The sequence below is a fragment of the Rattus norvegicus genome, chromosome 10 (genome assembly GCF_036323735.1).
Source record: "Rattus norvegicus strain BN/NHsdMcwi chromosome 10, GRCr8, whole genome shotgun sequence".
NCBI lineage: Eukaryota > Metazoa > Chordata > Mammalia > Rodentia > Muridae > Rattus > Rattus norvegicus.
Window position 1 is genome coordinate 29,503,220 of NC_086028.1, and position 144,179 is coordinate 29,647,398.

General features: G+C 45.0%; 2 protein-coding genes and 2 long non-coding RNA genes across 15 annotated transcripts in view; 3 read left to right on the top strand and 1 right to left on the bottom strand.

Annotated features, from left to right (window-relative positions):
• The first annotated feature begins 4,559 nt into the window (after positions 1-4,559).
• Rnf145 (ring finger protein 145) lies at positions 4,560-48,934 on the top strand. Its single transcript, NM_001105778.3, has 11 exons — positions 4,560-4,846; positions 9,709-9,924; positions 16,054-16,162; positions 26,723-26,814; positions 32,371-32,606; positions 37,162-37,337; positions 38,985-39,125; positions 41,046-41,228; positions 43,577-43,724; positions 44,799-45,155; positions 47,309-48,934. Exons 2-11 carry the CDS (start codon positions 9,741-9,743, stop codon positions 47,675-47,677), a joined length of 1,995 nt encoding a protein of 664 aa, NP_001099248.1. The 5' UTR covers positions 4,560-4,846; positions 9,709-9,740; the 3' UTR covers positions 47,678-48,934.
• A 7,426-nt stretch (positions 48,935-56,360) lies between these two features.
• LOC120095078 (uncharacterized) lies at positions 56,361-73,677 on the top strand. 2 transcript variants are annotated; one of them, XR_005490164.1, is made up of 4 exons: positions 56,361-56,758; positions 56,839-57,027; positions 58,419-58,549; positions 73,423-73,677. It is a non-coding gene; the product is annotated as an uncharacterized LOC120095078 (long non-coding RNA). The 2 variants fall into 2 exon arrangements; XR_005490165.2 differs by having other exon boundaries at positions 56,361-56,745.
• An 8,273-nt stretch (positions 73,678-81,950) lies between these two features.
• LOC120095081 (uncharacterized) lies at positions 81,951-92,662 on the bottom strand. The gene is made up of 2 exons (XR_005490168.2): positions 87,112-92,662; positions 81,951-86,890 (listed from the first exon to the last, which is right to left on the bottom strand). It is a non-coding gene; the product is annotated as an uncharacterized LOC120095081 (long non-coding RNA).
• A 1,339-nt stretch (positions 92,663-94,001) lies between these two features.
• Positions 94,002-144,179, top strand: part of Ebf1 (EBF transcription factor 1) — a 393,351-nt gene continuing 343,173 nt past the window's right edge. For 3 of the 11 annotated variants that reach the window (XM_039085048.2, XM_039085049.2, XM_063268303.1), the window contains exons 1-7: positions 99,009-99,123; positions 100,876-101,080; positions 101,176-101,332; positions 101,922-101,985; positions 102,649-102,704; positions 113,685-113,758; positions 125,223-125,291. In XM_039085048.2, the coding sequence (XP_038940976.1) occupies positions 101,043-101,080; positions 101,176-101,332; positions 101,922-101,985; positions 102,649-102,704; positions 113,685-113,758; positions 125,223-125,291 (458 nt within the window). In that variant the 5' untranslated portion in view covers positions 99,009-99,123; positions 100,876-101,042. Of the gene's footprint in view, positions 94,344-98,102; positions 99,124-99,959; positions 100,043-100,875; positions 101,081-101,175; positions 101,333-101,921; positions 102,105-102,648; positions 102,705-113,684; positions 113,759-125,222; positions 125,292-144,179 lie in introns of those variants that run through there. The other 8 variants (XM_006246117.5, XM_017596958.3, XM_006246120.5 and 5 more) reach the window with 7 other exon arrangements.

Here is a 144,179-nt window from a genome sequence, read left to right on the forward strand (position 1 = left end):
AAAAAAAAACAATCAAAAAACACTGAATGGGAGCATTTCGATAGACTCAACGGTTCGTGAATTCAGTTGTCACAAGTAAAAGAAAAAAAAAAGGAAACAATCTCCCTTAGTCTGTAAATGGATTTTAATAAACTCTATTAGTTATTAATATGACGTGGCTAGGCTCCCCCCTCCCCATCCCCCAGTAACCGAGGCAGAGGTCTGTGGATTTATTTAATCAGCTCTTGCACAATTACTGGGGGATTAGCCCTGATCTGTATTTCTAATGCTAGGCTGTCTACTTCCCAGCTCCAGTACCCAAATACTGGCTGTTTGAATCTTTCGAGGGCGACTTCTGCTCCAGCCATCTGTCCTGGAGGGGGAGGGGGACATTTCACTCCTGGTCCATCACCGCTAATAGAGACCTCTTGTTCTCTCCCTCTCCTTCACTCTCTTCTCCTCCTCTTTTTCTCATGGCCTCTACCTGAGACCCCCGTAGCCAGGTAACTAAAACCCTACCTCTTCTATGCTCCCCAGTAATTAGCTGTGGTCACTTTAGTTAACCAATCATTTTAAATTGGGGAGCAAAATTTAGATAGCATCACCTGGTGTATGCTCACCTCAGCTCATCGGGGTATGGGGGGAAACCCTATCTTGTGAGCTAGTGTTTAGCATTTGAATACACAGCGGCACCAGACCAAATGTCAGCATTAGTCAGTGTTCTGTTGCTGTGAAGAGACACCATGACCATGGCAACTCTTACAGAGACAAATAGTTAATTGGGAATGGCTTACAGTTTCAGAGATTTAGTCCATTTTCATCATGGTGGTAAGCAAGGCAGCAGGCAGGCAGATGCTAGAGCAATAGCCGAGAGTTCTATATCCTGACCCTGAGGCAGAGAGGAAATCCTGGGCTTTTGAGATCTCAAAGGATACCCTCAGTGACGCCTCCTACAAGGCCACACCTCCTGATCCTTTCAAATAGTGCCACTGGTGACCAAGCACTCAAATCTATGAGCCTGTGGAGGTCATTCTCATTCAAACCACCACACTTCCCTTAAGTTAACTTTCAGAATGAAACCATGGGGGACAGTTAACTAGAATGGGAACCTAGTAGACTTCTAATTTAGGCAGGTGATTAGTGAGTGAGCATGTGGTGTGTGTGGCACACGTGTGTTATACAGGTGAGTGTGCTTGTCTGATCATATGGGAGTGAACGATGCAGACCACAAAGGAGGTTTTCAGTTCTCTTTTGTCTCTCATTTGTCTAGGCTGGGTGATTGGCAAGCTTTTGGGATTCACTTGTCTCTGCCGCTCGGTTTTAGGGAACAGGCGTGCATGTTCAGCTATGGCTGGCTTTTTATTGGGTATTGGAGAATCCAAATTCAGATCCTTTGCAGAGCAAGCCTCCTGCCCGCTGAGCTATCTTCCTAGGCCTTTTAAATTCTCAAAGTTGACTGCACAATAATTTGAACTGGGCAGAAAAGACTTCTAAATATTCAGAAAATAGTAACATAAGAATAAATGAACACATGAAACATTTCCTTCTTCTTAAATTCTCACCGTTGGCTACCCAGGGTCTTTGGGGGTTGGCTTTACCATGTGAAATCTGTGCTAGGAGATCTCAACTCTGGATTGAGAAAGCAGTGCCCACTGAACTGGTCATCAGTTACCTGTAGATCTACCACAGAAGCCCATTTCTGTTTAGTACCAGGAGTTGGCTCTATAAAGAATTCGGGAGCTAGTCTTTCAGAATAGCTAGAACCGCAACAAATACCACAAGGCTTGGCACACTGACTTTTCCCTGGCAGCCAGATGCATTCCTAAGTGGACATAGCTTTAGAACCTTCCCATTCCCCTTAGCTCCCAGGCCGGTTCCCTTTATGAACAAGTTGTGGCATTTGGGCATTTCCTTAAGTTTGTTCCGATAAACGCAGTTCCTGGTTTTCCTGATTTGGGTGGCTGAGTGACTCTTTCCAGGAGGTACTTACTCTATGACTCTGCTCTTTGACTCGCGTGACCCTCTCTCCAATCCCAGCTGGGTTCTTTTTCTTGCCTCTGGGATTTTCTTTTCAGTTTGATTTACTTAGCAGCTTCTGGAGCCTTCCCCAAACTGGATTAGCAGCAAGGTTCCTGCAGTAACCCTTTCATTACCAGAGCAATTTTCTTCACACGCTGTTTTGAACTTCAGCATTTACAAGCCACTCCTGGACAACTCAAAAGGTAAAAGGACCCGTGATTCGTTCTTGCTTTTACATGTCCAGGGTACTTATGGCGGAGTCCTTACGCTTTGAAGCCATTTTCTTTCTTCTTTGAAAAGACAAAGAAGGGCAAAGGGCTGAGGCAGGCCTCCCTTCCACCAGGGCAAAGCACAAATCTAAGGAAACAGTAAAGTACTGTCGAAATTCTGCAATTTTATCGGAGACGAATAAAGGTGACCGACTCAAGTTTAGTGTTATATGCATTTTGAATTCTTTTTCATGTGTTTTTGGCTACTTATTTTCCTGCCTCAGCCGGTAGTGAAACTTGGAGAGTAAAAGCCAAGGAAGCTGTTGCTAGCATAGGCACCTTGCTCCTATTGCAACCATTAGCCAGTGTGGATTTTTACTTAGTAGGCTATATACAGACTCATGAAACCACCACTCTGTGACGTGGCAGGTTTAATGGTTGTTCCAAAGTGGCCTAAGGGATCAGAACAAAGGCGGTTATAAGGAGTTATGAACAGAATTCCCAGAAACATTTAAACCCTGCTATAAACCTAGTACATGGCAGTTACTATTAAAATGAAAACTAGAGTCACATGGGACCATGGCTGTGGAGGGCCTTGTTTAGTTTAGTGTGATGCCATTCCTTGGATAGAGCATCCAGGACTGCCTAGGAGTGAGGGGCGTGAGGCACTGAGCAGTAGCAAGCGTGTATTCACACCCCTCTCTGCTTCTTAACTATAGATGAAGTGACAAGCCCTTCCGAGTTCCTGCTGCCTTAACCTGCCCCACGAGGGATTGTGCGTTAAACATTGAGCTGAAAGAAATCCATTCTCCCATAAATTCTGTCCAGGTTTTATGCCAATCACAGGGAAAGAAGCTAAGACACGATGGAAGGGAAGAGATGTGAATTTTACTCCAAGATGGCATTGACTCTCTCTCCTTCTCCCTCTCCCCCCCCTCCTCCTCCTCCTCTCCCTCTCTCTATATAATTTATTTTCCATGTATGGGTGTTTTGTCTGCGGCTATGTCTGTGCACCACATGCTTGTAGTGCTCGTGGGGACCAAAAGAGGGCGTCAGATCCTCTGGGACTGGAGTTAACAGCTACACCTGGGTGCTGAGAATCGAACCCTTTTCTGGAAGAAGAGAAAGTGCTCTTAAGAGCTAAGCCATCTCTCCTACTCCGATGACATTGTCTATATGTAGAGGTTGTGTTTACAATTTCATAGCAGGGGAGGCCCAGAGGTTCAGAATTGTGTGTGTGTGTGTGTGTGTGTGTGTGTGTGTGTGTGTGTGTGTGTGTGTGTCATAAGCAGTGGACAGACACCCACAAACATCGAGAATACTCATTTTGTCTTGTACAGCTTGTAAGGTGGAGGCTCTTGGCAAGTTTCCGAATGAACCAGAATGGTCGCAATGCCTTACAAATAACTTGGTGTTCATCTTCTGTTACCTAGGCACTGCCTAATGAAAGGCCACACTAGTTTCTAGTGGCAACTGATTCTCCAGGGACTAAAAACTCCAGGAACAACAGAGCACATTGCAGAAGGTGTGGTAATACAGACGAACATACTAATAGATTCCTGCAAAGACCAGCGTAAGTTCTCAGATGAATAATACGCACAGCAAGTTTGGGACCTTATACTATTGGAACTGTTTCTGCTCTAAAAGAATTTTTTTTTTAACATTTTAAAATACGGCAGAAGTGTGCCACAATATTAGGAGACTAGAGCAGAACAAAAGGGTTTCCTGGATGTCAGGGAGAGGGTGTGTGCACACTAACGTGTTTTGAACCTTGAACCAAAAGAAATGACAAATCCATTTACACCATTTCTTTTCATAGGGTAGTTAATCATTTGCACCAAACGAAGGACTCGGGATATAGTCCCGGGGAGCAATTCCAAACCATTCACTCATCCATCTTCCGACCTTTTTACTCTTCGTAGTCCACGATGCCCTGAAGACGAGTATTAGTCTAGTCAAGGAGAGAGTTAAAAATTGCTCTGGGTTTGCACGCGGCAGGGACCAGCCTTTCACATTGTCCCACGTGGTCCCAGCAGGTGAGTGTGGGTGTGGGCGCGTGCGGCTCGTGGTGTCTGCGGAGTGAGCGCGAACACGTGTCAGAATGGCTGGGGTCACAGTGCATGTCCGGGTGTCACCTCATCCTTTCTCGGAATAGTCTCCCGGACCAGCCCCAGAGAGAAACCGGCGTCTCGGGCCCACTCACCGGAGGCGGTGCGGGAAGATCCCGCCGTGCGCGATTGTGAGTGAGCGTGGGCGCACGGGGGCCGGGCGATGGCGAGCTCGCGCGCAGGCGCAGAGTGCGCGAGCCGGCGGTCGCCGCAGAGCGCGGGGGGCGGAGCCGGAGCGCGGGGACCAGGCCATGGCGGCCGCCGGGCGCTGGTGCCGGCGCTCGGCCCGGGAGCGCCTTTGTCGCCGCGGAGGATGGTGACCTCACGGCTCGGGCCGCTTCCGCTGCCTCTGCCTCCCGAGACGCCGCAGCCGAGGCCGGACGCGGGAGAGCCGCCGCTGTAAGCCGCGCATACCGGGCCCCCCGCCGTCGGAACCGAAGATCTCACCGGAGGGGCGGGAATCGGAACCGGGCAGCAGCGAACACCGCCATCCCCAGTGCCGCCCCGCAGGCAGGGAGGCTGCGGCTCCAGGTGACTGCGGTCAGCCGGGAGCATCCCGCAGGCCTGCTGCCCACTGCGCTTCCCCTCCCCCACCCTCGCTCCTCCCCGCCGCGCCCCCTCCTCCTCCCGATCTTGGCCGGGGCCTGGTCCCCCCCGCCCCCCCGCACCTCGCCCTCCCGCCCACCCCTGAGCAGCAGTCGGTCTCCTGCGACCTCCTCGCAGAGCCTCATAGTGGTTCCCGGGGCCTCGGCTTGCCTCTTCAGCACCCTCCATCCTTCCTCTCTCCCGCGCCGGGAGAGGGAGAGAACCCTCACATTCCTGAGATGCCCTCACTGGGGCTCGCCCCTCTCTGCTCTCCAGTACCCCTGTTGCAAGGCCTTTCCCGGTCTGTCTCGCAGAGGTGCCCAGTCCGGGTTCCTTTGCTCAGGTTTGCATTTCTAACTTTCCCTCTTTTGCGTTTTTGTTCACTCTTTGCATTCAAGCTTCCTCCCTCTTTCCTGGCGTCTCCCCACCTCGCAGCCCATAAACTCAGCCTAACCATGTGCAGGCAGTGCAGGTTGCGGGGTTCAGAAAGAGCTGCCAAGCCCATCGAGTTAGGGGGACCCCTGGCTTAGCGTGCGGTGTGTCACTCTTCAACCTCGAGCTGCTCTTTCTTACTGTGTTCCTTTTCCCGTTCGCCATCCCTGGGTTCGCCCTCTCCAGCACTGCTTTCCCACCCTAGGACCCTTGTGGAGTTAACCCCCATTCTATCTGGGGCTTAGGAACTTGGCTCGACTCTTGTAAGCGCGCCTTTCGTTGTGTGGCGCGGTAGAGCCAGCACCCTTAGTTGAGGCAGGGAGCACCCGGGCCTCTCTTCCTGGCAGAGTTTCTGCTCCACGTAATCCCCTAGCCTTGGGGTTGCTGCGTCCGTGCCTTGCTGCTGTGCTGTGCTTGCTGCCAGTTTGCGGCGAGCTGGCTTGGGGTTACTATAGTTCAAATGTATCTGAGAAAAGCAGGCGGGGTGGGGGGAGGTGCGGGGAGAGAGTGAGATGGGGCGGGGGAAGGGGCCTTTGCAGTGGGAAGGCATCAAAGATTAATGGATGGCTTTGCATCACTGTCTGCAGTAAACAGGAAACTAGTCTGAAAGGAAGGGGGGTGGTGCGTAGAGGCCGTGTGTGTGTGTGTGTGTGTGTGTGTGTGTCTTTATTTTATAAAATACCGAGTGTGCAGTTTTGTGAATCTTGAACCAGACCCAAAAGGATGAGCTGTCGGTGCTGCAGTCGTGACCCAGGCTGAGCGTCCAATGGCAGAGGTAGCATTGTTTTCCTTCTCTCTGTCGGTCCCGGTCCCTTATGTTGGACGATGGCTCTTTTTCACATAAGTGTGGACTCTTATCCATGGATGTGGTTTCGGAGATGATGAGGAATCACAGGATTGCTAGTAGTTTCTGTGGAAACCAAGTACATACAAAGTTAGCTAGCAACACAGTGGGAGTGGGGAGGACTAGCTATATTTAAAACGTGTGCCAACGCTTATGTAAGGAAGTTCTCTTTCCTGGTTTCTCCCTTCTGGGCGGAGTTACTTCGGATTTTAGGGTCCAGCTTTGCCCTCTCTTGTCTCTCTTTTTTTTAAGGTCTCAGCATCCCAATAGAGAGAGCTTAGCATCGGTTTTAGATGATTTAGATTTTGTTTTAATTGCTGGCGGCAAGGAAAGGTTGATGGTTTTTGTTTACCTTTCAGAGGAGGAAAGAGGTGTGACTTTCAACCCTAAATCATCTATGTTATCGATTTAAGTTGTCGCTAATTTTATGTGTTATTCTTATTTTTGCTTTGCCTTTTTAAAAAGGTAGTTAAGGAGTTTTATCTTTTATTTTTGTAATACCACCTTTTCTTTCTTTTATTTAAGATAGTTTTTCCAGCAGAGCCCAGCCATTCTATTTTTCTTATTGTCAAAGATTCTTTATCTGAGGATCTGTGTTTCCTAACCCTCAAGCCCGATAATAAACTGCACATTATACAAAAGATTGTTTCCATGTCTTGGAGAGGCATTTATTGAAACAGCTATGGTTTGGGGTTTGGGTGCATTTATTGAATCTTTCTGTTTCTGGGAAGAAAAATTTTTCTGTTTCCAGGATGAAAACTTTCGGGTTTTTTTTTTTTTTTTTTTTTTTTTGCTGTGGTGCTCTATAAAGTGGGTTTGAGTCATCCTTAGTTTATGTTGCTTGCAGAGACATGATGGAGCATTCATTTCCAGTTTCTTTCTATAACTCTAGGGAGTGTTTGGATCTCACAGGAGAGGTAAGATAGTGCAGAAAGTATATATATTTGCACTTGGGTGTGCCAGACCTTTTGTTTTGGCTGTCCTGTGTCTAGGATTGTTGGTTATCTGTTACTATGCTTTGCTAATGCTTGTCTCCTCCACATGTTTCTACGGGGCATCTTTCTAATGACTTATAACAGGTCCAGAAATAAGTGATCCATGGAATAGGTAATAGATTTGTTCTTAAGTGGGCTACTTCATCTACTCCAGTCCCCTCAGACATTTGGCTCATGAGTGACTGTGTTGGTCTTTGTTTCTGGGCATTCTTCTGCACTGGTAGCTTTGGGAACCCACTGTTTCTTTTTTCTTTTACTTGTGAGACAGGAGCTGTAGGTGAGAATTCCCACAGAACATGCACTTTTCGGCTAATGGGTTTCTTTTGTAATATAGATGATCCCTCTAAGGATTAGGTGGCATTTTTCCCCACCTACATTCACATCCAGATTTCCACAACAGGAGTATGTGCTACTTTTTCTCTTTAAGAGCTACAATAAATGGGAATTGTCCTCATTTAAAAAGTAACATCAAACACAGAAGAAAGTTCCAGATTAGATAAATACTGACCCCAAATAATAACTCAGTGATGCCCAGTTTTGCTTGTTAGACAAATGGCAGTAGTGATTTATATTGGATTCTAGAATATGCAGAAATTGTGACTTTCCAGTATTAAGGCTGCCTACTGTTGTTTTCCTCTAGGTTATGGGACATCTCTTAGGTACCCAAACCTGCAGAAGCTCGGGTCCCTTTCAGAAATGGCATACGGCTAATGAGCATCCTTCTGCATGCTTTTATTAAATTGTATTAATGCCATTCAGCAGAGGCCTAGGGGTGGGACCCAGGACAGCTTTTGGGAGTTGGTTCTTTCCTTCTATGGTGTAGCTTCTAGGGATCGAACTCAGGTTTCCAGGCATGGCAGCAAGGACTCTCTGTTTGCTGAGCCATCTCACCTGTACCCACTCCCCGTGTTCAAAGCATCTCTAGATTATTTACAACTCCTACTGCAGTCTATGAACTAGATAGGTAGTTTTTATACCTTACCATTTAGAGATCAGTGACAAGGAAAAGTCTGTACATACTCAGAACAAACATTTCAATATTTTCAGGGCAAGATTATTGACTGCACAGATACAGACCTTGTGGATTCACATGGTTGACTATAGTAGCAAGAGCTTCCCCTCAGTCAACAATTCTCGACTATGGTTTACAGCCAAAGCTGGTTATAGAGATGTTATTCTTCGTGATAGTTTCTCCTCAGGACAGAGTTGCTCTGTTCGTGTCCCACGGTATATTTTTTGTATATAGGAAAATGATTAAAAGCTCTTACTCATTTTGAGTCATTGCAGTCTTTGTCTGACAGCAATGGCATATTATTGGCAGTGTGTTTACCTATATGACAACATTACCATTATGGGAATGATTGACAAGAGGGTCATTAATATCCTCTCAGTGGTGTGCAGGGTGTCAGAGCTAGGGAGTTTGACAGTTCCAGAGTCGGACGGGAACACTGACACTCAACTAACAGCAGTCTGTCACTATAATTTCCTTCACAAATAAATGTTTTCACTTCTGTAATGTCTGAAATTACTGCCAAAGCTAGAAATGTGTTTAGCTTTCTCAGCAGAATTCTTAAAAGGATATTGTCAGAGCCAAGAGTCCAGAAGCCTCCTTACTCTTAAAGCTATCCTTCGCCCACTTGGGCTTGCCCTGTGCCGTTTCACAGATGAATTTGTAGCTATTTCATCAAATTGTCCTCTAAGATCCCGATAACTGCTTTCCAGTTCCTTCCTCCCCGCAACCCCCCGCCCCCGTTCTTTCCATTTTCTTGATGATTGTACTGTCTAAGCAAAGATCTTCCAGACTCAGAGCTTGGCGTCTCCCATGGCTATGCAAGTCGGCCACCGTACCAGGGAAGCATTTGATGAGTTTCATTTTCCTTCAAAGAGAGACTCTGAGGATTCAAAACTAAGTGTAGAAAAAGAAAATAATATTGCAAGTTATGATTCCTGTGTCTTCATCGAACATTCTCTGCATTGTAAGCTCAGTATTCAGTTGGGAGTGTGGCTCTCTAGGCTTTCTTCACAGAGGCAGGGTGCTGGGTTTGAACTCTGCAGCTGTAAAAAGGAACAAAAGGAATACCTAGTACGTCGGTTTTAATTCTGAGCAAACAAGGACAAGGGCAGATGCAGACAACTGAACTGAAACACTCTGATTAGTACTGTAGGCTTTTTCATTTAGTAAATATGTACGATTTTGCCTCTCAAATAACTACACGGGGAGGGTATTTTCTTCAAATTAGAACAAGTTAGAACGTTGTCGTGGGCCGTTCTTGTTGCCAGGTAGATTTGGAGCCGGAGGCTTCTTTAAGTTTTGAAGTGTGAACGTTTAGTCCGAATCACACTACTGGGGCAGATCTGAAAGTGTGAGCATTCTGATGCATTTATTATAAATAGGGAAACACAGTAGGATGTTTCCGGGACGGCGTGGGGGGGGGCGTTAGATTCCTGGGAGGCTCTCAAAAGGTGGTCCGTGCTGATTTCACTTTACAGCCTTCATCTTTTGATTTTTTTTTTTTTTTTTTTTTTTTTTTTTTTAGGTCTGCTCCAAGGAAACAATCAAAGACCAAACATGGCTGCAAAGGAGAAGCTGGAGGCAGTGTTGAACGTGGCCTTGAGGGTGCCAAGCATCATGCTGCTGGACGTCCTGTACAGGTGGGACGTCAGCTCCTTTTTCCAGCAGATCCAAAGGAGCAGCCTCAGCAACAACCCCCTCTTCCAGTACAAGTACTTGGCTCTTAACATGCATTATGTAGGTAAGTGTCTGCATGCGCGTGCTCCTGACTTCCTGACAACTTTGTTTCGTTCATACGCTAAGGGTTTCTGGAGTTACATCTAATCCCTTCTCCTTCCTACCTCTAACCCCTCCCACGTGCCCCTCTCTGTTCTCTTTCCGTATTTATAGCGCCTTTTTGATTAGTTGCCATTCCATCCATGTTTTAATTTAGATAAAACGAACCTCTAGCACACGGAGTTGACTGTGCTAATAGATGCATTTGCAAGTTTTGTCTCATCGTCCTATAGGACTAACCAGAACCAGAGGGAAGCAGGATCGATTTTGCTAGACTTAAATATTGGAAGGCATGGGGAAACATTTTTCCTTTTAATATGATGAAATGTGAAACGGGAGAGATACTGTTCCTGGAATCTGGCCTCTTCTGGTTTGGGATTAAGTAGGAATTGCAAAGTAAACTTTTTTTTATTCAGTATTTCTTATTAGTAAAAAATTATTTTATAGTTGTATGAGGGTGTGTCTAGATGAAGAGAAGTGTAACATATTCATGCAATGACTACCGTGGCCAGAGGGGGCCGTTGGAGCCCCTGGAACTGGAGTTACAGATGGTTATAAGCAGTCATATGGGTGCTAGGAACCAGAGATCCGGGTCTCCTGGAAGTGGAGACAGTGCTCTCAACTGCCGAGCCATATCTCTAGCCTTTCTTACTATTCTCGAGTCAAAATAAAGCATTAAAATCGCTTGCAAATATAATATTCGCTTCAACTAAATGAAATTTTAGTGTGTAATAGTTTTTTCCTGAGAAAAAGATAATCTTATATAAGACTTGGTATGTTTTGAGGTTAAAGAAAGTCAGGATATGGGGTTGGGGATTTAGCTCAGTGGTAGAGCACTTGCCTAGCAAGCTCAAGGCCCTGGGTTTGGTCCCCAGCTCCGAAAAAAAGAATAAAAAAAAAAAAAAAGAAAGAAAGTCAGGATATTCAGGCATGAAACAAAATCTACTCGATTAGCTTTCAGCTTAGCAACTATTGAAACACAGATTAAATGGTGTGTTATACATAGAGACAATTTTGTTAATGGATTTGTAAAGCGACAAAGTACATCTTTTTATAAAATGGTAGACAGTTATTCTGCTTGAGATTTTCATTTTATCCTTAGAAGGGTTTCTGAGTCCCAACACCTTAGCCCTTAGAAGCCTGTCAGAGTATCCCAGATCAGTCATTAGGGGAGAAGTAAGTCGAGGGAGATTCAGAGCATGTAGGCACCATGAGCTCATCTCTCTCGTGTGATACCACAGTGGGAAAATGACGGGGACTCTGGAATGCTCAGCCTTAGACTGTCCACGTGAGCCAGTTATGTATGGAAAGTAGTTCCAGTCAGGTGTTGAACAGAGAATGGCACATTTTTTTAGCTTTCATGTGAGACGTGTTTTACCTGTGGTTTTAGAAAAGCCCTGTTATCATTATTGTCTCTAAAATGTTAGGACTAGTTATTATAAGACAAGTGCCTCGTAGGTAGAAACATTAATTTTAGAAGTTGGATAGGTTCTGATTCAATTGAAATCCACTCTGTCCTGTGACTTTAGGAACTCAGTTGAGTCTTCTTACATACAGTGGTTAGGTAAAGTCCATGGTAGGGTGAACACAGCCTCTGTGTGAACTGGCATTTTGTTGTCTAGGGTGCCTCTGTCAGAGTACTATGTAATCTAATGCTTCCTTTTATAACATTTACTCCTAGATACATTGTAAAAATTCTCAAGTGTCAGAGAATTGCATTTGTGGTCAGAAATCAGAACCTTAGAAGTGTTTGTTAAAATTATTTCTTTCCCTCCTGTCTGTTCTTTATATAGTCCTGAGTGCCTCAGAGTAGCTGTTATTTCCTCGTGTAGAAGGTATCCTGTGTGGGTGTAAGTCAATATGAGTACATGTATCTTCTTTTTCTCTGTGATGGGCATAGTGGGCCTGGCTCGAGAGCCTGGCTCTCACTTGCTGATGTGGCAACATCACTACTGTGTGCAGGTGTTTGTGTTGTTTGTTGTTGTTGTTGAGACTGGGTTTTACTGTGTAGCCCAGGCTTCCCCCAGATGCTGTATCAAAGCTACCATCCCCCTGCTTCAACTTCCCTAATAATCTCCTGACAGATGTTTATCACACCTGGGAACATACAGTTTTGTGTTGTTTTGTATTTTTAATGTTGGCACATTCTAGTCTGCCAAACTGTAAGCTTCTACTTAAATGTTCCCCTGCCCCCACCCGATAAGTCTTCACTCTCAAGCGTTTAGAGCTGGGTATGACGTTGTGTGTCTAGAATCACAGCACTTGGTCGGCCTAGGAGGAAGGAAACTAAGTTTGATGTCAATCCAAGCTACTAAATGAGTCCCAATCTCAGAAAAACTGGGGGTGGGAGGGTGGGTTGTGTTGTGTTCTGTTTTATTTATTGTGGTTACATTGAACCCTTTGCTCTGTTTGGAACTTCTCTGCCTAGGCCATGGTGTGTTGTTGAACAGTTTCTTCTTGACAACTCTAAGGCATATGCATTAATTTAACTCCTCTTTTCCTCAGTGATGTGTACTAAGTTCTGTATGCTCTGGTCCAGTCCAAACATCCTCCTGTTGTTTTAGGCTTGTGTGCCTGTGTCCAGTTAGTACCCTGTCTTTTATTCACTGAGGGCTTGGATGGTGTTCTATAGCCTGAGATGGTTACTTTCTTCTTTCTTCTTTCTCAGTGCTTTTATTATTAGTTTCCTTTTTCTTCCCCCCTTCCTTCCCTCCTCCTCTCTCTCCCCACCTTCATCCCTTAGGAGAGGAAGCCTCTTAAAATTTGATTTTAGAAAATCAATTTTTTTTCCAAAAAGCAGGACACAATTTGAAATAACTGTCAATCCTGTTCTCATCAAGATTCAAAATTATAGCTCTTTCATTGGTTTTCTGTGAGAGTTTAATTACCTAGTTTCACTCCTCAGACAAGAACCCTGTGGAAATTTTACTGCATTTCATTGTTACTGTAAAATGATACCATTAAGGATGTTCTTCTGTGAAACCATGGGCAGCTTATCTATATTCAGGATTTTTTTGGTTTAGAAAAACAGCGACTCGGGTTGGGGATTTAGCTCAGTGGTAGAGCGCTTGCCTAGCAACCGCAAGGCCCTGGGTTCGGTCCCCAGCTCCGAAAAAAAAAAAGAAAAGAAAAACAGCGACTCATTGGCTTCAAACTGGCTAATAGGATAGGCCAGCTGGTCACTGACCCCAGGCCCTGCCTCTTTCTGCCTCCATGGCACTAGTATGGTCATCGCACACACACTCTGCATGACCTGTTGTTTTGCACTGAGCCTGGGAACCTGAGAACTCGGGTCCTTGCTTTGCCCTTGTTTGCTTTTTCTCTTACTAAAACACTGACCAAAAGCAAATTGGGAAATGAGGATTTGTTTCAGCTAACACTTCCAGGTCCACTATTGAGCCACGTCAGGCTGGAACCCAAGGTGGAACCGAAGTCCAAGTTATGGAGGACACTGCTTACTCGCTGCCTTGGCCACTGGCTCGTGCTTAGCGTGCTTTCTCATAGAGCCCAGGCTCGCCTGCCCGGGGATGGTGTCACTCCTAGCGGGCTATGCCCCCCACGTTAACCCTCAATCAAGACTGTCTCACAGATAAAGACACGGGCCAACGGGATCCAGGCAGTCCTCAGTTGTGGTTCCATCTTTCCCGGTGACTCTAGGTTATGTCACATCCACAGTAAAAGCTAACAAGTGCCCCCCCCCACCCCCCCACCCCCCCCCGGTCTACCTTCCCTCCTACCTTCCTTCTTTGAGACAGACAAAGTCTTGATAGGAGCTACTCCTTGGTATGAGGCAGACACAGGCTTGCTAGGCACTACTCCTCAGTACATAGCTCAGGCTAGCCTTGACCTCTCAGTGCTCTTTCTTCAGCAGTGTGGGCCTCCGCCATGTTCAGATTCAGACTCCCTAGGTGTTTGTGCTCCATTGTCAGCTTTGGTGGTTGGGGGGATCGCTCACAGTTTTGAGCTCACAGCTGTTTCTGTTCAGGCCTCTGGACCACCTCTGGATGGAGCTAGTGTCCCCTCTGCGACCATGAGCAGTCAGTCGTTTGCAGTCTACCATGCTTCGTCTGCTGCACTGAGGCCCTCTCTTGTAGAGATCATGAGCTCCTGTCTGGTCACGTGGGCTGTCATTATCTCTTCGTTTCTGCAGGCACTTGGTCTTCAGGGAGCTCACCTCTAACCACCTGCTAGATGGCTTCATGTGACTACCCTGGACATTAATTACCTCGCCACCAGCCACTGCACTCACACTTTACTTCATGTCAGACTTCTTCTTCCTCCTGTGTTTACTCTCTTGGTAGCAGATCCGTCCTCTTGATTACCTAAGCTAGAAAGTTCACGGCCACCTCCACTTCTGTATTTTTAACCACTCATGCAGAGAGCAACACTTAGATCTGCTTAAATATGTTTTTCAGAGCTGACCGCCAACCATACCCAAGCTGCTGCTTTGACAATAAAACTTACAAATATTTCCTGCCCCAGGTCTTTGTCTAACGTCTTTGTCTTCTCTATTCTTTATGACTCCTTCTCTTCTCTTCTCTTCTCTTCTCTTCTCTTCTCTTCTCTTCTCTTCTCTTCTCTTCCCTTCCCTTCCCTTCCCTTCCCTTCCCTTCCCTTCCCTCCCCTCCCTCCCTTCCTCAGTTCTTCCATAGTCCTACCATCTTTCTAATAAAAGAAATGGCTTTTAATGTTATGTGTTTATTTTCTATTTTATATATTTAAGTGTTTTGTCTTCATGTATGTCTGTGCACCCTGTGTATACCTGGTGTCTGTGGAGGCCAGAAGAGGGCATCTGATCTGTTGGGTTTGAAGTTACAGACAGTTTGTGTGCTGGGAATCAAACCCTGCAAGAATAAGTGCTCTTGACTGCTGAGCCATCTCTCCATCCCCAGTCAGCAACTTATTAAACAGGCCATCATTTTTAAATGTTGCCAGTTATAGTTATAGTTATAAATTGCCATTGGCTTCGCTTCATCATTATCAACCTTATTCAGGGTCGCTGGTTACTGTCACAGAGCAGATAGTGATGCGTGTTCACTCAGAATCAAGCCGTGAGTCTGAGTGGTTCTCATGGTGGAAGAGGTCATGCTACCTTGTCAGAAGCAGGCAGATAGCTATTTGTACCTGTTGGATGTGTGGATACACAAACAGGCTCTTCTTTTGATGTTGGATGTCCATTCGGAATAAATAGGGTTTTGTTTGTTTGTTTGTTTGTTTGTTTGTTTGTTTGTTTCTTTTTATACCCAGGAGGATTTTATAAATGATTTGTGGGCATTGTATCACAATCAAAAATACTTGTCAGTATTCAAAACAAGAGTGATTGCTTTATGTCAGATCCTTTGTGGCTCGTAGAGAGAAGAGTAACTGTGTAGAGAGCACACTGCCAGCATTTTCTGAGGATGGTGAAAGAAAAAGCAGGAGGGAGAAAGGACAGGTCAAGCATAACAGTGTTGCCAGGGTCTTGCCTCAGACTCGGGGATCAGCAGGATGTGGTTGGCTTCTGGCTTAGATAGCAGAAAGCTGAAAACATTTTTTTTGTATTAGAGGAAGAGTTAGAAAATAAAAGGATTGGACACAAATAATGTAGTGAAAAAGTTAGTCACTGAGGGGAGGTTGCTGTGAAGGGAAACATTCTGGGTTTCCCCTTCTGGGATGGGGAAGAGGACCTGTGTTGGGTGTTGGAGTGATGGGTGGGAAGGTGGAGGGGTTGAGGTTGGGGTGGGATAATGGCACACAATAAGACATCTGCAGGTGGAGAGATCTGAAGACGCAGCTCCTGGGAGTCCAGAGACAGGATGAGGGAATTGTGTAAAACAGGGAGGAGACGCTGAGGAAGGGTGGGCGGTGAGAGGAGCCCCGGCTTGCCTCTTTGTGCTGCATCTAATTATGAGGTGGAAAGACGGTGCAGAGTGCAAGGCTATTTCCAGTTTCAAATCCACAGTGATAGTTTTGAACTGACTGAACCTTGGTAGTGAAATTAAAGGGATAACCTTCATTTGTTAATAGTTACTCGGAAAATAATTCACTTCAACATGTCTATACTGCTGCCTGGGAGGCAGAACGGCAACCATTTCTGTTTGTGTCTCTGCTGCAGGTTATATCTTAAGTGTCGTGCTCCTCACTTTGCCCAGGCAGCATCTGGTGCAGCTTTATTTGTATTTTTTGACTGCCCTGCTCCTCTATGCTGGACATCAGATATCCAGGTAAGATATCCAGTTTCCGGAATGTGGGATTGAGTTGAAAGTTTGTGGGTTGTGTTTTAGTTTGTGTTTAATGTCAATATGGTGTTTTTTATGAATATTGTTACAAAGCTAAGACTTAGGTAGGTACATTTGTATTAAGCGGGGCTTTGTTAGGTTGGGTTACAGGATGTCGTGGAGTTAGTCCGGCTGCTGGTCTTCTACATTGAAAGTCCAAGAAAGTCAGCTCTAATACCTGTGGCGGATGCTGCTGTGCCCAGATCGATGTGTGTGCCAGCAAGTGTGAGGGAAAACAGGCAAAAAGTGGCACTTCCTTCTTCCATGTCCTTGTATCTGGCCTAGCAGGTTTGGCCACTTTAGAGTAGCTTTTCTACTTCAAATAATCCGATTAAGCAAACCCCTCACAGCAGTGGACAGCCAAGGCGAGCAGCGCAGTAGGTTTCCAACACGGATTTTTACAGATACTTTTCCCGAGGATGTTACCATTCAAGATGAATAGCTGGAATTCCGTTGAGATTATGGTTTTGTGGGGTGGGGGAAGCAAGACAGGAAATAGGCCTTAAGGTCACATTTAGAGATGAGCTTTTGTATTACCTGAAAAGGGAGTTCTCTGCAGACAGACTGAGAAACAGCTCAACTCGCCCTGACCTCGGCCGGTTCGGTCTTCATTTTGAAGATAGCCAGTTTAAAATGGTGGGAGTCAGGGTTAAGTTGTAGAAGTGTAGGGGGCTGGTTACATCAGTTACTCGGGTCTGGGAGACTAAAATGTCAAAGCTAAAGTCTGCTTTATGAGTTTGCTGCCTGTGGAGTTGAGCCTGAAGTGTTAACTGGAATGGTGTGTGCATATTTCCAGGTATAGTTTCTTGTGGAACTTCAGTTTCATACTGTTTGATTGACATGTGCTTACTGTAATGAAATTCACTCTGAATTCTAAGGAGATTTGGCAGTGGCCTTGGGTATAAAACAGACCTTCCACATTTTAATATTGGCTTGGAATGACCTCATGTTACACGTGTGAAACTGAATTGATTTTTAAAATGATAAAAAAAAATTGTAATTTTTTTCTGGTTATAAAATTGCAGTGCTCACTGTAGACAGATTTTATGGAAGTGCAGAAAGCTTAAGGCAGTGACATTTACCTGCTCTGTTAGTGTTCTGTGCCCCCAGCTTCTTTCCATGTCTTTGCATGTGTTCCTGTGTTCTGTGGAGGCCCCTGAGCTGGGTGCAGCACCCTCACTCTCTTTGGTGTCCTCACTTCTCAGACCCACAGGTTGTGTCTTCAGCGCTCAGTCCTCTCTGCTTGTCCGCCCTGCTCCTCCCTGGGTGAGGGCAGTGGTACCTGGAAGGACTGCATGTCCTTAACTTCTGCCCTTCTTTTTTTTGGGGGGGGGGTTCTTTTTTTCGGGGCTGGGGACCGAACCCAGGGCCTTGCGCTTCCTAGGCAAGCGCTCTACCACTGAGCTAAATCCCCAACCCCAACTTCTGCCCTTCTTACTGCCCCAGATGTCAAGTCATGCAGTCTGGAACTTACAATACGGTCCCAGATTCCTTAGACTCCTCACCGTGCTCAAACCAACCTTGGTTCCCCAAGTAGAGGCAGTCACCTTGGTCACTTTGTGGGTCAGTCAGTTTCCAGTTATGTGACAGAGAGAGCAGCATGACCTTTCACAGCTGTGCCAGATGGCATCCGTTGGTTCATACCCAGAGAGGAGATGCTTTGCTGCTCATTGTAAATGATAAAATACTAAACAAAGAATTTTAATAAATATAAGTCCCATCCATGGAATATAATCTCTTTAGGACCAGGGCTCTGGAGCCACCGTCTCAGTGTGCAAATGAGTGCCTAGACACCCAGGAGCCATGCAGTTCATTCTTAGATGGAAGGCTGGGTGGCTAGATGCATAGATACACATAATTGCAGGTTTCATAACTCACTGCTTCCTAGTTGGTGTGCACCAGAAAGATAAGACTGAGTTTCCACACCTCAAGAAACGATGGTGGCAATCTCAAGGGACAGCTCTACAAGTAAATGGGCCTTTCAAGTTCTCAGTTCTGGAGGACAGTGAAGGCTTTTGAAAGTTCCACTAAAGTTCTGTGAGGATACACCACAGTTGTGTTTTGTGACTGTTTTCTGGTGCTATTAGTCTTTTAAAGTTAACTCTTTAAAATGGTGAGCAGCCATGATCCTGGCTATCTAGAGAAGATAATCAAAAACAACTCAAAATTCAAGGTAGAGCCATCAGAACTATTGTTTTGATTACAGTCATAATCCTGGGTGGAAATCCTAAGCATTTCCATGTGGTCTAACGGTGGAGTGAGAACCCAAAACATGTAATTCTGTTTCCATCTTCGTTATTACCAACCCACCCACTTCTAAGTGGGGCAAAATCCTGTTCTGTAAGGAAAATGGAACCTAGAACAGCTTCAGGGGTACAAAGAAGAGTCCTTCTAGGGTGTGACCATTGGAATTCTTTAGTTTTAGCATACTGGTTTTTATTTTAAATGTTTTCATCATTAGAAAGCTAAAACATACCAAAGAATTTGAATATTTTGTAGTGGGCAAGAACAGTTTCCCCCTCTAGATCACGGTCATCTTCCTGAGTCACTTGAGGATCTGCAGAAAGAATCTTGTGCAGGAGAACCGCAGGGAGGGGTGGTCCCCACTTGAGTATGCGTCTCTTAGTGGGGGACGTGATTAGTGAGTGGAAGGAGAATTGTAGAGTCAAGTTTTTCAGCTCAGGGAGTATGGTGCTGTAGCAAGCCTCTGCTTGGAAGCAGCAGACAGTGCCTGCTTTAGAGTTTTAATGTTGGATGACTTTGAAAATAGGACATATTCTAGTGTTTTCCAAAGTCACTGTAATTCACTGTCTTTCCATTTCTCGTCAAAGGTTAGCAAAGATGTACTGCCCGAGAATTATCTGTGACATGTCACATTTGAAATACTATATTTAAGATACAAATATTGATGTTTGTATTTTTAATATACTGACACATTAAAATTGCAGGTCACTTAATTCACTATTTTTGAATATTTATAATGTCACCTTAGTAACCAAATTTAAAAATGCTTTTACATTTTGGTTCACGTGTGGCTTCACACAAGGTTTACACAGCCCTTTAAAGTGCCTAACAGTGCTTTTGCAGAGCTGTGCAAATAAACTGTGGTCACAATGGATACTCAACTTTTCTAGTCCCTCTTAAGACAGTGGTTTTCAATGCTGTGAACCTTTAATACAGTTGCTCATGTTGTGGACCATAACTTATTTTGTTACCACTTTATAACTGTAGTCTTGCTACTGTTATAAATTTTAATATATGCAGGATATTTGATGTGCAACTCCTGTGAAAGGGTTACTCAGCCCTGAAGGGGTCATGACCCATAGGTCGAGAACCTCCCACCATAAGTCCTTGACCATCCCTAGACTACCATGGCTCCCCCCAACACCCCCCCCCCCATGTGGTTGTATGTGTGAGCAGAGACCAAGGAACTAGATATCCTGAGCTAACATTGCCTTGACACATTGCTGACCCAGTGCTCAGCTAGGTTGACCTGCTGGTGAGCTGGGAACACCTTGTCTCCACCCTACGTTGCTAGGATTACAGGACATGCATGGCCATGTCTGCATTTTTCTGTGGGTGTTGGAGGTTCCAGTTCTGAGCCTAGGCTTTCCCGGCAAGTGATCTCATCTCCTTAGCCCGTTTGGTCTATTTTGATTAATTTATTTTGAACTATACAAGCATGATCTTTGGCGCCGAGTTTTAAGTGGTTGATTGGTATTGCAGTTTTTGTCTCCTCCTTTCCCTGCTTCTTGCTGTCCCTCCCTGACTCCCTCCCTCCCTCCCTCTTGTATGAGTTTGTTTTGTTTTCTTTTTAAAGCAATGACGTGCTTCTAACCCAGTGAGCTATGCCCCCAGTACTTCTCTCCAGTGTCCACTGGGCAGCTTTGGTGCAGTGTATGACCTGTTGTGCACCCATGCATGGGCATTTAGGTCATTTCTGCTTTGGAGTTCTTGTAAGGTGGACTTCTGTGTGCTGGATATATGTGTATGTGGATATATGAGTTTACTTCTCTTGGGCACCAACCTTGGCATAGGATTGCTAAACTGTACAGTCTCTGTATTTAGCCCTTTTTTTGAGCGCTGCAGGGCTGTTTCAACACCCTTGCCAACAAACATTTCATTGTGGCGTTTTCGTCATGAGTGTGAAGTGGCAGTTCCTTGTTCTTTGGATTTTGTCTCTTCAGCTACTAAGTGTAAATCTTATCTGGAAAAACGTTTACCCTTTGCCAATTATTTTGATTGGACTGTCTTTATTATTACTGAGTCTGGAAAGTCTAAATTCTGGACACAGGTTTCCTACCAGATAGTTAACAGAGAAGTTATCTCCTTCACTGCTATAATAAGATCCAGGGTCTGGGCTGGAGAGATGGCTGAGCCCTTCAGGGCTCAGGCTCCCAATCAGAAGGACATGGCACAATGAGGTTTGCTCCTGGAGGTTCAGTATTGGGCAATTTCAATAATTAAATTGCTACTTTAGCAATTTGCCATAGAAGATATTTATCCATATTAATTTTCCAAATTGAAAATTTTATCAACACTTGCAAAGTTGGGTCTCTGTCTTTTGTTGTTGATGTTAATTTATTTATATCATGCTGATAATTATCTGTCGGTAAAAACTTGTTTGAAATTTGACTGTAGGCACAGTCTGTAGTACAGAAGAATATTTAAACCTCCTTGAGTTCACTCAGTACAATACAAATGCTTAAAAATCTTCCCATTTATGTACGTGTGCGTGTGTGTGTGTGTGTGTGTGTGTGTGTGAGTGTGTGTGTGTGTGAGTGTGAGATGCACTACGATGTACATGTAGAGATCATATCACAACTTCGAAGTTGGTTCTCTCTTTCCACCATCTGGATTTGAACTCGATTGTCAAGCTTGGCGGCAAACACCTTTGCCTAGTGAGGCATTCCATCAGTCCTGAGTGTAATAAAAAATATTTATTGGTAGTATTCTAGTTAAACTTGGTTACAATTTTTTAAATTATTAAATATTATTTTCCTTGATTTTAAAAATTGTGGAACGCTGTTTTTCACGTGTAATGGTATAGTTAATATACATCCGCAAATGATTATTGCTTTAAAATGGAGACAACCCAGAACTAGCCCATGCATGTTCCTGTGAGCTTCTGCTTATGAATCACATCTATAATTATTGCTTTTATTAAAAAAACAAAAACAAAGCGAACAAAAAACCCTGTTAAACTTTAGTATTTTTAACTCTTGGTTTATGAATTAACACATCGATTTTACATGTGCCCTTAATTAAGTTCCCACTAGAGAGGGCTTTGAGAAGAGGAAAAGTATATGATTTTCATTCTGGGTGGATGAGCATGGGGGTTTGCTTTCAGATGTAAAGCAGGCTGTAGATGGGGGAGCCCCTGTCCCGGGACAGGACATTTTAGCTGTGCTCAGTCTCTGTGGTGGGGACTGAACATGACCTCTATGTGGTGGCTGCGGCAGCTTCCCCTCCCCAGCAGTCTCACAGCCAGAATGTGTCCCCAGACAGCACTGAGCCACCTGGGACCTGAGCTGCTGCTGTGAAGGGATCCTTAAGTGGGACGCTGTCGTACATACACTAAAGGTTAAGTCTCCACAGGAGCAGAGTGGACCAGTTTCCACATTCTTTCCTCTTGGTTTGGACATCCTTAAGTCTAAGCTGTAAATATCTGCTGAGGAGGCCAGAAAGGAGTGGGGAGAAAAAGCAGGTATGAGAATAATTAAAATCCACCTGGGTCACCAGTCCAGTCACTGAGCCCGTGCCAAGACTGCAGTAGGTGTGAGTGTACATGTGCGTGCATGTGTGTGTAGGCATTAGGCACTTACATGCAGGTGCTTACGTACCTGAGTGGGGCTCTTGTGTGGTACTTCTTATTTGTTCATACCACAGAGATTTCGGGCTCTCTTTTTTGTTAAGTATGAAAGTAGATTAGGTTTCTTTGAAATTTGCATCTTTTGAAAGCTTCCTGTAAGTGGCCAGAATGTATAGATTGTTCCCACGATGTCCAGGGGCCACGTCAGACTCTTAAGAGGCTCTTGCATAAAGGGTTCAGTTGCTAGCTGTGGCGGTAAGCTCCCTGGATTTGTTAATTTTGTTGCTGCTATTCATCTACTTTTAATGGCTTTTATGCTACTTTATAGCAAGATTATTTTTTCTAATTGCAGGGTGGTGTCTTTGAGGGCTTTTCTGTGTGTCTCACACATTCTTTATCCCCTCTCCATCTCCCCAAAATGTTGAAAGTGGTGAGGCTCCCACAGAGGACTGGAGAGCAGTGTCCCGGTGTTCGGTTTGGTTCTGCAGTGCTTGGGCTCACTGTCAGCATCCCACACAGTACATACATGGCAAAGGTCCACGGAGGAAAAGACTCTTTGGTTCCCAGAGTGGCAGGAGTGCTTGCTTCCTGCTGGCTTAGTGCTCTGTCCACTTGATCTTCCATATTGAGAAGTGGTAATGTCCCTTCTGTGCAGTTCATCTGATCATTTCAGATAAAATTAGAGCTCCTTGGCCTGTACCACGAATTTGTCTCTGTCCTCATGAGTTTTGAGGTGTGCACGTGTGTGGTGTGCCTGTTGCCTGTTCACATGTATGTGATTGGATGCACATGGAGGCACATGTGTTGACACCAGATGTCCTCCCTCCATTGTTTTTATTTACCAAGGCAGAGTCCCCAGCTGAACCCAGAGCTCTCCGTTTATGGCTCTTCTAGTTAGCCAGCTTGTTCCCCTCCCTCTCTGCCTCAAGTTATAAGTGGTCCCCAACTGTCTGGCTTTTATGTGAAACCCAATCCTCATGTTTGCAATAACAAGTGCCTTAGGCACTGAGCCATCTCCCAACTGTCTTTCCTGCTTCCCCCTTCTCGTCTCTACCCTCTTCCCACCTTTCCTTCTCCTTCTTTCTCATTCCCCCTTCTCTCCCTCCTTACATCGTGAATTAGAACTTGCTGGAAGTGCTCTCTTTATCAGTCTGAGTTGCACGGAAGGCACATTTAAGTTGGACTTGGAGATGTTTGTTAACACAAGTCCTCCTTGCAGTTTGGTGTGCAGTGCTAATCTATCTAAAAGTCAATCTTCATAGTGGTTTCCCTATGAGCTGAGCCCTCACCACAGTCAGTTTCACTTCCGACAAGCTCAGCTTAGCTCAGCAAGGGAGCCTACCTGCTTATGGGCTCGTCTGTCTTACCAAAGCTAGCCAGATGGATTCTGAAGGCCTATCCTGAGAAAGACAAACTTGATGAAGGTGAAGGGAGGTAAAGGGCCTAGGGAAGATGCTGCTCTCTGGACTAGGTTGGTTGATAGGCAGGGACAGGTTGGCCTGAGCAGCGAAGGTGGCAGCATTTGGAGTGAGCCATGCCTGGGGTCCTTGAGGGTAGCAGGACAGGCACTGGCAGGAGGGAATTGGTTAGGTGCTGTGGTTCTAACCCCAAGGCTGATTATTCTACTGGGATGTAGACCTCCCTTGGGGTCCTTAGCTGACCAGTGTTATGCATATACAGAGCATGAAGAACAGAAGTAGTGAAAGGGGTTAGAAGGCTTTAAGATAAAGGCAGTGTAGACCTGGCTTTTATAACAACTTATAAAGCCAGGGGTAAAACAAGCACTACTCAGGCTGAAGTAAAAGGTGCACAGAACCAGTTAGATGAAAAAGAACCTGGCAGTGTAGACTGTCAGCTGTCATTTTAAACCGAGCCATGAACCTGAGACTCCCATTCCCAAAAGTCTGAAAGGATCACCACATTTGTGTTGTTACTACGGCATTTCGTACAGCTGTAAGTAACTAATTGTGACAGTGGTGCTGCTTGTGGCCCAGCAGGGTGCTGGCATCGTGTATATGCAATAGTTCCTATTGGAGTAGCAGTCCTGGCCACTGAGTTATGTCCCCAGCTTCTCCTTGTACGTTTTGTTACGTCATATGCGAATTTAAAATGAGAAAAGTCAAAGACCAAGCGAAACTTTTAAGAAGGTGGACTAGATGGGCCATGGTGGTGGCTAGTGACTTTAATCCCTGCACTGGAGAGGCAGAGGCAGGCAGATCTCTGAGTTAGAGGCCAGCTTGGTCTACAGAGTGAGTTTCAGGACAGCCAGGGCTATACACACAAACCCCGTCTCAAAAAAAAAGGGCTTAGGTAATGTGAGCACCTGGCATTTCTCTGTGCAGTGAGATGATCTAAAAGATAACGGTGAGTTTGCAGTTGCACTGTCAAATGTGGATGATAACAGTGACAAGTCTAACAGGGCCCTCCGTTCTACGTGTCAAAATGAAACCATGACTCCCTGGTGTTGCCTGCTTCCAGTTCTCTTGCTATGCTACAACATCCTGGTAAAAAGCAGGTGGGCAGGGAGGAGCGTTTTGCTAGCCTCTGTGGGGAAGTCGAAGCAGGAGCCTAAAGCATCACATTCACTGTTAAGAGCAGAGCGGATAGACACACGGACTCTCGCTTGCTTCCTCCCGTGGTCCAGCTTCCTCTGCTCTCACGGGTATAGTCCGTAACACAATGCTGCCTCATTCAGGGCAGGTCTTTCTGTCTCAGTCATCAGTCAATCATCAGACAGTCTCCCACAGACATTTTGACAGTCAACCTGTTCAGGACAAGGCCTTAATTGAGACTGCCTTTTTAGGTGATGCTAGGTTGTAGCAAATTGGCATTTTAAACAAACCACCATGGGCAGTTAAGTTCATATCCCCACACTCAGGCCCTCCTTCCTCAGGCCCTGTTGACTTCTAGTCTGCTTTCTGTCCGTGAGGTTTCCCTGTCATCTGTTTAAATTTGAAATGGACCAGTGTACAGAATGTGCTAAGGCCACGAGGAAAGAGCTGGGCTTCAAGGGCCTGGGCAGTGCCAAGACTCAGCCATTTCTTCGTCATACAGAACTTGTCGCCTGAGTGGCATTTCAAAGGCTTTGTGAGTATTAGTGGTGTGTTTGCCTATTGTTTCTCTTCTACCCCAGGACTGGGAGGTTGGTGACGTGGATCAGTGTTTGGGTGTTAATTGCAAAGGTTGCACTGGTGCCTCTTCCATTCAGAACTGGCTTTTGGGGTTTGCTGCTCAGACCGTGGGATGATGCTTAGCCTTTACCCACCAGGCGCTAATCATGTGCTGTCCTCCCCAGCTGAGGCAGCCCGTGTGACAAAAGCCTCCCCTCAGACAGTTGTTCCTGGTTGACAAACGCTGACTCAAATCTTTCCTCCGAGACTCTGGATCTTGTCTTTCAGTACAAATGCAAGTACATCATGTGTTAGGGACAGTCATAGGGTCACAAAGGACAGTACTCCATGGCCTGAGGACTTAGTCATTAGCCTTTTAGTCATTCCCTAAACTGTTCTTTTTTTTTTTTTTTAATTAGTTGTAAAGTTTGAACTTTTGGCAGCCCTCCTGTCCAGTTACGTAAAGCTCGTTATGCTATGCTAAAGGAATTCAACCTGATTGCCTAGCTGGAAGTAATTTCATGGAAAAAGTAAATACAGAATTCTGTTAAAGTATTCGAAACATTGAAAGTATTTTAAAGCATAGAAAATAACAACATTTGAAGGAACAGGGAAGAGTTATTTTCCACAAACTTTCGTCTCTAATATAAAAAGCTTTTGTCGGCTGGCTTGTCCCACCAGAGATTCAAGTTAAGATTCTCCCCTTCTGAGCCTCCTGCCTGTGCTTTCAGTGTGAACAGTTCTCACACGAGTGCTTAAAGCCTGCTGTTTGTCCCATCCTGAAGGACCTGCATTTGGAAAGTGCTCCTTGGTGCAATCTGGTTCTTGTTTAAAAATGTAAACACTGGAGCCGGTAACTTCCTTAAGAACAGACACTCCTCCAACTGGGGACGGCCGCGTGCTTCCCCACCTTCACAGCCACCTTATTCAGCTCCAGGGCTCCCGAGTCCATCTCCTGGCCTCCCCAGGCACTGCACAAAGGCACAAACCACACACAGATGTACACATATACACATACTGAAAAAAAAAAAAAAACGTTTTGAAGATAGGGATTGCATTTTTTCCTTCTTAGATATTTTCCTTAGGTAGTACCGCACTGTCCCAGATCCTCGGATTTGGAAGAATGGTTGGGAAGGACTACACTGCTGTGAGTCAGTTCTCTAGCTACTTTGTTGCTTAATGTCTAAGTCATGAATGGTTGAGGGACAGACCTTGGAGGCAGTAAGACTAGTGGCGATGGTAGCCAATGAACTTCCTGTGTAGTTTGTCTTTAGGCGCTGTCTGTTCCTAAGTTTTGAGAGAGGATGTCTCGGTTGGTGTTGTGCTGGGTATGAAATGCTGAGCAGCGTGATGGGAAGGAGAAAAACCCCCAGAGAGCAGCTCCACTGCCCTCTCTGTCGGATTCAGTCCTGGTCACCAGCGTCCGGTTCCACTGTATGGAGGATGAGATGAGGTCCATCTCCGTGTTTACCTCGTCGTCTCTGAGTCTTTCTCAGACATGGAAAGAGAGGTGGGACCATGTGCTTTACAAGAGCGGGTGACAGCCGCCTCTCCCTCACGCAGCACATTGTTTCTGTTCTTCAGGGACTACGTAAGGAGTGAACTGGAGTCTGCCTATGAAGGACCAATGTATTTAGAACCTCTCTCCATGAATCGCTTTACCACAGCCTTAATAGGTAAGTATTAAGAAGTAAAGTAATAGGGGTTGGGGATTTAGCTCAGTGGTAGAGCGCTTGCCTAGGAAGCGCAAGGCCCTGGGTTCGGTCCCCAGCTCTGAAAAAAAGAACCCCCAAAAAAAAAAAAAAAAGAAGAAGTAAAGGAATAGAAACTGATCGGTTTTACCATCTATTGATTTAAAAAAAACTGATTCATAATCATTTAAAAATAATTTAAAAATTCAAGTTTTTTATTGACTCTCCGGATGAAGCTTCTGTTTTGTTTTGTCTTTTTGTTTGTTTGTATCTAGGAGTCTTTGTTTTATTTTGATTGTTTGAGGTAGGGTCTTGCTGTGTAATAGGGGTGGCGGGCTCAAACTTCTCCCTCCACTTACCTCAAATTCCTGACTTCTTCCCTTTGCTTCCCTGATTCATGTTTTCATAGGCAAGTGGTGCCACACCCAGTTTGATCTGTATCTTTGTATCTTTGTTCTCCTCCCTCCCTCCCTCCCTCCTCCACTCCCTCCCTCCCTTCCTCCATTTCTTGCTTTATATCTGATTGTACCTCATAGCCCAGGTTAGCTTTGAACTCACATGTAGCCAAGGATAACCTTGAACTACTACTTCTCCTGAGAGCTGGTGTTTTATGTAGCGCTGGGGATTGAACTCAGGGATTTATACTTGCTTACGTTAGAAACAAAGAACAATCATGTACAAAGAAACATAAATAAAATGGAAGAAGCTGGACCTGCAGCTCTTTTGCAAAAAGGATAAGACAGAAGCCATACCTAGCTAGCAGACGTGAGCACACTGGGGCAGCAAGGTCGCGTGGAATTTATCCCAGTGCAGGTGGTGACTGGCTTTTCTCCATTGTCTGGGGTCTGACTCACAGTCTTTGAAAATTGGCTTATCTTATAGAATCAGCACAAAGGAAGTCAGGGGAAGGGGTTAGGGGTCAGGAGTCAGCACCTGAAACCATTATCCAGTTATGGGAATGCAGCCAGGCCTTTGCAGTAGACAGAGGTGTTGTCAGGTGGAGATTAAAAGGTTAGCATAATAGATAAGAATTTAAATTCATGGAACTTAGGGCCTTAGACTGGGTAGACTATTTTTATAGAAAACAAACAAACAAAAAAAATCACTCCATCACCCCTCACACTGGCAGGCACTCTCCCAACCACGCTACATACACCCCAGCCCGCCTTTACTTCCTCACCCACATTTACTAACTTGCTTTCTTTCTTCCTTCCTTCTTTCCTTCCTAACCCTCCCTTCCTTTCTCTCCCTTCCTCCCCTTCCCTACTTCCTTCCTCCTTCCTTTCCTCTCCTCTCTTTTCCCCGCCCCCTTCCTTTCTTCCTTCCCACATTTATTGAGAGAGTGAGTGTGAGTGTGAGTGAGTGTGAGTGTGTGTACATCAGAGGTCAGCTTACAGGAATTGCTTTTCTTTCCATCCTGTGGGTCCTAGGACTCCAACTCAGGTCATCAAGTTTTTCACATAGATTTTTTTTACTATTTGTATTTGTCATATCAAAAACAGTTCACAGAGGCTTGTGGTTCTTAAAGGGTTTTTAAGTATCTGAGAAGATCAGTTTTTAAACAGCTAGTCATTACTTTGAAAGGCTAAAGCAAGGTAGATGTGTCTCAGATTTACTTACTGCTGTTGAAAGTGAGTGTCCTGTTGTCAGAAACAAATCCCGTGCATGACTGAAGCACAGTGTTAGTCAACCATAAAAGTGCTGGCTTAAAAGCAAATAGGTAGAGTCCTGAGAGAGTCACCCACCGTGGCAGAGACCCCAGACAGGAAGTCAGGGAGCCATCTCTCAAGCCAGGCCTCCTGTAGGACGGTATTAAAGAGAGGGAAAAAGGTCTTCTGAAATGATCGCTCAGATCTCTTTACAGAGAAGCCTCAAGGGTAGACCATGAACAGGGCTCTGTGTCTCGGGACTGATCTAGGCTGCACAGCTAAAACTCTGGTGTCCAGGATTCAGCCACGTGTGGCTGCTGAGCATTGGAAGAGCCGCTCTCACACATGGTGTGGCTGTGTGCAGAACACACACACACACACACACACACACACACACACACACACTCAAGGTATACTTACTGCAGGAGGGGGTAAAACATCTCTAACATGTGCTGATAAGATTTAGGGTATATTTGATTATATAAAATATATTGTTTTTACTTCTTTTCTGTTACGTTTTGAAACGACTACTAGGAAAAATACACATGCTATGTGTAGCCCCTCTCTTCCTTCTGCGGTGACACCTAAGGCCAGCATGGACCTGTCGAGCTGTTGAGTATGGAGTGAAAAATCCCTTGCAGGGTTTTCCAAGCTGCATCTTCTGAATTGTAAAGGCAGTGGACGAGTTGCCTGAGACCTGGGGAGGGAGGGTATCAAAAACCCTGCACGGTACTTCCTCTCCACCTTCACAACTCAGTGTCAGAACTGGCCAGTGCTCTGTTCAGCCTCACCAGGCAGCAGGTGGTGCCTGAGGGATTCCTAGTGATGAGGTCAGTCTTGGAGGCGCACATATTTGTCCCCAGGAAGACCAGTTGGGGTTGTCCAGTTCAAAGGCACCAAAAAGACAACATTATGCATTCAGCCAAACAGGAATTGACCCACTTCCCCACCGTGCCACAGACTCACTGAAGGAGAAGCCAGCAGAGCTCTTCCTGCTCTTCGAGGTGTAGACTGGCTGATTTTGCAGAGGAGGGGAGCCCTCAACTGTGCTGCCTCTCCTCTTCCTCCTCCTTTACTCGAGCCTTCCATACTGTTTTATTTTCTTAGGCTTCTCTTCCTCCCCTACCCTTTTCTTCTTCCTCACACCAGGTTTCATTCGAGGCAGACTGCCCTGACCCAGGCCGGCCTGGTTATGTTCCCACTATCAGTAGCTTAGCTAAGAGCCAGTTGATGAGGAAAATGATATCTGTGCCTTATTAACGGGTGTTTTTCTTCTCACGTTGATTTTAAAGTAAATTCTGGCTCCTGTTTCAGTAATAAGCCTCTGGATTGGAGAGACAGCTCTGTAAAGGAACCATTAGCTCAACAGGACGAGGCTCTGGGTTCTGTTCCCAGCACTACAGAAAGAACTAACAAGCACAAAGGCAGCAGTGGTGTGTTATTAAAGGAAAACCAAAGCCATTTAAATGTAGTAAATGATTCTTGGAGGTTGCATCCCTCCCAGAATTCTTTCTATTGTGGAGTCCTGAATCCAGAGAGTACAGAGTCCAAAGATATTCTGACTTGCTCAGCATTACCATTGGGGTAGGCGCCTCCTGGAGCTGCAGGGGAGTTCACTGTCGCCCTTGCAGAAGCAAGGGTCAATTGTCACGGTCTCTCAAAGGAGATGTGGGTGTGTGCAGTCCCAGAGTGAGCCCTGCTTGCGGTAGCCTGGACTCGGTAGCCTGGACTCGGGGATTTCAGAGCTAGGTGTGGGGGGAGTTTCCATCCTGCTGAGCAGGGGAACCGAGGCACCGCAGCACTGAAAACAAACAGGATGCCGGGCACCTCCTCACTGCCACCAAAGCTTCCTCACTGCCACCAAAGCACCTCCTCACTGCCTTTGTTTTTCTGCTTTCACTTTCTGATTTTGAGTATTTAATAAAGGAAATGTGGGGATTCTGGATTCTTATCATCAGAAATGGGCTGATTAGGATGAAACCCAGCTTCCTCTTGTAGCCTCTCCCTTGTGCTCCCATCTGCCCCAGGCGGCTTTCAGTTCCTGGTGACCCTTCCCTGCTGGCTGCTCTTCAGACACCCTACTGCCTGGATCCTCCTTTCCAGCTCTCTCTGTAGTTCATTCTGTCTCTAAAGGGAGCTGTGCTTTCGTTTGGCTTTCAGCTCTGACTCCGACGGTTCTGCATTTTGCGTTTAGTCCTGTGTTCGTTCTCTCTGACACTTGTTTCATCGACTGTTTCTCTTACTATTTTTATGTTTATTTCTCATGTGAGAAGGAAGGCTTGGATCTTTTGTCTGGAGGTGTATATCAGAGCCCATAAATGTGTTTTTTCTACCAGGCTTCTGGTGTACACCTGTAGTCCTAGGAAGCAGGAGGGTCCTGAATGTGGAGCCAACCTGGGTGGCACAGTAAGATGGTCTGATCCACCTTTAGCAAATATTAGGAAGCATCCCCAGTTTAAGCTTACTCACACCTATTGTCAAAAGTGCAAGGTTGTCACAAATATTTATGCTTTTTCCTGCAAGTACTTCCTAATTCTGTGACATGGGGAAAAGCTGAATGCTAATAGGTCAGACACGCTCAACATAATGTACCTGACAAGCGATAACAATGCCTGCTGTGGGTAGAGCTGGCCCAGCAGTGCATGGAGTGGAGCAAACCGATTGCAGAACAGTTGGGACACTGACCATTCATATAAATAAATGTGGGTGTGTAGCACAGGACTGCAGAGAGATGGCTCAGTGGTTAAGAACACCTGCTGCTCTTGCCGGGACCCGAGCTTGATTCCCAGCACCTACATCTGTCTGCTCACCACTGTCTTATAAGTCCAGCTCCAGTTGTAGGGGTTCTGACCCCCTCTTCTGGCCCTCTCTGCCACACACATGTATGTGCATATGCATATAATACACATAAACAATAAAGTATAAAATATTTTAAAAACAAAAACATTAACATCTGCTCATATACAGAGTAAATCTGGAAGGTTACTGAGTGAACAGCTGTCGCACAGTGGGTTTCATGTGCTGGTATCGCACAGTAGGCTTCATAGTCACTGATGTTTCTGGCTAGGGAGTTGCTGGCGCTGACTGGGTGATGGGAGTAGAAGAGACCGAAGGGTTTTACCCTGTTTTTCCGCATTCCTCTCTGAGCCTCTGCCCTCTGAGAAGAACAAAGTGGGCAAACTTTTCAGCTTAACTCTCAGGATTGTGTTATGTGGGAGGTTACATGGTTTAGTTAGACAGAGATTGAGAGCCTCAGAACAGATGGCATCTTGTCGAAGTGTGATGATGGGCAGGCAGCCTTTATCTTGGGCTTTATGCTTTTGCACATAGTGCAGAATATACTCAGTATCGAAACCATTGAAAGAGAAGCTGTGTGAGAAGCAGCAACTGACTTGTTTCGACATTGAAGTAGACATTTAAAAATCCTTTCTCTGTTGCTCAAGCCATCACAGATGTGATTAAGAACTCTAGAGGGTTATTTATTTTCTGATTCAGCCTTAGGGAGTAAGTATTCCAAGTTCACTATGCAAATATGTAATTATATCTAGATGAAATTGAAATCTGACTTAAAATATTGTTCAAGAATCTTTAGGCTCCTTCATAAGCTGTGTTACGATCCTGATTTTTTTTTTAACACTTTGTGTGTGTGTGTGTGTGTGTGTGTGTGTGTGTGTGTGTGTGTGTGTGTGTGTAAGAGAGAGAGAGAACACACGGACATTTGGACACACTGCTGTTAGAGGACACTTTGTTTTGAGAGTTCTCTCATTGCACTATGGTGGTCTGGGGATCTAACTTAGGCCATCAAGCTTGACAGCACGGCAAGCCCCATAGTCCCCCGCCCCCCCGTCTCGTCCACGTGCTCAGGGTTCAATCCTGTCTGTCCCTGTTTCAGGTCAGTTGGTGGTGTGCACCCTGTGCTCCTGTGTCATGAAGACAAAGCAGATCTGGCTGTTCTCCGCGCACATGCTTCCTCTGCTGGCTCGACTCTGCCTCGTCCCTCTGGAGACCATCGTCATCATCAACAAATTCGCTATGATCTTTACAGGATTGGAAGTCCTGTACTTTCTAGGGTCTAACCTCTTAGTACCGTATAACCTCGCTAAGTCTGCATACCGGGAGTTAGTTCAGGTGAGAGTGCCGGGCACGTGCGTGCGGGTCAGTACATTTCTCTATGAAGACTGGTTCACTTTTCATTCCAGCTGTGGATGTGGGGATACTCGGAGCCCCTGTTCTCACTGGAGGAGGCAGTGAAGGAGTGAACCTGTGGGTGCAGAGTGTTTGGGTTCATGCCCCCAGGCTGCTCTTGACCTATATGACCTTGGCGTAATCACTTCTCTCTACTTTGTGTAAAATGAAGCTGCTGATACCACAGCGCCATACTCTCCTCACCCCTAGGGTAGCTGTGAGATCCTTATGTCTTAGCTATTGTACTAAAGACAAAAAATAAGAATATATTTGACAGGCAATCCTTGATTTCTCTTCTGACTCTAGTCTTACTGTGTCAACAGTGTCTTCCCTCCGTTTATCTAACCTGTTTAACCTGGGAAGCTACTCAGTTGGGGCTGCAGTGATAGGTCCCATTTAGCCGCAGTGCCAGAGGCTGGCACGCAGATGTGCTGCCTGCAGTTGTCTTTCTCCTCTTTGCCCAGGTTAGACACTGGGAAGAGAATTACTTCTCATTGACCAATTGATAAGCTTCACTGTAAGGGAAAAGAGTGTTGGTCTGGTTTCTCTTTCACCTCTTGGCTATGTGCAGGACTTTCACTTCAGAGGAAACACTCAGCTGGATCAGATTAATACTCCTGGGGGACAGGTGCTGTCCTGTGCTCTACCAGCAGACCCTTGGGTACTATTCCCTACGCCCTGGGCCTGAGGATCCTCTCCTCTCCTGCTCAGTAATTAGCGTGGGTGGTCTCCCCAAAGTAGAACGCTGTTCAGCACCGGGCTGCCTCAGTGAAGGGTGTGTTTGTATTTAGGATGAAAAGGACAGTCAACTAAGACCTGCATTCTTTCTTCAGATCATTATGGTGTGGAACAATTCTAGATTTGTAAACCTTTATTTACATCAAATAGTTAATGGCCATAAGACAGCGTCTCTGTTTCTTAAGGTCATGGTGAGATCTGAGTGATTGCTATGTGGTTCACACGTCACTAGGGTGAGATTGACGAGCATAAATTACAGGTTATAAAATTTATGACTTGAGAATTGCATAAGCAGGAAATGGAAATGTCAGGCTTTTGAATGGTGTGTCTGTGATGGGAAACCCGAGGCCCAAGTTGTCTGCTTTTGGCAAGTTGCCCTCTAACAGTCGTGTTCCAACCACTGTTTAACAGTTACTTAAACAGTTTACTTAAATACTTTCTAAATGGGAAGAAAATTAATTTTGACCAGAATGTAGAAAAAGTATGTTTTACTGAAGAAAAATTTAAACCAGAAAAACCACAAATGTGAGGCTAGAACAATGGTCCTGCAGTTAACAGAGCTTACTGCTCTTGTGTAAGACCCAGGTTCAAATCCAGCACACACATGGTGGCTCACATACCCCATACACAATTCCAGTGCCAGGGCATCTGATGCCCTTGTGGCCTCTGTGGGTCCCTGGATGCACATGATGCACATATACTCACACATGCACTCATGCAGGCACACACATACACTCACACAGGCACACACATGCACTCACACATACACTCAGACAGCACACACATGCACTCACACATACACTCACACAGGCACACACATGCACTCACACATACACTCACACAGGCACACACAGGCACTCACACAGGCACACACATACATTCACACATGCACTCACACAGGCACACACATGCACTCACACATACACTCACACAGGCACACACATGCACTCACACAGGCACACACATGCACTCACACATACACTCACACATGCACTCACACATGCACAGACATGCACTCACACATGCACAGACATGCACTCACACAGGCACACACATGCACTCACATGCACTCACACATGCACTCACACATACACTCACACAGGCACACACATGCACTCACACATACACTCACACATGCACTCACACATACACTCACACAGGCACACACACATGCACTCACACATACACTCACATAGGCACACACATGCACTCACACATGCACTCACACAGGCACACACATGCACTCACATGCACTCACACAGGCACACACATGCACTCACACATACACTCACACAGGCACTCACACATGCACTCACACATACACTCACACAGGCACACACATGCACTCACACATGCACTCACACAGGCACACACATGCACTCACACATGCACTCACACAGGCACACACATGCACTCACACATGCACTCACACAGGCACTCACACAGGCACACACATGCACTCACACATACACTCACACAGGCACACACATGCACTCACACAGGCACACACATGCACTCACACATACACTCACACAGGCACTCACACAGGCACTCACACAGGCACTCACACATGCACTCACATAGGCAGGCACACACATGCACTCACACATACACTCACACAGGCACACACATGCACTCACACATGCACTCACACAGGCACACACATGCACTCACACATGCACTCACACAGGCACACACATGCACTCACACATACACTCACACAGGCACACACATGCACTCACACATGCACTCACACAGGCACACACATGCACTCACACATGCACTCACACATGCAGACATGCACTCACACATGCACTACACATACACTCACACAGGCACACACATGCACTCACACATACACTCACACATGCACTCACACATACACTCACACAGGCACACACATGCACTCACACATACACTCACATAGGCACACACATGCACTCACACATGCACTCACACAGGCACACACATGCACTCACACATACACTCACACATGCACTCACACATGCAGACATGCACTCACACAGGCACACACATGCACTCACACATACACTCACATATGCACTCACACATGCACTCACACATACACTCACACATGCACTCACACATACACTCACACAGGCACACACATGCACTCACACATACACTCACATAGGCACACACATGCACTCACACATGCACTCACACAGGCACACACATGCACTCACATGCACTCACACAGGCACACACATGCACTCACACATACACTCACACAGGCACTCACACATGCACTCACACATACACTCACACAGGCACACACATGCACTCACACATGCACTCACACAGGCACACACATGCACTCACACATGCACTCACACAGGCACACACATGCACTCACACATGCACTCACACAGGCACTCACACAGGCACACACATGCACTCACACATACACTCACACAGGCACACACATGCACTCACACAGGCACTCACACAGGCACACACATGCACTCACACATACACTCACACAGGCACACACATGCACTCACACAGGCACTCACACAGGCACACACATGCTCTCACATACACACACATGCACTCACACATGCACTCACACAGGCACACACATGCACTCACACATACACTCACACAGGCACACACATGCACTCACACATACACTCACACATGCACTCACACATACACTCACAGGCACACACATGCACTCACACATACACTCACACAGGCACACACATGCACTCACACATGCACTCACACAGGCACACACATGCACTCACACATGCACTCACACAGGCACACACATGCACTCACACTTACACTCACACAGGCACACACATGCACTCACACATGCACTCACACAGGCACACACATGCACTCACACATACACTCACACAGGCACTCACACATGCACTCACACAGGCACTCACACATGCACTCACACAGGCACTCACACAGGCAGGCACACACATGCACTCACACATACACTCACACAGGCACACACATGCACTCACACATGCACTCACACAGGCACACACATGCACTCACACATGCACTCACACATGCACTCACACAGGCACACATACTCACACAGGTACACACATACACATACTCATACAGGCACACACATGCACTCATGCAGGCACACACATACACATAAATGTGTGGGCGACGGGGTCTGGGGAAAAAGGAATAGCTAGAAATGAGCATGAGTGCGTTTTGACACTGCACCTCCAGCTCTGGATTTTATTGAAAAGCGCAGGCTTCACATCAGAGCTTCCTTTGGCTGCTGGGTTAAGGATTTGTAGGCCACCTGTTCCAGTGCTGCTGGCTCTCCTGGGCCTGGTGTCTGATCAGGAACTTGCTGCTTACATGTCTCATCTCAGATGTAGTAATCAAGAATTCATTCATTAATGAGTCTCGCTAATGAGATTTGTCCAGCCCCACTCCACCCTCTATTTCACCTCACCCCCATTTTCTTATTTAATATCTTGATTAGACATGATTACAAGCCAGGTGTCTTCAAGATCACCATTGTTTGAATCTCTTGAGAGCCTTCTCTCTCAACCGTTGGGGCAGTGTGTTGTTGCCGACCTGTGCACACATCCTACGTTTGAATAGGAATGTGAAACTCAGTACATAGGAAACCATGCTGCCCACTGTGTACCCACCTTTGAAAGAAGTCTAATGAGAGCAGCCGTGTGGGAGGAGTGAGCTGTGCATTTTATAAGTACTTGAGATCTAAGGCAGCCTTGTCTCTCCTCCTCAGGTAGTGGAGGTGTACGGCCTTCTGGCCTTGGGAATGTCCCTGTGGAACCAGCTGGTGGTCCCCGTGCTCTTCATGGTCTTCTGGCTTGTTTTATTTGCTCTTCAGATCTACTCCTACTTCAGCACCCGCGATCAGCCTGCTTCCCGGGAGAGGCTTCTCTTCCTTTTCCTGACAAGGTAAAAATCCACCCTTGGAAGAGAGACCGTGGGTCTGGGAAGTCAGGTGTGCAGGCTGCTTTTAGCAATAGCACAGGACTGTATTTAGTCAAGGTGGGATTGCCAGCTGGGTGAGGCCTAGGCCTGGTTCAGCTGCCTTGGGGACCAGGGTGCAGCAAGTGATTGGCAGATATCTTATTAAATGATGGTCCTGTTCCATTTGTAATACATGCTACCTGCTAAACATTCTTCCTCCCAGTCAGCCTTTCTAGTAGTCTTGTGGGACAGGGACCTTTACTGCCATTTTCTGTTTACACTGAGGAGAGCATCTCCCTGGTGACACTGTGACAAGAGACACAGTTGCCACTCAAGCCAGGTCTCAGCTCAGCACCTGTGCCGGCTCTGTGTACTTGGACCATAGTCTCATATTCTTCATGTCTTGCTCAGTATTGAGATAATAGCCTCTGCCAGTGACTAGCCGGACATCCGGTGTGTCATTTGCGTTCTTTCCCACTGCAGTGTTGTCTGTTGTGAGCTTGTATTAGGTTCACGTTTGTCATTTCCACTGAGATTGACTTTGAAATGCCCAGCACTCTCTGTACATAAATGTTTGTTCCTGGTTCACAGTCTTATTTAGTCATGTAGAGTGTGTGTGTGTGTGTGTGTGTGTGTGTGTGTGTGTGTGTGTAGTGGTCATATGAATGCTTGGGTGTACACTGTAAAAATGAGGTATTTTAATTATTAGTTTTTGTAAACAAGTAGTATTATCAACAAAACCAGATACATTTTAATGACCAGTTCAATATTAAATAAACCTAATGTTTATTTTTATGTTATCAAAGTTCTTCACTATCTATAACTAAATTAAATAAAGATCAGTGGCCGCCATAGTGTGGTTGGTACTGCTGCCTTTGTGGGGTAAGTGGTGACGATTGAGAATGATTGCTCCTGTAGGGAGTTCTGAGAAGTACAGTTTGAGCTATTGGAAGAGCCAACAGTTGCCATAACAACGTGTACATAGCGGGGCACTTTGGAATATTTACCATCATGTGAAATTATATGGTTCTGGAGATGTGGGCAAGGCGCTCTTTGACATTTACTGCACTTGAAGGTAACAGATAATAAAAATAAAGACCTCGAGAGATGTGTCACCACATGGTGATACTTGCTGAAGAGGTAGAAGGCTTTTAGTCTTGAATGGCAGGTGGGAAAATGGTGTAAATTATTTATGGTGGCCAGACATGATGGTACTCCCCTCTTAATCCCAGCACTCTGTAAGCAGAGGCAGGTGGATTCCTGTGAGTTCCAAGCGTCCAGGGCTACATAGTGAGGTCTTGTCCCAACAAATAAGGAAGGAAGGAAGCAAGCAACAGCCAGGGCTACATAGTGAGGTCCTGTCCAAACAAATATAACTAACATGGTGGGGGCAAGCAGCCAGGACTGTCTAGGGAAGTCCTGCTCAAATTAATAATAATAATAATAATAATAATAATAATAATAATAGCAAAATGAAAAACTAACTTCTTTTTGGGGTGATGGATGAAGCCGCCACCACAGGTTTTGATCTGGGATGATTTCTGATGATCTAATCAAACTCTGGAAACATAAAGGCTTAAAATGGTTTTTACCACAAGTAGAGCGCTCAGCCTGTCTGCCTCTGTTTTTCAGCATCGCCGAGTGCTGCAGCACACCCTACTCCCTTCTGGGCCTGGTCTTCACGGTGTCCTTTGTTGCCTTGGGTGTTCTGACGCTCTGTAAGTTCTACCTGCAGGGATATCGAGCCTTCATGAATGATCCTGCCATGAATAGGTAAATGTTTGCTTGCGATCTGAGCCTTCTACAGTGCTAATCATGAATATCTTTGATGAATTTTAGAGAAAATGGAGTTTTAAAGATTTTTGTTGCAATATTGGGATTGAAGTATATGAAAAATAGTAACTAAATTACGATATAGAAATACATTTTAATTGTGTATATTATGATAAGTATTGGATAGTTTGCTTCTCTACATTCTGAGAGCTTGGAGAGCTTGCCCTTTCCCATTTGGAGTACCTGTCCTGCTGCTAAAATCGGATTTCTCTTTGATGCTTTCCCCCAAGGGCTTTGTACACGTGCGCGTGTATGCGTGTGTCTGTGTGTGTCTGTGTGCGTGAACATAATTTATTAAGATTCCCTGAGCTGTCAAAGGATGATTTGATGAGAATTTACAATTCTCAAAGGCAGAACAATTAACCTTTCTGCCTCGCTGAACATCTTTGGAGGAAATCCCAGATGCAGTATTGTAATTTTGCTCCTAAAAGTTTCAATCTATGATTTAAATACATAAATACACACACACACACACACACACACACACACACACACACACACATGCACGCATGTGCATGTATACATATGCATGTGTGTTTTGCCTACATTCATGTCTGTGTACCATATACATGTCTGATGCCTAAAAAAAAGCAGAAGAGGGCATCTGATCTCATGGAACTGGAGTAATAGCTAGTGGTAAGCCACTGTGTGGGTGCTGGGAGGTGAACTGTGGTCAGTGCTCTTAACCACTGAGCAGTCTCCCCAGCCCCATCTGTAAATGTTCTCACCAAGGTACAGCTAGGTTCAAATCACCCTTATACCAGAAGCTTTGACATGATATCCAGTTATTCGAGTTCCTCTATTGGATCTTTTAATACTTTACTTAATAAGATCCCAGTAAGGCTCATGTTGCACTTGACTGATCCATTTTTTACACCTCCTTAATACATAGGTGTCTTTTATTTTCCTGCTCTATCTGTGTCCCACTTTTGCTGGGTTCTTTTGTGACGTCACAGAGCATGTCCCAAGATTCACTGTTTTCTTTTATTATGTTTTAATGTCTATGTTAGACCATCTGTAGGATTGTTGAGTTGACCGGTTTGTGAATTGTACCCAGAATTCAGTGATTTATCATCACGAGTTATTTACCAGTTTATGTTCTTAGTCCAGTGTGCTCGCTTTCTCACGCTGTAGCGTGCAGTGCTGTCACATGTCGAAGGATTTTCTAACACAGTTTTAGAAATGAAAACCTGTGCCCATCATTTCTCATTTATGTGTTTTTTTTTTTTAACCAAACCAATTGGATATTATAAAGTTTGTGACTTGGAATATATTATTCTATATGAAAACTGAATTGCAAAAATATTTGTCTTTGTGCTGCCTACAGCTTCTTGTCTTTTTAAAGGGATATTTTCTTCTCCAAGTTGGTGAAAACAAAAATAATGTTTTTAAATAAATACTTGTATATTGAGTGTGTGCATGGGCATGTGTGTATGCGACAGATTATATATATATATATATATATATATACATATATATATATACACATACATATATATACATATAGAGAGGGGGGAGGGAGATCAGTATATAACTGATGCTATAAATCTTTACACTTCATTGGCTGGCTCTGAGTAGCAGAAGGATCTCAGTGACAGTCTGCTTGGGACTTGTTTATGTTTTTTGTAAGTTCTTCCTTTCATTGTACCCTAAAGCAACAGCACACTTTAGAACACGTCAGGATGCATGTAAATCAGTGCGCCAGCACACTGATGCTTGGGGCATGAAGTTACTTTGCATACAGACAGGACTTTAGCTTGAAATGTCAGGACAGGTTTAAAACTGTAATCAGCACTCAGGGCCTTGAAGCTCAGGGGTGCTTGGACTGTGACTTTACGTGTGCACGTGTCTGCCCGTCAGGGGGATGACGGAAGGAGTCACTCTGCTGATCCTGGCGGTGCAGACGGGGCTCATAGAACTGCAGGTGGTTCACCGTGCGTTCCTGCTCAGCATCATCCTCTTCATTGTCGTCGCCTCTATCCTGCAGTCCATGCTGGAGATCGCAGATCCCATTGTTTTGGCACTGGGAGCGTCTAGAGACAAGTAAGGAAAACGTGCCGCTTCGATTCAGTTGCCGTACTCTCTTCCCACATACTGCTGTATCCTGAAGGATGGCTGGGAACCTGCTGTTCATTCTCTGTGTGTGGTTTGTGTGTTATACTCACCTTTGCCTGAACATGTGCGTGTCGAAGCCAGAGAGGGATGCTGGGCGTTCTCCTTGATCTCTGTCCACCTAACTGACTGACCGAACCAGAGCCTGGTGACTGAGTTAGTCTAGTCTTGCCTTGGGCAGTCTAGTTTCCATCTCCTGAACACTGTAAACATAGTCAGCCACTCCTGGCTTTGACATGGACTTCGGGGACATGTACTCTGGTCCTCCAACTTGTGCAGCCAATGTTTTATCCACTGAGCCATCTCCTCAGCCTGTGTTTGGCTTTCCTAATGAGTTTTGGTTTTCTCTTAGGGTTTCTATAGTTAAAAGTCACATCAGAAGCTTTGACAAAAGAAAATCTTTCTTCAGAAAAATTTAATGCATTTTCTATCTCAGTTTTCAAGGTATAAGATCACCTAGTAGATGTATGGCATAATGTGTGATCGTATCCTATGCAATGACAGATAAAGGGGGCAAAGCATTAGGGGAAGTGCAAGAGAAGAAGAAAGCTCGTGTTCATAAACACAGGTACTTACAGAATTGCAGCTCTTTGATGGTCTTTTAAGAAGTTGCAACATATGGGTGGGAGGATGGTCTAACAGAGATTCTCAATGCCATATGGGACCAAATAAAATCGGGAGCTGGATCTGTGCACATCTAATATTAAGAAAAAGCTTAAATTATATTTATTTTATTGTTTAAAAATATTGTTTATCTTCTGTGGGGCATGTTGAGGTATGCAGTCATGTTTGTAGAAGCCAGAGAGTGATAATCAGGTCAGAGGGTCCTCAATGAGTGAGCATGTGCCTGCCTGCCAGTCTGTCTGTGTCTGTCTGTGTGTGTGTGCGTGTACGCACGCACGCATGCATTTGTCTGTCTCCCTGTATCAGAGGTTGATTTTGGGTCAGGGTCTCTTACTAAACCTGGAGCTCACTGATTAGCTGCACTGCCGAGCTGTTCAACTCCCAGGATCCTCTTGTCTCTCTGAGACTTGCACTGGGACTACAGACGTGCTGTCCCAGCAGGCTTCTTCCGTAGGTTAGCTGATCATTCTTAACAGCTGAGCTGATGGTGCCTAGACATTTTTAAAAGACCTAAAACCCAAAATATTATTGCTTCCAAGATACTGTTTTGCATTCTGGGAGTATCTGGCTTAGTGGTGGAGGACTTGCTTAGATGTTTGGAGACTTTCGATCAGTGTCTGGCACCTAAAACAAACACACAAAACTAATAATACTATTTTGGTTTGCAATTCATACAAGAAATTCCAGAAAAGACTGGTTAAACTGCAGTGTCACTATTTTTTCCCAGCATTCCATCCACATTTTGATGATTGGTTCTAGAACTACGTTTGAGTTTCTTGCTTGGAGGAAGTAGTCTCTTGGGAGGTAGAATTGTGAGAGCAGATTTGTAAGATAATTCTTAAATTAGCTTTTAATTACAGTTTGTCAGCTTTGCTTGAGTGCTCCATAGTCTGCTTGGGCAAACATTTTGTAAAGTCCTCTTCAGCAGTACTGTGGCTGAGGAAGTCTGTTTCCTGTCACCCCGGCTCTTGGCTATGTGTCATTTAACCTCAGTGATTGTAGTTAATTACAGTTACTGGGGATCGATTTTACAGTTGGAAGTTTCTCCATCAAGCATGTCAGGTGTTTAAAGGTGGGCTCAGCTAAAAAGCATTTCTTAGAGCTACCTTCACTTGGCTACAGTTTGTATTTTGTTGTTTCTGAAAGTGTCCTTTAAAGAGAACATTAACTAATTTTACATATTGATGGAAATACTAGAACATTGTAGAAAGTTTATAAAGGCTGCTGAGAAAAATCCCCTAATTGCCTCACAAGAACTGAGCAGCAGGTGTGGTTCTGCAACCCTTCAGAGATGCTGAGTCAGACGCACTCTGGTTCCTTCTCTACCAGAAGCAGATGGAGAGCCTTGCCTGAGGGTCTGGAGTTGATGTCTGTGTTAGTCTGTGTTAGTATTACTCGTGGCTGCAGCAGCATTTGCTGAAACAAGATTCCCTCTTGGCAGAAGTAGACCATTGGGTGCCCCAGCCCTGCATGCCTTAATGGTTTATAGTAGCAGAAGACGACCAGCAGCTACAGCGAACAGGAAACACCGTGAGAAAGCCCTAACCCACCACGAGTGACTCCAGATCTAAGGAACAGCCATTGTTCCCTCACCTCCACGGTGAGGAAGCAGTGTGTGGGCAGCTTCACCATAAGAACTCTTGTGCCTTCTCCAGGAGTTTGTGGAAACACTTCCGTGCTGTGAGCCTCTGCTTGTTCCTCCTCGTTTTCCCTGCGTACATGGCCTACATGATTTGCCAGTTCTTCCACATGGACTTCTGGCTTCTCATCATCATCTCCAGTAGCATCCTTACCTCTCTCCAGGTGAGCCACACAGTGAGGCTGCACCTCCTGGTTGCCTGTGGTTCTTCTGCAGTAAGTGAGTGGCTTCCGGCGGCCATCACTTTCGTTCTTTACCAGAGCACCCTGCATGCTGAGCAGAGCGTGCTATGAAAATAATAAACTGTCATGTGGTCAGAAATGTCTTTGCCTACAAGTATGAGGTGTACATGTCATGAAGATACTTGCTTTAGTAAATGTTACGTACCAGGTGGTGCTCCATTTGTGGTAATGATAAAAGCCATTTGCTTTGCTTTTATTATGGTGGAAAGTATTTAGAATTAGCCACCTGGACCGAGGTCAGGTGGTCCCAGTTTTGTTGGCCATGTCCACATCACCGTAATCTGTCTGGACTGAGCAGGGTGTTGGCTTTGGCCACATCAGGGGCCTAGAGCAGTTTTCACAGCCGGCTTGGTCTGGGGTTTGGCCCTGACACCCACAGTGAGCGCAGCGCTCTGTGACACCCACAGTGACCGCAGCACTCTGTGCCTTCCATCTTCTTCATGACTGACTCAGCACCGGCTCGGACGAGCTTGGTGGTGGCAGAGTGTCAAGCTTGCGTCTCCTGGGCAAGCATTGTTTTCGGGTCTCTTGCTGCCTTCCATCACTGCCTACTTTCTTGGCTTTGGGAGCCCATCTTTGATTTTGGGAGGGCCTAGAGGCCTCCTTTTTTTTTTTTTTTTTTTGTGCCATCATAGCAAAAAGTGCACAAAAAACCAAAAATAAAACAAACTAACAACAACAGAAAATTAAGACTTTCACTTTTTTTTCAAAATGGTAACGAATATAGGGTTGTTTTATAGATCCTAAATTGATAAAAACCCTAACACTGAAATATCTTAGAGCTCGTTTAGAACGAGCTTTTCAGAGTAAAAAAAAGGAGACTGAACAGTGCTTCTGAAGCTGTAGGATCTTCTGTCTCTGACTGGTCACTGTCACCCCACACACAGGACCTTCAGTGGGTACTGAGTGCATGCATTATTATTTTAATCTCAGGGACAATGTTTTTCTTACAACCACATTCATTCTATCTTAATACATGTACTACCTCCTCCCCAGGTTCTGGGAACACTTTTTATTTACGTCTTATTTATGGTTGAGGAATTCCGCAAAGAGCCCGTGGAAAACATGGACGATGTCATCTACTATGTGAATGGCACTTACCGCCTGCTGGAGTTTCTTGTGGCGCTCTGTGTGGTGGCTTACGGCGTCTCAGAGACCATCTTTGGAGAGTGGACCGTGATGGGCTCCATGATCATCTTCATCCATTCCTATTACAACGTGTGGCTTCGTGCCCAGCTGGGCTGGAAGAGCTTCCTTCTCCGCAGGGACGCTGTGAATAAGATTAAGTCTCTCCCCATCGCTACGAAAGAGCAGCTTGAGAGACACAACGACATCTGTGCCATCTGTTACCAGGTGACCCACCCAGTGGGGATCTGCTGGGGCAGGCCGTGGGCTGCCGCATGCACCGGTTTCGCTGTAAATTTCCAGACATAGTTAACTCTGGATTTGGAAAAAGGCAGTGGGACTCATAGGTTAGATTATTAAAGGCCTGATATAAGTATTTTAGTGCTAAGTTCAGTTTTAATGTAGTCTTTCAAGTTCTAATTATTACTGTTTTCAACATTATTGCTCACCCATAAATAAAGGAAAAACAGGTTAGGTGTATTTTACATTTATTACTGACTATACACACAGACACAGTGTTCACGTGTATGTGTGATCAAATATATCCTAGCAACCAGGAGTCAGCAACTTCAGAAAAGTGCTGTGCCCAGGCTTTGACTCTTCCTAATACCTTCTGGGTTGGGCAGGAGTGTCCAGGCTTCATGGAGGTGGTGAATGGCTGCCGTTTTCTATCAGAGACTTTCAGTCCTGTAGGGACCGAGGATGGACAGACTGACGGCCATCCATACAGCACTGGCCTCATACCAAGATGATGGTTGTCCTCTAGTACAAGTGAAAGATAAGTCATCCTGGAAACGTACACAGTTAGAGGTTGGTCCCCAGCACCTGTCAGGGGACAAAGGTGTAGCATTTAGCATTAAGCTGCACTCCTGGAGGTGTGGATAAAGTTACCTGGCAACAGCTGCAGCCGGCCCCCGAGTAAAGTCACCAGGAGTGTATGTAGGCTGGTGGCAGACGGCCATAGATAGTGTGCACAAATGCTTTTCCTCCAGACTGCCTTGGGGTGCAGATGCTGTGGGTAGGTGTTTGTGTGTGTATAAAACTACCATGATACAAATCTTTTCTCCTAGTAACACAAAGCTTCCACTTTCTGAACGTGTTCTGAGAATCTTTTTTTTTTTTTTTTTTTTGGTTCTTTTTTTCGGAGCTGGGGACCGAACCCAGGACCTTGCGCTTCCTAGGCAAGTGCTCTACCACTGAGCTAAATCCCCAACCCCAAGAATCTTTTTGTATGCTAGCCAACTCTTGAGTGCACTGAGAAGGCGTATGGCCCTGAGCCTGTCTCTGTCCGTCCTTCTCTGTGTTCCGAACTGGACTCCATGTCTTTTGTAGCCTCACCATCCTCAGAGCCACCCTGGGGGAAACCAAGTTTGGCACAGTCAGCTTGTGCAGCCGTGTCTGATCTCCTGTGTGGGGTCTGAGGGTCCTCTTTTTGTCCCTGGTGTCACATCACTTTTTGAAGTGCTGGTACTACCTGCCGCTCACACATGGAACCGGAGAGTGGAGTTGCTTAGCTTCCTGGCTGGCTGCTTCTGTGTGGATGGCTCCCTGCTTCCCAGTTGCCTCTCCCCTACCCCTGGGTGTTACCAGTTCTTGGCAAGGAATTTGGGGGACATTCACACTTCCTTGATTGTGGATGTTAAAACATTTATTGGGGAAAAAAACAATGAGTTTTTAATTCCTTTCTTAGGCCTTCCCTCCCCAAGGAATACTAATACCAAAAGAGAGTGTCACCGTTTATTCTCATGTTTGTCAAGCATGAGCACCTAAGAGTCACCGTGGACTTGTTCTAAGTATAGATTGATGGATCCTGGTTCAGATTTTCTAACTCAGTAGTCTGGTACAGCCCAAGCATAGGGTAAAACTGAGGAGCAAGCACTGGTTTACACAGAGCAATTGTAAAATGTCTGTATGTCTGCCCTGATACAATTGCCACTTCCTTGCCAACACTCTGGTGTTTGTGGCTGAGTTTTGTTTGTCTCCTTGCGTATAGGCTCATTGTGGGATAGTCTCTAGCAGCAATGGCACATAATTGTGGGAAAATCTGTCTGCGTTAGATTTCCTGAGGTTATAATTATTGTCTTGGACCAGTGGCTCACACCCTCTCACCTCATAGTGCGCCCTCTGTGTTCCGTGTTTAGGATACAGTTTCCTCCTCACTTGACTCCCTTTTGTTTCGTTGTCCACGGGGTCTCCTACATTACTGTGTAAGGGCTCCTCTGATAGCAGCTTTAAGGGGGAAGCCAGATGATTCTAAGTTCCGTGCTGCAGGTTTTCTGTTTGTGCTATAAAGATGTGTTGAAGTCAGAGCTTGTGGGGGCGGCATCAGAAAGGTGAAATGGCTGACGTTTCTGAGGTACCTCTTTCGTCCTCTCTTTTAGGACATGAAATCCGCTGTGATCACACCTTGCAGCCATTTCTTCCATGCAGGATGTCTTAAGAAATGGCTGTATGTCCAGGATACCTGCCCTCTGTGTCACTGCCATCTCAAAAACTCCTCCCAGCTTCCAGGACTGGGGACAGAACCGGCTCCACAGCCTCCTGTGGCGGGGGCTGAGCAGAACATTGTACTTCAGGAGGGTCCTGAACCCCCGGACCATGAGACTCCTCCAGGGCCTGGGGCCCAGGAAGGTTCTGGAGACAATAGTGAATACATCAACAGAAGCTCAGCCAGCCGGGAGGGAGATGCTGATCCTGGAGACGGTCCTCAGATTGCAGAAGGTGAAGCGTGTCCTGTGGCGTCCGCCTAGAGGAGAACGAGGCTTGGAGCTCTGTGCTGTGGAGAAGGCCACCCAAGGTGGGATTCACGCCCAGATCTGAGGAGTGAATGTAGGAGAGGATTAGGCAGGAACCTGACATTCCAAGGATCTACTCCAGGGGTACTCAGTGGACACCACCTGCTCTCCACCCCACTTCACGTTGTTGGAGAAATTTTGCAATGTACACTAATCAAAATGTATTTATAAGTTCTATGCTGATGTTTTGTAGAGGTTTGCCAAGAAAGTTTAACCTCGGCAACTTGAGGAATGGCCCCTGATTCGTGAGGGATAATGAAGTCGGGTCTGAGTGTTTGAAAGGGGCTAAGAGGACGAACGAAGATCTGGAGGTCAGTCAGGTGGGAAGATGAAGGCAGAGGTGGACCTGGCTGTCCCTTCTTCCCACGGGGACAGGATCGTCTTGATTGTGTAGTATGGGTAACGGCCGGCTCTTGTCTCCGCTCCCCTTTCCCTCAGTTGATTAAAACCACCAAATGATTCTGAAGTTTTCTACAGAACCGCAATGAAATCAAAGATGTAGACGCATTGACTGTGCTCTAAGACAGAGCCGCACACACGTCAGGGTGTGCCTGGGAGGAGGGCGGGCATGCACTGGGCCTTGGGTGCGTTCATGTCACCTGAGACTCCTGAACTTGATGCTGCAGTCCACTTATTCTGATGTATATGGAGCTTTTGTTAATATAGTGTATACTTGGTTGGCTGTGTGAAGTAAACTAAAACTCTAATGAACACTTTGGAGTCCACTTTAACAAAGGAGGCCAAAGTGGGAGGGGCTTTAGGGCACTGATAAAGGCCCTGGGTGTACGGTCCAATCCTGTGTAATGTTTAATTCTCGCAACTGAATCAAAAGCAGTGTTAAATTATGGCAGTGTTTGCACTTTGGGAATGAGTACTGAGCTGTATGACCCCACTCTGCAGACACCACTTTTGAAGCTGTTAATACACTCTGCACCCTTTCTTTGACAAGGATGTGTCATATTTCAATTTTTACATTCATCATGGCTGCAGGTAGAACTGGGGAGGGGGGGATGTCATTTTTTTATGGGATTTTGATATGAAAAGAAACTAGTCATTTATTTATACAATAAGCTTGGCTCAAAAAAAGAAAAGCGTATTTCAGACTTGGTATTCCTACTGTGGGATGTGGTTTTCCTTTGTTTTTAGTAGCAAATGTGGATGTAGACTGACAGACATGGCTGAATGTCTTAATAAATTTAAATTTGAAGATAACTTGTGTTCCTGTGATGTGTTCACAGTGCAGGTGTTGTGTCAGGAGTCTCCTCCCTACAGCTTTCTCTTCTGAACTCACAGGACCTCACACGGTCCCTCTCCACACACACTCTGTAGACGGCAGAATTCTCAAGAAGGTCCAGTTGGTTGGTTGACTTATTTGAGACATGTCTTTCCTCTGTATGCTTGGATGGCCTAGAACTCTATATGGAGAGCATCTGCTGAGATGAGATAGATCCATCTACCTCTGCCCCGGAAGTGCTGGTCTTAGACGTGAGCCATGACTAGTGGAATATTTTTCATCTTTAACTTGTTCTTTGAGTTTCATACATGCAAACAGTGTATCTTGATCCTATGCACCCCCACTCCCCTAGGTACCCCCAACATAACCCCTTTCATGTCCTCTGGTTTGAACCCACACTGGGTTTAGTTAGCACTGCCCGTTGGCTGGTCTCATCTCATGAATGCAGTGACCGTGGCATGTCCTGGATACGGCACTTCATGGTGGTCCTCATCCTCCCTCACGTGTCTTCTGCCTCTGCTCAGTGGGAATCTTGAACCCTGGTGGTAGCACACTCGGGCCTGTATCAGAACCAGGAGCTTCTGAAGAATGAGGAAACAACACCCCACTTCTGGTCATCACTTCAAAAGTACTGAGCCAGCCAGCTGTGGAGGCATGTAAAATGCACTTGCAGTTCCCCAGGTCACTCTGTCCAGCTGCATTGGAATTCCTACTGTCTTTTTAGAGAGCATGTTAGAAGAAACTAAAGCAGATGCCTCCTCCTGGTACTGGCTAAGTTTCGGTTCAGTAGCTGGGCTGATCTGGAACTTCAAAGTTCCTGTGGAAGGTACCTGTTCAGCTAATTACTGGTGCCCTGTTGAAGGAAAACCCTGCAGGTAAGTTTTGGGAGTCATTTCTGGCGCCCTACCCTGACTGTCTATTAGCCAGAGTACCTACATGACAGCTTGCTGAAACTTGTTGTCTAAAGGATCTCACACTGTCATAAGGAAAGCAGAGGCAAGTGGATCTCTGAGTTCGAGGCCAACCTGGTCTACAGAGTGAGTTCCAGGACAGTCAGGGCTACAGAGAGAAACTTCAACAAACCCCACAAAAAAACCCCACAAGACCCCATCGTTTGCTTCAGCTCAGTAGTGAGGCAAACCTCAACATTGCAGTGGCTTTAAAGCACTGTTAATCTTCATGCACGTGTGGGTGTGGAGCCGGCAGAGGCTCGTCGATGCTGGCTGGAACAGGCACTCTTGAACCTTCCTAATGGTCACACCAATGTGGGAGGACTGAACGGCTTTCTAGCAGCATTCTTCCAGGCAGGGACACAGGAGACTTAAATAGGAACGGCCCCCAGGAAACATTGGATACTTGGTCATTAGGGAGCGGCAGTCACTTGACCAGGATTAGGACATGTGGCCTTGGTGTTTCAAACACCCATGTCAGGAGGCCCAGTGGCTCGCTCTTCCTGCTGATCTGGATGTAGAACTCTGGGACTCCTTCTCTAGCACCGTGTTTCCTACTGTGATAATGGGCTAAACCTCTAACTGTAAGCCGGCCCCAATGAAATGTTTCGCTTTCTAAGAGTTGCTATGGTCACGGTGTCTTCACAGCAGTAGGACACTAAAATACCATCACCTTCACTCCGTATCCCCTGGTTGGAACCACTGCAGTGGCTGTCACATGCAAAAGCTATCTTTGAAGGCCTGGAAAGAGGCTTTCAACTAGAAAAAACTGTTGAGCAAAAACTTTTTATTAATACATGTTTTTCAAAAATTTAGTTTATCCTGATGACTCCTTCAAACTATTTAGGAACTTCTGATTGAATGGTCCTTGTTCTGTTAACACTGGGATAGTATATCAGACAACTCAATGGTGTCAGAACTGTCCCACCATGGAGGCCATGGGGACTGAACTCAGGTTGTTCAGCAGGGCTGCAAATGATGTCACCTACTGAGCCATTTACACACACACACTCTCTCTCTCTTTCTCCCCCCCCAACCCCCGTGTGTGTGTGTGTGTGTGTGTGTGTGTGTGTGTGTGCGCGCGCGCGCGTGCGCGCACAGAAACAGGACAACCTGGGGGAGTCGGTTCTCTCTTACCATGTGGGTCTTGGGAATTGAACTCAGGTTGTCACATTTGGTGGCAAGTCCCTTTCCCCACTGAGCCATCTTGCCAGCTCACCACTGGTCATTTTTGGTAATACTTTCCATGTCACAGCACCCATGACTTAGATCTGCTAAAGTCTAACAATCTAGTTAAAGGAGAAAAAAGTTGAGGAAATAAAAATTGCCTTTAATCATACTTAATGTAATTGATTGTACTTTTCTTGACCACGTAGCGTTCCATTTTATAGATAGTGTTTCATGTCACCTATGAGCAGTATGCTCAGAAACTTACTTTTTTTTAATTAAATTATGAACCTGGAACTTAAGTTCAGTGCTCAGTAAACCCTTATGCTTGTTGACAGGGTTTGCCACGGTGGTTTTCATGCCCTAAATTTGTTTTTAATAATCTAAAGTCAGAGTCAAATCCTGGATTCCCAGGTCTGGCTTCTAAGCACTGGGCTATATATGGATCTCCTGAAGCCCCTCCATATCATAAGAGTTGGACATTTCCCCATGCCTCCACTGCATGGTTTTGGCTGTAATTTTTTAAGCTCTTTCAGAGTTTCAGTTTCATATACTGTGTTTTAGTTATGCGTACCCTTTCCCAACTCTTCCCAGATCCAACCGTCTTGTATCTACCCAACTTTTTGTCTTAGAAAAAATTTCCTCAAGATCATTTTTTGCCTTTCCTATATTCTTGGGTGTGTGGTCATCCACTGGAGTGTAGCATCTTTTTAAAGGTAACGTTGTTTTAAACCTTAAACATAGAGTAAACATTTTCCTTGATTTACATGTTGCTTGTTTGGAAAGTAAAGTATTAAAGGGTAAAAAACTCATACTTCATCTCACTTAGGAACTCTCTAGGTTCCTTTCAAGTTTGATGATAACAGAATTCACCTCTACCAACAAGCATGTCTCCCCACCCAAGGGTGATCTTCTATGCTTTAAAAATCTACTGCCAGGGCTGGAGAGATGGCTCAGAGGTTAAGAGCACTGACTGCTCTTCCAGAGGTCCCGAGTTCAAATCCCAGCTACCATATGGTAATGCAATCTGATGCCCTCTTCTGCTGTGTCTGTACTTATAACAAATAAATCTTTTTTCTTTTTAAATAACCTACTGCCATTGTGGCTCCTGGAATTAAAATATGTGACAAACAACTTTGTGATCCATCTGTTGGGGCTCATTTGTTTCTCCCTCCCTGGTCTTTAGAGATGGAGAATGGTACAGCTTTCAAAAGCAGATGTACATGTTTTGTGGGTAATAGTTAGAAAGTAGCCATAAATGCTTAAAGCAAATTATAGACCTTTTGGTCCTTTTGGATACTCAAATCCTAAGGTTTAATTCTCACATGCACTGCATTCTGCATTTGGCTGCACAATAAATGCAAGGTACAGCGTTAGAAAGTTAGGGCTTTCATGAGGTTAGCAAGTCTTGTCGGTAACTATCAGAGTATCAGAGTCCTGTTTATTTCCTCCCTTCTAATTGATGTTGGGGTATGGGTGCAAAATAGCTCTTATGCTAAAGGAATGAATTTATTCTGAATCGGATCAAAACGCTGCCTTCTGGTCACGATGTGCACAAGATGAAGCCAGTTAACATTCCAGCATAGAGAGGAAGGGAGTTCACACATCCTGACCGGTAACTGAAGAGTTATGGAGAAAGCTGGTGGCTGCCGAGGGAAGAGTCAGTTTTCTTTAAGGATGTGGCCCCACTGGGTCCGCCATCCTCCAGCTGGTGACCCTGTTAGCAACCAGGTAAGCCCCAGTGCAACTTCGGCCACTCAGCACCTGCAGCCAGTTCACCAGCCACCAAATGCAACAAATGTCCCCTTTTAAAACCTCCTGTCATCACAGCCCGCTCTCAGAGGCAGTCTTTTACCTCTATCCCCAATAAAGCTCTCCTGTGAGATGTTTCGTAGCGTGATCTTTGCGACATTCCTTGGCCCCATCTGCCAAGGTACCACTCTACTGCCATGGAAATCCTGACATTGGTACCATGACTGCCCCCTGGGGGTTCTGAGCCACATTTGCACCCTACCCTACCAGCCAGCTCCACCCTTAACAGACTCACCTTCTAGCCTACTGATCAATTGGTCCTCCATCTATTACCTGTAAATGGTGAGTGATCCCGCTTAGTCATCATAAATGTTTCCTGGAGTCTCTGGTACTCTTGGAGGCAGAGGTACCTACAGCTGACCCTTCTCCTTGGGAGAGCCTTCATTTTTGAGCTTCCTCAGAAAGTCCATGGTGCCAGGGCTTTTCGCCTTGACTCCTGTCAAGTGCAGTGACAATCCACTTGAACAACCGGTGCCTTCCTCGTGTGGACTGCCTGAGTCTTGGGGACATCTTGGACTTCAGGCCTTGGACCTTCCAGTCTTCCTCATCCATGGGAATGGCATCATTCATAGAAAACCTCCCACCTTTCCTGGAACTGGACTTGGAGAGCTCCAAATTTATTCCCGAAAGTTACTGTTTGTTTAAGCCCCTCTGCCCCCCCCCCAAAAAAAAAACCTGCTTGGGACAACTGTTGATGGATCTGTAAGTTTGTTGCAAAGTGGGATCTGGAGCCCAAACTAGCAGGAAATGAAACAAAGGAGACGACCAGCTGCCCTGTGCCCACAGCCAACACACACCGGTTCTCTCCTGCAGCTCCCGCTCCAAACCAAGCTGATCTAACTTACCTAGGGTGTGTACTGATCATTTCTTAATGAATTTGATTCTGAATTCTAGAGTCCGATTCATCAGCCGCTACTGCTCCTCACGTGGGCACTTGTGTGCTTGCTTCTCTGTTCCAGCAGCCTGCTGTTCCTCTGGCTGCTGCTTGGAGCTACAGGCCCTATCTCTCTTTGTGCCTTCCTGGGCCCGTACTTTGTAAACTTCCTTGCCTCCCCTTAGGAGCTGCCTTCCCACTCCTGCAGCTTCTCCACATCCTCATAGCTTTGACAATATTGGAACCCTTCCTAAGGTGGAGTTCCTGGTTGTGTCTCCTTGTCCTTTAACCTTTCCTTTGCCTTGTCTTATGCTGGCTCCTGGAGCCTACTTCTATACCCTTAGGTCTCCCACCCTGTGGGCAACTTTCTTTCTCTGCTCGAGCCTTCTATACTAAAGACGTTTACTGGCCCCCTCTTCCCCTGCACTTTCCTGGCTATCTCTGGCTCCAGCTTGCAGTCCCACAGCCTTAGCCTCGGCTCCCTTTTGGAGCTTACAGGAACACACCCATACAATATTCCGTTTTTTCAACCCTTTTCTTCATTCACTGGCAACAGTTTGGCCTCAGTAAAGATCGATGGCCAAAGAACTGGCCAACTTGATTTCCGAATTCTCACAATTCATAACAGTAGTTATGTGCAAACCAATAATTCCCAAATATGATATATCATACTTGCTCCATTTTCTCTAATTTCTACTCTTAAAAATCTTTTATCTTGGGGTGGAGAGATGGCTCAGAGGTTAAGAGCACTGTCTGCTCTTCCAGAGGTCCTGAGTTCAATTCCCAGCAACCACAGGGTGGCTTACAACCATCTATAATCAGGTCTGGTGCCCTCTTCTGGCCTGCAGGTGCATACATGCAGGCAGAAAGCTGTATGATGTATACATAATAAATAAATAAATGTTTTTTAAAAAATCTTTTATCTCTTTGACTTATCTGTGCTCTGCTCTGAAAAAAAATCTCATGATTTTGCTATTAAACTCTTATTTCAGGATTTATAAGTTGCTCAGTGGGTATGGTTAAAAAAATCTATAAAATCTATAATAAAATCTGGCTTTAAACTCATAACAAAAAGCTTATAATTAAAAATTAACATGTATGTGTGTGATTCAACTCCTGTGTGTGTGTGTGTGTGTGTGTGTGTGTGTGTGTGTGTAACTTGGATTCAACTCTGATTTAAAAAGATCTATTAGGAAAACTAATGTTTTAAATAGCAACCATGTGGCTCTCCTACATCTGGGTCAATGACCTCCTCAAGATGTAAGTAGCCACATGGCTGGTAGCCATCTTTACTGAGGTTAAAGTATGTGCCATGTCACTTAACCACCATCTTCAGATGACCTCGTGGCCACCTGATGGCCTCAGAACCACCATTATAAAACATCTCAGTCCTAATGAGCTCTCTAGTTATCATCGGATCTCTTTTTAGACTAAGGAAGCAGCAAGCCTCAGATATTTTGGGTTGGTATGGATTTTTGTATGATGATAAAAATGTAAGGTTATATTTGATACAACATATTATACTATACATGTGGCTCAACTATGGTTTAGAATATATCATATATGATGATTTAAAATTTTAAGGTTATAAAGGTCTATTCACATTAACAAAGGCTAAGATGTATGTCAAACTACTCATGTCTTTGCTAGCTGTTCAACAATAAACTGCTAGAAAATTTAGATAAGTAATACCAAATGTTTGATAAATGAGGTATATTTGATAAGTCTCTAAGGTCTACTCTAGTTGACCTTATGAAGTAAAAATGAAAAGTTTACTTTTCATACTGGAAAAGTCTAATTCAAAAATTGTTATTTTTAATGCTCAAACGTAACAGGGATAAAGCTGTAAAAATCCTAATCTTATAAAAACTACTAACTTATTGTAAACTTTTAAGGATAATTAAGACATGCGAGTTAATAGTCACATTAGAAATGATCAAATTCTTTAGTGTGTTCAGAACTATTCCTGCGGACATGCTAAGGACTGATGTAATTAATTATAAGAATTAACTTTATTTAGCCTCCTGTATAGATTTTCAAAGTGAAGCCTAAAACATGTAGCTAGAAACAAAGAAAGTTTGTATATTTATATAAGCGTAATAGATTGTCCAAAACCTCTTTAGAGATCTGCTGAGTATAACACTTACACCGTTTAATAAGCGGATATATACTTACTAGATAGTGGTCCCCAAACACTTCAGAGATCTGCTGAGTATGGCATTTACAAGGTTTAATGAGGAAGCTTCCTGTGATAGAGCTGCCATTTTCTGGAAGCATCCCTAAGATCTCCAAAGAAGATGGTGATCTCCCTGAAGAACTCCTATTGAAAGTTGCTTTAAACGTGGCCAAGCAGATCACTGGATAAAAAACAGCCCTTCATCTCTCCTACCACTAGGATCCTGTTAAAACCGGATAGGCAGGACACTGGGATGCCCTGATTTGTCTAGACAAGGTAGGCCAGTCCCCTCAAATTTTTCATCCTCAGGATAGTCTTTTGGATCCTCTGAGCCTGGCAGTCAGAGACTGCTACTGCCCTAGGACCTCTGCACACAAGGACCACAGAGGAACGTAGGGTGATTTCCCAGGTAGCCAGTAAGCCTCTGTCATTTTTAATAGATGCAGAAGCTGCTTGGCCTGAGCTTCTGCTCACTCCAGTGAAGTGTGTCCTTCTCAGCCCTCTGACGGTGTGGGTGACTAGGCTAACAATAACTTTGTGAGTTTCACAGCAGCGACCAGGATGCAGCTGCCTTCTCAGCATTTCATGTGTAACAGTCAAGCCTCAGGCTTCACTCTCTTAGAGCTACTCTGAAAACTCTGAAAGCATTAATGAAAATTTAAAATCCTGAGTGAAGGTGGCCTGGGACGTGGGTTCAGGTTACACGTCTACTGTGGAAATGACACGTTCCACCACGGAACTGGGGCCATGAGCTCTTTACAGTCCCAGAATGAAGAGAGACCATAACCAAGACGTTTCCCAGCTACAGTGGTAGGAAGATCAGGTAGTTGGTTTGCAAAGCAGGGGGACCCCCCCCATTGCAGGTTTAGACGTGGATTGATAACCTCCTTCCTTAACTTTTAGGTTGGTGAAAGTCAATGGTCTGCCAGATTGCCTTCTAGAAAATGTGCCTGATAGAAGAAGCCTGTGAGGTCAGACACAAGTGGGCCAAAAGGACTACAGATATCCTGAGATGATTTTGGCCGTGGATTTGCAACATCATCCCACCTCTCCACATTTAAATTAATCGGACTTGTAGAATCAACAACACAGGTGTGGTTCCCCCGCCTCCCCATTCCCCCTAAATCCCATTCACAGGTGTTCTAATCCACGTCTTTCGAATGTTGGCTGGCCCATTGTTTCTCCAGCTTTAATTAACGTAAGCAACACCTGTCCCCCTTTCCTATTGCTTTTACATTCCCAGGTAAGAGAACAATGGCTTCCGACTTAGCTGGAATGAACCAGATGAGGACCTCCCAGCTCCGAGAGCTATGAGTGGCAGTGAGCCCTTTGATGGTTCTTCCTGCTCCCCTCAGACTAAACAGGTTGAGGTGCTTTCGAGAGAATCAGGAATCCACAGTTCAGCTTTCTGTCCTCTGTGTGGTTCTTGGCACTTGTTTTTTTTTTTTTTTTTGGCCGGTTTCAGTTTGCTAGGGAAAAAAAAAAGTCACGGTTTCTGAGGTAGCATTTGGTCTTTGCCAATTTGTACTTTAAGTCTTCATCACTGACTAAGAAATGAACGCCATCTACTTTTAATGTGCTGTTGCCAAATATTAGCCAAGGGGTCTGAAGCCCCACACAAGCAACTGAGTGAACTAAGGAGCTTACCATGTGACACAAAACTATTCTTTCTAGAAGCAGGGGACTGCACATCAACTAGATGAACTTGTTTCTGTACGTGGTTTTTTTGATTGTCTTAATTGATTTCAGCTTCTAGACCCCATGTCAGACTTGAGGCTGGCATCAGCTGTTGATTTCTACTCTGTTATTAGGTTTCAATGGGGTCCTGGAGGTTATTTTTAAGAGGTATATTCCTTTTGAATTATGTCTGTCTGTCTCTGGAGACTAGAGGTCTGGAGCTGGAGTTACAGACAGAAGTAAGTAGCCTGAGTGCTGGGAAGTGAACTCTGGCCTTCTACAAGAGCTGTATGCAATCTTAGCCACTGAGCCCCTATTTTGAGATATTAAACCAGCCATCCACAAACGCCTGAGGGTTGGGAATGCAGTTCAGTGGTAAAGTGCTTGTCTAGAATGTACAGGCCACGGGCTTGATCCCAAACTCTGAAAAACATTTTTCTTTGCACTAGCTGTCAACCATGTAAAGCCTCACGAGGTTGTCTATTACGCAAACTCAAATATGATCTTTGTATGAAAAAAAAAAAAGTGGTAGGGGCCTGTGACTGGATCCTTGTTATTTTGACTCCACCTGGAATCAACTAAAACCCGAGCCACTAGAATACCTGTGAGGGATTTTTCTTAATTCACTTATTTGAAGTGGGAGGACCCAGCTATAATATGGGTCTTTTTGGGGGCGGGAAGATCCTTCTTTAATCTGGGTCACACCTTCTTCTGGCAGACTGCAGAGAGGACATGGAAGAGGGAGGCTTTTGCTCTCGTCTGCCTGTCTTCTCTCTCTGATGAGTTCATTCCTTCCCTGGCGTTAGAGCCTACGTCTCTGATGCCAGCAGGTACCGAAGACAGCTGAGACTGGAAGCTTCACTGACTTGATCAACTACTGGGTTCCTGGGCCTTCCGTTGGTAGACAGCCATTGTTGGATTAACTGGACGACATCCTGTAAGCCATTCAAATAGATCCAATGTTTATACATGAATATATATGCCTGAATGTATATGTAGACGTATATGAATAGATACATACATGTGTATATATAGCCATGCTATTAGTTTGGTTCCCCCAGAGAACCCTAATAGAGAGCAGCATGCATGGGTTGCTCAGTGGAAGGCACCGAAGTGGGTGGAGTTTCTGATTCACCCTCATCCCTCCCCACTGCTACTTGCTCCAGAAACCCTTATTGCTATCAACTCTGTTCACCTAGAAGAGGCCATGGGCGGACACTGGGCAAGGATAGCAGTCTGTCAATCACAGATCTTACAACAAAGAGGCTGGGAGATGGTTCAGTAGGCAATGCGCTTGCTGTGTAAGTCTGAGAATCCATGTTAGGATCTCCAGCACCCATGTGAAAATTTACCAACACGACAAAGTGATAGGTATGCTTCACCCCCAACCCACCCCCATCTGTGTGTGTGTGTGTGTGTGTGTGTGTGTGTGTGTGTGTGTACATGTAGATGGATGCCAAAGGTCAACCTTATTAAGTGGCTTTCTTCTGGGGCTGTCAATCATTCTTGAACTTTTAAAAGAATTGCATTAACTTACTTGTGTGTGGGCAGGCATAGAAGCCACAGCCTGAGCGGTGGAGTGTGGAGGCTATCAACTACAGGGGTTTCTTTCTGAACTACTGTAGTGAAAGACAGATGAACACATACAGACTTCCCAGAGAGTTCTCACCTCCACTTCATGATTAAACTCAGCCTTAGAAGCAAGAGCCTTTATTCGTAGAGCCATCTTGAGTCTCGAGCTTGCTTGATGAGGCCAGGCTGGCTATCCAGCGAGCCCCAGAGATCCACCTGTTTCCATCTCTCCAGCCTGGGATTACAAGGGCACAGCACAGCACCCGTCACGTTTGCCCTAGGCATTCAACTCAGGACCTTATGCTTGTACGGCAAGCACTTTAGCTATCGAACTGTCTTACCAGACCCAAGAGGTTCTGACTGATCAAAATGAAATATGGATGAGAGCTTAAGACTCTAGACACCATAAGGAGAAGTTTGACGTTCACTTACAAAAGTGAGTGTCAGTTCAGAAAATGAGACAAAGCCAGTGGTCAAGTGTGTCAATTGAAAATACAGCCTTCCCTCGGTATCTGGGAAATTGTTTTCGGGACATGCCTGGACACTAAGCCTGTCTAGGCACAGCCTCCAGGAAGTTGGGCACATTCAACACTAGATTGCTTATACGTACCTGATTCTGAACACATCCACTGGGAAGAGTTGTACCCGCTGTTTAGGGAGGAATGAGAAGAAGGGAAAGTCTGTCTATGTTCAGTGTAGACGTAATTTTCTCTCTGTGTTTGAATCCCAATTCAAACCACAGATATCAAGCCAATGAGTATGGAGGCTGTTAGGAATTCCCACAGAGGGCCAAACACTTGAAAATTTCACTTTGTATAATAGTTATTTTTCTTGCCAAAAATCAGCTTAAGGAAGAAAGGACTGGTTTGACAGTGTCAAAGGATGGTGTCCATCATGGCAGGCAAGCGTGGTGGCAGGGGTATGAAGGAGCTGTCACTGGGCCCACAGTCAGAAAGGACGGAGGGTTGAATGTTGGTGCTCAGCTGGCTTTCCTCTCTCTATTCAGCCTTCAGAATGGTGCCGGCAACCTTCAGGGTTGGCCTTGCCTCACTGAACCTCACTGGAAACACCCTCACAGATGTACTTAGAAGTTTATTGGCAACAAAGATTAGCCACGACTACGTGTTATCACCGAGGTTATTCTGTGGTTCTAGACCAGTGTTGGTTAGTGTCAGAAGCAAGGTGACAAGCTCATGAGACCTTCAGATGTCCAGGCCTAGCTCTATAATTCTGACTTGGTAGGTTTGGGTGATAACCAGGTCCTAACCCCTCTGGAAATGAGAGAACTTTGGTTCCTGTCTCCAGTGAACTTCATCTGCTCTTTGTATATTTCCAGGGGCTAAGCTCAGGTGAGGGTTGACTCTCCATTGTTCTCCGCAGTTGGGTACCAAGTAGGTGCTCTCTCTAGATCTCTTCTTTTTTTTTTTTTCCGGAGCTGGGGCCGAACCCAGGGCTTTGCACTTGCTAGGCAAGTGCTCTACCACTGAGCTAAATCCCCAACCCCTTCTCTCTAGATCTCTACCACTCTTTTGAAAGATGGTTCTTAGAGAAGAAATACACCTAAGGACATTTATCCCTGAGGAGCGTGTGTAGCTAAGGGTTTTGGTGCACTATAATGAGCGGACAGGATTCACTAATGGAAAGAGAAAACCCTGAACCACTCGTGACAAAGGAACACATGTGAGTTCCAACTCAGTCAACCGACCATTCAGGTTGCTTGAGTACCAAAAAAAAGTCCGAAACTGTATTTGAAAACAAATTTATAGGGGTTGGGGATTTAGCTCAGTGGTAGAGCGCTTGCCTAGCAGGAGCAAGGCCCTAGCAAGGCCCTGGGTTCGGTCCCCAGCTCCGAAAAAAAAAAAAGAAAACAAATTTATGTCAGCTCCCCACCTCCAACCGTACAGAACTAAAGAATCTTGAACTGTCAGGAGCACATCAGCTTTTAGAGATGGAGAGTCCTAGTCTGGTTTCATCAGAAAGCTGAGTATGGGCTTGTAGGAGGCTGCAAAGTGGATTGGAAGTGGACCTCAGCCTTCCTGAGTTCAGGGCCAGTGCATCTTGAAATCAAATCAGGTCACGAGTATTATCTTACATTCAAGAGAGCCTTATTAGGCTGGGACTCAGTGCTCAAGCTCTGGCATGATTCCACATGTATTGGTGCCTGTGATGCCAGCAACTTAGGGAGTGGAGGTAAAAGCGTTGGGAGTTCAAGGTTATCCTACATAGCAAGTTCAAAGCCAGCCTGGGCCACATGAGATCTTTCGTGGAAAAGAAAGATTTTATTAAGCCTATAGGTGCTATGTGTGAGTTTTGCTGAAAAGAGAAGATCAAGCAGAATTTTTGGGATAGCATATTAATTTTTGGGAAAGAAACAGGAAGTAGAGAAACGTTCACATGTAAAGTCAACTTTGATACACAGCAACCAAAATCTAGCAAGGTAGGAAGTTGGGAGCTACAGAAGGTTCTGTCAGAGCCACAGCCCAGTGGCTATATGTGTGACTATATGAATGGGAGGGTTTGGGGCCAGTAGTCCAGTCTGTGTCTGGGAAGCTTTAAAAAAAAAAATAGAAAACTGCATCCTTCTCAGGATGAGAGTCAAGCCAAGATGCACGTGTGATGCTACAAGTGTAAGTTCCTCTTCCCTCCCCAGTTGTTCAATAACACTCTTTTCTAAAGCTTCTGCTCTTCCCTAAATTACCCTGAAAGTGCCCTCCAACAGCAGCAACGACAAAGGGAACACAGCTGAGACGTCAGGGGCGTTTGTGTTTCTGGTTTGTTGTGATGGACTGGATTGTGCTATTCAAACGGCACCGAGGCTGCCGTTGGCGCGGCCGCTGCAGGTGGGGAGCAACGCCTGAGCGCACACAGGCGCTAAGGAGATGTGTTTGCGAAGGAAGGGGGTCGACAGCTGGCCACACTTCTACCCAGCTATTTAAAACGTTGGATGAGTATCTTACGAGCCTGCAGCTTACCTTAACCACTGCTTGCAGTGTTCTGTCGTCTTGTTTAAGTGTGAGAAGAAAACAAGTAAATGAAGCAGGGAGACATGAGACCTAATATTTATTTATCAATGTACAGTGGCACTGTAGGTCAAGAACAAGAGAGGACATTGAACAACAACAAAAGGCCTTTACACACACACACACACACACACACACACACACACACACATGAGCTGACAGGAAGCAGTCTTGACTATTTTTTACATTTTTATTTATTTTTAATTTTATGTACATCGGTGATTTGACTGCATGCGTGTCTGGGTGAGGGGTGTTGGATCCATTGGAACAGGAGTTCCAGACAGCTGTGAGCTGCCACGTGGTTGCTGGGAATTGAACCCAGGTCCTCTGGAAGAGCAGAGCCGTCTTAATCGCTGAGCCGTCGTCACTCCAACCCAGACCTTGACTATTTTAATGTCACAGACATACGCTTATGAAAATAAATTGAATATCCTATGTTGTCACAGGTGTACATATAAAGCCCACTTTAAGGACAGAGGTAGTTGGGGTTCAGTAAACACACGTGTCCCCCTCTTGCCTTCTGTGGGGCATGTGCTCTTGCTTACCTCAGTTGTGTTAGCCCTGTGACCTAGGTCTCACTCCTGCACCGTGTGACTAAGTGGAGTCCCCTGGGGCCCCACCCCACGTCAGCCACTATGGGCCATGGGACCTAGCGGTGGGAGTTTTTGAAAGATTCTTAGGTGATTTCCCAGAGCAAGGCAATCTGGGAATTGCAGTTCCAGGATCGACACTCCTGATGTAGGGTAGTAGGGCCCCATGTTGTCCAGTGTCCCTGGGCCGTCACAATTTCCCTGCACACTGAACCTTTCTGTTCTCTGCATTCCATCTCCACTCAAATCAGCACCAGTCAAAACCACTGACTCTCAGAACGGCAGCCTGGCACCTGTGTGCTTACAGACTAGCAGGCAGGTCTCATTGGAAAGGGTTTCTTTAAAAAAAAAAAAATCGCCATTCAAAAATGGAGAGACTTCATATTAAGAAGAATCTGCTTCATTGAAAAAAAAATTAGAAAGTTTCATAGTCATCAGAAGCTTGGTGGCTTTACCTCATTTGATGGACACTTGCTCCCAACATCCAGTTGCAGGCCTTGACTCTTATGTCACCTGATAGATACCCTTGCAGGTCACGCACCCAGAAATTATTTCGTCCCACAGTTGTTTTCTGCATCCTTTCCTAGGTATATAGACACTGTTGGCATTTCGTCCAGGCTCTGCCCCACAGTCACCTGGCAACAGCCAGCTGTGCCTGACTCACCAAAACAGGGCTGCTTGCCCCCTCCTCTCTCTCTTGCTCTCTTGCTCCTTACTCTCTCTCCTCTCCCATTCCCCTCTGCCCTCCTCTCCACATGCTCAGGGCTGGCCTCTACTCCTCTGCTCCCCCCACCCCTGCCTTTCTCTCAACTCTCCTCCCCCATGTCCTGAATAAACTCCATTCTATATTCGTGTGTAATAGTGCCACCTACAGATCAGCTGCCAGAGAAACTGACCTTCCACAGTGGTTAAATAAGCTGGCAGATTGAAAATGTAAAGATGTGTGTGTGTGTGTGTGTGTGTGTGTGTGTGTGTGTGTATGTGTATGTGTGTGAGTGTATGTATATGTGTGTGAGTGTATGTATATGTGTGTATGTGTATGTGTGTATGAGTATATGTATGTGTATGTGTATGTGTGTGTGACTGTATGTATATGTGTGTGTATATGTATGTGTGTATGTATGTGTGTGTATATGTATGTGTGTATGTATGTGTGTATGTGTGTGTGTATGTATATGTCTGTGTGTGTATGTGTGTGAGTGTATGTATATGTCTGTGTGTGTGTATGTGTGTGAGTGTATGTATATGTCTGTGTGTATATGTGTTTGTATATGTATGTGTGTATGTATATGTGTGTGTGTGTATGAGTGTATGTATATGTGTGTATGTATATGTGTGTGTGTGTGTGTACATAGCTGTGCATGTGTGCATTAGTGTATCTGAGTGCAGGTATGCCATGGCACACTTGCAGAGGTCAGTTCTCATCCCCTACCTTGTTTTAGACAGAGTCTCCTGTGTCTCTGCTTTATACACCAGGCTAGCTTGCTTGCAAGCTTCCAGGGATTTTCCTGCCTCTGTCTCCTAGCTAAGTGTAAATGCACCAGAGTTAAAGACAGGCTGGTGCGCTCAGCTTTACACGGGGTCAGTGTTAGGAAAAATGTCAGCTCAGGACCCACAAGGCCAAGTTCTCAGCACAGAGGAGATTTGTTTGCCCAGAGGGACAGAGGGCAGGGAATAAGAGACAAAGCCAGGAGATGAGGGAGAAGGGGAAGGGAACAAGAGAGCTGGGGAAGGGCTGTTTGTCCCTGAAGGGGAAGAATAGAGGACAGCCTGTGGATAGAAAGGAGACAGATGTGGCACATAGGAAAATGGCAGTTTATAAATGGACAAGGTGAGACCCCATGTTAGGACTCTGGCCAGAGTCCCCTCATTCTGGAGATCTAAACTGAGTGCTTCATGCTTGCACTCCCGTCCTTTACCTTCTCGGGCCTTAAATGGCTATCCACGACTATTTAATTACAAGTCCCAGACCAATTTTTTTTTCTTAAACAACACTCTCTCCCTGGAAGCAACAACAAGAACAAGCAAAGGGGAACGAGAGGTCTCCGTGTGGAGGTGTGGGGTGGGGTGCAAGCCAACCCCTGGAGGGCAGAACACTGAACTCATCATGCTCTGGTTCCAAAGCACCTCAAATGCCATGTCTGGCCCAGAGACAGGTCAGCCTGACACCTGCTCCTGGGTTGGTGTTTTGTTTTTGTTTTTGTTTTTGTTTTTGTTTTTTTTTTGGTGGGAGTGGCGTGATTTTAAATGCTACTGATATACTGGACTACTGGCGGATAGATTTATTTAAGAGAAGGTAACATAAGCCAGCATTTGATGACCAAAGTAATTCTCTTTTGGGTCATTAACCTATATCCCCAAATCCAGTAAATCCCATTCCCTACTAGGATTCTGTTTTCTTTGAAGGTGGCAGGGACTGTATTTCAGAGCCTACTTCAGGTTTGCTCCCCGCTCCCCTCAGTCAAAATAAAAGGTGGTTGGTTGGGTTTAAGGCTAGGATTTGCCTGGATATCGTCTTCTGTGCATCACGATATTATCCACACACATGTGTGCCTTTGAGGGATTTTCAGACAACCGGGGAATTTAAACTAATAATGTATAATAGATTTACTTGACTAGCAGTGTAATTCCCGAATGAAAAGAGCCACACTTTATTTCAAACTACTCAGAGCCATGAAAAGAAATTGAGGACCCGGTGCTTTGAAATTCCCAAGTCTCTAGATGCTAGTTTTTTTTGTTTGTTTGTTTTTTTACCTGTTTATTTGGTTTGCTTGTTTGTTTTCTAACAAAGTATTTTAAAAATTCTTTAAAATCTCATTTTTCCCTCTTTGGCCAAATTTATTTTATATAATTTCAAACTTACAGAAAAGTTAGTGAGCCCTCACCCACCCTTCAACTGTGATTGACATTTAGACATATTTACTTGCTTTCTTTAAAAGAATCCTTTTTTGAGTGTTATGTGTATTATGGGTGTTTTGCCTGGGTGTGTTGTGTGTGTGTGTGTGTGCGTGGAGAGAGAGAGAGAGAGAGAGAGAGAGAGAGAGAGAGAGAGAGAGAGACAGTACCCACAGATACCAGAAGAGGGTACCAGACCCCTTAGAACTGGAGTCACAGATGCTTCTGAATCCCCCTGTGGGTGCTGGGAATTGAACCTGGGTTCTCTTCAAGAGAGGCCAGTGCTCTTAGCCATTTCTCCAAGTTCCCGTATTTGCTTCCCGTTTCTCAATACAACATACAGAGCTTCTTGAAAGTAAGTACAAACATAATGTCTCTTTGTCCCTAATGTGTCAGTGAACATTGACTGACATACTGTGTCCCTTAGGATCCCCACTTGTGTTATAGAATTTTCATAGTCCTATGACTTAGACTACTTTCTGATAGTTTTCTAACTCGCATAACATTTATATTTTTGAAGAAAAAAAAACAGTACTAATAGACAATTTCCCGATTTAAACTCCATTACTCCATCTCTCTCTCTCTCTCTCTCTCTCTCTCTCTCTCTCTCTCTCTCTCTCTCTCCCTCTCTCTCTCTCTCTCTCTCTCTCTCTCTCTCTCTCTTTCTTTCTAGGACAGGCAAGGTTATATTTTTCTGTTCACACTACACTTCTTTTATTCAGAATTAAGGGTGATAGGTTGGGGTCAAGGCAGGGGCTCAGCCTGGATACAGGTTGTGTAAAGGTTTAGGGGGCTTGGGTTGTAGCTCAGGGGCAGAGCGATGACTTCACATCCATGACACCCTAGGTCCAATCCCCACTGCAGCAAAATAGAAAGCTTTATATACGCTGCAATTAATACAGAACTATGACCAGTGTCTGACACATCATATACAGATGATGTAAGCTATACCTGAGTCAGCCTGTGAATTCTAATCTTAGGCTCTGGATGAGGTAAGAATTCATTAATAAAAAATGGGAGTATAGGGAAGGCTCCTAATCCTAAGGAGTAAAATTAGAGAAAAATGACTGTATTAGGTTACCATTTGCAACTTTACTTCACTGAGGTTTCAAGGGAAAACATTAGCTTTGCAAACTCTCACAGTGTTATTCCATGAATCCTTTATTAGTTAGAAAAGGATTCAGTCGCTTTCTAAGATGGTTCTTGGTGGTCAGGACCAACCTTTGTCACATGCCTTTTACTATAATGTATATATAATCCAACATATAATCCTATAATCTTACATATGACATTACTGTTCAAGTATATCTCATAACCATAGCAGACAAACTCAAATTGGGGGACAGTGCACAAAAGAATATTCCTGCTTTCATAGTAAGCCTGGTTAAATCAAAGGGCGACTAAACAGTTGCACCACCAGAGATGACCACTAGATGTCACCACGGTCCTGCACTTTGTCCAGTTTTCCAACTGCTCTTTGTGGACGCTTCCTTCCTTGGATTTCTAAAGCAGTACATTTAAGCAAGTCTAACACACGCAGACTTGGAGAGGCCTACAAATTAAATAAGGGTAAAGGTAATGGATGTGGACGATGAAGTTCTAGATTAAGTTTGTGTCTACCATTCCATACGTGGCCTGGGTGATTCCTGCTGATCCCCAGACCCTGGTTTCCTTATGTGTAAAATGAGGGTTAGGGGTGCCTTTAAGCGGATATCTTCTCACTGAAATCGTTTCAGTGTTCTTATGAGGACTTTTGCTATGGACCACTCTGGACCCATCGCTGTATATTCTGTCCGTTGCCCCTCCGCCCACCCCCTTATTTATCTCACTCATGTTTATCTCTGTTTATGTAAATGGAAGGAAAGATGTTAGTAATGTTACAATCACAAATGAAAACCATCTCCTTGAGAACATAGATATAGCGAAAGCAACTTAGAGGTCGCAGATATGACTCGGTGAATAAAGGCGTGGGAGTGCAAGTACAAGGACCAGAGTTCAGATCCCCGGAACCCGTGTATCAGCTGGGCAAGAGTACTGGCTGCCAGTAAATCCCAGAACCCAGGACGCAGAGACCAAAGATCCCATGGCAAGTTGGCTGGCTAGATTAGCCGGAATTAGTGATCTTCATGTTTAAAGAGAGACACTGCCTCCACAGACAGAGAGATTTATGGAGATCGATTGAAAAAGACATCTGCCTTCAACTCGGGACTGCCTCATTCACGAGCACACACATGCACACATGCACCTCTATACATGTCCACCCACACATATGTGACCATGAAAATACACGCACACACACACACACACACACACACACACACACACACACACCACATATATAAACACACACACACACCCAAAATAAAAAAAAAAGATATGGGGCTGGGGATTTAGCTCAGTGGTAGAGCGCTTGCCTAGGAAGTGCAAGGCCCTGGGTTCAGTCCCCAGCTCCGAAAAAAAGGACCAAAAAAAATGTATGACAAAAAAAAAAGATATATTTTAAAATAGGGTAATTAAATTTGAGCTAGATACTACGTGCTGAAGGCCAGGGCCTGGCTCTTGCTGCGTGTAGAGTCACAGAGTATTGAAGAACACTAACAGACTCACCCTGAGACTCTCCTTAGGGAGTAGGCAAGAAAGTAGAGACTGTGAAGACCTTTCTCTTAGGAAAGTTCAGGATCACTGGATACGGTAGCCACCAAACACATCACAGCACTTCATACATTGACTACAGCGCTTCTTTATACACAGATCACGGTGCTTCATACACCAATCACAGAGCTTCATACTCCGATTAGTGTTCTATACGCTCATCACAGTGTATCATACAATGATCAAAGCACTTCATGCACCAATCACAGGGCTTCACACGCCAACCCCAGCATTTCATACTCTGAGGAGTGTTCTATATGCTGATCACAGTGTGTCGTACACAGTACTTCGCGTATTCATTACAGTGTTTCATACCAATCATAGTGCTTCGCACATTGATCACAGCATGTCATATGCCTATCCCAGCACTTCATACACCTTAGACCACACCAAGGCGTCACCAAATTTTCCCTTCTCTTCTCTCCTCTTCTCTTCTCTTCTCTTCTCTTCTCTTCTCTTCTCTTCTCTTCTCTTCTCTTCTCTTCCTTTCCCTTACCTTACCTTCCCTTCCCCTCCCCTCCCCCTCCCCTCCTCTCCTCTCCTCTCCTCTCCTCTCTTCTCTTCCTTTCCCTTCCCTCCCCTCCCCCCTCCTCTCCCCTCCCCCCTCCTCTCCCCTCCCCCCTCCTCTCCCCTCCCCCCTCCTCTCCCCTCCCCTCCTCTCCCCTCCCCTCCCCTCTTCTCTTCTCTTCTCTTCTCTTCTCTTCTCTTCTCTTCTCTTCTCTTCTTGTTCTCCTTCCCTCCTCCTCCCTCATCTCACTCCTTTTCTTTCCTCCCCTCCACTCTTTCTCTCCTCTAGCTTCTTCAGCATTTCTGGTAGATATGGGAGGATGTGACTAGAAGCCGTACATTATTAATCATGTCCCTCCATCTACACTTCTGCTTAATCCATATTCTGCTTTAGTTTGGTATCCATCTTGGTTTTGTGCTGGTTTGCTTTCCCTTTCGTGTTTATGGAGAACCGCTTTTGTCATCTGTCTTCTGCTATTTAAAGTGCCCACTCCCCGTCTACAGGGAAGATATATAGCCCTCTCTGTCAGTGTCAAGCAATTATACGCCACCAAATGGCTTGTGATTTGGCATCTCCTCCTGATAAAGGCTTATGACAGATAGGACGAGGCAGAGGTCAGGAATTCCGCTGAGTACAACCTGAGGGGATTCTTCAAATTGCTTGACTTTCATCCGAGTCCCTTAGGACACCATCAGAAAACCAGTCTCCTTCTATTCTGGTTGCAAAGCTTTTCTTCTTGAGTCTTTAGACGGGTTTCTGAGTGAAGATTTGGGAGGCTGAGCCATTGAATTGCACCCTTACACCCCTCACATTGGCTCAGTCCTTTCCTACCCTGAGTAATCTGTTATAATTACTCATTTGCTGGCACAATTAGCATAGGGCATTTTACCAGAGCAGAGATGATTCCTTAGCTGCTCAATAATTTAAAGAGGGGAGAGACAGTGAATTCCCAACAAATAGGCTTTGTTTTCTTAATGTCTGTGTTGCCGTTAAGAAAAGATGATTATAAGAGAAGACACGGGTACATGAGCAATACATCAATGATTTCTGGTAATATAAAGGTGACTTTTTAGATTGCATTCTTTTCCCAGCCCAGGTATAGCATAGCCAAAAGGAGGACTACCTTATTCTACAGAACAGCGTGATTTCCTCTAGCTGGAGATGCAAAGAAATGGGGGCTTCTTCGCAGAAGAAATTTTCTATAGAAAGGTTGATTGTGAGCGAGTAAGAACTTTTCTTTTTCTATATTGAATTGCACACAATACTCAACCTACTCTCCTTCGTATCCCCAAATTAGGTTGAGAACCCCAAGTCTGTTTTTATCCCCAGCTTCATCGTCAAATTTACATGTGCAGGAGTAGACACCAGGGTTCATCAGAGGCACTGAATATGGAAATAAAAACGTAAGCCCAGCACCGGGTAGGCTGAAACAGGAGAATTCCTGTGAGTTCAAAGGCATTCTGGGGCCACGTAATAAGTTTCAGATCAACCTAGGGGTGCACGGTGAGCCGTCATCTCACGGAAAGCCAATGCCAGGGCTTGAGAGATGGCTCATTGGTTAAGGTTGTCTGCTGTTTGTGTAGAGAACAGAGTTCTGTTCCCAGTACTGGCACAGTGGCTCATAGCCCTCTATTATTGTCATTCTGGCTCCAGTGGATCTGATGCCCTCTTCTGGCCTCTGCAGGCACATGGACACACAGGAACACACACACACACACACACACACACACACACACACACACACACACACACACAAGTGTATAATAAAATAAATCTTTAAATACCCACTCCCTAACAAAAGTGTTTTCTAGCAGGAAACATATCAAGATTTTTCTGAAGAATTCTCCAGGCTTCCTTGAGCCCAGTGTGTTACTGAAGAGGAGCCCCTGTTAAGACTTCCTGATCCTCCTCCTATTACTGGTCCCTACCTATTGTGGTAAAAATATAAAAGCAGCAGAACCGGTCCTTGCGCATACCCTGGTGGTCGCTAGTTCTGGTTCCAGCCGGCCATTGGAACTAGCACTAATTCATCTCAGATTAGTATCTCCTGGAGGCTTTCTGCTAGTCACAAACTCTCTGGTTCTAGCCACCTGGTAAAATCAAGACTCAAAAAAAACCTGTAACCCAACAATCAGATTTGCATGTTAAATCCTCAATCCACAATACATACACACAGTAAACACAACCAATTGATAAGGATATAAACCACCCACCTAGATAAGATATAATATGCCTAGATAGATATAATCTAGATAACACAAAATCCTATACACAACTCATTCCATAAGAACAGTCATAACAACCTGTAATATGTGCAGAGAGTAATCTTTTTTTTTTTGTAAAGATTTATTTATTATGTATACAGCGTTCCACCTGCATGTAGATGTGCAGGCCAGAAGAGGGCACCAGATCTCATTATAGATGGTTGTGAACCACCATGTGGTTGCTGGGAATTGAACTCAGGACCTCTGGAAGAGCAGACAGTGCTCTTAACCGCTGAGCCATCTCCCCAGCCCACAGAGAATAATCTTAACATCCGCCGCCATGTTCTCTCAGCTGCCTCCCTCCTCCTCGCTCCAGCCTTCTCTGCCTCTCTAAAACTTTTCTCCTGTCCGTCCTTCCTTCTCATCCAATGACAGCCCTCGTTCTATTCGGTACCTGCCTTCACCTGCATAATGACATCAACCTACACCTACCTCTCCCCAACACATTGACTCCAGCAATTCATTATAGATCGACATCTTAATAGGTGGCAGCCTTCCTGGCAGCATCCCTTCCCGAGGTCTTCTGAACATCAATGTAAGTTCCGCTGAGCTTGTGTCTGGAATCCCGCCCCCGGGGGCTGCATGTCATACATACCTCGTTGTTTTCAAGTGCCTGGAAGCCAGTCTGTCCGCTTACACCGTGGAGCCCAGCAGGGTCTCTGCGGTGCACCTGTGTCTGTGGATTCGGATGAGGAAGACTGATTAGATTTGAATTTAACCAAGAACCACAGCATTGATGGAGAGTCTAAGGACCCCATCGTCGTCTCACTGCTGGCCAGCTCCCGGCCATATCACCCTGCTGTGGTGTGAGGAACAGAGAGAAGCCTTGAGCCAGTGAAATCGGAAGGGTGTTCATGTTGTGGAAAAAACCCAGCTATTCCAGAATAAATTAGCTGCGAACCAGACTGAGGAGTTCAAGAACCAGAGAGACCTGGGAGATTGCTCACGTCAGCCCTTCAATGGGATAGTTAAGGACTTTAAACCCACCAGGCAATTCTGTGGCAAGTCAACCTCAGGCAAAATACTAGGCCAGGTGGCTTGGGGTGGTCCCCAAATCCTACAGTCAGTCAGATTACCCCTCCCCTCCTCCATAGAAACAACAAGGTTGCCATAGAAAGGCCAGCTTTGCACAGCCCCCCTCCCACCCCCAACCACACCCTGCTGCAGAGAGGCATTCCAAGGTTGGGGTTGGGGGATCTGTGTGGCCAGTCTTAGTTCAGATGTCTACAGACAGAGGCACTGCCTCAGCCAAGGCTGTCATAACAATTCAGTGTACATCTAAATGCCACCCAAAGGCCCCTGTGCTTAAAGGCTTAGTCCCTGGCCTGGTACAATTAGAAAAGGGAAGAACCCTAAGAAGCAGGACCTAGTAGGAGGTTTTCTTGTCATTGGGAGCACACGCTCAAAGGAGAGAGCGTGTTTCTTTATTTCTTTCATTCCCTCTGTGCTGTCATGTGATCCCCCAAATGATGGGCTGCTACCCCCCAGCCAAGCACTGGGGGGTAACCAACTATGGGCAGAAACCTCCAAGACAGTGAGTCAAACTATACCCTTTTTTCTTTATAATTTGATGGCCTCAGACATTTGTTACAGTCCCGGGGAGCCGACTAGCACAAGAGGCAAGGAATTCCCCACAGGGGAAACTGGATTCTGTTCCTCATGGGAAGGGAGATACCCAAGAACCATGGGCACTCACCTCAGGAAATGCCTTAGTTATTCTCACTGCTGTGATATGTGTGGTAACAGTGACCTAAGAAGTAAATGCTTTGACTCGTAGTTCAAGCCTACATTTCAGCACAGAAAACATGGTGGCAGGAACAGGACGTGGCTGGCTGGTTACCTGTGTCCGCTCTCAGGAGGCCAAGAGCAACGAAAGCTGCTGCTCCACTTGGCTTTGCTGTTTCCTTCCCTGTTTATTCAGTCTGGAACCCCAGCCTGTGGGATGGCGCTGCCCGTTTTCAGGGTTGGGTAAAGCGTGCTCGGAACCCTCTCACGGACACATTCAGAAGCATGGATGAGTCCAGCTACAGAGCAAAGATTAACATGAGGGGATTGCCAACTCCACTGACAGGATCTGTGTGCACTCCCCAAGGGCTCTGGACAAGTTCCGATGGTTGCAAAACCATCTTTCCCTGAGGAGAATTTAGCTTTCCCGTGTGTGTGTGTGTGTGTGTGTGTGTGTGTGTGTGTGTGTGTGTGTGTGTGTTTTAATCTGATAGTTGGTCCTTGCTCCGTGTTCCTGAGGGCATTACAAGGGGAATCCTCGAGGGGTCTGAGATCAGTTTGCAAACCTCTGCTTCCTCTTTCAGGTGTTCCAGGGTCTGATAATGCTATTTTCTCTGCCTGGGATCCTCTCATTCAAATCTTTACACTTAACGATTTGGGCATCTTCAGAAAAAGCTGGTTGGCCAGAACAGCAGAAAGCAGAGCTCTGGATTCAGAAGGGGACCCTGCCTCGATACACAAAGGGAAGAGCCATCGAAGAATGGACCCATTATCAGTCTCTGTCCTCTCTCTACACCCCCACATGCTCCCCCACACATTAAAAAAAAAAGAACGTAAAATGAATTGCCTTTTATTGTGAGGTATTCGTAGCCTCTTAGCTACACATGAGAACAGAAGCCTCTGACTTCTTATTTCTTTGGCTAATTGTCTGGAACTGTGCGCTTCGAATTGGAGTCCGTCAATAAACAGGAACTAGACACACAAATGAGAATCATGCTTCCCTCTATTGCAACATTCAATGTGCACGCAAGGACATACGCATGTGTAATTGCCTGGGGAGTTGAGCTAGTGGCTCGCTCTGTAGCCCAGATCTCCCTGGAACTCACCAAAGTAGCAAAGGCTGACCTTCAACTTGGGGGTGATTCTCCTGCCTTAGCATCTGAACTGCTGGGGGGATAGTCACACACCATCATGCCCGACCCTGTGTGTGTTGTTTTTCTTTTTAAAGGGTTCTGAGAGGAACATTTGTTAATGACCACCCAAGGCAAGAAACAGAATAGTGATGGGATCCCAGACCCTGACCTTGCCTTTCCCGAATCTGTTTCCAGACATGATCCCTCTGCAGCCATAATTGCTGTCTTCCGTTGTGGAATGTTGACTAGCTTGTTTTTTTCATATTACCATGGATTTACTCATCCTCAAACCACAGGGCTTCATCTTTCCCTGTCCCTAGGACTAGATACAAATGGAAATGGAATTATACAATATGTGTTTTTCCACACCTTAATTATTTCGCTTGACGTTGGTTTTGATTGTTCCTCCACCCCCACCCCCCACTGCCGGCATGCTACAACAAGTCTGAGAAACCATGTCTTCAAGAAGGGACAGACTAGTAAGCCAGGTGTGGTGCTGGCTACATACAGTCCCAGTGCTTGGACAGTTGAGGCAGGAGGATCATGACTTCAAGGCTAGCATGGGCTAAATGGCTAAGCCCGCTCCCCACCCCCACCCTTAACAGCAAACAACAAACAATACAATGTCAAAGTCACTATTAAGATGGTCAGAACTTGAAAATTAACCTGAAAAACAAGGGCATGAAAACCAGCTCTTGTTACTGCTGCCCAAAATGACATCCTGGACTCAGAATGTCATTGGGTAAGTGGAGATCTTGATGACACAGGGGTAGAGATGGCTAGTGATCTTCTAGCTTGAGCTTATGGTTCTGTCTGGTGGAATCGACAGACCAGCTGAGGGGTGCTCAGGTGGGAGACAGTATATGGCTGAGGACGCCTCCTAATACAGCTAGTGTTGTCTTAGTGTGTTCAAGTGCAGCTGTGACAAGATTGATCCCAAACGGCTTCCACCATGTCCAGCTAAGGAACTCACACAGAAGGAACCCAAGAAATCCGGCAGGAATAGAAGTGGAAGCCAAATATCCTGAGTGCTGCATATGGACCTCTGCCTGGGAAAATGGGAGAAATAGTGAGTCACATGGAAATTCTAGGATTGAAAGACGAACCGGAAGGACTCAGCAATGATTTTGAGGTGGCAGGAGAAAGAGCTAGAAAATAACTAATTCAGACTGCCCGATCTACAGGTGGGAAGAAGGAAAAATAAAGAGGAAACAGGTCGTCCTTAGCAGCCCATGGATCGAAAGCAGAAGCACCAACAGACCTGTGGCACAGAAGGACAGACAGGTATGTGATGGAGTCTTGAGTGGAACTGGGAATGAGAAAGTGGTGTGGGAACTTGAGAAGAAATATTGACTCTATCTTCTCCAGGCTTCTCAAAACTCATAAAGATGTATTAATATCCATCCAGAGAGCTCTGAGGAACCAAGTCACATAGACAAACTTAAGTCTCGAATGGGGGTAGAGAGAGTCTTAAGTGGTTAAGAGAATTTGCTGCTCTTACAGAAGACCTGGGTTCTGCTCCCAGCACTCATCCAGGCAGCTTATAACCTGTAACTTCAGCTGTAGGGGCTCTGATGTCTCTCTCTCTCTCTCTCTCTCTCTCTCTCTCTCTCTCTCTCTCTCTTTTTCTCTCTCTCTCTGTCTCTGTCTCTCTCTCTGTGTGTGTGTGTGTGTGTGTGTGTGTGTGTGTGTGTAGAGTCAATCTGTTTAAAATATAGTAAGAAAATAGTCCTCAAAAGCCTCAAGAACGACACAAAGGCATGCACACACAAACATCCACACGATTCTGAAGGAAAGAAAAACCAACCCTGTAAACCCAGAGTGCTCTAGAAAGTAGGCTTACTCAAACGTGAACACAGAGGTGTCCCACAGATTGGCAAAGACAGACAATCTTTACCACCACTCAGCTGCCATGGGAGTACAAGAGAAGAGCCGTCTGCCTGAGAGTAAGTGATCCCACATGACAACTCCAGTCCAGGCTTAATGGCGAGCACCAGAGACGTGAGCACGTGAGAAAACACAAGTCTTTGGAAACAAACATTTCTCACCTTGTCTTTAGTTTTTTTTTAAAGACCTAAGATTGTATGAGGCCACACTTATGACACCATATTAGAGTTTCTAACATACACATAGTACCAAATACATCCAAGGATAGCAGCAGAGAACGAGGAAACTAGCAGGACTCAGTCAAGAAATGCTTGTGCATTTTATTAAGTTAATATTACTCTGGAGTAGACCATGATGAGTTAGGACGACACTGAAATTTCTGACACAATCAGTAGGAAAGGATCTAAACAAAATGCAGTAAAAAAGGAAAAGAAACAGAGAGCCTGTGAGGTAGCTTATCGGGTAAAGGTTCTTGCTGCCATGCTTGAGGACCTACGTTTAGTCCTAGGAACATCTGCATGAGTGGAAAGAGAGAACCAATGCCACATAGTTATCTTCTGTCTTCCATACACATACTGCAATGTGTGCCCCCATGTGATATTTAATAAAATGCATGTCAAGGAAATAGAATAACGAGAGTAACACACTGAAAATATTTTAGCCCCAAAGGAGGCAGTAAATAAAGGCCAGAGGAATATAAGGAACAAATAGAACCGACATTGAAAATGACAGGGAAAAACTCCAACACTACCAACAATTACATTAAATGTGGTTGGACTAAATAACCTTCTTGAAAAGCAGAGATGGTAGGCCTGAGTAAAAGAGCAAAGTCCAACGATGGTGTCTATAAGAGACCGCTATAAGATTCAAGTGCACAAATAGGTTTGAAGAAGAGGCCGGAAAAACATACATCGTGCAACCAGCGTCTCCAAGAGAGTTGGAATGAATGCTACTTTAACACCAGGCAAAATAATCTTTAAGGAATTTAAGCAGAGACAAAGAATAAAAATAAGGAAGATGTAGCAACTGTGTATCTCTATGTTCCCAAAGCGGAGCCTCTGTGTTTTAACACACAAAGCAGGATCTGAAAACATGAAAAGAAATAGATGGGGTTGGGAGATTTAGTTCAGTGGTTGAATGCTTGCCTAGCAAGTGCAAGGCCCTGGGTTCAGTCCTCAGCTCAAAAAAAAAAAAAAAAAAAAAAAGAAAAGAAATAGATGACCAGCAAGAATACACACCGAGATCTTGATTACCACACTACACTTAATAATTGACAGAACAGCTAGGCAGAAAATGAAGCAGTACATGAAAAGCTAAATGACATGATTAATCACCATGACTTAACCAACACTGTAGGACAAAAATAAATAAAATAAAATAAACCATGAAGCTTCAAGTTTCCTGTTCACATGGGATGTTGTCCAAGAGAGATCACCCGAAACCCAGCTCTCTCCATACATTTAAGAAGATTGCAGTCACACAGAGTTTGCTCTCTCTCTCTCTCTCTCTCTCTCTCACCACAACCAAATTAAATGAAGGGCCCACCACAGTAGGGATTCTGGGAAAACCTCAAATATTTGGAAATCAAATACCACCCCCGAATAACTCATGAGTCAAAGAAGAGATCTCAGGGGAAATACAAAACTACATTTGGAATTGAATGAGAAAAAGATCAGAGTTCACAGGATTTGATGAATAAGCCCAAGCAAGGAGTACTTTCTGTTTTGCAAGAGAAGGAAGGCCTGAGATCAATAGCTCTTTCCTAAGGACGCCATCGTCAGAAGGCAAAGAAAAAAAAATATTAGAGCAGAGATCAATGGGAGAGCCTTGGCATCCCACAGAGAAAGTTCATAAAACCAAAGGTGGTTCTTTTGAAGGTATGGACAAACCGATGAAGTCTTTGCTAAGCTTGATGAAGAAATAAGGCAAGAAACTGTCAGGATCTGGAACGAGGGCTAAGGAGTCAGTTTAGCTACATAGAGGCTCTTGCAGTTAGCCCCACAGCCTGAGTTTATTCCCCTGAAACACCGGTGGGAGGAAAGTAACTTGTCTTCTGACTTTCACGGTACCCACCTCACAATAGACAAACAAACAACAACTAAACGCACTAACATCACTACCAATCCTATGGAAACTAAGGTTTATAAAAAACCTTTTTGTTGCTGCTGTTTTTTAAGATGGGGACTCACTATGTAGACCAGGCTGGCCTCCATCTCACCGAGATCTACTTGCCTTTGCCTCCCGAGTGCTGGTACTAACAGTGTGCACTGCCACACTCGGAAATAACTCTATGCCAGTTTACTAGGGAACTTACGTTAAAGGAGCAAGACTTCCAGAAAGCCACGGGTTTCTAAAAATGACTGAAGAGGAAAGGGGAACACACGAATAAACGGAAGGATGTCGGGCGCCTGTGCTCATCGTGGCATTCTTTACAATTGTCACGATGCAGGACAACCCGAGTGACTGCTGAGGACTGGATGAACAAGCTGGAATATATATGTGAAGGAACATTATTTAGCCATTAAAAAGAAAAGAGAAAAGCGTTACCATCTGTGCTTCTCACGGATGATCGGTGGGCACATTAAGCCACCAACAAAAGAGCAAGTGCTCTATGATTCCATTTGTATGAAGAATCTAGAAGAGTCCGCGGGGAGTCACAGGAAGAAGAATAGTGATTATAGAGGTTACCATGGGGAGAAATGTGCATATGTGTTGTTTAGGGGAAACATTTTTTTTTTTTATTGTGCTGGATGAAGAAAGTTCTCGAGATTGGTTACAGGACAATGTGAAGGTCCTGCACTCTCCCGAATTGCACACTTGAAATGGCCGTGACACTACATTTTATGTTGTTCAATCTCACTACTATTTTTTTTTTTGTAAGAGCAAGCATGCTTAGCAAGCATATGACTTTAACACTAATAGACCCCACGAAAGAAACGAAGACAGTGAAGGCAGGCATGGTGGTGGCACATGCTTGTAACCCCAGAACTCAAAAGCTGAGGCAGGAGGAGGATCATGAGTTCAGGCCAGCCTGGGCTATAGTGCATGCTCATAAGAAAGAAAGAAAGGAAGAAAGGGAGGAAAGAAGGAAATTAAATCAATTAGCAGTAACAATATTTCTACAGAGAACAGTATAGATGACTTTTCTGGAACACTCTATCAAATTTTAGAGAAGAAACATCAATCTGCCATATCTTTTTCTGAGGGACTATGCTGGAATTTGTCACTGAGGCTCCCAATATCCTCCTTCTAACGCCAGTCAAAGATCTCACTGGGAAAGAAAACTGCATATGGATTTCCTTCATGAAATACAGACACAGCAACTTGGGGCAAGATATTAGAAAGTCAAGTTTAGCAACATTTTCATGAGATGATTCAGTGTGGCAAACAGAACTTAGACCTGCATTATCAGGAGGCCAAATGGCAATGTCCAGGGAGTGCACACTTGATGTGGGGACTCCTGGGATGTCAGGAAGTGACAGAAGTGAGCCGATGCTGCCAGCCCGTGGTAGGTGTGCTCAGTAGAACATGGTGCCGTGCTCCTCTACACTCTAACATCATTTCATAAATATTGAAAAACGATGCCACTCCATTTGCATTGTTATTCTACTGGTTCATGACTTGTCCTGTCTTAAAAAAACTGATTTTAAAGACAGTGTCTCCATGCGTATGTACCCAAGCTGGTGTCACACTTGTGATCAACTTGCTTCAGCTGTTGGAACGCTAAGGGTTTATCGGACGTCGAGGGCCACAGCTGATTTCTGTGACCCTTTTCACACATTGCGCCTTTAGCTTGCTAATATGCTCTTTAGAATATTTCAATTGTATTCACAAAGACTGATTGATGATGAGTTTTGGTTTTTCAAAGCAAGCGTCACTATGTGTAGCCCTGGCTGTGCTGGAACTCTCTCTGTAGACCAGGTTGGTCTTGAGCTCACATAAATCCACCTACCTCTGCTTCCTAAGTGCTGGGACTAAAGGCAGGTGCCACTACTGCCTCCCTTATACTTTTTTTTCTTTTTTTTAACACTGATCTTCATAGGATTTGTTTGATAGTATTTTAATTTGAATATCCCTCTTTATGAGTTTAAAAATAGCACACCCTAGTTCTATCATTTTATCCTCTATGTGTGTGTGGAGAGATTTTGTGTGAGTGCTGGGGATTTGAACTTGGGTCCTCACAGTTATGTAGCACTTTGCCCACCGCACCATTCCCTGGCCCTAGTTTCATCATTTCACTTGTTACTTAACGCTATGGGTTGAACTGTGTTCTTTTCTTTCAAAGGACACATAAGTCTTAGCCTCCCATGCGTGGTCCAGTACCTGTGAATATAGTCTGACTTGGCAGTGAGATTGTGGACGTAATAGGATGAAAATGAAATCATTAGGCCATGACCTAATTCAATACAGACCAATGTTCTTATAAGAGAAGAGACCCATGGGACAGTCAGGGATTGGATGATGTTTTTACAAGGCAAGGGTTGTTCTAGGTTGCCATAGACTAGTGGAGGAGGGAAGATCTTCCTGAGAACCGAGAGAGAGAGAGAGAGAGAGAGAGAGAGAGAGAGAGAGAGAGAGGCCTGTTGAGGCCTCGAACCTGGATTTCTAGCCTCCAGAATGGTGGGAGAATGCTTTTGCTTCCCAAGCCTTGGGAGTTGTGTTACACTATTATTACATGCTATATTTTGAGATGCATGTTAGGATCTGGGAAGCATCATCCCAATTTGTGGGCAGGCTACCCCACACCCATATTCTCTGCTTCCTTCATTGCACAAATGGCCTTGTGTCTAGGATCTCTCCACGATTGCCATCTCTTGCTGCCTGAAGCACAGCAATGAGCCTGCCAGGGCGACCAACTCTCTTGGCTTTAGTGACGTCTTTTACCTGTCGCCCTCTTCTGGTCTCCAAGAGCACCCCCACCCCCCACACACACATGTAAATAAGAAAAATTTAAGTTCTGTCTGTTTCTTTTTGAATCTGTTTAAAAAAAAAAACTTTGACAGGGCTTCCCCACCTGCCTGGCAGATATTAGCAAATTTGTCATTTATTTCTTTAACTATGTCCACCAGGTCTTGGTGCACATCTTTAACCCCAGCACTTAGGAGGCAGAGGCAGGTGGATCAATGAGTTTAAGGCCAGTCTGAGTTCCAGATGGTCAGGGCTATACAGAGAAACCATGCCTGGAAAAGCAAAAACAAAGAAAAAAAACAAAAGAAAAGAAAGAAAACAGTCTGAATCCTTCCTGTAGCAAGCAATATAGGCTTGTATGTTTTAAGCTCTATGGACCCCACAAGTCTTAACATAAGAAACTGATGTTAGGGCTGTAGACTGGTGGGAGAACACATGCCTTATCATAAGGTGGCTTCAAAATAGATCATGCAACTCTCCCACCAATCAATCTCTCTCTCTCTCTCTCTCTCTCTCTCTCTCTCTCTCTCTCCCCCACAATACTTAAAAATTACATTCAATACCACATACTATACACCATACACATAAACACATACACAAACATACTCAAACCCCCCCACATATATGCATACAAACACATACATATCATATACTATACACACAAGCACACACTCATACCAAATACCATACATACCACACACACAGACATACACACACACACACACACACACAAACACATGCACACCTGAATTTATGTAGTCTTTCATTCTTAAAGATGTTATTTTACTTAAAAAATTAACCTTTATTTTTATTTTCTGTATATGGGTGTTCTGCCTGCATATATGTCTATATTCCAAGTGCATGCAGTACCAGCAGGGACCAGAAGAGGATGCTGTATTCCCTGGTTTCAGATAGTTGTGAGTTGGGTGAGTGTTGGGAATAGAACCAGGGTCCTCTGGGAGAGCAACCAGTTTCTTAACCACTGTGCATTTCCTTACCCCATGTGCATATAAAAATATGTTAACATGCCTATTAGAAACACGTTGTCTCAAGCAAGTGTTTATCCTAGGCAATAGAAACTTTTAGAGCTGTACAAAGAATCCATACTTTCTCTGGTTTATTAGGCAGAGAGGCAACATATTTTCATCTATAAATGTATTATCAACTTTTTGATTGACACATAGTATCTGTACATATTCATGAGAATGCCACATTTTTTATTTTAAGGGAACAATGTTTCTCACACATGCAAAGTTAACAGAAATAGAATATTTCTATTAAAATATTTAAGAAGAGTGCTACTAGAATCAAGGATACCTCAAAGTATAAAATATTGCTAACGGATTGTAAAACCCGTTGGTTTGAATATATAAAATAACCCACACTTTTCTGATTATTAAGTTTAAAGAGCTTGTGAACAATTTGAAGAATCAATTTCCTGAGGAAGTTTAATACAAGGTGTTTTTGAATGTTCAGCCCATCACAGAAGATACTTTGTTCTTACTTATATAACACACATATCATGCCACCCAGTTTTAGAATGGTCCCTTTTTTTATCCACAGTTTTCCATGGTTTCAGTTTCTTGTGGTCAGCTGAAAATAATAAATAGAAAATTCTAGAACTAAACAATTCCTGGGAGTTAAATTGCACACTGTTGTGAGTGGTAAGGCCAGCAGCCCTCATGCCACCCTGCTTCTCTTGAGCTGGATGTGACTCATGCCTCTATCCACATACCCGTGCTTCTGTGCTGTCCGCCCTTTGGTCCCATAGCAACCACCTCAGATATCCAACTGACCATCACAGCATCACCACGCTGATGCTCAGCTGACTCCTGTTTTATGTAACCATGGCTCCAGAGTGCAAGGGTACTGATGCTGGCAGTTTAATTGCAGGATAGTGTTCCGCGTTCCGTTCCAACATTCATTATTTTCAGTGCAATAATGATTGCACTAACTAATGGATTCAACTTTAGCGTAGGTTTGCATGTACAGGAAACGAACCTAGGCAATATGGAGTTCAGTGCTATTAGGTTTCAGGCCTCCATAAAACTCCTTGCAACTCAGCCTTCACAGGTCAGGTGAGCTGAGGGTAGGAATACCAGGCCAGTAGACTTTAGTCTGAAAAAGCCGAGTGACAAAACAGTTGTGATCATGAAATACAGAGAGTTTATTTCTTCTTCTTTCACAGTCGTGATGAAATCAGTGGGCGGTGCCACTCAGAAGCAAGATTTCCTTCAATGTGTAAGAAGCCATCTAAACGCTGTTCCTGTTGTCCCCTCAGCCCCTGTAGCACTTCCCTCAATCTCCAGGAGCCTGAGATGCTTCAGAAGCACCTGTACCCCCCAGTCCTCTTGAAATGCCCCCACGTGGCATTTGTGCACATACCCAGCAATGGGTGCCACAGTGGAGAAGCCAAGTGTCTGTCTGGTGGCAGCCTAGTGAAGAGAGGAGTCTGTCCCTCATCTGTTTAGAGGGCAATAATAACTCTGCCCACACCACAGACCTGTGGGGAGTAGACGGGGCCAGTGTAAAAAGAACAGTTGATGACAGATAGAAAGGGCTCGACAAACGTCAGTCCAATGTTACTTGGTCCTTAGAAATCGTAGGCACAGACTTTGTTAACTCACCTAAGGAGAGGGGTGATGAGAGAGAGAGAGAGAGAGAGAGAGAGAGAGAGAGAGAGAGAGAGTTAGTTTTGAATGTAGTTCAGAAATAATTAAATGCCTTCCTCGATTGAAATAGAAAGGCAATTAACAGGAGGAAGCATTTTTCTCTGTGGTATCTGGGACATATTTTTCTCATTTTCCTTTTGTAATGGGAAAATGTGAAACTCGCTCTGGTGAGGTCAATTGTTCCCCCAACAAACAGGTTTCAAATAGGGAAAGTGGGTAGGACCCTAGAGGTCTTACCATCCATGGATAGCAACGAAGTCAAAGGACTCGGGGAAGCTCTTTAACCCCTCTGGGTTTCAGACCTCCTAAGTCTGTGATGGTGGAGGCATCAGGCGGATGGGAGGCAGATTCCGAGTGTGATTGTAGCAGCGAAATCCACTCCAGAGCTGACCTTACAGTGGGCTTTCTACTCCACGGAGCAGCTTACCCATATAACGTGGCGCCCGGAAACCAATGTGGACCTTCTGGCTAAGTCCACGTAAGCGGAAGCTAGCAGACAGAAGACTGTGTTGGAGGATTTATGAACTAATTTGGGAGTGTCTTTCAGCAAGGGCTGCTGGGAAATTCTGGCTAGCTGTGGTCCAGAAGGAAAGTGCTTAGCAGTTCCCTAAAGAACACTACTGCAGTGAACAGTCACCCACTTTTATTTGGGGGTGAGAGTTATTAGGGATTGAAACTAGGATCCAGATCGTGCTGAGCAAGTCCCTTTTAAGATTGTGGTGTTTTTTTATTTTTAAAGACTGAGATTCACTAAGCTGCCTAGGCTGGTTTTGAATTTACTCCATAGCCCAGGCAGGCCTTGGAAGTTCAATCCTCTTCTTCCTATTCCTCTCTTCTTCCTCCTCTTTCTCTTTCTTCCTTTAGCTCCCAGAGCAGCTAGATTACAAGATTGGCTGAGAGGGGTTTCAGGGGGTATACATACATATATCTGTCTTAGTTAGGGTTTTACTGCTGTGAACAGATACTGAGACCAAGGCAACTCTTATAAGGACAACATTTAATTGGGGCTGGCTTTCAGGTTCAGAGGTTCAGTCCATTATCATCAAGGAGGAACATGGCAGCGTTGAGGCAGGCCTGGTGCAGGAGGAGCTGAGAGTTCTACATCTTCATTGGATGCTAGCAGAATACTCACTTTCAGGCAGCCAGGATGAGGGTCTTAAAGCCCACACCCACAGTGACACACCTACTCTAAGGCCACACCTTCTAATAGTGCTATTCCCTGGGCTAAGCATATACAAACCATCACACACACACACACACACACACACACACACACACACACACACACACACACATATGAAATTTTTATTTCTAGTTTGTGGATATGAGCATCAGTGCAGGTGCCTGAGAGGTATTAGATTTCTCTGGAGCTACAGTGATAGGCAGTTGTAAGCTGCCCCACAAGGGTGCCATGAACCAAACTAGGATCCCGTAAAAGCAGTATGTGCTCTTAACTGCCGAACCATCTCTTTAGTCCCCTGAAAAGAGGAATTTGGATGGAGAAAAAAACATAGGTGACATTTTACTGGTTTTTAATCTTTATAACTGTACACTTCAGTGCTATCTAAAATGTGTTCTGAGAGTGGGATGTTCCTAAGTGGTTGGCTGTTTTCCTGATTATCTGTGGTGCTGGGGATCCAACTCAGGGCCTTGGGGGTAAGCTAGGCAAGCACTGTGCCTTGGAGTTACATCCCCAGCCTGGGGCTGAATAAGAATTTTTAAACAGTATTTTCACTTCAGTCATAATCTTAGAAGGTTAAACATCTCTAGGCTCATCTGGGCAATTAGTTTAAAACTGAATATTGGCACAGCGTTTTAAGCTCAAATTTTAGGATGTACTTATTGGCACTAACGGTGATCCGTATTTGTCATAGTTTTTTATGCTAAAATGATCGCAGTGAGCTTTTTCTACGCAATGTAAATTAAGGAGGATCTTGCAGTAGTTCGAAAAAACCAGCAAAGTAGTAGAAAATGGGCCATCTCAGAAGACATATTATATAAACACACCACACCCTAAGGAACCTATTTAATTGAAATCAGAACTATGTTGACATTATGGTTGGTGACAATTTCATTTCTGCAAAATAACATGATATGGAACACATTTTGTTGTTTATTTTTAAATCTTTAATTTTGTGGGGTTTCCTTTGTCATTTACTTTAGAATTTGGTTTCCATGGCTGTGTTTATTTATTTATTTTATATTTATTTATTTATTTATTTATTTATTGAGGCAGGGTATCATTTTTCAGATCCAGCTGGTCTGAAACTTCTTTTTTTTTTCTTTTTTCTTTTCTTTTTTTTTTTTTTGGAGACCAAACTAGGCAAGCGCTCTACCACTGAGCTAAATCCCCAACCCGGACCGAAACTTCTTATGTAGACCAGGCTTCCCTTGAAGTTGTAGATCTCTGTCTCTGCCTCTGCCTCTGGCTCCTGAGTTCTGGAATTAAAGGCTTGTACCAATTCGCTCAACCCGCACAGTCGTTCATTAGTTATATAAACATTAATTCATAGTCTTAATGTTAATCCCAGAGATGGGAGGAGAAAGACCACCAACCCAAATCACCAAATTAATTAAAGCCAGGTTTTTAAAAATTCCTGTCTATGGGCTGCCTCCCACCTAGGTGGGGGCTTTGAGGTCTGCTTTGGATGTGAGGAAGAGAAGGCTTTTATATCTCAGCCATTGGTCAGAGATTTCCAAATGAAAGGTTTGGTGGGAAAAAAAGAGGCGGGGTTATAGGGGCAGAGGAGAAGCCCAACAAGCTGGTTTCTCCTGAAACAAAGGCATGCTTGCAAGGTGGGCAAAACAAGGCAGACATGGCAACACAACAAGTGTTGTCATAGGTGGTGGTCATACAACCTTTCGAAACAAAGGTAGAGTCGCAAGATGATTTTAAACCACATTTTGAAACAAAGGCATAATTTGCTCTTCCTGGGACAGGCGGTACAGAGCCATTTTTCCTTAAGATTGCGGGTGGGTGTATAGCACAATTCTTGAAAAACAGAGGTTTAATCGCAAACAGGAATGAACCTAGCTCGTCTTTACTAAAATGATAACTCTTGATCCTAAAATGGAGGCAGGGTGGTTCTTCACCTTTCCTGTCCAAATGTAGATAATTAACTAAAAAGGAAGTAATGTGCGCATAAATTGGTTAACAGAATTTTTCTAAAAAGGTATCTGTCTATGGTTAAGTTTAAATGTCTACCCAACAGAGGCAGTTTTCTTCTACAACAGACTTGCCTTTGAAACCGGAAGCTGCGTCCATCGGGCACAGGCTGACGTGGGTTGTGTTATGAAGCAGGGCCGGGTTCTCAGTGGTTTCGGAACTTGCTGAAACCCCACCCACTGCGTACTGTTGGAGAACAGGAGTTCATCACAGAAGGCAAACTGATGCGTCCACCTTTGCTTGTTGGAAGGAGTGATCCGAGGGCCCTCTCATCTCCCATTGGATGCTGTATTCAGTAAATAAGAAGGCCGCATCACATTTCGAAGACAGTACTGTCATCGTCTCGGACACCCAGGGGAGTGGAACCAGGTATCCGTTTAATAAGAGAAACATCATGCTGTATCTGTGTATACAAAGCCGCCCTATGGAGTTGGTAAGTTCCTTCATTCCCTCCACTCCTCCCTCCCTCCCTTGTTTCCTCTCCCTCCCCTTTCCTTCTTTCCTTACCTCTTTTTGCTTTTTGCTTTTTGCCGCTCGCTCGCTGCCTTTCTGGCACTTAGATGAAGGCAGGTGCCACCAAATCCAGTCATGGTAGGATGTTTTCTATTCTCTGCCAGAGTTGCGGCAGCTTTCTTAATAGCGCAGGCAGCTGTGGGCCAGACCGAAGCCCAGCGGGACACAGGCGAAGCTTAACCTTACTCCTCCGCCCTGTTGACAGGTGTCAAGGCAGCAGCAACTCTCTGCCAACTTCCAATTATTCTCTGAATGGAAGAAGCTGCACGGATGGTCATCAGCCGTGTCACTCCAAAGATGAAGAATGGCTTTGCCCAGGACATTCCTCGCACAACCAGTATTTCTCACAAAAGTTTCCTGGAAATTCTCTGGAAGTTTCTTCAGAGGACCAGCGCTCATGAACACCTGAGGAGAATCTTTAACCTGTTCGGTATAGGAGCCAGAAAGCAACAAAGCCTTTCCCGTGTTTCAAACCCATCTCTAGTTTTCCAGCAGGCCCCACGTTTGCACTAATCTGAGGCTGAGGAATAGAGACATTAGCTTATCCGGGAAGCTGTGGTTGCAGGGTCAGTATGAGAAAACACAGAGAACAACATAGAAAGGGGGGGGGGAGCATTGGTTTGGGTTTGGGAGATATTCCTGAAGGCACTGTTCCTGAAAAAGCTGTCCTGTCACTCAAATACCTTCAAAGGCAGCTCGCTGGAAAGGGGTGCTATCCAGCCGACCCTCTGGTCTAATTGTTTTTAATTTTTCCATGTGCAGTCTGCACAAGCTGCTGTAGCAAAATAGCATAGACCAGGTGCTTTAACCAACAGACATCTCGTCCTCTCAGGCTGGATAGGAGTCTGAGATCAATGACAGATCGGTTATGTTCCACTCTGGTTCTAGGGTTATAGGAACTTGCTGCTCAATCATGGCGGGTGAATCTTGGCCCCTCCCCAGTGAAGCAACTCTCTCCTGCCCTTTGGGTGGTTACTTTCTCACGGTGTTTGCTACTGCCGGGAGGCAGCACCAGCATACTGGGGTGGAGTGGAGGGGTAGGGTGGCAACGTTTCAATATATGATTTGTGGGTGGGACATAATAAACATTTACTCTATAGCATGAGATGAGGAACTAAATTCTGGGAAATTTAACTTGTCCTAGCTATATTTCTTAAAGACTTAATTGGCTAAGAACTTTTACTGCTGTCAACTTGAAATTATAGAAGGGAATGTAATGGGGGAGGAAATTTTTCTTTTCCTTTTTAAAAATAAAGGTTTGCTATTTTTATTTATTATATATGAACGTGTCTGTCAGAGACCTGCCACGTGCATGCGGGTACACGTGGAGGCCCGAAGAGGATGTCAGACCCCTGCAGCGGGAGGTACAGTCGTTGTGGTTGTGAGCAGCTGGGTGGGGGCACTGAGAACTTGACTCTGGTCCTCTGCAAGACCAGCCAGCAACAACCTGGACGGCTGAGCCATCTTTACTGTCCTGAGAAATGTTTCTGTATCCCGGCCATGGAACTGCTAGGAAGGTCTTTTCCAGTCAGACCTTAAGGAGGCTCTTCATAGCGTGTCTGCAAGAGAGCAAAATGCTCCTGGAAAGTCCTGCGGGACTCCCGAAAGAATTTCGAGTTTCCTTTTAATGATTTCTGCAATGCATCTCCCTTTCTCTCTTCGGAGTTTCCAAATGATGCTGGGAACTCCAAGAATGACTTGACTAAAGCGAAGACACTCAGATTTCTGATCATTTTTTTCATTAGATGGAATAAGCCACTTTTTTTTTTCACTCAAGGGAAGAACTTTCTTTTTGTCTCCCAGAGGAAAAGATGTTACTTTCCTAAGTGCATTAGTCAAGGAGGCTAGGCCATACTCCAGGAAAGAATTGTCTGTGCTTTAGAGTAACAGGATAATTCACCACTCATGCTCAATGCCCCTATGAGTACAGGGGGACTCCGGTACATATCGGCTTTACAAAGAGCGGCGGGTGATTGTAAACTCCATTTGGGGACCCATCAGCTCCTGCCACTAGGGGAGGGAATTTGGTGAACTGTGCCCTGGTTCTTCTTGCCTCTTGCCCATGAGTGACATGCCATGCCTGCTAACTCCTCATGTGCCAAGGCAAATCACAGGGCTTCTTCACATACAGAGGACTCGGGGTACCCCAACCAGGAAATGTGGGAAGTAGTATTCTATGAGGAGAGAAAGAACCAGGACTTTGGTGGCTATCCCTAATGACTGTCATGGTGAGAAAGAAGAGGAAGAGGAAGAGGAAGAACATTAGGAGGAAAAGGAGGGGGAAGGGAAAGAGGAGGGAGAAACAGAATAGATCCCATGTTGCCAAAAAGTCAGTGGGTCGTGGCATTAGTATGAACCAAATTCCCAGTCAAGGATAATAAAATCTCATTGGTCATGCAACCAGACCCCTTTAATGCAGGTAGAATTGCCCACATCTCTTTTCCCTGTGTAAGAGCATAACATGAAACAAGAAACAGGTACATATGAATTGGACTAGATCCAGCCTGTGGTGGGGTCTCTCGAAATGGATCATGGGTCCGAAGAATGGGAGGCACACTCCTCTCTCTCTCTCGTGGGTCTTTCTGCCTCTCTTCTCTGGGGAGAAATCACCCAGAGCTATGATATGACTACTGATCGTCAGCCTTTCTAGAGCATGGAAGGTCTTACCTGAGCAGGCTGCAAAGTTTGTAGTCAGCAAACTTAACAGGAGTAGCTCTTTGAGGAGCCATTCTAGAAAGAGACACTGAACTTTTAAAATATAATTTAGAGAAATGTCCAAAAGCCTGGCCTTTGCCCCCAACAACCCTAATTTGTTTCTCTTACTTGAGCGTCACTATTTGTACACATACATTTGCTTAGCTTAATTTCAAAGCGTCTACTGTGTTACTTGTAACAATTTTTTTTAGTTTTCTCAGACTAGCTCAGAATCTCCCCTAACTTAAACACACACACACACACACACACACACACACACACACACACTCACACACACACACACACCCCAGAATTTTGTACTCTCCAGAGTAAGAAACATTTTTATAGTCTCTCTTTAAATCTTTCTTGGCATAAGTCTACAAAGGAAGGGAAGGGCAAGAGGCAAGCCTACTGATGTACTGTTTAGTTCTATCTCTCACCCTCTCCACCCTTTAAATGTTTTTTGTTTTTAAATATCAGGGTAATATAAACACTCAAATCACCATAAAGTAAACATGCCCCATTACATAACTCATGCCCACAATGAACATGAAGATATAACCACAAGGTAGTTTCATAATAAACTCTTTGTAGGGATGATAGATTCACTTTGTTTCGTGTGTTAGTTGGTGACTATTAGTAATTGCATTTTTTGAGCTGTGGACTCAATGCTCACAAACACCGCCTTTGTGCTGGTTGGAGAGCATGGAGCAGTACATCAGGTGTGTAGCATCCACGTCTCTCCTTTGTCCCTTACAGCAAGCCTACTTTTAAGAATAAGGAGGTTGGTTGGGGATTTAGCTCAGCGGTAGAGCGCTTGCCTAGCGAGCACAAGGCCCTGGGTTCGGTCCCCAGCTCCGGAAAAAAAAAAAGAAAAAAAGAAAAAAGAATAAGGAGGTTGAGTAGCTGGAGAGATGACTCACTGGTTAAAAGCACTTGCTGCTCTTGCAAAAAGACCTGGGTTTGGTTCTCAGCACCTACACGAGAACTGATATCGGTTCCCGGGTATCTACCTTCCATGCCAGGCTTCTGTGCGTTGTACAGACACAATGCAGGTGAAATACGCATACACGTACGGTAGAAGTAAATAGTGAAAGATCTTTAATGAAGAAGAGGATGGAGGAAGGTTAGCGACTTGACTAGGGTCCCTTGGGTAGAGAGTGGTGTAATATGCTTTGTGAGCAATCAAGGGGCTTGATAGCAGCAGTTCTCTTCCTGGCTCAGTTCTCTAGAGCATGGGTTTACATGAATGCTGACTCTGAGCCTTGTCTGGTCACATGGCCTGAAGCCATAGCTCTGATGGAGTCAGCTAGACACAGAAGGGAAAGGTGTGCTCTGACATCAGACTAACTTGGGCTCATGACCTTGGCTGGGCACTTTTTCCCTTCTAACATTGCTTTTTAAATGTAAATAACAACAACAACAACAACAACAACAAGTGACAACATCGGGGCTTGGTATGTGGTTTTGCTAGCATGTTTAAATAAGAATGTCTTGTGCTTAGCATAAAACAGAGACTCCCTCACAATTGCTCATCAATAAACTCTACACTGGGTTGATGTAGGAAGAACAATTTTCGACATTATTACGGAGTTCCTTGACCAGGATGGGAGAGAGACTGTATTTCTGACAGTGTGAAATGAGCCTTAGGGGCAAATGTACCATTGGGCTGCCTTGGAGGGAAAGGTTCATTTAGGCAACCTTGGAGATTGAACCCTGACGGGTGGATAGTTCAGAGGTGTTCAAAGTGTGCCTGGGGGAAATGAATAACTTATTAATAACTGAATAAAGAAATTGTGAATGTGAACAGGAACCAGCATTGGGAATCTATAGGCTGGGGACCTGCAAAGTCTCCTTCTCGAGTGGCAGTGCCGCGAGGGAGCTAGAAGATCGCAAGGTGGCGCTGTGACTCCACCTTGGAAGAGAATTCTGGCCGGCAAGTATCCTGCACCACGGGATCCGCTCAGGATTTCTTGGTGGCGCTGGTAGGTTTGGCTGGGTCTTTGTAGCAGCCAAGCGAATCTACAGCGATAAGGGGGAATGAACACACAAGCAAATCTCCCGGAAGCGGTCTCTTTTTGGACGCGGCATCAATAATCAGAAACTGTCCGCGAGGAACCATTAAGAGCGCGGAACTGTCCAGCAGGGACCGTTGCGCTCTCAGTTCGGGTAATTTGTGGGTGGAAATTACACCTGGTCTGCAGGGAGCTGAGCTGGGCGCTCACCCCCGGCCTGTGGCCATGCCCTGCACTTCTTCAGTAGGCTCCCTCCCACCGGTAAGGCCAAGGGACCTGCAGTCTCATTGCTGCCCTTGACACCTCGATTTCCACGCAGCCTGCTGCTTTCGCCCTATGTGGACTTTGATTTTTAGGATGTCTTTGCGGCAGTTAACACACGCAACTGCATACACGAAACACGCGTGAGTGCGGGCTCACGTGTACGATCTTGCTACACACGCACACAAAGTTCTTCTGCGTTTGCAGTATAGAGATACACAAAATATGTCTTAGCGTGACTCTCGTGCACACGCTTGATAGAGGTGCACCTGTGCTCACTCCCTTGGCCCCCGCACTCGAGCACGCGCGCTCGCACGGAGCCAAGAGTGCACTGAATAGATCCCCCCAAATATGCAGCCGCCGCTCGCTGATTGAGAACCCGTGTGTACATTTACGGGCATTTTAAACAAAGGTAGCAACGAGGACCAGGAGGCGTTCAGCGCCGCGCAAATACCCAGAAAGCCACCGAAGAAAGGAGCGCACAGAGTTATTCCTCACTTGTGTTTCTTAAGCCCATCTCCCCAATGCGCTTTTCCTTTCTTAACTTTCCTTTAGGGAAACAGGCCCGTTTCTCTCTTAAATCTTTTTAGCCCCCACCCTCACCCCCCCCATCGTCCCGTGTTTCTTTTCTTCCACCTCAGTTTGTGCTTTAAAACTTAAGCAGTGTTAATTTATAAATTGCTAGAGAGCTCCTTTCTAAAATCCTTGGAAACCCACTCCACCCCCTATTTGGAGAGAGCCGGCTCTAGTTTCCTAGGCAGATAGGCAAAATTCTCAAAGTGGGGTACCAGTCGGGCTCCATCCCAGGGCAGCACCAGACTACAGTTCTTTTTCTGGAACACCGCCAGCTGTTTTTCCCCCAACCCAGAATCATGTCGGGTTTTAGCTATCCGTGCTCAGGCCAAGACTGAACCATGTTCCTCCAACCCACAATTAAAACCTGTACTCAGCCGTCCAGATTTTTGTCCTGTAACGGGCATGGCAAATATCCGACATCGTGGCAAAGTCCTGTACTTAAGTTGTTCCATTAGGCAGGCTTGCCACAGCTTGGACCTCAGCTGGGACAGAGAGAGATGACATGATACAGCTGGGGCTGGAGTTGGTGTGGCCCTTGGGGAAGATTGGGAGAGAAGCACCCACTTACATTCCAGCACAAACTTGTTTTTCAAATAGTCATATTCGTTAAGATTTCCCCGAAACCACTCTTCTCGCTCCTGTGTGATTTGTCCTCAGGGTAACAAGTGCCCTCTCTCTCTTTTTTCACCCCGCTATGTGTAACCAGGACCCAGTGTACCCGCGAGTTCTAGTGGTGGTGAACAGACAGTAAGATGCCTCTGCCTGGTGGAGGTTTGACTCCAAGGTTAACAGCACTGTTCCTGGAGACAACGTCCTGGTAACTTTATCAGCGGTGTGGCGGAAGGAAGGATTCTTCTGCTTCCACTTCTCTTACAAACCCTCCATGTCCTCACCTGTACAATGGGAGTGGACTGTGGTGCGGATTGAGTAATTTCATGTCTGGTAAACCTAGCAACAAAAGGAATCTATTTATTGTCTGGGACGATCCCGGGGGAAACCCGAGAGAGAGGCCACAGCTCATTGCGAGAAGGGACAGTTCTGTGGTACCGCACCGCGCCTGGTCCCACACACGTTGACTGTGTCTCTGCGATACAGCCTATTCTCTACCTTCTGTGAGTGGTTGTCACTCTCTTCTTCAGTTTTCTAGTTGGTTCCAACAAGAGGAGGGTTATCCCAGGGACAGAGACTGGATGAGCAAAGGAGGGACTTTTCCGGAGCGCCGTGAGGTCGCAAGCCCGGATCAGAGTCCGGATTTCCGGTGGCGTTCTGGCCTGTGGCTCCCACGCTCCCCATAGCGGTGGGTGGATGCCACCCGGGGACAGACAGACCAGGGTTTAATGGGTGCGCGGGTCCCAGTGTCAGGTAGCTCCAAGCTGCATCCGTAGTATCTTCTCATCGCCCTCGCCCTTGCCTGGCTACACCCCACTTTCCCAGGGACTCCAGGTCGCTACGAACTCTGCCACTCTGCGGGGTTCCCCTGAGAGTGGCCTGGTTTCAGCCCGCCCCACTCACACATCTCAGAAGTCTAGTGGCCCCCGCAACTCCCCAGAAGCACGCAGAGACAGAGGGCCTTTGAGCCTCGGGCGCTTTGTCGCCCATTTCCCGTTCCTCCCACCACTGAATGAAGAGCCTGCTCTCCCACTGGGGTCGCAGTTACCTCTGGCAAGACAGCTAAGAAAGGTGAGGGGTTGGTTCCCGGATTGGTGGCTCTCGGGGCGGGGGTCCTCAAGAAGAGAAAAGTAGAACATGCTTCAGGACAAGTCCCAAGCCTGCCTCCTGGGGGCAGACAAGCAAAAGCCATCCCCTTTTTTTTTCTTGGGACATTCCTTCTGGTCCCAGTTTCACTAAATTCAGGGGTGTCTTTCTTTTTACTGAAGGGCAAGCAGGGGAGCATAGTTCTACCGGAGCCCCTAGAAAATATTGCATCATTTTATATGCCCCATGAGAGGGAGTCTGGGTTTACAGATGTTTGGGACAGCCTGGGTGCCAGAAGTTAGGCTTGAAGGGTACAGAGGGAGGGGATTCTTGTGCCCTAGCCTCAACTTCCTCTAGCACTGGAGGACAGCTGGGCAGCCCTGCCTGGCAGTGTGAACCCTCTGAGAACCTATCCATGAACCCCCCCACCACCCATGAGCTGAAGAAAGTGCTAGAAGTTCAACAGGAAAACATCATGCCAGAAGAAACCTGTTCTTTACAGTGGCTCCTTCCCTATCTCTTTGTTTGGAGAGAAGGCAAGATTTCCTAAGTGTCTTTAAATATAGATTCCTAGGTACCATTGCCAGAGGCTCCTATGCGCAGCTGTGAACGAGGCCCAGGAATCTGAATGTTCAGAGAGAGGGGGGAGAGGGGGAGAGGGAGGGAGCTTGGCAGGGAGGGAGCTTGGGAGGGAGGGAGGGAGGGAGAGAGAGAGAGAGAGAGAGAGAGAGAGAGAGAGAGAGAGAGAGAGAACACTCAGTTTTCTGTAAGGCCCCTCTCTCTTTTCCACTCTCTTTCTAGTCTCCTTATACTTAAACATTTATTATTGGCTGCAAAAGCCAAGTTAAAAGGCAATTCACCTAGATGAAAACCTACGAATGCACTCTGTTTAATGACAGTGAAATATGTCACCACCATCCCAGGTGAGGTGCCCACTGGCTGTCAGGCCAAAGGGGATCTGTGCTGTGCTGTCCAAAGATTCTTCTCCTCCTCCTCCTCCTTCTCCTCCTCCTCCTCCTCCTCTTCCTCCTCCTCCTCTTCCTCCTCCTCCTCCTCCTCTTCCTCCTCTTCCTCCTCCTCCTCTTCCTCCTCTTCTTCCTCCTCCTCTTCCTCCTCCTCTTCCTCCTCTTCCTCCTCCTCCTCTTCCTCCTCCTCCTCCTCTTCCTCCTCTTCTTCCTCCTCCTCTTCCTCCTCCTCTTCCTCCTCTTCTTCCTCCTCCTCTTCCTCCTCCTCCTCTTCCTCCTCCTCTTCCTCCTCTTCCTCCTCTACCTCCTCCTCTTCCTCCTCTTCCTCCTCTTCCTCCTCTTCCTCCTCCTCCTCTTCCTCCTCTTCCTCCTCCTCCTCCTCTTCCTCCTCCTCCTCCCAGTACTACTACTACTACTACTACTACTACTACTACTACTACTACTTTTACTTCTTCTACTTCTCCTCCTTTAGCTTAGTGGATGGATATGAACATTGCTTCCTTCCTAGTTTCTGGAGAACTGGACAGCTAAAAAGCATTCTCTGTACCAGGCTCTTTTTTTTGGGATAGTGGGTTTCATGTACTGAGTGGCACCAGGATCCTTCGTGGATGACGTCCAGATGTCTATATTCTCTGTGACTCTTGTTAATCGCAGGCCTCAGTATGACCGCATTTCTTCTTTTCCAGCAATGATCTTTTCCTGACTGTGTGCTTTCCACCACCAGGACCTCTACCCTACTACATACAACGTTAATGCTTTGGTCTGATTACTAAAAAGTCTTGAGACTCAAGTACTTAAGGAGGGAGGCCTGAGTCTTAAGCTAGGACTTCCCGGGACCCATTGCAGGAGGGTGGCCCCTGCTTCCTGATGCCCCTACCTTAAAGGATCACCTCTGAACCTAAGGAATGAACTCATTTTGTGAAGCCCTGAAGTTAAGAAGATCCTGGGTCTGGGACATCAGCAAAAGCTTGGAGCTTTGGAAAAAGTTTAATAGGCCCAGCTACAATTGTACATTTAAATTCTAAAGAGATGAGGAAGGTTTTACACACACACACACACACACACACACACACACACACTCTACCTACTGTTTGCCAGAAACTCTGGCATATGCTATGGGATCAGATGATCTCTGCTGAGATGGCTTGGAGGAGATGGCATTAATTATGGTACCAGAAAAAAAATGTCCCAGCACATGTGTAGTCCAGATAAATAGTCTGGGAGCTAGATAATAGATAAAGTTGTGTCTGAAGATAGTGGCCATGCATTCAACCTGTAGTCTTGGAATACACCCAATCTTTCATCACAAAAGGGCTCCACTTTCCTCCTTGGACAGACACACCAAGCATTACATTTGCTGGCCTTAATTGTTCCATTCAACAGGGATGTGTGTTCCTTTCCATCGCTGACAGTGATACATTTTATAAATCAGAGGGCCAAGGAAGACCAGAAGAAAAGGGAATCTAGATTTGGGGCAAAGAATTTTCCCCCAAGGAGTCCTTAGCAGCCTTGACTGCATCCAGGATGTCCTCTGAGGGTAATGATACAGTTTACCATGAGCTTATTAAACGTTGCATCTTTTTAAAAAAAATAATGATGGGGCAGGCATATTACCCATAAACTTCCACCCATTTCCTCTTCAGCCACAACACCAAGGCCAATAGGCCTGAGGTGGGAGTGGGAGACAAGTTACCCTCTTCCTCCTCCTTTTCCTTCCTCCCTTCCTTCCTTCCGTCCTTTCTTCCTTCCTTCTTTTTCTCCCCTTACATTCTTCCACCTTATCCACTTCCTCCTCTTTCCTTCCTTTCCCTCCCTCGCTCTCATCTCTCTTCCCTACTTCCCAGTCTCCCTGCGGTTGTGATGGAAGTTGGCTTAAGCCCCCTTCGCGTTTAACAGAAAGAACTCTGTGTGCCAAATAACCAGCTAATCAGAGAAGGCAACATCCTTGCTGTGTTGGTAAGGAAAAATAAAGCTACTTTGCGGAGCAGGAGAGGGGTTTGGGGATCTGAAGATATTTAGAGTCTCACCCTGGCACAGTCCCAGAGACCTATTCATTCTTAAGAGACTGCTGAAGTGACCGAGTAAGAACCGCGCCCAACAGCGTTTGTGTCTGGGCTAACCCCAGAATCAGAGGCATTTCAGAGGCCTGCTAAGGACCGAGTCTGGATCACACAATCCCTTGTGCGATCTACTAAAGTATTCGTTGGGGCAATAGGCTTCTCTACCTCTCCTGACACGGAGACAGTGTGTCTTCCGAGGGCCCACAAGTCTCGATCTTGCTCGCACACAAAGTTCAACCCGCTACCCTTGCTTCAGAGAGAAGAGCTGGGCACCTGGGATGGGCATCCTGGCTTTTCTGCCTGGTCAGTCCTTTTTCCTCCAAGTTTGCCCCCGAAGTCCTAGGACAGCCGAGCAAGGGACTAGGCGTCTGCCCAGGGAGAACGCAGTCAGTACGCCTCCGTCGCGCTCTGGGCGCTGAGGGGATGCTCAGGAACTGCCATGGCGCATACCCCTTCGGCTCAGGATACCTCCATCTCCTTCCCTCTGCCCCCTTTCTTGCTCTTTACGGCCGAGCTCCCTCCAGCCTAGATGCTGGTGCTCAGAGCTCCCTCGTTCGCCACTTTGCCGGGAACTTTGGCGGCTCCCCTGCGCCACCCAGAGAAGGATGTTAATGAGGGAGTGTGGCCAGGCTCTGTGAACAAGCCAGCTCGGGAGCTGCGATTGGCTGCGATAAGGCGGAAGGATGACGTTATGCAAAGAAGGGGCGTGTCCAGGCTGCGAGGGCCCCGCCTCCTTCCCTTTGGGGTTAGTGTGCCTGTGTTTAGCTCTAGGGAGAGTCAAACTGGATTCCACAGGGAGAGCCTGCAAATCACTTCTATTTTAGCAAGGAGAAAACAGAATCTCCATCCAGCAGGGTCCACCCCTCTCTTTCTCCCTCTCCTCTCTTTTTCTATCTCTTTCCCTCCCCCCCTTCCTCTTTCCCTCTCTCTCCCCTTCCCCCCACCCTCTCCGGTGTATCTGTCTACAGCAACCAGCGTCCTCATCTACACGCACGGAAAGGAAAGAAACATCTTTGGTTGAGAGAGGAGGAGGAAAAAAAGAGAGAGAGAAAAAAACTTGCCTGGTTGTGGAAAATGACACTTCAAGTAGCCAAGCCGGCTTCGAGAGTCGTATCTATTGTTTCTTAAATTGTCATCAGGGTGGTTTTTTTCTTCCTGCTTCTTCAAGTGAAGGTACCGCTACAAAAGGAAACTCCAGCCCCTCCTGTTCTCCAACGGCCTGTGATTACTACAAAAAGAAAAAAAAAGCAAAAAAAAAAAAAAAAAAGCAAAAAAAAAAAAAAAAGGAAAAAAAAAGCACCCAAACTCAAAACCAACCAACCAAACAACCCCCAACAGCCAAGCATACATCTCTGTTTTTTCTTAATTTTGGTCTTTTCGTTGGATTTTCCCTTTCTTTTTTTTCCCTCGCCCCCCCCTCCTTGTTATCGCTCAGTTTTGAGCGAAGGTTTACATTTTTAAAAATTTTGCTTTTCAGCCCGCCTTGATGTAGCGCGAGTTTCATCGACTCAAAAAAAAAAAATCTGTGGTTGGAGTTTTTTTTTTCCTTTTTTTTTTTTAATATTTTCAAAGGGGAGGAGATTTTCCACAAGAAAAGGTTGTTTTCATGTTTGGGATCCAGGAAAGCATCCAACGGAGTGGAAGCAGTATGAAGGAAGAGCCGCTGGGCAGCGGCATGAACGCGGTGCGGACGTGGATGCAGGGCGCCGGGGTGCTGGACGCCAACACAGCGGCGCAGAGGTGGGTACCGCTGGGGGACCGTGGAGGAGAGGCCGCCGGCTAGCGGGAGAGCCCGGAGACCGCGGCGCCGCTACCCGGGGCCCGGCCACGCGAGTGCGTCTGCCGCTGCGCTGCGCTCGCCGCCTGGGCTCCGCGCTCCCCGGCTGCGCAGCACTCGTCGCCGCCGGCCAGAGAACAGCGAGCTGCCGGAGGGAGCCGAGCCCAAGCTTTGTCGGCACTTTCCGCAGCCCCATCTGCGAGTGTTTTCGTTTTGTTTTAACCCAGAAGAGGAGTCTCTGCAGCACGGTGTTGGATAGCTGCGCTTTTCTGACCGCTTGTTTTCTTTTCTGGGTGGCTATATATTTTTCCCCTTCTCCTTCCCTTCCCTTCGCTTCCTTAATTTCTCTTCAGTTCTTTCCCTTTCCCCCGTTCCTTCTCTCTTCTCTTTTTTCTTAATTTTCTTCTCTCCCCTTTCTTTCTTCCTTTCCATTTCATTTCACATTTCTTTCCTTTCTCCCTATCTTTCCTTTCTTTTTTCTACCTTCTTTAATTTTTCCTTGTCCTTCCCCACTCTTTTTCTCTTTCTTTCCTTCTCAGTTTCACCCTTCTTTTTTCTTTACTCTTTCCTCACCCGGCTGTCTCCTCCCTATATTCTCTCCCCATTTCTCTCCTATCTGGTTCTTTACTCTCCCCTCTCTCCACCCCTTAGCCTTCAGTTTTTCTCAGTCTGCCTGTAGAGGAGTGATTTCCAACTTTAATTCTCACATCTCCTAAAAGCCTTTCTCATCCCCTGTCACCTTGGACTCCTCCAGTCCCTCTCCAGCTCTCCAGACCCTACACTGAGTGGCTTGGAAGCCATGCTCTTGGAGGCCAACTTGAGGAACTTCCCTGGACACACCCAGTGCCCTGTCCAGGGGCTCCTGGTCCCAAGTGAGAAATGGTACCTTGCTCTTTTCATTCTTGGCCACCAGCTGGGCTTAGGGAAAAGTTTGTGGGCCCAGGCCCCATTAGACATATAAGGTGCAGAGGGAGAAGGGAGAGTAATTCCATCTTTCCAGTTTTTTTGGGGGGGGGGCAAGGACTAGGGACAACTGTCCTGTACCGTTTCCATCCCGCTGAGCACAGGGTTGGGAGTGGTTGGTAGTGAGAGTGAATTGGGTAACTAGGCTGGAAGCGAAAGTGTGTGTGTGTGTGTGTGTGTGTGTGTGTGTGTGTGTGTGTGTTGCCCGCCAGTGTCCTGCAGTTTGGGCTGACATTGTGGTGTTCCCGGGCACCCCAATCTTCAGTCCCCAGTCCCAGACGGATCTTCTCAGCCAAGCAGCCTTGGTTTCTGCAATGTGTGAGGATGATTTTTCAGAATGGCAAAACTTTGTCAAGACAGGTCTTTCATTAAACAATTAAACCAAACAACAACAGCCACCTACAACAGTAAAACAGAACGCCCCAGTTCCCTTTCCAATGGCGATCGATCATTTCTAATAGCCGCGAGTCCCAATCTGGGACCCTTCTCCCCTTGCTTGTGTTTGTGTAGAAAATTAGCGTGCTGAGGCCGGCTACCGGCAGCTGGAGGAGGCCAGGGAATTTCCTGGAGGGTGGCTGCTGCAGCGAGCAGCCTAGCATCCCTGCATACATTTCCACCTGCCCACTTACTTGCGAGATTTGGAGGCGTAGTTGGAACCCATTCCCACGCCCTGGCCTTCGAAGTAGTAAACTGCGCACTTTCTCTTTAACCCCCTTTCGCTTCACCCACGGTCACGTTTCCTCTCCACGCAGTGCGCTTCCAGTGGAGTAAAGATTGTAGCGTTTCATCTCCTACCCAAAACCCAAACAAAACTTTCACACCTCTGAGTTCTGATGACCCGCTGTCTCTGGAAGGGGAGGACAGGGACATGAGTGACATTTGTGCGGTTCCTCAGCCGCGCTAGAGCTCCTGATGGGTCATGGAAGGAGCCCAGGAGATGTTTTGGGAGCAGAGAAGGTGGGTGTTGGGGGGTTCGCTCGCGTGTCCTGGGTGACAGAGGGGTGCGGGACACAGTCTGGGTTAGCCATCTAACTCTGCGTCTTTGGTCGCAGCGGGGTGGGTCTGGCCCGGGCTCACTTTGAGAAGCAGCCGCCTTCTAACCTGCGGAAATCCAACTTCTTCCACTTCGTCCTGGCCCTCTACGACAGACAGGGCCAGCCCGTGGAGATTGAGAGGACGGCCTTTGTGGGGTTCGTGGAGAAGGAAAAAGTAAGTGGGCGCAACGCAGTCCCCAGTAGTCCCGGGCTCAGAGAGAAGGCCCAGGCTCCTTAGAAGCCGCCTCCATGTGTGGGCAAAGCTTTGCTCACACTCCTGTGAGAGCCCCCCACCCCCGCCCCCTCGCCTCCAACTACTTCCCGTCCTGGACGAATCCAGGCTCCTGGGACACAAGGTCCTGCTCCAGAAAGCTAACATGGAGCCCCCAGAACTGGAGAGATTCCAGGGAAAATGAACGGAACCCTACTTCACTCTAGCCCTGGGAGCCTAGGGGTGTGCTCGCTCGAACTATCAGATCTGCATTGCTTGCCTCAGATGGCCCAGGCTGCAGTCCCCAGACTCTGGGAAGAGTCTCACCCATGTGCATCTCACAGAAATTTCTGGAATGGTAGAAAGAAAGCAGTTCAGGATGACTGTGGAGAAAAGATTAAGTTTGCCACAATTTCTGTTGCTATTGGGGCTGGCTGGCTTTACAGGATTTGGGGGGGGTCCCATTTGGGAAAAGTTGCCTTGAAGTTGGTGCACTCGCTCACGGAGACCTCTTTCCTCGTCTCTTGTGTCTTTGGGCCTTGCTGCAAACCAGGAAGCCAACAGCGAAAAGACCAATAATGGGATCCACTACCGGCTCCAGCTCCTCTACAGCAATGGTGAGGCTCCTGTCGGGTCGGTGCCAGCACCCTGGGGCTCAGGGTCAGGGCAGGGGGCTCACGGAGCTCCAGGTGGACGAAAGCCCCCCAGCGAAGCTCAGCCGTCAGCCACCCTCCAGGTGAACAGGCCTCTCCGAAATTTCATTCTAGAAGTTTCTCACCTGAGGAGGCAGAGGGCGGCTTGGTCAGTCCAGGGCTGACCAGAGGCCACTTTTCCCTGACAAGACCACTCGTTTGTCTTCTTTCTCCCCTTCTTGAGGCCTGTGTTGTTCGGCCAAATTTCCAAGTCTCAAGGCTCTTCGGGTTATTTTTGGGGGTGGGAGTGGGAGGGTAGGAGTGGAGGTGCTCCTGACGGATCCAGGCGGCTTCAGAGGGACTCTAGCCTGGGGGATGAAGAATGGCCAGGTTGAGGGGCTTCCCTCTTTTTCTAGCTCCAGTGCTTGGAGGAGGCTTGCTTCTAAGGGAGTAGGCCCGCAGATCCTTTCTGGATTCTGGGAAGGAAAGTCTTGGCTCGCCCCTTTCAGGACAGCGGGAGTTCCCCTTGGCCTTGGACCCCATTGTGTGCAGTTTTTGTTTGTTGCTATTGTTATGTGTATTGTGGAGTTCTCTTTTCTTTCAGGGCTTATCCCCTCTCTTAATTTTCCTTCCTCCCTCCACCCCCAGGGATAAGGACCGAACAGGATTTCTACGTGCGCCTCATCGACTCCATGACAAAACAAGTAAGTTTCTTAAAATTCCACACGGAGGGGACGGACGACTCTCAGGTCACCAAATTTGCTGCAATTCAAAAGCTGGTTGAGCTACTGAAAGATGACTGGGACGCAAACTCTTAAGCCAGGGTGGCCCTGGCAAAGTTGTTGCAGCGCAGGCTTCCCAGACCATTTCTGCTCGAGGCTCACTGTCTCCCTGGGAAAGCCAGGCCTGGCGATTAAAACCTGGGGTGCTGAGAGAAGGAAAAAGGCCTGAACTTCCTCTGGCTTGGCCAAGGAGTCCTAGGGGAAGCAAAAAGAGCCCTAGAGACAACCCCCTCCGGGGTGGCCTTATGGACTGAACTCTTGAAACGCAAACCAGCCAGGTCTCCCCCAAGGCTCAGGCCTGAGGAATTGGTTTGGGGGTGGGGAGTTGGGGAGAGGTAATTCTGGCTTCTTTAGAAATGAAGCTGTTGGAATTTGCAAATGAACTCTGCACAGATTTTTTTTATTTTCTTAAAGGCGATGGTATTGGAAGGTAGTGTTGGAAGTGGGAGCCTACAGTTGTTCAAGGATATTTGCAAAAAAAAAAAAAAAAAAAAAAAAAAAAAACCCTCCTGCTTTGGCCTCCAAGTTTGGCTGTAAGCCAGAGAACAAGAGCTAGCTAGCTTTCTGTCTTAAAGGTACACAGACAGCATTTTCTTAAGCTTGCCAACACACAGTGTCAGGCAGTATACATTAAGGTTGAGTTATGTTTTAAAAGATACAATTATGAGCCGAGTTGGAAGTGAGGCTTGACATTTTAATGAGGCACAGGAAGTTTTTTTTTTTTTTAATCTATCCCCCTTCTTGATTTTAAGAAAAAGTATAGTTTCAGAATGAAGTAGCTGGTTAGTTAGTTGAAGTAACAGAAAAAGAGAAGACGGCTTTATTGAGGGGGGGAGAATTCCAAACAAAAGGAAAAGTTATCTCTTGTACAGCAAACAGTAATTTATCGCAGGGTTGAAATGTGTTTATTTGATTGACATTTTAAATATTCCTTTTAAAACAAGGAAGGGTGTTCTTCCTTCACTGGCTTAGAAAGTTTGGAATTAGGGTGTTCATGGATAATTGAAAATAGCTTTAGATCTGCCTGGCTATAATGTGCATAGTACACATTAATAAGCTGTTGGGAGTCGGAAATCTTAACAAGAAGCATTTAATCACAGCTCATGTTGATTATCATGTTTATATTGTAATGCAAATAAAATATATGGAATTATGGACAGGAAGCATATTTTTAAAGTAATAAGTGTCTAAAATTGCTATCGTGTTATTTCCCTTACGTATTTTTGCCCCTGGAAGACTGTGTTTATTTCTTAGTTGACAGCTCAGAGTGAATTCCCATTTATTGTTCTAGCTACAGTTATTCTCTTGAATTCTTTTGATTGCTACATAGAGTAATTCTCTGTCCTTTGGACACTGAACTTTTGATTTTTTTTTCCTGAGCAGAAACACACACAAAAAAACTTGATTTAGTGTTTTTTTAAAAATGTTTTCTGATATCAAAACAAAATACATTAGGTGGAATTTGGTTTTTCAAAAACAGCTTTTGATACGATGGGTGTCATTTCTTGTCCTTCTCGTCAGAGAGGAGTGAAAACAGGGAAGCCAGAGGGGAAAGAATGAACCTTAACCCCTACTCCACAAGTATTTATTAGGACTTACTTTTTAAGAGAAAGGACATCTACACCAACAACTGTACAGGGTCGATGTGTTTATGTAGTTGACCACTGCAAGTGCAGGCCGAGAGCTATGAGGAGCTCTACTCCAAGGAGCATAAAGTTGCAATAAGTTTGGAGACATTGTTTCTGTTTGATTTAAATCTCCCCAAAACTTTTAATTCCTACCTCCCTAAGCAAATATTGCTACTAAGAATTGATTCTTATCAACAAACTCTCTCATATGAGAACAGTGGAAGGAATTTTTTTAAAAATATAAAGCAATATGACAAACATTTTACTAACAGGGCCATGGAGTTCTTTTTTTTTTTTTAAGCTACAGCTGAAGGTATCTTTATGACAGCATCATAAATTCCATGGGGGAGGGAGAGAGGGGAAATGGTTCCTTTAAAAAAAAATAACAGGTATGAGAAAGACATTTGCCATATATGTAAGTTTAAGTTATAAATACATGTAGTTATATATTCTAGCCAGGAGCAATCTGAAAAAAAATTAACAGTTATCTAAGTTGGTGTAAACGTATCAAGACAAAAGACAATTTAAGATGTCTCCATCTGCTTTCATGGTGATTGGGTACCCGCCCTTTCTATAACTTTCACTTTGAAAGGCAATCTGTATTCAGTATCCAGTTGCTTGTCCTTTGACTCCAGGCTGCCAAAGTTTTAGAAGTAGGTAACCTTCTTATGGGCTCAGTTAATATCATGCACTCCAAAAAGGCAGATAGAGATACCGGAAGCTGTATTTTCTTAGCTGCGGGGGTGGGGTGGGGGGGTGGGGTCATGTTTACACTTAGCTCCAGGAGTGATCTCCCTGTAGTTTGAAATTATTCTGTGGTAATTAAACGCTCAGTCTGACTTAAACCTTCTAAAAGTGTTGGTTCTATGTAGCTATAGACAGTGGCCCATTTAAGTAGGAGTGACGGAGGCTGTTTGACTGGGTGGCAACGTTGCCCTCTGCGAAGGGCTTCCTGATGCATTTCAGATTTTGATATTCAGAGTGTGGAACAGAGCACAACTCTCAAGGTCTAAGAACACCAGAGCTGGGGAGGGAGTACCTGGCCACCGTGAAATCTTGTCTCCGTTGTTTGGTGACCCTACTACTACCCCTCCTGTGAATAGACACGTGCCTTTGCACACGTGATGTTGTACCCTTGACTCACAAGCTGGGGTTAACATTCAGACGGAATCATCAGCCAGTCCCACGCAAGAGTGGCTGGGCTACAGCTGCCCAGGCTGTTCCTCATTTTGAGTACATCTAGCAACGACACGGAGGCCAGACAGAAATGCACTCAATCAACCCAGATGTCTGAGGATGACACAGTGTTTCACACCTTCCTAAAGTGTCTCATTAGACTATTTGGAGGAAGGATTCCTAATTTTGGGCCCTACTCTGTAGTACTATGGAATCTCATTAGGAGCAAATGCAGAAGACTCCGAGGTCCCCTCTTCTTATCCCTTTTTTTTTCTCTTTTGTAAAACATGGGGTATAAAATATAAAAGTTTGAGCAAAACAAAACAGAGCGACAACCAAATCAAAACCCGTTCGATCAGAAAAGAAATGTCTTGCTTTTGGGAAGGGTTGTTCGAAAACCAAGTTTAGCTGGCCTAAAAATAGATTGTTTTTGTGTTGTTGCTGTTTTTGGTATTCTATTAGTGAGCAGGCAGAAGCCCTTAGAATCCAGAAGTTTATGGCTAATGCATCCAGAAGCAGCGTCAACTGCAGAAGCTCTCGTGGACCCAGTTAGGGAGGCCTGAGGCTTAACCTGTCTCACTTCAGCTTTGCATGTGTGATTTGAGATTCGATGTCCTCTGTGGTTCATTCATTGAGAGGGGGAGAGAGGGAGAGAGAGAGAGAGAGAGAGGGAGATTGAGATCTGTCCTTAAGTAGTTAATACACACCGAACCAGCTCATTTCTTACACTAGTTTGCTTTAAGAGTGAGTGTTTCCTAGTGACACTTGGTGAAGAAAGGAAACACAATCTCACATTCCCTGCCCCCAAACCAAAGTGTTTCTCTGCCCCCCCTTATTTCATTTATTTATTTTTGTGAAGGGCAAACAGAAGTCACGGCACGTTTGTATGTATTGGTTTAAAGGTGGGGTGGGTGCAGGGCTGTGAACAGTGCTGATACAATGTGGGGTGCAGGGACAGTAAACGTGAAGGGTGTCAGATCTGTTTCTTTCTGTATTTATTCTGAGGTTCCCAGCCCTTAAAGTTGCTGCTATAACTTTACCCCCATTGGTTATGTCATTATATTCTACCATGGCTGCATAGGTTTGATTAACTACTCTTTCAGCTCATTTGGTGATAGACACTATTTTGTTTTTCTTTTTTCGACGTATCTATAAGTTCCTAAGGAATTTACCAGGCCAGCAAAGAGGCTCTTTCATATACCCAGGGAGTCAAACAAGAGAGGACAGAGCAGGTTTATGTCAGGGGCTAGATTTCAACAGCTTTCTGTCTCCTTCGGTAACATGTCAGAAAACGCAGGTGATTTAAATTTCCTTGCACATAGAGGAATGAAGAAGTTTGGAATTTTTATGCATGATCAGGACCTGTGTTTGGGAAAATGTAAACTCATCACAGTGGAAAATGTGTTGTTTGGAGTCTGGGGGTGAAAACAAAGCTGATGGTTTTGGAGAGCTCGCCGGAGCCAGATGGCCTAGTACTTCCCCAGTCTGGCGGCCCAACTGCTCCCTCCTGGATAATATACAGCCATTTGTTCGGGGATATTTACGCTAGAGCTGTTTCCATGTGAATGTTTGAACAGCATTAAAAACGAACATATTAGTCGGGATGCATTTATCGAACTCATATGGCTGTACAGACAGCCCGCTATCTGTGTGTTTCTTACTGGGGATGACGACTGTTAGGACGTGGGCATGCGTGAATTGTTGACATAGGTTTTGGAGCAGGGAAGATTGGGTTTTAGCGAGGAATGAAAAAGTATGTATGAATTTAGAATCAAACAAATGGGAAAAATGGTTGCGCCCAACTCAAAGTTCTGCTGTGGAAATTAAATAGATATTAAGACCTTAGAACAGTGATTGGCATATATTAAGTATATAATAAACTAGCTATTCTTATGATTTTATCATTCCTGCCTGGGTGAGTTGACAAGTCAATTGTATCTACTAACGCAGTAAATGCAGTAACTATCCATGTAGAAGATCGTTTATTACTTCTAGGGGGGAAAAATGTCCTATGGAATTATTTGAAATATTTAGTCCCCACCCAACCCTAGGGCATTTGAATAATATAAGGGCTTCGAGATCTTCCAGACAGAAGGGGTATAACAGAAAGTCCCCCTGCACTGGGGACGTGCTTGCCTTTTAGTCGGGGCTGTGGTGTAACTGAGCAGCACAGTGAATCTGATATCTTGCCTCACTCAGTTCTGAAAACAGGCCTGCTTAGCTGCAGAGCTGAAATTACATCTTTGCAATTTGTCCGCCAGTAGCCAAGTTGCTACTTGAGGCAAAATGAGTTTTGATTTTTTACTCTCCTATTAATGTTAGATTGTTGCGTGACACAATTGTTTATGGAATGCCAGGTTTGTGGTGTTTTCTTTGGCATGGCTTAATTTTTTTAACTAGGGTTCTTTCACCTACTGGAAACTGGACTATATTACATAGCACTCTTTTATATATATATATATATATATATATATATATATATATATATATGTTTTAATGAAAGGCAGTGGAACGTGGTGGGTGAATGTAGTCATTACTGTACAGTGTATTGATACTATAGACATCATTATTGCCTTTTGATTAGCTGAATTCTTAGTAATTTGCTATCACCCTTAGTTCATATTTGGAAGGTACTCCTCTTTTGGTTGAAGAAGGCTGTTTTTTATATTTATGGCCCTTTCTCTGAGGTGACAAATAGACTTTGCTTTTTGTTTTGTTTTCAGAAATAGAAGTATCATTTTCAGGGTTATTGTTTTGATTTATGTGGGAAATTCAAATTTCTGTTACCTCTCCTCTTCCTTTTCCTTCCCTCCCCCTCACCCCTTATTGCAAATCGGGGACAAATTCCTAATGAGAAAAATGTGCCTTCTCATTGCTCCCTTGAGTGTGGCCTGGGACAGAAGGAGTTAAAACTATCAGAAAAGTAAACAAAAGAAAGCAAGTTCAATTCTGTGAACTTCTGTGAGCATCCCATTGAAGTGTGATCCCCGTGTGTCCCCCCCAACTCCCCCACCTTTGGCTGTGTGGTCTCTACCCTGAAGTAAGAAGTCTCAGTGAGCTTTTAAGCCTCAGCAATATTTTCGAAAACCTAGATGACTTTTAAAACAGTGGTAACTGAGGCAAGTGTGGTACAGGGATTGACTGATTTTCTAAGACTTGCCCATGTTGACATATAATATTAAGCAGTTAAAACGAATGGAATTTTCTCTTTTGGACAGTGAAACTGTTGTTCTTCAAGGGTATGAAGGTTTTGTCAATGCCCATGTTTTCTTCTTAAGTTAATCATATATATTATATATACATATAATATATATATCACACATGCATGCACACACATACACACACACATGCACACACACACAATATGATTCAGAAAACAAGAACAGGCATTCGTTTCTGCTTGCTTGTTACTTTCTGTTAGGGGCTGACATTCAGAGAGGGCAACTACTGACCTATCAGAAAGTTGGGTCTCCAAATATGACCGGTTTGGACAACTTGTCTCTTGAGTAGCATGGGTTTTGAAAGTTGAGGTGAAGTTACTTCTGTTTATTGTTTTACGTTTCTTTCTGTCCAAGCATCCCTATGGCCTTGAGGCGTTTGTTTGCCCTTGGCAGGGTTAATGTAAACAGCATTTTCTACTTGATTATATATATATACATATATATTATAACATATTATTATTTCTATGGTGATAAAGCTCAACTTGATTCACCCTCGATGGATCTATTTCAATAACGCGTTTTTATAATTTCTCTCCCTCTCCCTCCCGTCTGAGTGGCAGCTCCCCCATCCACACTTCTGATAAACACATTGATTTATTTAAGCCAGTGTTGTCCTTGTTGCTTTCTCAGCAGACCACCTTCCTCCCTGTGAGCAGACGCATGATTTACTGTGGAGGATGACAATAAGCCTTCTTCTCAGGGCTCCATTGTCTGCATCCTAAGCCAGCTGTCTATTAAAATGGTTTCACTTAAAATAGTCAAGGCTGTTTATATGCCCCTGGGATCTCCCAGCTGATCCAACCTCAACCATCTCGTCTCAAACCCCACAGAAGCATACATTTACATTAGTGAGAGAAGCTGAAGCCCCCTGTCCTCCAAAATTGGCATTAGAAGATGCCTACCCTTGGGGGTGGTGTTTAACGTCTGGATTTGCTCAACTGTGAGCCAGTCTTGCTGTGCGTGCTAAATGTACACAGTAGAGATGCTTTTAGTAGGGGAGCAAGCTGCAGTGGGAACTTTGAAGCAGTGGGGGGTGGGATTGGGGGAGAGTCTGTCTTAAAGTTACCATGATACTGGAGCCACCCAAATAAATCTATCATATCTACCTACCCCTGGTCCCGTCTAAACACTCACCTCTGGACCAATATTTTCTCTGTCTTGTGTATGTGCATGCATGCATGCATGTGTGTTTAAGGGAAGCTTGCTCCCTTAACTCGACTGTGCGGTTTACTCTAGGGGCAGGAATTTTACCCTTCCTATCCCATGGTAGACTTCCACTCTATTTTACTGCAGAATTCCCCAGAAGCAGGTACTTCTTTTTCTACCCCTGTGCCTCGAGAACCCTTCTTATTCTATCCAGGCGCAGGGAGACGGAAGGCAGAGGGAGAGGGAGAGGGAAGGCAGAAACCTCCGATTCCAGATCTCCCCAGAGTTCTTAATTATTTCTGAGCAAATCCAAACTCTTGGTTTCATTTTTCTATGCTTGACTTGGAGAAAGATTCTCTGTTTTGACTCCACTGCCAGAAGCAAAGCGGCAGCTCAGTATCTGGTAAAGAGATGTATTATGGAGGGGCTGGGCCTTTAACAAGTGATGTTCAGTTACCAAGGAGAAAACACAGGACTTCTGGGAGTCCCTGTCATCCATTGCCTGGGGGAGTCCTCAGTGGATTTGCTTTGAAGCTTATTATTAACTGGGTATTATCGTGGCCTCATTCATTTCAACTAGCAGCCTTGGTAATAGTAATGTTTATCTCCTCTAGAAAGTTCCAAACCGAGATCTTATGTAACTGATATGCCTGCCATGTCCCCCCAGATCATGTCATTTCGTCTCCTCTGCCACCTCCCTGCTCCAGCACAGAAAAGTTCTCTAGACCTGTAGACTGACTTATTGAGTTATTATTATTGTTGTTATTGTTATTATTACTATTATTATTTTAGCAGCAAGGCAAACCCTGGAGCTGCAGCAGAGGCTATGTAGAGTTTCAGGAGAACATAGAGCCAATGTAGTGACAATGGGAGCTAGCAGAAACACGTCACTTGAATTTTTTTCCAGCACTATGCTTGAGAGCTAATCAGTAATTTACTGTGTTTTCTTTCTTCTTGAATTTTTCTTTTCTTGAATTTTTCTTCCACTCTATTTTACTGCAGAATTCCCCTGTTTCTTTCTTGAATTTTTTTTAAAAAAAAAAAAAACAGCGATTGCAGGAAATAGAAGAGACACATCTATGTTTTTAAAAATATTAAAATTATTTATTATTTAGCTTGTGTGTGCTTAAGTGCACCACAGCGTATGTGTGGAGGTCAAAGGACAATCGTCGGTTCTTTCCTTCCACGGTGTAAGTCTCGGGAATTGAACTTGGGCCCTTAGGCTTTTTGGCAGGCGTCTTTACCTGATGAGCCACCTTGCTTGCTTCAATGTTTGGTTTTCAGAATATTTTTAATTAATGCATTTTCTTGGATAAAGCAACTTTTGGGGCCTTTGAAGAAGTCATTTAAGATATTGGCGAAAGGGCCAGCAAGAAGGCTCAGAAGGTAATGGGGCTTGCTGAGCAAGCCTGGAGACCTGAGCTCAATTCTGATCTCAACGTGATGGAAAGAGAGAACCAACTCCTGAAATTTGTTCTCTGACCTACACACACACACACACACACACACACACACACACACACACTCTCTCATATACACACAAACCTACACACACATATACTCTCACATACACACACTCACACACAGTAGTGCACACCCTCTCAATATGATAAATATGAAGGAAGAGTCACACTAAAACTAGTGACTAGAGATTTGACACATAGTAGGACGTTAACATAGTGCAAGTCATTGCCCCAGACAACAGTTCTGAATGACTAATAAGGGGTGGGATATGACATTCTATTGTGAAAAGCTAGCCTGTGGTCACTGGTAGATGGTGGGCATCGCTCTGAGCAAATGGTTAGAACGAATGCCGTTAATAAACTTGTGGATGGGTAGAGCCTGGTTCAGAGGGAATTCAGCATCACTGTGTGCTGTTGTCCTGCCTTGAAGTCTAAGACTTCCATATGAGCTGGAGAACCAGAATAGAACCCAGACAGAAGGTTATTCTACAAAGTAACTGGCCTGTGTTCTCATCAGTGCCAATGCCATGAACCACAGTGACTGGAGGATATTCGGAATGGAAGGCGGCAATGACAGCTGAGCGCGGTGATTAGTACAGGATTTTCTTTCGCTGTAAAGGACATTATTAGGTAATTGGTAAATCTCAATAAGGTCTGGAGATTAGATTATTCTATTGTATCAATGCTAATTTTCTGATTTAGATAATTGTGCTGTGATTATGCATGAAAAAGCCTTGTTTTCAGGAAATGCATGCAGATATATTGAGGATATATCTGCAATTTGCTAAAAAGTGATTTAGGAGAAAGAGGAAAATAGGAAACAAATTTAGTAAAGCGCAAACATTTGAGGAATCTGGGTAATGAATATTCTATCCTGGACTTCTAAATATATTCTTTCAGCCATTTTAGAATTCTACAGTTAAAGTAAAAACAAATTTACTTTTTTAAATACAAGGTTATGATGAGCTAGCCATAGAAGATAGTTTTGATGGGTCAATGTTAGAGAAATGTGCTTTTTCTTTTCTTTTATTTCCTTTTTTTTTGCCTAACCACTTTTTCTTCCTTTTTAATTTATTGTAAAGTTTACTCTGCTCTGTGCTTAGATACTATAATCAGGTCACGACCCATGGATCTGTCTACACTGGGTCTTAGGTCACTGTGGTTCTGTCTCCAAGTTCAAAACCATACATAGCATGTGAGAGAGAATGGTGAGTTAGGCACAGAAGTACTTTTCTGCACCACATAACAGTAAGAATAATCTCTGGTTAATTTAAATAGTTTTGTCACCAAGAAACTGAGGGTTCTGTGAATGTGTGAAAGTAATTTTATTAACAATTTGAAGCTGTGTTACATTAGTATTATGCAGTGATACAGTGTTAAGTGAGTTAAATGTATGCTGATGCAGAGCCCCCGGTCTACCAATGGCGTTTTGTGTATCTCTTTGGCTGGGGTAGTAACCTGTAGAACCATGGCAAGCTTGGGGAACTTGATGGGTGTCCCAAGGCAAAATGTTGATTGTGTTACAAAAGAAGCAAAGGGAGCAGAGCACCCGAGGACGGTGGTTGAGGGAATCCAGATTTTGAGAGTGAGATGTAATTCTCTGCTCAGGGAGCTGACTCTGTGATTTCAAACCCCCACACAGCATATGCTGGCAAGGGTTCCCATCTGGGCGGGCGTACACCCTGCAACAGCACTAGCTTTCAGCCTCTCGGTAGGAAGAGGGGTTTTCCCTGATTGAATCGCTTCAGAAATGACGTAGTCGGTGCATAGACGCATAGCTTTTCCCAAACTTGCTTCCTGCTACTCACTCGCCAGTGGAACGCTAAATGTGGGGGGCTGGGAGCAGCGTGGAAAGCAAGTGTACGCGGCTGGCTGATCAAACAACCCACAGGCCCCTCTATATTTGAAATACAAAATACTTCAGCTTCTTCAGCCTTCTGGAGCTTCCCTCTCTATTGATTAGACTTATTTTTATTCTGTATTAAGAAGAGAACTATGGTTGTCTTGACAACAGATGCCCAGCACACGCTCTGGTCCAAAGATGTGCATAATGAGGTAGCTGATAGGGCAGAGAGGATCATATCCCACCCCACTCGATTTGGGCCAGACCTGAGCAATGTGTCCTGAAATAATCAGTCCAGTAAGGTTTTGTGCTCCTAAAAGTTAATTGGCCCCCAGCAGGGGCAAGGTGGTGAAGAACTGGATTGTTACACGGAACCCTCTGGTACTTGCTTCTATTTTTAGCTAAAAACATGCCTTTACTTTCAGGCCATAGTGTATGAAGGCCAAGACAAGAACCCGGAAATGTGCCGAGTACTGCTCACACACGAGATCATGTGCAGGTAAGACCTCTCTCTCTGTCTCTCTCTCTCTGTCTCTCTCTCTCTCTCTCTCTCATCATCATCATCATCCTTGAGGTAAAGATGAATTTGAATCACAAACCTAGGTGAAATCAGCTCCACTGGGGGTGGGGGTGGGGGTGGGGCGTATGCTCCTTTTGCTTTCGGTAAAGCGTCTAGAAGAATTCTTAGACACGTGCAGTCCTGTCAAGGATCACGGTGGTTCTCAGTTATTACATTTCATCTCGGAAGACATCGGTTTGCGTTTTTGATACCTCACGGTTCATGGTCACTGAGTGGCACTCTCCCTCATCCTTCCCAGTGGAGTCAAATCGAGTACAACCTCCTTTTTGGTGACATTTGCGCTCAACTGCACGCTTAGTAAAACATGAGTTCTCTTGAAGTCAGCAGAGGCTTCTGTTTGGGTCAACTTGAAAGTTACACTTCCTCCTTTTGAGTTCTTACACCCCCCCATACCTGAGCCTCATTTCTCCTTAAACTGATTCATTCTCTCTCTCTTTCTCTTTCTCTCTCTCTCTCTCTCTCTCTCTCTCTCTCTCTCTCTCCCTCTCTCTCTCTCTCTTTTTTTCTCCTTGTGGATGGTTTATTTTTAGTTATCCTGTATATATCCGAACATGAAGCTAACATTTCTTAGGGGTAGTGAGCTTTGGGGTTTTGGGGAAGGATAGTGAGAAAGAGACGACATCACGTTCCTCACCGATGAGTCTCTTCACTTTCTGCTATGATCATGCTGAACTGGCATCTGAAAACACAGTCCCCATCCGTGGCCTCGGCCAGACCTGCACTGGAGAGGGACAAGGGGGCAGCCTTTTAACTTATGCTCTTATTTCTTGTAAAATAACCCAGCGTTTGGCTTCCAACATTTCCCAAGTAATTGGACAAAGCCGGGAGATGCCACTTGCCATCAGAGGAGGGCTCCTAATTGCTTTGTTAGCTGAGCAGGCTCTCCCTGGCACAAAGTGTGTTTGGCTGCTGAATGTCATTGACCAGGCTGCATGGGTCTTCAGCTGCCCTCTCGCCATGGTTGGCCCTCACTGGCTGCTCGTGGACTCTTGGGGCAAAGAATCCACAACTCTACAGGTGGAAAGAGACTCGAAAGGGCTTTGTGTGTTTTCCGAGTGAAATCCCAAACATTAACATTTGTTTCTATAAAAGTCCTGTTTTTTTCCCTCTTTTAAGAAAATATGTCTGATTTATAGTTCTAAGATATACAAGAGTTTCACACGTTTTTCACTTCAGTGATTTGTAAAACCTGTTAATTATTCCAAAAACCAGGTTGTTTTTCTTCAGACTTAAGACAGTAGCACAACACTCCCAAATGGTGTGGGATTCCTTCATTGCAGGGAAAAAGTTTTAGCCCGTGTGTATGAACTGGGTATAACCTAGCTGAGCTGCACCGTTCTAAAAGGAAAGGAGCAAGATCTGTTCTGGAAAGCGGTGGAAACATAACCTTGTCTGTGTTACTCTTTCCCCAACCATCACTCCATTACTTTAGCCATTGACCGTTAACATGCCATTAGACTGAACTCTCCCTGTAGAGCTGCATATGACTGTAGCAAAACAGGAAACAGGAAGATGGATCCCCTTGAACAGGCCAAGCGCTATCTATACATCATCGATTTGCATTTCGTATCTGCATATGTTTGGATTATGCTGGAGAGAATTCTATTCTTGAACTACTTAGAGATATATTATGCCTCTCATGCACAGCCCCTCCCCCCATTAATGCAGTTTATATTTTCCTTGTTTTTAAAATTCATTGGTCCAAAGTGCTTTATTATGCTGGTTGGTGTGCTTTACTGCCGACGTTCTCTCTATTTTTCAGAAACATAAAAATAGCAAAAAAAAAAATAATAAAATAAATAAATAAAATAAAATATAAAATAAAATTCTCAAGCCACGGAAGGCAAATGACTGCTGTTTGTACCGCGTGGCTAAGAGGGGGAAAGCCATATTCCAAATGTCATCTTGCTAATGTTACAGATTACTGCTTTCCCCGGCTGCCTATAGATGTGGAAGGGGTACTGTTTGTTTACGGGCTACCCTGACCCCATTACACAAACCTGTCATCTATTGTGTGGCTAACAGTCTTTTAAATTGCAAATCTGATGCTCTTTAGGGGGCTTTAGGAAAAAAAAATTCTCACTTTCCATACCATCCTATTTCTCTTGATTTCTTGCCTGTTGTAAGTGGAAGTTGGGATGTGCTGAATTTGCACCAGGGGTGCAAATGCAGCCTCAATTATAAGCATAAAATTAGAATCTGTTCACCATTAATCAGCCTGGCTAATTGCTATGCACCACCATTAGCCATATGGTGTGAAAGACAGCTTGCTCTCCCCAAGATGAAATTTCTTCATTGCAGACGTGAAATAGTGAAGGCCCTGGATTTTAAAATAGCTTGTTTTAGATATTTAATTTCTAAACAACTTTCCGCAGTGCTTTCGATCAAAGCTAACGGCACAATAAAACTTTGCGTGGATGTCACAGAAGCTGTACGTTTACAGTGCGCTGCCTATGATGGAGGGAGACAGAATTTCGATCCACAAGAAAAGGGCTTGGTGTATTCTGTTCATTACAGCCAAATGGAAGGGAGAAGGGAGAGATAAGCAAGGGACAGTCCTGCCTCGGGTGCTGTAAATTAAGAAGGGGGAGGAGGAGGAGGAGAAAGAGAAAAAAAATCCATTGTGTTTTGTGGAGAAGGTGACCCCATTGTGTGAGACGGCTGAAGGAATCACCATCATTAGTTTATAATTATTGACACTCGGAGACAAACTCTCTTTGATTTGGAGATGCAGAGCACTTCTGTAACATTATGAGAGAAGCTCTGCCTTTGGGAGCCTTGGAATCTATCACACCCATCACGGGGAGAGGTGGTGGTGGTGGTGGTGGTGGTGGTGGTGGTGGTGGTGGTGGTGGTGGTGGTGGTGGTGGTGGTGGTGAAGTTCTACAGATAACATAGCTCTATGAATCTTTTTATTTATTTTTTTTCAGAGTAGGATTCTATAAGGGGTTTGCTTGTATGAGTACCCTAATTTCAGTGTTTCAACACAAATGAAACCCAAGAACTCAGCTTAGTAGGGGGACTTGGTAGGGACTTGGTACCCCTGCAGGCAGCAGGCAGCAGGCAGCAGGCAGCAGGCAGCAGGCAGCAGGCAGCAGGCAGCAGGCAGCAGGCAGCAGGCAGCAGGCAGCAGGCAGCAGGCAGCAGGCAGCAGGCAGCAGGCAGCAGGCAGCAGGCAGCAGGCAGCAGGTATTCCTAGTTTCCAGTACCCAGGGAGACCACAGACCAGAGGCAACCTCCTAAGGAAGCTTCTTGCTCAGAGGCACCCTCCTAAGGAAGGTTCTTGCTTATTTTATTTTGTGAAAGAACCGTGAAACTCTCAAGGCTAGCCTGTTTATGTGATAGGGGTTTTTTTTCTTTCCATTACTTGTTTCCAGGTTTAGTCCAATTTCCTCCTTCAGACACTCACTGATGTGTGGCTTTCCCAGGGAAGCACCTCTGGCCCTTGGCCCAAGTCATAACCCCTTGTAAGCCCAGAGTACCTGGTGCTTTTAACTCCATAGCACTCCCTGTCCTTACAATGATACCTTACTCTCTGTCTTTATTCAGCCGAGCCCTTTAAAGGGCAGGAAGTGACTCAGTTTACCCCATGCTTCAGCTGTCCCACTTGTGAAATGGGATTTTTAACACCACCTCACAGGGTGGCAGCAAAGGTTAAATGCCGTAGTCCCTATAAATTCTTACCCCGATGCTCCCCACAGAGTCAGAACAGAAAGACTGTTATGATTTGAAGCGGTATTAATAGAACCAGTAGTGGAGAACTCATCTGTGCCTGGCCAAGTATTTGGTACTTTGTTGGTAAGAAAGCATCGAAGGGGGAGGTTTAGTGCCTGTGAAAACCTGAATGTACCTGGTTCGGGGACTATGTGTCTTTATTTTTTAGTACCTACTATGTGCAAAAGCCTTGTGGAATTTAGAGTAAGAAAATGTCATGCCATAGTAGGAGAGCTTGAAGTTGGAGGCTTTAAGCAGTTAATTAGACTTCACAGGGCGAAGGGTTTGATGTGATATGATGGAAGGTTGGGGTAAAGGACTCTGTTGATGGCAAGGAGGGAGCAGATATTTGTAGACAGATCCTACCCGTGGATGGGAGAGGGATTTTAGAGGTTGCATGAAGAAGTGTTTGTGGTCTAAGCAGAGCTGTTCTGTGGAGGTTTACAGCTGAGCAGACTTGTGGCCTGGAGCTGGGAAGAAGGACTTGGTCAAAGACAATCAGCTTCAGGTTCTGCTTTTCAAAGGAAAGGACTGAGGCTCTGTGGAGGATGGGGTTGGGAATTCAGAATAAGAAGAGAGGACTTGATGATTGCGTTCTTGAGAGGAACGATCATATTGAGTGAGAAGGGGAAATCAACCACAGGAGATTTTAGGGCTGATGAGACACAAAGGAAAAAAGGCCCAGGTCGCCGGTGACTCAGGGAGTAGAGCCATGTAGGTATCCTGAGGCGCATCTCGGTTTTTATAGGCCCTCATGGCTCGACGTGCTGGTCACTGTTCCAGTAAGAATACAGGGGGGAAACGAACTCTAGAGAAATGAAGGAAAGCTACACAATGCTTGCAAACATGGAGCGAGCCAACCGGGAGAGACAAGTACCAGATCTTAACCCCAGCAGTACACAAGGCCAAGAGTGCCTGTCAGAGAGACTACAGGATTGAGCGCTCGAGGGTTGAGTGCTCTGAAGACAGGTAACTTTAGGTGTGAGAGAATGGAGTCAGTGTTAGCAAATTTCTTCAGAATTTATCCCCTTTGTAGGTATTAATCAAACTGTCCTGGTAATTCACATAGCTCATTCTCTAGCCACTTAGGATGAGTAGGGTAGGAATCTTAATTTTTACTAGAATGTCCAGTTTAGCAGGGAGTAGTTACACCTTTCTGTAATTCCTGCACCCAGGAGGCAGAGGCAGAGGCAGAGGCAGAGGCAGAGAGGCAGAGGCAGAGGCAGAGGCAGAGGCAGAGGCAGAGGCAGAGGCAGAGGCAGAGAGGCAGAGGCAGAGGCAGAGGCAGAGGCAGAGGCAGAGGCAGAGGCAGAGGCAGAGGCAGAGGCAGAGGCAGAGGCAGAGGCAGAGGCAGAGGCAGAGGCAGAGGCAGAGGCAGAGGGAGTTCTCTGTAAACTGGAGGCTAGCCTGTGTTGGATAGTGAGTTCTGGCCCAATCAGAGCTATGTTAACAATACTCCTTTTTCCTGTATTTTTTTTATTTATTTATTTATTTATTTATTTATTTATTTATTTATTCACTTGCTCTATATCAAGATCAAAGTCCTCCCTCACTCTTCTCCCAGGCACACCCTCACCCCCCATTACCCACTCTCCTCTTCAGTTCTTAATTGTTCCCACCCCACTGCCCAAATGGCCCTTGTCTCCAGTGGCAAGAGGCTCTACGTACAGTGCTTGAGATGAGAATTTGCAGACTCCAAGGCTAGGGAGCAGTCAGATGTTTCCTGCCCTGATTTATGAACTTGTGAGTCAGCTCACTAGAAATCTGCCACCTGCGTTAGACTGCTAGGGGAGGGACTCCTAAATCTGCCTTTTCCCCAAGTGTGCGGTGGGAGATACATGGTCCTGCTGGTGAAAAGGTTGCTGTTCAGAGTCTCCAGTGCACACAGCCCACACCAGGTGTGGGGGGACCTACTGCTGTGACTGGCCACATGGTTGTCCTGTCCTTTGGGTTACAGATTAAAAAGGGATGCAAAGCAGGCACTTGCCTGCCTTTTTGGGGGGATCTTGATCTTGGGCAAATCAAATTAGCGAAATCCAAGTCCCCTCAGTAGACGGCTGCTGAAGGGGGGCATGTGCTGAGCCCACGCAGGCACAGATGGCAGGAGACTGAGAGATACCGTGTGAGTGGATGGAGTGCTCACTCTGTTTGCTTCTTTGACCAGCATGGCTCCTTTTCCTGTTAAGTGCTTCACCTGTGTCCTTTATGAAGCTGCTTCAGCAAAGCGCTCTTCTGCCTAGACATCAGTGATTTGTTCTTTCGGCTTGTCCCTCCCAGTTAATGCTCCCTGTCTTGGGTATAGCAGAGGTCAGTGCCATCTCTCCTTGTTTGACTTTAGTGGAAAGAAGTGAGTCAGGTCAGGCTGAGGCGGAAGAATTTTAACAATGGACAGTCAGAGGGTTGAAGGGCAGCTCTATTTATTTGTTTGTTGGTTTTTAGTCACTGTAATTTTTATTAATTTTTTAATTTACTTCGGTCATCCAGATGATCCCTCTCCCAGTCCTCCTTTAGCAGTTCCTCTCCTTCCCCTTTTCCTCTGAGAGGGTGGAGGCTCCCCACTAAAGCCTCCCCCCTGGAACAGCAAGTCTCTGCAGGGATAGCGGCATCCTCTCTCACTGAGGCCAGACAAGGTAGCCTATTTTGGGGAATGTATTCCACAGACAGGCAACAGCTTTAGGGGTAGCCTCACTCCAGTTGCTGGGGGACCAACGTGAAGACTGAACTGCATGTCTGCTACATATGGACAGGAGGCCTGGGCCCAACCCTTGTATGCTCTTTGCTTGGTGGTTCAGTCTCCGAGAATCCCTAAGGGTCCAGATTAATTGGCTCTGTTGTTCTTCCTGTGGAATTCCCATTCCCTACCTGAAGGGCAGTTCTTTGCTTTGCTTGGCTCTGGGAAGCTACTGGTTGGTGGATATCTTTTCAACCTTGAGACTGGAGTTTGATTCCTAGGAACCCACGTGGTAGGAAGGAAGACTCAACTCTTGCAAGTTGCCCTCCGATCTCCACATGCGTGCAGAGCCATGTGTGTACCTACACGCAGAGATAAATAAATAAGTAAAGATGTAAATACAAATGCAAGAGAGCTGTAAGTAAAGCTTCTTCCTGCTTGAGATTGACTTTTTTTAATTTCTTCTAGTAGAGGTGTGTCCTTACAACACAAAGCAGAACACCAGAATGGAAATGAAGGGTGTCCCTCCTTCCATCCACTGTCTCTTCTAGGCTTTTCCAGATTAATCCTTAATGTTCTCAGGAATTTATTCACAAGTCAACTTTTGAAATCCAACTTCTTTTAGTTGCCTTTGCTGCGGTGGTAGAGGGGAGCCTAAGAGTTTAGGTATCTGTCTTTGTAAAAGTTAAGCAGGAAAGACAGATAATAAAATTAGATAATGGATGAAGTATATAGTTGAATGCAGAAGCCGCAAAGAAACCAGGCAGAAGCTACCGAGCTTTGGCTTGGCCAACCACTGCAGACCTTCGTTAAGCGGTGGAGACTTAAGTGAACTGCGGACATATACCAGACTTGTGAACATTTCTTTCTTCTCCTCCTTCTCCTTCACTCATTCTTCCAGAAGTGGACTCCTAGTGTCCACACTACTTTGTAACTTGATTTCTTAACTCATAATATAATGTAGACTTCTTCCACGGAACTGTGTCAGCTGTAACTTCATTCTTTCTAGCGTACAGAATTCCACAAATATAGATGTACATACACACGTTTGCACTTCCAGCTGCATCCACACGTGTATCGCATGTGCACACACATGTTCTTTCAGGTTCATCTGCACGGGTGTTGCATGTGCACACATGTCTCTGCGCATGTATTGCGTGTGCACATGTCTCTGCACATCTCTGTCAGTTTTCACTGATGGGTAAAATACTTGTTGAAGACTAACCAGGGGCGGAAGGGTTTCCTTCGGCTCATTTTTCAAAGTGTTCTGTAGATGGTCACTTTCTGCTTCTGGACCCATGATGAGGCAGGATATCAGGGCTTGGTGGAGGAAAGCTGGTCACCTCCTGAAGGCTAGGGAGCAGAGATGGGGATATAGGAATGGCTGTAGTAAGGTACCCTAAGCATGTGTCCCCAGAGACATACTTCCTCCAGTTAGCCCTCAAAAAAACCCTCTAGAAACTCCAAAAGCAGTGACCCGCTAGAGACTTAGACTTCCTAGAAGCCTGTGAGGGACAGTGCACAACCACGTCTTAACTCTCTCTGTATCTTAGTGGGATGATATTGTAGATGTTGGCGTGTTTCAGGGAATGCCAACTATACGGTGTGGCGGTGTGACCCGAAATCCAGAAACCTGTTTAAGCTCATTTTAATATTTTGTGTACACTTCCCTTTCTACGTGTGTAGCGACTTCCATTGTTTCCTTCTTCTGTCCTCTTGACTCTGCCTATTTAATTTCCAGGCTGCCCTTTTCACTTGCCCGTTTTTGAGCACCGTGGAGCCACAGCCTATAGCCCTGGTTTAGCTCCTCTTACTGTCACCAGGGCATCTGGGCTGCAGAGATGAGGACCATACACCCATAGGCCGAATGACATCTCTGGGGCCAAGAGTGACACTTGGAGGTGGTGCTTTTGTGTGTGCGGTGAGATCGAGCACACAGTGCCTGTCTAGGGAGTCAGCTTTATTATTACTTTTTATCGGTCCTGTCTCCCTAGTGCAGCATACTTATTCACAAAGTTGTCCATTAACATTCATCCAGTCATTCAGTCATTTGTTCACAGAATCATTGAATCCTGAGCTCTGATAGTCTAGCTCCAGCTTTAGGCATTAGGTAAGTGATAGGGACAGCGGGGAAACTGCCAACCAAAATGCCTCAAAACGTAAGTACCAGGTTGAGCTGCACTGTAGAAACTGCCCAAGAGGTAAACAGCCCAATTTAGATTAAGGGTGAAGTGTCAGGTAAACCAGAGGATCCACACTGACTTCTAAGAGGCAAGAGAGAGTGGCTGAAGAGGGAAGGGCAGGAAGAGCTGCCCTTCAGAGGCTCGCCTGGACCCGAGGTCTGATGGATCATGCCATGTTGGAGGGATCACAGCTGGCCCACGAGGGCAGAGCTTGGCAAGATGGCAAGAGAGGGTGGCAGGTCAGTGGCCTGGCATGATGCCATCGCATGGATTTATTCAAAGTGCAGTGGGAAGCTGCTCAAAGGTCTTAGACTACAAAATGTGCCCCCCCCCCCCCGGACATTGTGAAAAGATCAGCGAGATGGGACAGATCTATTAGACGGAGTCAAAGTGGAGACAGCAAGATCAAGGGGAGGCTTTGCAGTACTCCCAGAAATAAATAAAAGCGACCTTGTTGGAGATAGTGATGATGGGTAGGGAAGAGAAGCCATAGACTCAAGGGATGGGCCCTTGCCCATAGTTAGCATTAAGCAAGCTGGAGGAGTTCCCAGAGGACATTTCTCTCTCTCTCTCTCTCTCTCTCTCTCTCTCTCTCTCTCTCTCTCTCTCTCTCTCCCAGGAAGGAGGAACAGGCTTCTCAACCACCTGGTAATGTGGTGTGTCTGTGTCAGTGGGATGCTTTTGGGCATCACTTCCCTTACATAGTTCAGACTTCTCAGACTAGGAGTCTGAGGTCAGGGTACAAACACTGCCTCACCTTATGGATCCAGTCATTCTTAATCGCGACGCTAACCCGACAAGTTGACGGAATAAGGGTGGAGGAGATCAGTTCTCAGGGATAATTAGGTTGGGTTCTTAAATACTATTTCATACATTTTGTGTGTGTGTGTGTGTGTGTGTGTGTGTGTGTGTGTGCATGTATATGTGCCTATCATGGTCCATACATGGCTGTCAGAGGATGATTTGAGGAGGTAGGGTTTCTCCTTCTGCCCCGTGGGTCATGACTGAGTTCAGGTCTTCTGTGTTGGTGACAAGCATCTTAACTAGCTGAGCCAATCTGCTGGGCCCAGGAGTTGAGTTTTTAGTTATTTATTTTGCACAGATGCCAACTCCTACATTCCTTTCCCCATGTCTTTATTGGTCTCTCAGATTGGATACCTTGGGCCTACCGCCACATAGTGTGACACATTAGTAGACTAGAACTTAGGGCCAGAGAAAAGTTTCCGCCGAATCGAAAACTGATTAGGTTATGGGGGAGACAATGTTTTTCAGCTAAGGCTTTGAGGACAGCGATACAATTCTTTCCATTGCCTTCTGAAGATAAAGCACCAAGCTGATTCATCTCTCAGGGACACAGTCAAGAGAGGAAGATGTCTCAATTTTGGTGAAAAAATTCCTATGTTTGTAAAAATTTCTAGGTCCTGAAAAATGTTTGGTAGTCTCCAGCAGATATCTTAATTTAGTCTTTCTCTCTGTCTCTCTGTCTCTCTTTCTCTCTCTCTCTGTGTCTGTGTCTGTGTCTGTGTCTGTGTCTGTGTCTGTGTCTGTGTCTGTGTGTGTATTTGAGTACATTAGGATGTATGTGAGAGATGGAGAAAAGTATTTATTTTACTTATGGTATGGAGTAGAGTCTAGCTTCTGGGTAATCTTCCAGTCTTCCTCATTGATCAAGCATGCTTTTCCACAGTGTAGTCCTGGGGGGGAGACCAGCCATGGGGCAAATTGTTACAATTGTATTTCAGATGCACAGTTTTCAGCTGAGGGTGGGTAATTTTTCAAACATGAAATTTTCAGCTGGGGGTCGTATATCACATGAATCCCTTAGTTCAACCCCTAACACTATAGTATAAAGTGGGCACATATCTATAATCACACCTCGCACTGAGGAGATGGAGGGAGGAAGATCAGAAGTTCAAGGTTACCCTTGGCTACATAGCAAGATTGAGGGGTGGTCTCGGATACATAAGACCCTGTCTTGAAAGAGAAGTACATGCTTTTTTATTCACTCTTTTGAAACACTTGGGATTTTTCTTTTAACCTGGCTGTCTCAGGGTCATAACAAAATAGGATATGGATCATGGGGCTTCCTTTGCTCATGGCTGTTCTTCCTGAATTCTAATGTTGATAGTCAGGGTTGTGCTAGCTGGTGGATCCATTGTCCCCAATTCTTGCCAGCACTGGCCACCAAAGCTAGAGAACGAAGAATGGACTCTTCACTTTTTTCTGTTCACTTTCTTCTTTTTTTGCATCATCATGGGTCATTATCTTTAATCTCAAGACAATGTTCAAAGGCAAACAAAACAGTCACTGTGCTGGGATTTTTTTGAGAAGGTTGTGGTTAAAGGAAGTGCCACCCATCAAAAAGAGAAGAAAAAAGAATCCATTTAATACAGAATGACTGGGGAGGGGGGATCACTCATCAGTATCATTGACGCCTTCCACACAATTAGTGTGTTCTTGAGGGAAGAGTGTTTGATCCACCCACGGCCCTGAATATTCTCATTGGGTAGATGTAAGAATGCAGTTCTTCACATTGAACTCTGCCAATACTCGCACTGAAGGAGAGACCCCATCTTCCACTCTATGCCTGGTTCTGGGAGGGCCCCTCTCCTCTGAACAGGGAGAGGTTAAGCCTGGCCATTAACCCCTAAGTGACCCAAATAGAACTTTCTGTCCCAAGGACCGGTTGATTGCCAGGTATGGCTTTGTGGTAATTCTAGCGTTTGCAGCCTAGCAATCTGAACCTTCTGCCTGCTTCAAAGATGGTTTTACATTGTAATGGTTGGTACTAAATCCTTTCGCTTTTTCTCCATAGCCGCTGTTGTGACAAGAAAAGCTGTGGCAACCGAAATGAGACTCCCTCAGATCCAGTGATAATTGACAGGTAGGGACCACTCTTTCACGGCGTCTTATTCCTCATTATAAGGAAACACCTGCTCTGCGTCGCTCACAGGCGAGGGTGAGGGATGCATGTGGCTGAAGTTTGCCTGTTGGTCCTGACTTACACTGCGCCAAGCGATCGTGATTTTGGGGGAAGCCATGTGGAATTTTCTTCGGAGGCCTTTTTTCTCGGATGTCTCTGGTTTTTGTGTCTGAAGAGTGCTCATAAAGTAGCACATAGGCATGTGTGTGCTCATTTCCTCACTCTCTGCGGCTCAGTCCTCATGCCGTACCAGGAAGCTTCAGGAATAAAATAATAATAGTTGGTGATTTATGAAATGCGGTTGGGTGCTTATAAATATTTAACTTTTATTTGAAAAATGTTTGAATCATTATCACTGTTAGCTACAGTAGTTCTCTTGGACGTAATCCATCTACATTTTAAGGTTTTATTTATGCATAAAAGCAGTTTAAAGAGATCTGTGAACCGCGATTTTCCTACTGTCGTTTCCAGGCTCGATGGCAGCTCGAGCAGTATTGTGAGTTGATTAATTTATTCTGCTTGTCTTAATTATCGTGTTTTTAGACAGATCCATATTACTAATCTTACATGACCAAGTAAATCAGTGCGGAACAATACATCTGCTTCAGTCTGCCAGCGCAGTTTTGAGTCAGTGTGCACATATTACTTGGAGTGACATCCCAAATATTCGTTTTACATTTTAATTATTGAAATTCATTGTATGGAAACATGTATGATAAACCGCTCGCTACCTAGCATTACTCATTGGGAGTTAAATGGTCTGGAAGCTTTATTGAGACTGTCAATTGTCAGCTAGGAAAAGAACTAGTGTCGTCTTGTATTCACTGGGGGGTGGGGTGGGGGGATCTTCATTCAAATAAGGCGGATGCCTTCATTGAGGAAACCAGAAACTAAACGAGTATCTCCTCTTTGAGCTTTGGCGATCCTGTCTTCGGCAGCGGCAAGACAAATATGCAACAGGAGCAATATATATATATATTTATGATATACGCAATAACATTTTGGTTCCGAGTTAAAAGAGGCGAAAGTTCGACGTACGGTGATGCTGTCTGGTGTCCACTGAGTGAGGATGGCGTGCTCATCGACGAGAGCAGGCCTGTCATTCATACATTGTATTTCCTGCTACCTTGCTGTCTTTTGTGTATACCTTTCAGAACAAGGCTTCCTCTTTGAAGCCAGTATATCTTACTCTTGCATTAAAAAAGAAAACGTCTCATCAAAGAGCCAGCCTGAACACTCCCCAAACTTCCAACTCCTTAGGAGTCTATGTTGTCTCATCGTCCTCTTCGATTTACGCGGTGACAAGGGCCTACCTACCGTGCCACCCGCCATGAAAACAATTTTTTTTTTGCTTATGAATGGGTTAAGCTTTAAAGTTCTTCATTTGGTTTTAAGCCGCGACTCTGATGCAGAAGTCTGATAGGACTGTGGTTTGAATAACATCTGATTTTGACCTGTTCCTGTGGGTTTGCGATGGCAGGAGAAACTTGACTCAGCAGCGCTGTAATTAGCCCGCCCCGTGTTTTTGAAACAGGATTGTGTTACCTGGATTGCATTAGTGTGGCTTCTATTGTCGCCCGCCTTGCATCTGTCCCAGTAGGGTACTTAAAACCGTTTTTCTTGGCTGGAGGAGTTCAAAACAATTTAGGCCGAAATAAGTCTGCGCTTTATGCTGTTGGTGGCTTTGGAGACACTGTTCATGACGTCTGCGTGACAGCTATACTTTTCATCCCCCCCCCCCCGGCCCCACACCTGTTTTGGTGAGACAAAGTAAAAGCTAATTTTATTTCTTTAAGGAAGCAGGGACTTTAAAAAAACGGCTGAAGCATCTTGGATGTGTTTGAGGCCCAATATACATTGATTTGCTGGTGTTTGCCATTGTCTGGCAGTGAGAATGGTTGATAGGCAAAGCTCCCAGTTGGCCTTTTTTTTTTTTTTTTTTTTGCATGGTGAGTTCTCGAAGTTGTTTGCATCTTCATTTTGCCAAAGATAAATTAAAAAAAAAAAAAGCATCCACTCTCGTCCCTGTCGTTATGTGAAGCTTCCCCTTCTTAAACTCTCTAGAACGTAGGCAAGGAAAGACAAAACAGAAAACTCCACAAATGGCTGCAAAGGGGTGGGAGATGTGATGGCAACAGTGATTGGACTTCAGTCTCCAACTTCATTCTGTGTTGCCGATTGTATAATATCTCCTAGGTGCTTAGGAGTGGATTTGCTTTTGGGTTTATGGATACAAGTGTCTGACCCTGTAGTACTCGGTAGCAACAGTCAGTTGTTTTTCTTTTTTTTATAATATACATAATGTATGCAACCTAAGGCAGAGGGTATGGGCTGTGGTTAGAAATTAACATAGCTTTAACACATAGTTACCTCTTTTTGAAAGCTAATAATTTTGAGTTCCCTTTGCTTGACCTTCAGAATTTGGAAGAACCCTGCTATTTTTATCGGTCCAAAGACTTTTTAGCAGTGATTACTCAGGAAAACTATTTATAGTCTAGAGGGAAGAGCTTTCTGCTCGCACAGAAGTGGTGCGAAGTCGGCTACGTTGGTTATTTGTTGCCAATGATTTGGCGACCTCGGTTTGGCAAATTGTGGTGTGTGTGTGTGTGTGTGTGTGTGTGTGTGTGTGTGTGTGTGTAATGTAATTAACAAAAACAGCAGTTGTACAGACAAGTTTCTATTTCCTTCCAGTGGTATGCAACAGAGTAAGAAAATATGACCCAAATTACTTTTTTTTCAGTCATGACAATTTGTCAAAATGTTTATTGGAAAATTGCTGTGTGGTGTAGGAAGGGGGCATCTGGAGACGGCTGCTTGGTTACGTTTCTGCTCAATGCCAAATAGCTTGATTAAGAATCATAAAACCCCAGCCTGTGCCCAGTGATCCAGATATTTGGGCTGTGCAGACACGGGAAAAGTCAAATGTGTTATGTTCAATAACTGATGAACAGGAATTAACAACAGCAAATTTCATTAACTTTGAGATAAAGGGCTATGTGTGGTAATTATTGCTAAAGTAAAAAGCAAAAAATGACTTCCAGTTATTGAATTAAGGTGGGGATTGATTTAACATTCACGCACGGACTCAGATTTGAATTTAAAAGGTTTGCAATAAAATTCCTGTTTGGAAATTGAATACATTGTAGTTTTATTACTACAGTGGATATCCCTGTGTCCTAACCTTCTCCCTTGGAGTTATCTTAGTTCAATAAATAAAACCTCATTAGACTATTCCCATTTCAACGAGTTTATTAAATTTTGCAGGAGTAATTAGCATAAGCTGTGCTAATTTTTCTGGAAGACTAATGAGGGAGGTTCTTAATTAGGTTTACTTTGTAGAAATCAGAAAAGAGGATAATGACAAAAGTCACATAGGGTACTCTGAATTGGGAACCCACTTTCTCAGAATCCATACGACGACTGCTGTTTCTCTAAGGAAACTTCATTATGCACCCTTTACCTGTACAGATTACAAGTAAAGACTTTTATTCTGTATTGAGTTCGAATTAGGATCCTTGCTTAGTTAAGAAAAAAATTCTTGTTTTCCTAGACTGTCTTGGAGGGGTGAGGTGGATAAATACAGATGGCCTTAGAAAAAACATCTCTTTCTTCAAATTTTATCATAGGCTTGGTTCCTTTCACAGGGAGTGCTGATGCTTCTGGGTAGACTTCGAGGGGCAGGGACCGTTTAGTATCAGTGGGATGGATGGAATCGTTAGACTGATTAAGCAAATGAAAGTGTAAGTTCGTAGAGTTGTGGATCCTTATCTGTCAGCACACAGAGTTTGTTTTTAAGGGGTAGAAATACTACAAGCATGTCAGTTAAAACCCGATCCTTTCGGGAATACGGAAAATGTGGTTCAAATAACCTGCAAATCTTGGGTCCCCCAGAGCTCGTATTTAAAACTGAAATTTTTTTTTTAAAGTCTATCGACACACACTCTTCTAAATGATTTGGGTTTGCTGATTGCCACAATCTTGCCTTGACTGTCTTTTCCGTTTGTAAGGATCTCTGTGTCTGTGCTTAGAGGTAAGAGAGACAGACCACAGTGACATTAAGAGAATATATGACTTTTGGAACACAAAACCCTAGCCTGTTTGGAATCGTTCTCGCCACACTCAGGCAAAGCTCTCCTCCAAAGAAGAAGAGAAAAAAAGAACCAAGATTTGTAGATGTAGAGTTCTGCTCCTTCTAGGTCATTTAGGCCATATCAGCTGGCTCTGCCATGATTATGATGCAAAATGGAATTGTCAGTCAGGAAATAAGTAGAATGCTCATTTTATCCGCCATAGGTCACTTGACTAGAAAACCTTGGCCATGTTCAGACAGACATTTTTATTGAAGGTCCATGTTTTAATCTAAGAGGTCAGGGTGTAGAGGTCAGGCTTGTAGGGAAGCCGTGTTCTATCACCATCATATTAGCTTCTTGACTAAGTTGTGGCCCACACTTTAACATGACCACGTGACCATGAGCATGACTGGGAAACAGTAGTAACCCGAGACCCAGGACACTCACAGGCGGGTTTACCGTTGGACATGTGTGAGAGAATTTATTCCCCCGGAATTTCTGAAGGCACGCGGTTCTTCCAACGAACACTACTTCCTGTCTTATCATCAATGGTCAATCCCCGAATCCATGCAGAATGCTTTTCTGTCTCTGTCTCAGAACAATGAAGCCCTTTACTTAGATCATTTGTCAACCTGTGGGCTGTGAACCCCCGGGGCGGGGTGTCCAGTGCTCCTTTCCCAGGGGTCGCCTAGGACCATCAGAAAACACGAATCTTTATCTTATGCTTCACAGCAGCAAACTTGCAGTAGTAATTTCACTGAAGTAGCAATGAAATAATTTTATGGTTGAGGGTCACCACAACATGAGGAACCGTGCTAAAAGTCACAGCATGGGGAAGGTTGAGAACCACTGCCTTACATGCACATGAAGACAGGCTCCTAGATGAGACGATTAGCCAGGTTCCTGACTTCAGCTTACTGCTGCCTCGAGCCCGATCTTCCTCTCATCCCGACATTCCAAAGGGCCAACGAGTGAGCAGAGAACTGTTCAGCACTGCGTGCAAGTTGCTGTGTGGGTCACCAAGAACCAGAGGTGCAAATGCATTTCTCTAAGCTCCGAGAAACCCTCCATGTCACCTAATTCCCTAACTCTGACTGTTCAGTTAGAGCTGAAGGAAGAGGAATCCATTCTCTAAAGCTGACCCAGGCAGGATAATTGCTGTCCTTCTGGCTGCTCCGAGAGGCTTCTACCTCTTCAACAGTGGAAAGTCAGCATCGGCACAGAGCACGGATTTACAGTCGTTTTCCAGCCCTAGTGCATTTAAACACTTGTTTTCTCAGTGGGAATTCACATGTGATTATTAGCAATGAGACTTATGTGAGCAAGTATCATTCTCCATTTTACACTTATCAGATGGTAGCATTCTGAGGACGAGCTGAGCCCTGAACACTCAGGCATGGTTTGCTACTGTGATAAAAAAAATTACTAATACAATAAGCTAATAGCAGTCTAGATTCCATTTGCTATCAGCTATTCTCAAATACACAACCAGGATGCATTAAAATGCACTTCAAATATGCTGACAGTAGATCATAATGCAAAGTACTTTTACAGGGTGTTACACTATAGCAGACACTATATAATAACCAACAGTGGTTTTCCTGTAAAGGAAATTATGGCACAACTTCCAAGAAATGTGGTCAGCAGAGCTTCAGGGCATCCACGAGTGTGTGTGTGTGTGTGTGAGTGTGTATGAGTGTGTGTGAGTGTGTGTGAGTGTGTATGTGTATGAGTGTGTGTATGTGTGAGTGTGTGAGTGTGAGTGTGTGTATGAGTGTGTGTGAGTGTGAGTGTATGAGTGTGTGTGAGTGTGAGTGTATGAGTGTGTGTATGTATGTGTGTGTGAGTGTATGAGTGTGTGAGAGTGTGAGTATGTGTGAGTGTGTATGTGTGTGTGAGTGTGTCTGTGAGTGTGAGTGTATGAGTGTGTGAGTGTATGTGTCTGAGTGTGAGTGTATGAGTGTGTGAGTGTGAGTGTGTCTGTGAGTGTGAGTGTATGAGTGTGTGAGTGTGAGTATGTGTCTGAGTGTGAGTGTATGAGTGTGTGAGTGTGAGTGTGTCTGTGAGTGTGAGTGTGTCTGTGAGTGTGAGTGTATGAGTGTGTGAGTGTGTGTGAGTGTGTGTGTATGTATGAGTGTGTGTGTGAGTGTGTGTATGTATGAGTGTGTGTGTGAGTGTGTGTATGTATGAGTGTGTGTGTGAGTGTGTGTGTATGAGTGTGTGTGTGTGAGTATGTGTGAGAGTGTATGTGTGTGTGAGTGTGAGTGTATGAGTGTGTGTGTGTGAGTGAGTGTGGCACACGGTGTGGCTTTGCGTTTCATAGCATCGTAAGTTTGTTTCTGTAACAGTGTGGGCAAATGCAGGGAAGCACCACAGTCTCGTGTGGGCCAGCGATGGCGCAGTGAGTTGGCGATGACAGTTCATCAGTATAATAAACATGCTCTTACTTTCGAGTACGTTGCTTAGAGTTGAAAACAAGCAAAGCAAACCCTCTGCCAGGGTGGCACTCCATGGATAGAAATTCTCATTCTACGCCACTACCAGCACCTGGCCAAACTCTCTAATTAAAAAAAAAATTCTGGCTAGATATAAAAAAAAAACAAAAAATAAAACAACCCACGTAGACATTCCAGACTAAAGAGACGGTATTTTGATCATTTTAATTTGCATGAGATGTTATCTAAAATAGACTACCAATTCTTTCTTCCCTTTCCCTTTCCCGCCTCCCCGCCTCCCCTATCCATCTCTTTATAAGCCGTGTAACCATACACTGCTCAGGACAGTATAAAAGTGACTCCTATTGCAACCAACGAAATATGGTGAACAGTGCGGGTTTGTCTTTGGTTGCATGCTGTCTTTACGAGTGTGGGGAGATGAAGAGAAATCTCCCTTGCTAACTATTTCTCCAGTTACAAGCTTTTGTCCAAAAGCAAATGAGGGTTTTAATGTTACAGTACTTGTTATAATAGAATTTTAATTGCTTTAATCCTGGTAAAGTATAAAGGGGAGAGAGAGAGAGAGAGAGAGAGACAGAGACAGAGACAGAGACAAAGAGACAGAGAGACAGAGAGACAGAGAGACAGAGAGGAGACAGAGAGAGAGACAGAGAGAGACAGAGAGAAACACAGAAGAAGACAGAGACAGAGAGAGACACAGACACAGAGAGGCAGAGACAGAGATAGAGAGACAGAGAAAGACAGAGAGAGACAGAGAGAGACAGAGACAAAGAGACAGAGGCAGAGAGACAGAGATAGAGAGACAGAGACAAAGAGAGAGACAGAGAGAGAAACACAGGAGACAGAGAGAGACAGAGACAGAGAGAGACATAGACAGAGATAGAGAGACAGAGAAAGACAGAGAGAGACAGAGACAAAGAGACAGAGACAGAGAGAGACAGACAGAGAGAGAAAGACAGACAGAGAGAGAGAGAGAGAGAGAGAGAGAGAGAGAGAGAGAGAGAGAGAGAGAACATTCTTCCTGGAAAGGGAAGTCTTGAAACAAAACAGAAAACCCTATTACATTTTCATTTGAGGGGGCCACTTGTGCAAAAAGGTGTAGTTTATGCAACTGACTAGGTGGAAACAAGCCATTTTCATTCCATTTTTCTCAGCTGGACCCCACTTTCAGTGGGGACACAGTGATATTTAGCATTTTGGTAGCTTTTATTTCTTTAAGGGTAAAATGCCCAGTTCCAGTTGCGAGCATGCCCTCCATTCAAATCCACTTGTAACCACTTCACTAGACAGGCTGGCAAATTAGCTAGCTGGATCCCACACAATCACCTCCAAAATGGCCCTCGATAACTACTGCATCCCACTAACTGTTCGAAGCACAATAGTTTCATAATATAACAAAAAGAAGCCCCACAATGGCGTTAGGCAACACAGCTTTAACAAGATATTGTCTGTGCTTTTGCCGTGTGCTACGGGAGCTGCCTCTCGCTTGGTGGGCTTTTGGTTCCTCTCAATAAGATTATTTCAAATACTCTAATCCGGAATCATTGACATGAATACAAAAGCATAGTGACATCTAATAGATGCCTCTCAGCTTTGCGTTGGCTCCTGTTCCCATCCCTTTTCTTCCCTTTTTACCTGACTAAAAGCTTATGGACACTTGGGCTCTGTCTCTCAGGAGCAGCCTGGGGGGTTCCTCATGAAATCTAAAGAAGGAAAAAGGCTGACAGAGGCTGCATGAGTTACAGAGTGAAGGGCTATAGATTAAAAGTGAGAGCCGGGTAAACCCTCTTCCCACTCAAGCCTTCTCCCCTTGTTTTCCTTAACACTTTAAGTGCCAGGGCAAGGGGAAGAGAGAAGAGAGTTAAATGAAGTGTTTGCCAGCTTGCTGGCCTTTGAATCTGGGCCCCGTCCGTGGATAAGATTGTTAAATTTTCAGTCAGACACGTGATGATGGACGGCAGGTTGGGAAGAAAGCAAAGTCCTCGTAATCAATATCAAGATTTTTTTTTTTTTTTAAAAATAGAGCCATTCTCTGTTCAGCTGACCAAACATTCATGCTATGTGCGGGCGTGTGGGGATGGGTATTGTGTGAGTGAGAAGCACTCCTCTGTAGGGAGCAGACACGAGGGGTTCATGATGCCATCTGTGGGGCTGTGTGGTCAGGGTGGAAGTCTTTCTTGCAGTCCACGAGTTGAAGGCAATCAAAGTAGGGTGTTGAAATGGATTGACCAATTTTTATGACTTCGTAGGATGTTGCCCCTGCTGGAGCTGTGAATACTTATGCGGGGTGGAGGGCCCACACTGGCTTAGACACTGGAGTCTCACAGAAGAGGAGTGAGTTCTACAGACACAAACTTTTTCTCTCCTTTCTACTCCATCTGCGGATCCGACAATTACTTTGTTATTGACCCATTATTGTTCAGTATTTAAGTATCAAGGACTTTCCCACGTCATAAACTACATTTCCCATTCATTGATGTTCTGTTCTGTTAGTGATATCTCATAATTAAAAAATAGTTTTGAGTGCAGTCTTCCCCTCAAATGGACAGTTAGTTTGAAGAACTCTGGGATCATTAGTAGGTTTGATGACACACATGCACAGGTCTATACACATAGAGACACAGACACACACACACAGACACACAGACACACACACACACACACACACACGACAAAAAGAGACAGCAAAAAGTGAGCATCCTATTTAACTATCAGGAAGTTCTTTGGAAGTCAGTAAAATATTCACTCAGTGATCTTTGAAAGCATCACCTGTTTTCCTCAACGATCTTGCTATTTTCTTAAAGCTAGATCGTAGTCTCTGCTGTGTGCTACATATCACAGGCTAACTTCAAATGACCTGATAGCTTCTCCTTGTGGCTCTCAGGCGAGGTTATTCTATTTGAGACATCTGTATGTTCTCATAAAGGCCAACCTATGAGCACAATAAAACGAAGTAAACGAAATCTCCGGTCACTGAGAATTTCATTGTCACACACGGAGCTACAATGTCATGCTTACAGATTTGAACCCTGTGAGGTGTGCTAACTCAGAGGCTTCCCTACTTCAGTGGACTCTATCAGATGGGGCATACAGCCTAAGGGACTAGCCCCTGAGCAGGAGACAACAAACTCCACACGGCCAGCCCTCAGCTTGATTTTTGGCCTCTTCCAGCCTTCATCACCCAGTGAGGCTGTTTCCAGCACCTCCCAGTGTGAGGTGCTTTTATTTCAATTTTCTTGGTAGCCACATTTCATTCCCTCATGTGTTTCTCTAAACACAGTCACCTGGCCAGTTTCTTAGTTACTGTCACCCTAGCTTGTGGGGCTGGGAATGAAAGTAATAATCCAGAGAGAAATCTAATGAAGGTGCAGTGTAATGGCAGAGACAAAGACTTTGAAGCCACCTTGCAGACAGGTCAGATTCTTCATGGCTACTTAGTATCTTTGCCTCAAGCACCTCAGTGCTCCAATCTTCAGAATGGGAACATTCCTCTTCATTGTGGGTTCCAGCTGGGAGCCTTACTGCTTTCCTGGTATTGTGCAGTAGATGGAGTGTGTGTCTGACATGTGCAAATGCTCTGAGTTCAGTCCTCAACATCACATACACATACACATGCATGCATACACACACATATGCACATAGGTACATACAATTATGTTTTTATTACAAAAATATAACAAGGCTTACATCATATAGCAAACATTGGAATTGGGACTTCCCAAAGTCATAAAATCAGGTTTTGAAAGCTGAGCCTAATATATTTTATGTGGGTCACTTACTCATAATGCAAGAAGCACCATGGCTGCTTTTTTTTTTTTAAACAAGACGAGCTACCTTGCTAAGCTAATCATGGCAGCTGTGCCTTCTTAGACAAGAACTCACTTATTCCATTTTCCATCCACAACTATTTACTGGGCTTCTACTGTTTGCCTCGCACTGTGTTCAGGATTTTCCAGAACAACTGCAAAGAGAGACACAGCTTCAAAGTAAATGCCTTTTAATCCAACAAGGCTCCTGGAATCCCGGCTCTTTTTCAGTGTCTCAGAGTTTTGAGGGGTGCTGTGTTGCGATAGTAAGTCAATATTATTGACCTCCCTTTGTTCTGTGAAACAATGTCTCTTACATTCTAGGCCGGTCTCGAACTTGTGACTCCAGCTTTTTTCCCCCGAATGTTGGGATTCCAGGCACATGCTGCTGTACCCAACTATATTGACTTAAAAAAAAAAATAGAACACATTGTAAGACGAGAACTAAGCTGCACAAGAAAAGATCCCTTCAGGCTGAAGTCAACTCATCCCCAGGTACTGAACATCGGCAAACCCTGTGGTTTTCTTATACTCCTCTGACATAGTCCACAAGTTGGTTGGGACTGTAGGTGGTAGAGTCAGACTGAATCCCAGCTTGGCTACCAGCATGGGATGCTGGTCAGTTCAACTGCCCTAAGCCCTATATTTGAAGCTGTGTCAGCACAGTCCTGGGCACACAACACCTGGAATGATGTTTCAAATACAAGCTGGAATGAAGAGATTGCTAAGACTCTTTGCTATGGAATCCAAACCCCAGCGTTTAGTCGTAGTGCTGATGGAACTCAGCCCTGTTAACGATGGCAGCATGCTTAAGGGGATGACACAGCTGCTGGCTGCTGCCTATCTCCAGCCCTCAGAACAAGACCTTACGCATGTGCAATAGAAGCTTAGGTATGACTTTGTGAAATGAGAGGGGGTAAGGACCGTAGTTGTTGAATGTGATGGTCTCAGCTCTGCCTAAGGACAGGCCTGTTGCAACCACACACTGAAGCGAGGTGGTCATGCCATTAAAGAATGGCAAGAGGGCTGGAGAGGTGGCTCAGTGGTTAAGAGCACTGACTGCTCTTCCAGAGGTCCTGAGTTCAAATCCCAGCAACCACATGGTGGCTCATAACCATCTGTAATGGGATCCGATGTCCTCTTCTGATGTGTCTGAGGGCAGCTACAGTGTACTCACTCCCATTAAATAAATAAATCTTTTTTTTTAAAAAAAAGGATGACAAGAAACAGAAAAATGCAGGATAAAATATTAAATTTGTTTCAGTTAAAAAATGTTAATCTTCGCACGATTACCATGCAAATCTCTTCGTTGCCTAACTGTTTAATTGATCAAGTAAATCACAGAGCAGACAAGTAAGTGAGAACTCCTGCTGCTGCTGCTGCTGCTCACGACGGTGCGCGTTGTAAGGAATATAGGCTGTCAGGCAGGTTGACTGTTGTACATGCTAACATGAATGAAAGGAGATAATGCATGTATGCTCAGAGATTTCTTTGGGGGAGGGGCTCTTATAAGAGCAAACTACCTATGTCCCGTCACTATAATGTGAAATCAGTATTACAGTTGCCTGTGTTTAAGCATACTAACACAGTACTGCTGTGACGGAAGGGTTAATAAACTCTCCTTATCTCCCCCCACCCACAAGACCCTCCTGTCCTCCATCCCAATCCTATCATGTGCCTGGTTGACGCTGAAAAAAGGGCTTGAAGTTGCCCATGGGGCATCCCTTTTCTCAGTCTCCTCCGAGGTCCCCTGGGCAGATGGGAGCTTGCCTTCTGTCCTTAGGACTCAAAACCCAGTCAGGCACTAGGTCCAGCAGAGTAGCCTCTCTGACCTGTGAGCTGGCGAGGAGGGAGACAGAGGTACCTCCTGGCTAAGAGGATGCATCTCTGGGGCTGTAGGAGACGCCTACTGCAGGAAGTCCTTCCTTATTTCCATGATAAGTTGTCATTCATGAGAGCAATGTGCTGAACTAATCAGGTTAATTGAGAGGCCCGGAATCCTCATTGAGCCTCTCTCTCCTTCCTGTTAAAGGCCGAGAGAACAGACAGAGGCTTATAAGATCTGTAGGCAGGTGGAGGACGGAGGCTGTTAGAGCTCTGTGAATATGGATTCTTTTAAAGAAATAGCAACTCCTTTGAAGATCCAGAGATGAAGTCCCTTCAAGTCTCTGGTAGCGCTTTTGTTTCTTAACATTTAATCTCATCATTTCAGAGACGCCAAGGAAGACTGATGAGGGTGGGCGGGGTCCTTTCAGGAGCCTCCATGGTTATTTTACTTAGGATCGAAACTTAAAACAAACAAACAAACACCCCACAAAACATCTGACTGTGGTGTGTCATTAGGCCATCATTTACACGGACCATCGTTAGTTCATTTGGTATCTGAAGTGGACATTGGAGGCTGAGAGCTGTATTGATGGCTTCCTGGGCCTCCCCAGGAAGTGGCAGAGTCGAGGGACAAATGAGCTGGTTCAGCGAGCTCATTTTGGGGCAGCTGTCCCCACTCTCCTCTCACGAGGGTTAGTCCTAGTTTAGTCTTAAAGAATCGACTACTCTGTACCCCCATCCCTCTGCCTCCTTCCACTCCTTCACTCCCCCCCCCTTCTTCTTGGAAGTTCCAGGAATGACTTTAATTATCTCCACAATCAAATTCTCATTGCTGTCTCTGTGCAAGTGTGTAGCCATAGATCGCTTGGATTATTTTCTTTAGCACTTGGGGAGAGAGAAGCCGGTTGTTTCCAAATGAGAACCAGCTGGCCCTACAGAGCACTCATTTAGTGGGGAGCCATTCTGTATACAAAGCCTTTGCTCAGGTCAGTTGTTACGGGCAAAACCCAAAGTAACAGTGTTTGGTTTATCACTCTTTAGTCACTGTCCAGTGGGGAAGCGAATAATAACGACGATGATTTAATAATAATAATAATAATAATAATAATAATAATAATAACAGCAACCAGCATTCCCAACGTATTTATTTCTCTCTGCTAAGCACATAGGTTTCAAAAAGACAGCGTTGTAACTTCTTCCTATAGTCATAAACCTAGTTTTCTAGTTTGTTTCGGTGAGTAGCCAGTGTGTGTGTGTGTGTGTCTCTGTGTGTGTCTGTGTGTGTAGTTTTAACCCTCTCTACCTCTAAAGAAAAGTCAAATGAAGCACATCTTTCAATATAATCTTTTTTTCTGACAAGCAGAGCAGACAGATGAAAGGCAGAGAGCCACATTGTTGGTCTCATTAAGAGACCATATTGGAGGGCAGTGATAACTGGTATTATTCAGCCTCTCTCTGTCAGCCTGTGAAATAAAGATCGGGCCGATAGACCACATAGATCCTTCTGTCTTTCTAGCTCGTAGAAACTGCTTCGTGGCCGTACCCTGTCCATCTATAACACACTCGATTTGATTTGAAATAAGGAAAGTACTCTCGGCTGCTTACCAACTACTTCTGAAGTAGTGTGCAGGAGGAAAGGAAGCTCCCATCATGTGGGGCCCCAGGAGCCACTCGGTTATGAAAATAATTTGTTTGAGAACTCAGCTTGTAGTTTTATAAGATAAATGAGTTTATGGGGGGGGGGTCTTACAGTGTCTATTAAGTCAGAATGAGGATTTTAAACAAAGCATATTCACCCGATTCAGCTAAGTTTTAATCTCAGAAATGTAAGGGACCCCTTTTCATTACTAATGAAAAATATGTGCCTTAAAAAAAAATCACAGCCTGCTTTTTCTTTAAAAAAAAATACTGATATGAACACAACAAAATAATATGAAGAAAGGGGAAAATGTATTCCCATAGGGAGTTTGATCAATACACTGAGGATCTGGTCCATGCACTTCTAATTATTTTTATTCTTAGGATTTCCATATTGAAACATGTTTTGGGTAAAATCTTATCTAATGAGGATTTTGTTTGTTTGTTTGTTTAACCGATGACTTTAGATCAAATTATAATTCTATTATATATTTCCTGTGTCTGTCTTTTGAAAAAAATTATGTGGGTTTTTAAAATATATATATGTATATATATAAAACCAAATAACTGTTATATTTCCAGTCAGTCAAATTTGAACTGAATTTTACTTCCTGTTTCAAAGGTCAAGGCAGGCTGACCCCAGCAGCAGTGTGGAGGCTGCTGAATTATTCATGTCATTGACTTTGTGTCAGCTTCCACATTTGTGGAGAAGGATGTTTTATTCATTTATCTCATTTAGAGTTCTTCTCTGCACCTGTTTCTACCATTAAGTACCCTGTAATTTGCATTTGATGCTAATTTAGTTTCATATCAGCCTGGTCCCCCCTTGTTAATTTAATTTTCTAAGACCCTTTTCATTACAGTAGAACTGTTTTTCCTCTTTAAAGCAAACATCTATACAAGTAATTGTATAAACTGCCTTTTAAATAATATCTTTTAGAAGATTCCATCGTCTAATTCCTTAATTTCTATAATTAGCCATGGTTTGATTAATGTTTCAAAGGGTTAAATTAAAATACCGAATTACTTAAATGCATACTCGAATAATTTCTTATAGGCTGCAGGGTTAGCATTGTGGAATTCTGGATAGTTCTCAGAACTGCGTCCCTTAGAAGCCGTAATTTCTTTCTGTGGAACACTGTTTAGTTTACGAAGGGCAAAGCCTTTCAAATTGCTGCACTCCCAACATTAATTGCGAAATGTTAGCTTTTTTCTTTCATCAGACTTCTGATAGATGGTGGCTCAAAGTGCCTCTGCAACATTAGTAATGACATCCCCCAAACAACAAGGACAGAATTAGGTCCAATTCCTTGAACTATTTTGGAAGCTCGGCTAATGAATTTCTCTGTTCCATTACAGACTTCTCTCTCATCTTAAATCCTCATTTCTGTCTGCTGCTGGGAGTTAGTTTGCTTGGGAACCTGTCAGCTTCTCAGAAGGGGTTTAGCTAGCTCTCTGTTATTTATATCTGTATGGCACCACTGGTCTACACTTACCACTTGGAAATCATGGAAACTAGGAAGGTGTTGTCTGAAGGGGGGCTGACTGAACTGGCTGTGACCTTGATGAACGAGGCCACATTCCCCAGAATGTCTGTTAGGGGGCTGGCTATCCTTAGAACAATCGACTCACTCACACACGCTAGGTATGGAGACCCTCAACACTGGGAAAGGCTTCTCCCTCATTCTGTTCCCTGTTTGGAGGGCGTTCCACACAAGCGTGTCAGTATTCCCTGAGCCCTCCCCAGGGTGGGGAGTGTTGAATGGAGTATGAAACAAGGTCTAAATAGTGTGGAAATCACCCAGGAGGAAAATTCTAGCCACAGTCAAATATTACTAAGAAATCAGCCCAATATCTTTGTGACCCCTTTCTCCACTTGAGCTGGTTTGGTCTGGACTGTCCTCTGGGGATTCCAAGGGTGCCACTGTGGTGGGCTTCTAGAAAGATCTTTTTTCTCAGGCCTGTGGAAAGTAGACCCTGAAGAGGCCATTTCTTTATCTCTGTTATAAAGGCCTCCTGGGGACTGCCTTATACATCACTGTCATTGTGGAAAAGAGAAACTTCTAGATTCTTCAGCTGGAAGCTTCATTTATACTGTTTCTAAGTAGGGCTGAGGGTAGACTGGAAGGTTCTCGGAGCTTCTTTGAGCTTAGAGTTTTTCTCCTATGCTCCCTACTACAGAGAACTTCTCATATTTTATCTTTTTTTCTCTCCTGCAGATGGACTTAAAGCAGCAATGAGAAATAATAAGAGGGAAATACATACAGGTTCTTGGTTCATTTTCAAAATATTCGCTTACAGACAAATCGTACATCTCTGATATAGACTATAAAAATATAACTAGAGAAAAGCTGTTTGCATTTCTAGAAAAGTCTCTCTGAGGTTTTACCAGTTTAAAAAAAAAACAACAAACTGACTTTTGAGAATGTAGGAAAGGTCTTTTCATTCAGTTCTGGTGGATGTGGAGACTTCTATGGCTAGACTCACGAATCTTTAGCTGAGAACCACTGATCTTTACATAGAGTAACAGGAATGGACAACACTTCAGCTCTTGGAGGGAAAGAAACAGAGAGTGCTCAGAGACTCACTTTTTTTTTGTTTTTGTTTTTGTTTTAAGTGAGCAGGCTCTCTAAGCTTTATCACTTTAGTTTCTATAACCTCACCTTTTCTGTTATCCTTGCTGTCCTGTGTACCTGTAACTTGGATGGACAATGTAAACTTAGGGCAGACAAGTCTAAAATGCTTTTCAAATGAGAGAGGGTGAAACCAGGTTCCCATCCACACTGACTCTCAGAGATGTTAATCCAGTCCCTTCTTTTCAAAGATCTTTCCACATTATTGCCCAAAGCTGTTAGTAGCCCTAGAACCATGACCACAAGCAGAGGCCCTGGCTCAGTTTCCAGCGACTTTTCTGCTATTCTCTGTATTGTCTGAGTCTCGAGATGTTGTCTGTTTCACCTTCTGTGAAATTAGCCTCAGGAAAGGGTGCAACTTAGATTTTCTGGGTCTGGGTCCAAGGAAAGGGCCGAGCTGCACGTCTCTAAGGAGGCATCAAACACCCGTTAAGTTGTTTGTAAGAAGTTATGACAGTCACTGGGAGGAGGAATGTCCCATCCTAAAATTGTCTTGACCCTTTAAAAGCTTACGCACCTCACATGACTGAAACTGTGCTCTTCATGCCATGTCATAGCACTGTGGGAAAAAATGGCATTTTTGTTTCTCTTGTCAGAGCTATTTCATCAATAGACATTTCCCAGTAGGAATTTTATAAAAAGCCTTTCAATTTCAGACATCTCCCCATCAGCAGTTGTCTCTGACTGTTATCTTTTTCTGGAAGGTACTGACTTACATAAATATTGAACTTGGCAATTTTCAGAGTCTATTCCTCAGTTTAAAAATTACCTTATAGTTAGGCCTAAACGAACTTAATAAATGGTCCTTTCCAAAAATAACACTAAAGGAAATGAGGTATTGTTGCAGAATATAGTTCTGCAAAAAAAAAAAAAAAAGAAAAGAAAATCATACAGAAGAGAAAAAAAAAGGGAGGGCACTGCTGTTGCACATACTCAAAAATCATTCTGGTAAATGACTTTGTCCAAGCCTGCAGCTTGTCACACTTTTGAATGACAAAGAGAAGGACAGAAGTCATGGGGAAGATGCAGGGAGAAATTTCTAACCCTTGGCATCTTTTTAATAGGAGCCACAGGGAGATGATTCCGAAAGGTGAAGGAAGGGCAGGTAACTTGCAACCTGGGGATGGGGTGTCCACCTTTCAGAGGAAGGAAATAGTGGCCATTTCTGCCCGTGAACGATGAGCCTATGAGGCCCTGCCTGAAATGTTTAGCTCGACTTAGGAAACTCAGGTTTACCTCTTGCTTCAGAAATGGGATTAAATTGTGGTCAAGAATTATATCTTCCTGCACCCCTCCATCCACCATCTGGCCAACAACTTAATCTTAAAAGGTATGATTATATCTCTATGTATCTTCTCTGTTTTTCCTTTTTAAAAACTATAACAAACAAGCCAAATTCCCTTGTGCTTCCAAATATTTTAATGTCTGAAAGCAGATAGAACAGATTTGTTAAACTTACAAAAACGGCTCCATGGTAGAATGGTGTCTGGTTTGAGAGGACCGTTTGCTTACATTTAGAGATGGCAGAAATACTACCAATGGAGGCACCGGACCCCGGATAGGAGAAATAAACAGTGTAGCAAGGTGTATGGGTATTCCCCAAGTGTTCTTGTGGCAGCCACTCTATAAAGGTCATTGGAGCCATGTACCTGGGTTGGGGACTCTGCAGACACTTTGTGGATTTCCAAGGGGCAGTCATATCTGGTGTACACTTGTCTCTTTCAGATCACTACTGAATCCTTCCATCCTGCTTCTACTAGTCATGTCTCCCTTGCCAGGCCACTGTCTGGCAACTATGGACTCAATTATTCAATTACTTAGTTGAATATGGATTCAGTGTAGGTTAGTCTCCCAGGAAACTCATTGTTTTAAATCATTGCCAACTTATACTTCCAATTATGAGCCAGGTTTAGGTATCACCTTCTCTTATGGTCCAAGCACACTTGGGTACCATCACAGATACAACGTGTTCAGTTGCTCATTCTAAAGCTGGATTGATTGATTGATTGATTTACATTGAAGCTGAGAATCGACCTGGTGTAGAACTCTGAGGCAGGACACAGAGGAGCTGGTGTTCTGGGTCGCCTTAGTGTTGCTTAGGAACATGGACCTCAGAAGGCCCTTTCCTCTGAGCTTCTTCGGTTTTCTCGTTTATAAAATGAGACTCCTGGATACCAGATCTTTAAGGTTCCCCTTTTCATAATTATTTTCCTCTCCATGTTCCTGTAAATATGTCTAACCTTGTATCTAGCCTTGGAGGATGGTCTGTTGTCCTTGTGTGAGCATTTTTGTGAGGTGTGAAGAGTGACTTCGCAGTCAAGACTGAACACCCAGCAGTATGCTCAGCTAGGCTTCCCCTCGGTCATTATTGTGTTCCAAGCACCAGGTAGATAATAAAGATAAGGCAGGAAGCACAGCC

What these genes read in the sequence shown, in the direction of transcription:
- Rnf145 (NM_001105778.3), top strand. Translation starts at nt 9,741, where the DNA reads ATGGCTGCAAAGGAGAAGCTGGAGGCAGTGTTGAACGTGGCCTTGAGG. An exon ending in CTCTTCCTTTTCCTGACAAG is followed by an intron (nt 37,338 to 38,984) that starts GTAAAAATCCAC and finishes TCTGTTTTTCAG; the next exon opens with CATCGCCGAGTGCTGCAGCA. An exon ending in TCTGTGCCATCTGTTACCAG is followed by an intron (nt 45,156 to 47,308) that starts GTGACCCACCCA and finishes CCTCTCTTTTAG; the next exon opens with GACATGAAATCCGCTGTGAT.